Source organism: Manis pentadactyla, chromosome 11 (assembly GCF_030020395.1).
Source record: "Manis pentadactyla isolate mManPen7 chromosome 11, mManPen7.hap1, whole genome shotgun sequence".
NCBI classification, from domain to species: domain Eukaryota; kingdom Metazoa; phylum Chordata; class Mammalia; order Pholidota; family Manidae; genus Manis; species Manis pentadactyla.
Window position 1 is genome coordinate 72,982,624 of NC_080029.1, and position 144,179 is coordinate 73,126,802.

A 144,179-nucleotide genomic window follows, 5' to 3' on the forward strand; every position below is an offset into this window, starting at 1 on the left:
GTTTTATTTTATTTTTAATTGAAGTATAATTAACACACATTATATTAGTTTCTGGTGTACATTATGATGATTTGAAATTTGTATATATTGTGAAATGATCACCACTGTAAGTCTAGTTAGCATCCATCAGTACACAAAGTTACAGAATTTTCTTCTTGTGAAAAGAATTTTTAAGATTTGCTTTCAGCAACTTTAAAATATGCAATACAGTATTATTAACTATACTCACTATGCTGTATAGAAAAACGCCATGACTTCTTTATTTTATAATAGAGATTTGTACCTTTTGACTCTCTTCACCCTTTGCCTACCTGCACCCTACTTCAGGCAACCACCAATCTGTTGTCTGTATCTATGAGCCTATCTTTTCTTTTTGGTTCCACATTTAGGTGAGATCATTAATTTTGTCTTTCCTGGTCTGACTTATTTCACTTAGTATAATGCCCTCAAACTCCATCTATATTGTTCCAAATGGCAAGGCTCCACCCTTTTTTATGACTGAATAATATTCCACTTTATAATGCATTACATTTTATTTATCTATTTATCTGTTGATGGACACTTAGGCTGCTTCTGTATCTTGGCTCTTGTAAATAATGCTGCAACAAACATGGGGGTGCATATTTCTTTTTGACAGGTGTTTTCATTTTCTTCAGTTAAATATCCAAAATTGGAATTGCTAGATGATATGGTAGTTCTATTTTTAATTTTTTTGAGGACTCTTCATGCTATTTGCCATAGTGACAGTATCAATTCACATTCCCACCAACAGTGCACAAGGATTCCCTTTTCTCCATATCCTTGTCAACACTTGTTATTTCTTATCTTTTTGATAATAGCCATTCTAAGAGGTGTGGGGTCTTTGGAAAACTGTTCAGATTCTCTGCCCATTTTTTAATTGGGTTGTTTGTTTTATTGCTGTTGAGTTGTATGTGTTCTTTATATATTTTGGACATACCTCTTATCAGATATATGATTTGAAAATATTTTCTCCCATTCTGTAGGTTGTCTTTTCATCTTTTGTGCAGAAGCTTTTTAATTTGATGTAGTCCCACTTATTTATTTGTGGTTTCTTTTGCCTTTACTTTTGGTGTCTAATCCAAAAAAATCAAGATTGCCAAGATTGATGTCAAGGAGCTAACGACCTATATTTTCTTATATAATTTCTATGATTTCAAGTCTTAACTTTCAAGTCTTTAATCCATTTCAAGTTAATTTTTCTGTGCAGTGGTCGAGTTTCATTCTTTTACATACGGCTGTCCAGTTTTCTCAATACCACTTATTGAAGAGACAGTCTTTTCCCCATTGTATATTCTTGGCCCCCTTGTCATAAATTAATTGACAATATATGTGTAGGCTTATTTCTTGACTCTCTATTCTGCTCCATTGGTTTATGTATCTACCATACTGTTTTTAGTATTACACATTTGTAGTATAGCTTGAAATCAGAATGTGATGCTTCTAGCTTTGTTTTTTGTTTTTTTTTTCTCAAAATGGCTTGGGCTGTTTGGGGTGTTTTGTGGTTCCATACAAATTTTAGAATTGTTGGTTCTATTTCTGTAAAAAATGCTATTGGAATTTTGATAGGGATTGCGTTGAATCTATAAATTGCTTTGGGCAATATGGACATTTTAACAATATGAATTCTTCTGCTCTGTGAGCATGAGATATCTTTCCATTTATTTTTGTCTTCTTTAATTTCTTTCATCTATGTCTTGTAGTTTTCAATGCAGATATTTTAAATCCTTGGTAAAATTTGTTCCTAGATACTTTTTTTTTTTTTACAGGACATCTCTCATATTTATTGATCAGATGGTTGTTAATAAAATTCTGTATATGGGACTCAATGCACAATCATTAATCAAACCCAAGCCTAATTTGCAACAGTCTCCAATCTTCTAAAGCATAACAAACAAGTTCTTACATGGTGAACAAGTACTTACATGGTGACCAGTACAAGGGTAGTCATATCACAGAAAGTTTTGGTTTTGATCATGTATCATGAACTATAAACAATCAAGTCAGATATGATTATTCATTTGATTTTTATACTTGATTTATATGTGAATCCCACATTCCTCCCTTATTATTATTATTATTACTATTATTATTAATTTATTTTTTAAATAAAATGCTGAAGTGGTAGGTCGATGCAAGATAAAGGTAGAAAACATAGTTTAGTGATGTAAGAGGGCAAATGTAGATGATCAGGTGTGTGCCTATAGACTAAGTATTAAACCGAGCTACACAAAGGCAACAAAACATCCACGGATGCAGAAGATTTCTCTCAAAACAGGGGGGGTGAGGTTCTAAGCCTCCCCTCTGTTGATCCCCAGTTTCTCACCTCATGGCCCCCTGGACTGTGCCTGTCCTAGGTTGTTCCTCCCTTGAGGAATCTTACCCGTCTCTGGCTAACCAGTCATCTTCCAGGGCCATACAGGGAAAAGTAAAGTTGGTAATGAGAGAGAAGCAATATTGTTTGAAAAGGTTAGCTTTTTACTTCTTTGCAGATTTATGCCCTGTGGCTTCTATGCCCAGCATTTGTCTTCAAGTATCTTTGCCACTTGGAAGAATTATAATACTCGGTAATTTCTATATGAGGCACGAATTCTACTTAAGGGTTATAATTAGGAAGGAAGAAGAAAAGCTATAGAAGTAGCAGATGGAAGAAAACATGGGAAGATTGATTACTTATTTGACATATATTCTTGTAGTGTAACATAAGCATGTATAGGTTTTAAACTACTAATTAAATTGCGTGCACACATTAACATAATAGGAATATAACTACATAACCAAAGAAGACCTACAATTACCAGCCATCTCCAGTGAAACCAAGAAAACCAGTTAAGCACCCTAGGCATTTGTGAAAACTTATCAATGATATGATGGATATTGTCTAACTGAATTTGAATAGTTTGAGAAAAATCAGACAAATTAAAACAACACATTCCTGGGAACTGTTCACATCCCATATGTTCTTTTAACAGTAGATAGTCTGTAGTCACAAGATTTTGGAGCGCTGCAACTTGCACTTCTCTTAATTCTTGGTTGAGTTCTGAAAGTATAGATCCAGTCAAATTTGTTGTTTTACTGTATGCACAGGCCAGCTTAGATAATCTCCTTCTTCATTCCAGTGGCAAGTCCAGGAACCGGTGAGATGAATGTAGCTACAACTGCAACAGCGCCAGGATCTTTGTTGAAGTTTTTTGATGATCCTCTTCTGGAATGACTCTTCCAGAGAATGTTTATGTTGGAAGTTCTACTTCATATTGTATCTTAATTCATTTTCTGGGTAGCCAAATTAGGCTTTGATCCTCTGTATAAACAAACAAACCCTTTGCCCACACTTTGATATGCCCTTTACACCATTGTGAAGAACTTATTGGAGATCACCACACAGGAACTGCTTTTTTTTTTAAGAGAAAGGAATATTATCAGAAAAATGTACTTCCATGGCTGAATATCTGACACCCTTTAAATGATCAAAATTAAGGATATTTAAAGCATGCATTAATCGGTGATTTGGAGTTAGTTTTGTCCTAATCCCCCTTTTCTTATTTTTTTCATTATCATTAATCTACAATTACATGAAGAATATTATGTTTACTAGGCTCTCCCCTATACCAGGTCCCCCCCCCCCAAACCCCTTTACAGTCACTGTCCATCAGCATAGCAAAATGTTGTAGAGTCACTACTTGTCTTCTCTGTGTTGTACAGCCCTCCCCTTTCTCCCAACCCCCCCATTATGCATGCTAAATATAATACCCCCTTTCTTCTTTCCACCCTTACCCCTCTTTACCCATCCATCCTCCCCAGTCCCTTTCCTTTGGTACCTGTTAGTCCATTCTTGGGCTCTGTGATTCTGCTGCTGTTTTGTTCCTTCAGTTCTTCCTTTGTTCTTATACTCCACAGATGAGTGAAATCATTTGGTACTTGTCTTTCTCTGCCTGGCTTATTTTACTGAGCATAATACTCTCTAGCTCCATCCATGTTGTAGCAAATGGTAGGATTTGTTTTCTTCTTATGGCTGAATAATATTCCATTGTGTATATGTACCACATCTTCTTTATCCATTCATCTACTGATGGACACTTAGGTTGCTTCCAATTCTTGGCTATTGTAAATAGTGCTACGATAAACTCAGGGGTGCATCTGTCTTTTTCAAACTTGAGTGCTGCATTCTTAGGATAAATTCCTAGGAGTGGAATTCCTGGGTCAAATACTATTTCTATTTTGAGCATTTTGAGGAACCTCCATACTGCTTTCCACAATGATTGAACTAATTTACATTCCCACAAGCAGTGTAGGCAGGTTCCCCTTTCTCCACAACCTCGCCAACATTTGTTGTTGTTTGTCTTTTGGATGGTAGCCATCCTTACTGGTGTGAGGTGATACCTCATTGTGGTTTTAATTTGCATTTCTCTGATAATTAGCGATGTGGAGCATCTTTTCATGTGTCTGTTTGCCATCTGTATTTCCTTTTTGGAGAACTGTCTGTTCAGTTCCTCTGCCCATTTTTTAATTGGATTATTTGTTTTTTGTTTGTTGAGGCGTGTGAGCTCTTTATATATTTTGGACGTCAAGCCTTTATCACATCTGTCATTTACAAATATATTATCCCATACTGTAGGGTACCTTTTTCTAGTGATGGTGTCTTTTGCTGCACAGAAGCTTTTCAGCTTAATATAGTCCCACTTGTTCATTTTTGCTATTGTTTTCCTTGCCTGGTGAGATATGCTCAAGAAGAGGTCACTCATGTTTATGTCTAAGAGATTTTTGCCTCTGATTTTTTCTAAGAGTTTTATGATTTCATGACTTACATTCAGGTCTTTGATCCATTTCGAATTTACTTTTGTGTATGGGGTTAGACAATGTTCCAGTGGCATTCTCCTACATGTAGCTCTCCAGTTTTGCCAGCACCATCTGTTGAAGAGACTGTCATTTCCCCATTGTATGTCCATAGCTCCTTTATCAAATATTAATTTCACCATATATGTTTGGGTTAATGTCTGGAGTCTCTACTCTGTTCCACTGGTCTGTGGCTCTGTTCTTGTGCCAGTACCGAATTGTCTTGATTACTATGGCTTTGTAGTAGAGCTTGAAGTTGGGGAGTGATATCCCTCCTACTTCATTCTTCTTTCTCAGGATTGCTTTGGCTATTTGGGGTCTTTGGTGTTTCTATATGAATTTTTGAACTATTTGTTCCAGTTCGTTGAAGAATGTTGCTGGTAATTTGATAGGGATTGCATCAAATCTGTATATTGCTTTGGGATGGATGGCCATTTTGATGATATTAATTCTTCCTAGCCACGAGCATGGGATGAGTTTCCATTTGTTAGTGTCCCCTTTAATTTCTCTTAAGAGTGACTTGTAGTTTTCAGGGTATAGGTCTTTCACTTCCTTGGTTAGGTTTATTCCTAGGTATTTTATTCTTTCTGATGCAATTGTGAATGGAGTTGTTTTCCTGATTTCTCTTTCTATTGGTTCATTGTTAGTATATAGGAAAGCCACAGATTTCTGTGTGTTAATTTTGTATCCTGCAAAATTGCTGTATTCCGATATCAGTTCTAGTGGTTTTGGAGTGGAGTCTTTAGGGTTTTTTATGTACAACGTCATGTCATCTGCAAATAGTGACAGTTTAACTTCTTCTTTACCAATCTGGATTCCTTGTATTTCTTTGTTTTGTCTGATTGCCGTGGCTAGGACCTCCATTATTATGTTAAATAACAGTGGGGAGAGTGAGCATCCCTGTCTGGTTCCCGATCTCAGAGGAAGAGCTTTCAGCTTTTCGCTGTTCAGTATGATGTTGGCTGTGTGTTTATCATATATGGCCTTAATTATGTTGAGGTACTTGCCCTCTACACCCAGTTTGCTGAAAGTTTTTATCATGAATAGTTGTTGAATTTTGTCAAATGCTTTTTCAGCATCTATGGAGATGATCATGTGGTTTTTGTCTTTCTTTTTGTTGATGTGACGGGTGATGTTGATGGATTTTCGAATGTTGTACCATCCTTGCATCCCTGGGATGAATCCCACTTGGTCATGGTGTGTGATCGTTTTGATATATTTTTGAATTCGGTTTGTTAATATTTTATTGAGTATTTTTGCATCTACATTCATCAGGGATATTGGTCTGTAATTTTCTTTTTTTGTGGGGTCTTTGCCTGGTTTTGGTATTAGGGTGATGTTGGCTTCATAGAATGAGTTTGGGAGTATTCCCTCATCTACTATTTTTTGGAAAACTTTAAGGAGAATGGGTATTATGTCTTCTCTGTGTTTCTGATACAATTCCGAGGTAAATTCATCTGGCCTGGGGGTTTTGTTCTTGGGTACTTTTTTGATTACCGCTTCAATTTCTTTGCTCGTAATTGGTTTTACTTTTGTGTTCCTTCCATGGTCAGCCTTGGAAGGTTGTATTTTTCTAGGAAGTTGTCCATTTCTTCCAGGTTTTCCAGCTTGTTGTCATATAGGTTTTTATAGTAGTCTTTAATAATTCTTTGTATTTCTGTGGAGTCTGTCGTGGTTTTTCCATTCTCATTTCTGATTCTGTTGATTTGTGTTGATTCTCTTTTTCTCTTAATAAGTTTGGCTAGAGGCTTATCTATTTTGTTTATTTTCTCAAAGATCCAGCTTTTGGTTTCATAGATTTTTGCTATTGTTTTATTCTTCTCAATTTTGTTTATTTCTTCTCTGATCTTTATTATGTCCCTCCTTGTGCTGACATTAGGCCTCATTTGTTCTTCTTTTTCCCATTTCTATAATTGTGATGTTAGACTATTCATTTGGGATTGTTCTTCCGTCTTCAAGTGTGCCTGGATCGCTATATGCTTTCCTCTTAAGACTGCTTTCGCTGCATCCCACAGAAGTTGGGGCTTTGTGTTGTTGTTGTTGTCATTTGTTTCCATATATTCCTTGATCTCTATTTTAATTTGTTCGTTGATCCATTGATTATTTAGGATCATGTTATTAAGCATCCATGTGTTTGTGAGCCTTTTTGTTTTCTTTGTACAATTTATTTCTAGTTTTATACCTTTGTGGTCCTAATTGTTGGTTGGTAGAATTTCGGTATCTTGGAATTTACTGAGGCTCTTTTTGTGGCCTAGTATGTGGTCTATTTTGGAGAATGTTCCATGTGCACTTGAGAAGAATGTATATCCTGTTGCTTTTGGATGTAGAGTTCTATAGATGTCTATTAGGTCCATCTGTTCTAGTGTGTTGATCATTGCCTTCGTGTCCTTACTTATTTTCTGTCTGGTGGATCTGTCCTTTGGGGTGAGTGTTGTGTTGAAGTCTCCTAAAATGAATGCATTGCATTCCATTTCCCCCTTTTGTTCTGTTAGTATTTGTTTCACATATGCTTGTGCTTCTGTGTTGGGTGCATATATATTTAGAATGGTTATATCCACTTGTTGGACTGAGCCCTTTATCATTATGTAATGTCCTTCTTTATCTCTTGTTATTTTCTTTGTTTTGAAGTCTATTTTGTCTGATATTAGTACTGCAACCCCTGCTTTCTTCTCTCTGTTGATTGCCTGAATATGTTTTGCCATCCCTTGACTTTTTGTCTGTGCATGTCTTTGGGTTTGAGGTGAGTTTCTTGTAAGCAGCATATAGATGGGTCTTGCTTTTTTATCCATTCTATTACTCTGTGTCTTTTGATTGGTGCATTCAGTCCATTTACCTTTAAGGTGACTATTGAAAGATATGTACTTATTGCCATTGCAGGCTTTAGATTCATGGTTACCAAAGGTTCAAGGTTAGCTTCTTTAGTATCTTACTGCCTAACTTATCTTGCTTATTGAGCTGTTATATATACTGCCTGGAGATTCTTTTCTTCTCTCCCTTCTTATTCCTCCTCTTCCATTCTTTGTATGTTGGTTGTTTTATTCTGTGCTCTTTCGTGTTTCCATTAACTGCTGTTAGTGGTAGTTGATTTTATTTTTTTTGCCTTTAGTTAGTATTTGTTTGGTCTGCTTTCTTTGCTCTGATTTTATTTTCTCCTGTGACATCTGTTTAGTTTTAGGAATGCTCCCGCCTGAACAGTCCCTCTATAATACCCTGTAGAGGAGGTTTGTGGGAGGCAAATTCCCTCAACTTTTGCTTGTCTTAGAATTGTTTAATCCCTCCATCATATTTAGATGATAATCGTGCTAGATGCAGTATCCTTGGTTAAAGGCCCTTCTGTTTCATTGCATTAAATATATCATGCCATTCTCTTCTGGCCTGTAAGTTTTCTGTTGAGAAGTCTGATTATAGCCTAATGGGTTTTTCTTTATAGGTGACCTTTTTCTCTCTAGCTGCCTTTAAAACTCTTTCCTTGTCCTTGATCTTTGCCATTTTAATTATTATGTGTCTTGGCGTTGTCCTCCTTGGTTCCTTTCTGTTGGGAGTTCTGTGTATTTCCGTGGTCTGTTCGATTATTTTCTCCCCCAGTTTGGGGAAGTTTTCAGCAATTATTTCTTCAAAGACACTTTCTATCCCTTTCTCTCTCTTCTTCTTCTTATGGTACCCCTATAATATGGATATTGTTCCTTTTGGATTGGTCACACAGTTCTCTAAATATTGTTTCATTCCTGGAGATCCTTTTATCTCTCTCTATGTCAGCTTCTATGTGTTCCTTTTCTCTGGTTTCTATTCAGTCAATGGCCTCTTGCATCTTATCCATTCTGCTCATAAATCCTTCCAGAGATTGTTTCACTTCTGTAATCTCCTTCCGGGCATCTGTAATCTCCCTCCAGTCTTCATCTCTTAGCTCTTGTTTCTCTGCATCTCTCTCAGCATGTTTATGATTTTTATTTTGAATTCTTCTTCAGGAAGACTGGTTAGGTCTGTCACCTTCTCAGGTGTTGGTTCTGTGATCTTTGTCTGCCTGTAATTTTGCCTTTTCATGGTGATGGAGATAGTTTGCAGAGCTGGCACGAATGAAGGCTGGAAGAACTTTCCTTCTTGTTGGTTTGTGGCCTTCCTCTCCTGGGGGAAACAGCGACCTCTAGTGGCTTGTGCTGGGCAGCTGGGCCCAGACAGGGCTTCTGATTCCTGCCCAGCTACTATGGAGTTTATCTCAGCTGTTGCTGTGTGCATGGCTTGCCTTGGGCTCCTGCTCCAATATGGTGGAGTCCCGTTGGAGGGGAGCAGCCGGGAGGCTATTTATCTCCATGAGGGGCCTCTGTGCTCCCAGCTGCCCAGGGGGTTAGAGTGCCCAGAGTGTCCCAGGATGCTTCCATCTGGTTTTGGGGTCCCTGTCCCTTTAAGACGTCCAAAAAGCACTCACAAAAAAGAAAAGAAAAGAAAAGAAAAGCCACTCACTTTTCTTTGTCTCTGGGCGCTGGCCTCAGGGACCCGTTCACAGGTCTTGCTGTCCTGTTTCCCTAGTATCCAGGACCCCACGCATGCACTGTGTCTGCACTCTGGGCCGGATGGCTGGTGCTGGGTGACTAGTAGTCCTGGGCTCCCTCTCCCTCGCTGCACTGACTCCTCTCCTCCTGCGGGAAGCTGGGGTCAGGGGCGCTCGGTTCCCGCTGGCCCGGGGCTTGTATCTTACCCCCTTCATGAGGCGCTGGGTTCTCGCAGGTGTGGATGTGGTCTGGATGTTGTCCTGTGTCCTCTGGTCTCTATTCTAGGAAGGGTTGTCTTTGTTATATTTTCATAAATATATGTGGTTTTGGGAGGAGATTTCTGCTGCTCTACTCACGCTGCCATCTTGGCTCCACACCCCCTAGATATTCTTTTTGATGTAATGGTAAATGGAATTGTTTTCTTTATTTCTCTTTCTGATAGTTTGTTATTAGTACAAAGAAGCACAACTGACTTCTGTATGCTACTTTTGCATTCTATGAGTCTACTGAATTCATTTGTTAGTTATAATAGTTTTTTGGTAGAGTGTTTAAGGTTTTCTATATTTAATATCATAACATCTGCAAATAGGACAGTTTTACTTCTTCCTTTCCAATTTAGATGCCTTTTATTTCTTTTATTTCTTGCCTAACTGCTCTGGCTAGGACCTCCAATACTATATTGAAAACAAGTGGCAAGTGCGGGTATCATTTTCTTGTTCCTGATCTTAAAGGAACAATGGGTAACAGAGATAAAATGTGATGAATCTAGCTGCACACATTTTGTCTAAAGATTAGTCATGGAAAACATGTGGTGTGAGTGGTCCATAACCTTGGTCTGGACTAATCTGGATATGGTCCTTGTCTTGGACAGATTTGGAGATAATCTGACCTCATTGGATGAAATAAGCTTTGGTCCTTAATTGTTGAAGGTGGGGTGTGAGCAGTAATTGTAGTTGCAGAATATAACTGGAAATCATCTTGCTCTCAAATTTATCTTCTCTACCTCAGAAACAATAATATATTTATTTCCTACTTCTCTACCATTGTTTCCTTTTTACTTTAAAATTTCTTAAATGAATGGTTAATGCCTGTATTATGGCTTTACATAAAAATAGAACTAATAGGATATAGATATAGATTTTTATTTTATGGAATTAGCTCACATGATTGGGTGGGTAGGGGTGTGGGGCAGCTGACAAATACAAAATTTGTAGGGCAGACTGGCAGGCTGCAGTCCCAGGGAAGAATTAATGTTTTAGTCCTCAGTCTGAAGGCATACTGGAGACAGAATTCCTTCTTTCTTCTTTTTGTCTTCTTTATTTCTCCTTCCTTCCTTCCTTCCTTCCTTCCTTCCTTCCTTCCTTCCTTCCTTCCTTCCTTCCTTCCTTCTTCCTTCTTCCTTCTTCCTTCTTCCTTCTTCCTTCCTTCTTCCTTTCTTCTGTCTTTTTCTTTCTTTCTCTCTCTTTCTTCCTTCCTTCCTTCTTCCTTTCTTTCTTTCTTTCTTTCTCTTTCTTCCTTCCTTCCTTCCTTCCTTCTTCCTTCCTTCCTTCCTTTCTTTCTTTCTTTCTTTCTTTCTTTCTTTCTTTCTTTCTTTCTTTCTTTCTTTCTTTCTTTCTTTCTTTCTTTCTTTCTTTCTTTCTTTCTTTCTTTCTTTCTTTCTTTCTTTCTTTCTGTCTCTCTCTCTCTCTCTCTCTCTCTCTCTCTCTTTCTTTCTTTCTTTTCTTTCTTTCATAACTAATATACACTTACATGAACAACATTGTGATTACTAGATTCCCGCCATTATCAAGTCCCCATCACATACCCCATTACAGTCACTGTTCATCAGCGTAGTAAGATGCTGTAGAATCACTACTTGTCTTCTCTGTGCTATACTGCCTTCCCTGTGCCACCCCCCACATTAAGTGTGCTAATCATAATGCCCCCTTTTCCCCTTATGCCTCCCTTCCCACCCATCCTCCTCAGTCCCTTTCCCTTTGGTGACTGTTAGTTCATTCTTGGGTTCTGTGAGTCTGCTACTGTTCTGTTCCTTCAGTTTTTCCTTTGTTCTTATACTCCACAGATGAGTGAAATGATTTGATACTGGTCTTTCTCCACCTGGCTTATTTCACTGAGCATAATACCCTCTAGCTCCATCCATGTTATTGCAAATGGTAGGCATTGTTTTCTTCTTATGGCTGAATAATATTTCATTGTATATATGTACCACATCTTTATCCATTCATCTGCTGATGGACACTTAGGTTGCTTCCAATTATTGGCTATTGTAAATAGTGCTGTGATAAACATAGGAATGCATATATTTTTTTCAAACTGGGCTGCTGCATTCTTAGGATAAATTCCTAGGAGCAGAATTCCTGGGTCAAATGGTATTTGTATTTTTAGTTTTTTGAGGAACCTCCATACTGCTTTCCACAAATGTTAAACCAGCTTACATTCCCACCAGCAGTGTAGGAGGGTTCCCCTTTCACCACATCATTGCCAACATTTGTTGTTGTTTGTCTTTTGGGTGGTGGCCATCCTTACTGGTGTGAGGTGGTATCTCATTGTGGTTTTAATTTGCATTTCTCTGATGATTAGTAATGTGGAGCATCTTTTCATGTACCTGCTGCCCATCTGAATTTCTTCTTTGGAAAAATGTCTGTTCAGATGCTCTGCCCATTTTTTAATTGGTTTATTTGCTTTTTGTTTGTTGAGGTGCATGAGCTCCTTGTATATTTTGGATATCAACCCCTTATCAGTTATGTCATTTATGAATATATTCTCCCATAATGTAGGATGCCTTTTTGTTCTATTGATTGTGTCCTTTGCCGTACAGAAGCTTTTTAGTTTGATATAGTCCCACTTGTTTACTTTTTCTTTTGTTTCCCTTGCCCATGGAGATATGTTAATGAAGAAGTTGTGCATGTATATATTCAAGAGAGTTTTGCCTATATTTTCTTTTAAGAGTTTTATGGTTTCATGACTTACATTCAGGTCCTTGGTCCATTTGGAGTTTACTTTTGTGTATGGAGTTAGACAGTAATCCAGTTTCATTCTCTTACATGTAGCTGTCCAGTTCTGACAACACCAGCTGTTGAAGAGACTGTCATATACCCACTGTATATCCATGGCTCCCTTGTCATATATTAATTGACCATATATGCTTGGGTTAATATCTGGACTCTCTATCCTGTTCCACTAGTCTGTGGGTCTGTTCTTGTGCCAGTACCAAATTGTCTTGATTACTGTGGCTTTGTAGTAGAGTTTGAAGTTGGAAGTGAGACCCCCCCCTTCTTTACTCTTCCTTCTCAGGATTGCTTTGGCTATTCAGGGTCTTTTGTGGTTTTGTATGTATGAATTTTAAAACTATTTGTTCCAGTTTGTTGAAGAATGCTGTTGGTATTTTGATAGGGATTGCATCGAATCTGTAATTGCTTTAGGCAGGATGGCCATTTTGACAATATTAATTCTTCCAAGCCAAGAGCATGGGACAAGCTTCCATTTGTTAGTGTCTTCTTTAATTTCTCTTAAGAGTGTCTTGTAGTTTTCAGGTTATAGGTCTTTCACTTCCTTGGTTAGATTTATTCCTAGGTATTTTATTCTTTTTGATGCAATTGTGAATGAAATTTTTTTTCTGATTTCTCTTTCTGCTAGTTCATCATTAGTGTGTAGGAAAGCAACAGGTTTCTGTGTATTAATTTTGTATCCTGCAACTTTGCTGAATTCTGATATTTGTTCTAGTAGTTTTGGAGTGAAGTCTTAGGTTTTTTTATGTGCAATATCATGTCATCTGCAAATAGTGACAGTTTGACTTCCTCTTTACCAATCTGGATGCCTTGTATTTCTTTGTTTTGTCTGATTGCTGTATCTAGGACCTCCAATATTATGTTGAAGAACAGTGGGGAGAGTGGGCATCCCTGTCTTGTTCCCAATCTCAGAGGAAAAGCTTTCAGCTTCTCACTGTTAAATATGATGTTGGCTGTGAGTATGTCATATATGGCCTTTATTATGTTTAGGTACTTGCCCTCTATATCCATTTTGTTGAGGGTTTTTATAATGAATGCATGTTGAATTTTATCGAATGCTTTTTCAGCATCTATGGAGATGATCATGTGGTTTTTGTCCTTTTTGTTGATGTGGTGGATGATGTTAATAGATTTTCGAATGTTGTACCATCCTTGCATCCCTGAGATGAATCCCACTTGATCATGGTGTATGATCTTGATGTATTTTTGAATTCGCTTTGCTAATTTTTGTTGAGTATTTTCGCATCTATGTTCTTCAGGGATATTGGTCTTTAATTTTCCTTTTTTGTGTTGTCTTTGCCTGGTTTTGGTATTAGAGTGATGCTGGCTTCATAGAATGAGTTTGGAAGTATTCCCTCCTCTTCTATTTTTTGGAAAACTTTAAGGAAAATGGTTATTATGTCTTCTATATGTCATTTATATGTCTGATAAAATTCAGAGGTAATTCCATCTGGCCCAGGAATTTTGTTCTTGGGTAGTTTTTTGATTACTGATTCAATTTCGTTGCTGGTAATTGGTCTGTTAAGATTTTCTGTTTCTTCCTTGGTCAGTCTTGGAAGGTTGTATTTTTCTAGGAAGTTGTCCATTTCTTCTAGGTTATCCAGTTCATCAGCATATAGAGTCTCATAGTATTCTCTAATAATTCTTTGTATTTCTGTAGGGTCCTTCATGATGTTTCCTTTCTCATTTCTGATTCTGTTTATGTGTATAGATTCTCTTTTTCTCTTAATAAGTCTGGCTAGGGGCTTATCTATTTTGTTTATTTTCTCAGAGAAGCAGCTCTTGGTTTCATTGACTTTTCTATTTTATTTTTCTGAATTTTATTTAATTATTCTCTGATCTTTATTATGTCCCTCCTTCTACTGACTTTGGGCCTCATTTGTTCTTCTTCCAATCTCAATAATTGTGACTTTAGACTATTCATTGGGGATTGTTCTTCATTCTTTAAAGAGGCCTGGTTTGCTATATACTTTCCTCTTAGAACTGCCTTCTCTGCATCCCCCAGAAGTTGGAGCTTTGTCCTGTTCTTATCATTTGTCTCCATATTTTGCTTGATCTCTGTTTTAATTTGGTCATTGATCCACTGATTATTTAAAAGCATGTTGTTAAGCCTCCATGTGTTTGTGAGCCTTTTTGTTTTCTTTGTACAATTTATTTTTAGTTTTATACCTTTGTGGTCTGAGAAGTTGGTTGGTAGAATTTCAATCTTTTCGAATTTACTGAGGCTCTTTCTGTGGCATAGTATGTGGTTTATTCTGGAAAATGTTCCATGTGCACTTGAGAAGAATGTGTATCCTGTTGCTTTTGGGTGTAGAGCTCTGTAGATGTCTATTAGGTCCATCTGTTCTAGTTCTTCAGTGCCTCTGTGTCCTCACTTATTTTCTGTCTGGTGGATCTGTCCTTTGAAGTGAGTGGTGTGTTGAAGTCTCCTAGAATTAATGCATTGCATTCTATTTCCTCCTTTAATTCTGTTAGTATTTCTTTCACATATGTTGGTGCTCCTCTATTGGGTGCATATATATTTATAATGGTTATATCCTCTTGTTTGACTGACCCCTTTATCATTATTTAATGTCCTTCTTTATCTCTTGTTACTTTCTTTGTTTTGAAGTCTATTTTGTCTGATACTAATACTGCAACACCTGCTTTTTCTCCCTATTGTTTGCATGAAATATCGTTTTTCCATCCCTTGACTTTTAGTCTGTGCATGTCTTTGGGTTTGAGGTGAGTCTCTTGTAAGCAGCATATAGATGGTCTTGCTTTTTTATCCATTCTGTTACTCTTTGTGTTATGATTGGTGCATTGAGTCCATATACATTAAGGTGATTATTGAAAGGTATGTTCTTATTGCCATTTCAGGCTTTAGATTCATGATTACCAAAGGTTTAAGTGTAACTTCTTTATGATCTAATCATCTAACTTGACTCGCTTATTAAGCTATTATAAACACAGTCTGATGACTATTTCTCTCCCTTCTTATTCCTTCTCCTCCATTCTTTATATGTTAGGTGTTTTAATCTGTACTCTTTTGTGTTTTCTTTGACTGCTTTTGTGGATAGTTGATTTTATTTTTTGCCTTTAGTACTTGGTTGCTCTGCTTTCTTTGGTGTGATTTTATTTTCTCTGGTGCCATCTATTTAGCCTTAGGAGTGTTCCCATCTAGAGCAGTCCCTTTAAAATATTCTGTAGAGGTGGTTTGAGGGAGGCAAATTCCCTCAACCTTTGTTTGTCTGGAAATAGTTTAATCCCTCCTTCATATTTAAATGATAATCATGCTGGATACAGTATTCTTGTTTCAAGGCCCTTCTGTTTCATTACATTAAATATATCATGCCATTCTCTTCTGGCCAGTAAGGTTTCTTATGAGAAGTCTGATGATAGCTTGATGGACTTTCCTTTGTAGGTAACCTTTTCTCTCTCTCTGGTTGCCTTTAATACTCTGTCTTTGTCTTTGATCTTTGCCATTTTAATTATTATATGTCTTGGTGTTGTCCTCCTTGGGTCCCTTGTGTTGGGAGATCTGTGGGCTTCCATGGTCATTTCCTTCCCCAGTTTGGGGAAGTTTTCAGCAATTATTTCTTCAAAGACAGTTTCTATCCCTTTCTCTCTCTTCTTCTTCTTCTTCTGGTACCCCTATAATGCAAATATTGTTCTGCTTGGATTGGTCACAGAGTTCTCTTAATATTCTTTCATTCCTGGAGATCCTTTTATCTCTCTCTGCCTCAGCTTCTCTGTATTCCTGTTCTCTGATTTCTATTGCATTAATAGCCTCTTGCACCTCATCCAGTCTGCTCTTAAGTCCAGAGATTGTTTTATTTCTGTATTCTCTCTTCTAACTTGATCCTTTAGCTCTTGCATATTTCTCTGCAGGTCCATCAGCATGGTTATGACCTTTATTTTGAATTATTTTTCAGGAAGATTGGTTAAATATATCTCCCCAAGCCCCTCTCAGGGGTTGCCTGGGTGATTCTAGACTGGACCAAATTCTTCTGCCTTTTCATGGTGATAGAAGTAGTCATAGGCAGGTAGTGCATGTGTCAGCTGGGAGAACAAAGTCCCTTCCTGTTTGCTGCCCATCTCCGCTGCCTGTTCTCGTTACCCACACACTGGGAGCAGCCCTCGGGGCAGCCCAGAGCCCTGTTCAGGGAGTCAGGTGCACCTGATGTGCTCTCCTGCATGAATGACTCCCCTTCCCGCCCTGTCCCAGCTTCTTCTGCCTGAGCCAGCGGCCCGGGACTGGCCCGGGCAGCTGCACACTGGGAGGAGGCTCTGCGCAGCTGCTGTGGGGGCAGCCACTCCCAGGCTGCTCGGCCATGGCCACCTGGGAAGGGGAATGAACAGCAGGCTGTTTATTGCCATGAGGGGCTTCAGAGCTGCGTTGCCTCCCAGGGGGTTAGGGCACTTGGAGTTCCCCGGGATTCCCAGCTTCCGGGCTGAGTGTGCTCAGACGATTCTGTCCAGCTGTGAGGCCCCTGTCCCTTTAAGACTTTCAAAAAGCACTCACTTTCTTTTGTCCCAAGGGAGCCAGTTGCAGGGACCCGCTCACGGGTTTTAGTTTTCTGTTTCCCTGATTTCCAGCGCACCATGCAATGTGTGTCTGCACTCCTGGTGCAAATGACTAGGGATGGGTATTTAGTAGTCCTGGGCTCCCACTCCCTTCCCACTCTGACACCTCTCTTCCCTCTGGTGGGCTGGGCTGGGGGGAGCGCTCGGGTCCCTCTGGGCTGCGGCTTGTATCTTACCCCCTTCCTGAGGTGCTGAGTTCTCACAGATGTAGATGTAGCCTGGCTGTTGTAGTGTATCCACTGGTCTCTCTTTTAGGAATATTTGTATTTGTTGTATTTTCCAAAATACATTTGGTTTTGGGAGAAGATTTCCACTGCCCTACTCACGCTGCCATCTTCCCAGAATCTATACCCTCTATACCCATTTTATTGCAATTTTTTATCATGAATGTATGTTGAATTTTGTTGAATGCTTTTTCAGCATCTATTGTGATGATCATGTGATTTTTATGCTTCTTTTTGTTGATGTGTTGGATGATGTTGATGGTTTTCTGAATGCTGTATCATCCTTGCATCCCTGGGATGAATCCCACTTGATCATGGTGTATGATCATCTTCATGTATTTTTGAATTTGGTTTGCTAATATTTTGTAGAGTATTTTTGCATCTATGTTCACCAGGGATATTGGTTTGTAGTTATCTTTTCTTGTGTTGTCTTTGCCTGGTTTTGGTAGTAGAGTGATGTTGGCATCACAGAATGAGTTCGGAAGTATTTGCTACTCTTCTATTTTTTGGAAAACTTTTAGAAGAATGGGCATTATATCTTCTGTAAATGCCTGATAAAATTCAGTGGTGAATCCGTTTGCTACGGGGATTTTGTTCTTGTATAGTTTTTTGATTATCAATTCAATTTCATTGCTAGTAATTGGTCTGTTTATATTTCCTGTTTCTTCCTGGGTCAGTCTTGGAAGGCTGTATTTTTCTAGAAAGCTGTTTCTATTTCTTCTGGGTTATCCAGTTTGTTAGCATATAGATTTTCATAGTAATCTCTAATAATTCTTTGTATTTCTGTGGTGTCCCTGGTGATTTTGTCCTTTTTCATTTCTGATTCTGTTTATGTGTGTAGATTCTCTTTTTCTATTTATAAGTCTGGCTAGGGGTTTATCTATTTTGTTGATTTTCTCAAAGAACCAGCTCTTTATTTCATTGATTTTTTTCTATTGTTTTATTCTTCTCAATTTTATTTATTTCTTCTCTGATCTTTATTATATCCCTCCTTCTGACTTTTGGCCTCATTTGTTCTTGTTTTTCCAGTTTCAATAATTGTGAATTTAGACTATTCATTTGGGATTGTTCTTCCTTCTTTAAATAGGCCTAGATTGCTATATACGTTCCTCTTATATATACAGCCTTTGCTGTATCCCACTGAAGTTGGGGGTGTTGTGCTGTTTTTTCATTTGTCTCCATATATTGCTTGATCTCTATTTTAATTTGGTCATTGATCCACTGATTATTTAGGAGCATGTTGTTAAGCCTCCATGTGTTTGTGAGCCTTTTGTTCTCCTTGTACAATTTGCTTCTAGTTTTTTACCTTTGTAGTCTGAGAGGTTGGTTGGTAGAATTTCAATCTTTTTTAATTTACTGAGGCTCTTTTTGTGGCCTAGTATTTGGCTATTCTGGAAAATGTTCCATGTGCACTTGTAAAGATTGTGTATCCTGTTGCTTTTGGGTGTAGAGTTCTGTAGATGTCTGTTAGGTCCATCTGTTCCAATGTATTTTCAGTACCTCTGTCTCCTTACTTATTTTCTGTCTTGTTGATCTGTCCTTTGGAGTGGGTGGAGTGTTGAAGTCCCCTTGAATGAAAGCATTACATTCTATTTCCCCTTTTAATTTTGTTAGAATTTGTTTAACATATGTAGGTGATCCTTGTTGTGTGAATAGTTAATTATAATTGTTATATCCTCTTGTTGGTTTGACCCCTTAATCATAATGTAATGTCCTTCTTTGTCTCTTGTGGCTTTCTTTGTTTTGAAGTCTATTTTGTCTGATACAAGTACTGTAACACCTGCTTTTTTCTCCTTATTGTTGCAAGAATTATCTCTTTCCATCCCTTCACTTTTAGTCTGTGTATGTCTTTGAGTTTGAAGTGAGTCTCTTGTAGGCAGCATATAGGTGGGTCTTTTTTTTTATCCATTCAGTGAGTCTTTGTCTTTTGATTGGTGCATTCAGTCCATTTACATTTAGGGTGATAATCGATAGATATGTACTTATTGCCATTGCAGGTTTTAGATTCATGGTTACTAAAGGTTCAAGGGTAACTTTCTTACTATCTAAGAGTGTAACTTAACTCACTTCATATGCTATTACAAACACAATCTAAAGGTTCTTTTTTTTCTCCTCCTTTTTTCCCTCCTCCATTCTTTATATATTAGGTATCATATTCTGTATGTCTATCCCTTTTTATTACCTCTGGTGATGGCTATTTAACCTTAGGAACACTTCCATCTATAGCAGTCCCTCTAAAATACACTGTAGAGATGGTTTATGGGAGGTATATTCTCAGCTTTTGCTTATCTCGAAATTGTTTAATCCCTCTTTCAAATTTAAATTATAATCTTGCTGGATAAATTATATTTGGTTCAGGGCCCTTCTGCTTCATTGCATTAAATATATCATGCCTCTCCCTTCTGGCCTGTAAGGTTTCTGCTGAGAAGTCTGATGACAGCCTGATGGGTTTTCCTATGTATGTGATCTTATTTCTCTCTCTGGCTGCATTTAATAGTCTGTCCTTATCCTTGATCTTTGCCATTTTAATTATTATATGTCTTGGTATTGTCCTCCTTGGGTCCCTTGTGTTGGGAGATCTGTGCACCTATATGGCCTGAGAGACTATCTCCTTCACCAGATTGGGGAAATTTTCAGCAATTACTTCCTCAAATACACTTTCTATCTCTTTTTTTCTCTCTTCTTCTTCTGGTATCCCTATGGTACAAATATTGTTCTGTTTGGATTGGTCACACAGTTCTCTCCATATTCTTTTATTCTTAGAGATCCTTTTTTCTCTCTGTGCCTCACCTTCTTTGTATTCCACTTCCCTAAGTTCTATTTTATTTATCGTCTCCTCCACCATATCCAATCTGCTTTTAATACCCTACATTGTGTTCTTCAGTGATTGGATCTCCATCCTAAATTTGTTCCTGAGATGTTGAATATTTTTCTGTACCTCCATGAGCATGTTAATGATTTTTATTTTGAAATATCTTTCAGGAAGATTCATGAGGTCAATTTCATTTGAATCTTTCTCAGGTATATTCATAATTTTGCTTTGAACCAGGTTCCTTTGATGTTTCATAATATGTCTGTGTGCCCTCTAGTGCCCAGAAGCTCTACTCTCTGGAGCTGCTCAGCTCCTGGAGCAATGTCAGGGGTCACAGGGGAGCAGTGTTGGTACTTGGGGGGAGGAAAGAGCTGTTTCCTCTGCCTGTCTCCACTGCCAGAACCAGTGGACCGAACACATAGGTATAAGCCTCTATGCTTTGTGTTTGTAGCTGCTGTTGGCAGGACTTCCCTCTCACTGGCCTGATGCCAGGGCAGGGGCTACCGGTTTGTGAACCTGAGCCAGGTGGAGGCTATCCGGGAGGAAGACACAGCAGACTGCTTATCATGGTGGGGGTCCTTGGAGATGTGTAGCAAGCCAGGGGGATGGAGCAACTGAAGATCATTTAAGTTCCCAACATACTGAGCAGAGTGCAACTGGACAATTTTGTTTACCTGTCCTTTCTACTGAGCAGTAAGCTCTGGGCAATCTTTGCCCCTTTAGCAGCCCTCTTGCTTTTAGGAAATTTCTCAGACTTCCCACCCAGATCAGCCAGATATGAATCCCTGTTTTCCACAAGTAGCTGGAGTCTCCATCTCTCCAGGTATTCTGCCTGTCTTAGCTTTCCAACACCACTAAATCACTAGAGCACCATGCAATGTAGGTTCCTGCTCCCAGAGTAGATCTCCAGGGCTAAGTGTTCAGCAGTCCCAGGCCTCCACTTCCTCCCTGCTCTGTTTCTCTTCCTCCCTCTTGTGATCTGGGGTGGGGGAAGGGCTTGAGCCCCGTCAGGTCACAGCCTTGGTATGTACCCTGTTACATGAGGTGTGCTCTATTCTCCAGGTGTATGCAGTCTGGTGCAGCCTTCTTTTCTGATGCTCTTTCAGGATTAGTTATATTTATTATATTTTTGTATTATATGTGGTTTTAGGAGGAGGTCTCTGTCTCACCTCTCATGCTGCCATCTTTCAGAATTCCTTCTTTCTTAAGGGACCTTAGTATTTTCTCTTAAGGCCCTTGACTGATTAGATAAGACTTATGCACATTACAGAGGGTCACTGTTTTACTTACAGTCTACTGATATAAACATTAATTACATGTAAAAAACACCTTCACAGAAGCATCTAGACTAATGTTTGAGCAAACAGCTGGGTGCCATAGCCTAGCCAAATTTGTTTGGAAAGGTTTCAGTTCGGTGTAACTGGGAAGCCAGGCAGAGTGAAACCAAAGTTGAGGAAGCAAGCAAGTTTGTTATGCTCTGCAACAGAGTGGGGCTGACCTAATATCTGATAGGCCTTGAGTGCTCAGGGAGGGCTTCTTTTATGTGGTTTGCAAGGGGTTTTAGGTGGGGTGATCTGTGCTAACAAGCACTGATTGACAGTTCAGTAGTTTGGGGATAATCTGCTGACCTTATTGGATAAAATAATCTTTGGTCCTTAATTGTTGAAGGACCACAGTCTGCTCTGTACATGCTTGTTCCCAGAATTCTCTCTACCCACCAAGAAAGGCCAAACCACAATGCAGATTTATGCTAAGGATATTACAATGAAGCTAGTTACTTCAGATTAGCTTTTGCATATGCCCTCTTTGGCTCTGGATTGGGGACTGCCCTTGCATTTTATTTCCTTTGTCAGGTGGCTTTTTACTGGAAGAGACACCTATGGTCAGTCAACTTCTCCTCCTGCTAAGTGTAGCTTCCTTCCTAACAAGTTGACATATAAAAATATAAAATTAACCATCACAGTTAGTGTATGTTACTTCCATATCTTCTCCACCTGCTTCCTTGCTCAGCCTCTAGCAACCTACATCCCAATACCATCACTAGCCTGAAACACAGCTTTCTCAAAAGGCATGAAATACTTCCTTATTAATAAGTCCCCATGGCATTTAACATGTTGGACCTTTTGGTAACATTTGGTGTACTTGGCCACCTCCACCCTCATGGAACCACTCACTTCCTTTTGATTTCTACACAACATCAGGTCATCCTTCCTCCTGACTATTTAATGATCTGTGACCATTCTCCAACATTTAGTTCTCAGTTTTGGTTTCTCCTAATTCTCATTCTTAGAGAGTTAATTTACTCTGCTGGTTTCAACTGTCAGGTTCATATCTATGACTTCTGAGTTTTCTTATGCAGTGAATTCTCATGTATGAGATGTTTTTGCACTATTATACTTTTTATCCAGTTACTAATAAAATTATCTCACTTTTTCCTTTTGACTTCTGGCTATCTCCTCTATCTTGTAATCTGCTATCAGACTATTCCATATTTAAAAATTTTGATTATATAGATTTTCTGATCCAAAATCACAGTCACTATTACTTTAATTGTAAGCTACTCTCCCTACTTTCCAAGGCCTTTCATAATTTTGTCAACTGTGGTCTTTTACCTTTTATTTTATAACATGCACTGATTAGGCAAATCTATCTATTCACTGTCATCAAATTCATTTCATCCACTTCATTAGGTAATTGTTTTGTACTGGATGCTGGGAGTATGAAAATGAAAAATAAATGGTCCCTGCCTTTCAATACTCACGATAGCAGATCAGTATTACACATGCAGAACTAAGTGGATAACTTAACACAACTCATAATAGTACAGTTTAGCCTAGGACTATGTATTTTAATAGTTGTAAAGCCCAGTTTTAGAGAGCAAGTGACTTATTTGATGGGGGAGTAGGGTATAATATGAAGTTTACTAGAAGCAAGGAATCAATGTGTGAACATAGGAATAAACCTTGGGTTCCCTCTTTCTCACACAAAATCTCAGTTTTTACTAGCCCAATGTTACTTGAATAAGTTAAAAAGAGTCAGCTTTGCAAGAGCTCTAAAGGAATTAGGTTGAACTGCAGAGGTGACAGTTCATGAATTGTTATTCAAAATTGTGTAGCTTTACATATACAATGACCCACAAGTCAGAAAGAGCCCTGCTCTTTCTCATCTGTCTTCAGTAAGGATTTCCTCACTTAGAACCCTTTACTTCTGCCAAGTATTTAAATTTAACCTGATCTTTAAGGTCCAGCTCAAGAATTACTTCTACCATGTTTGGTGTTTATTTCCTGATTGGTCTGGTTGTCTTTGATCTTCTCCTATGACCTTATATTTAATATAATATTCAATGAATTTCTTATATTATCATTTGTAATTGTTTTCTGTGTGTTAGTCTTGTTCGTTCTTACTAGGTGGTAAGTACTCTTTAGGGCAATGACCATATCTTATATTTATTCTTATCCTCTGATATTACGAGTAGAATAAAGGGTAGTAGATGCTCAAAGAATACTTATTACTTCACTAATTTTTCTTTTGTTTGGAAGGAGTGTGGAGAAGCACAGAAAGAACTCTTATTGCACATTATGTTGTAAGCTAATGCATCATATATATTAAATACTTTAATCATAAAAGCAGAATGAAGGAGATATTTTTATTTCCCAGTTTTTGGATAAGGAAGAAAAATGACTAGAGGGTAAATAATTTGGAAAGGATTATCATAATTTGTCACTGTCTGATACAGTCTTGGAACCTGGATCTGTCTGAATTTAAAGCCCAGGTGTTTCCCAATCCACTACTCCACCTTCTCATTCTACACACATCCTGTAGTGGATACTATGGTACATCACCCAGGTTGCCCTCTGGACTGAGGTATTCAGTGTCCCAGAAGCCGGGAGTGTTTGTGGTTGAGAGCATTAGCTATGTCCCTCTGGGATGTGCCCTCAGGTGAAGAGAAGAGCCTCACTTACGATGATACCCCCTTCCAGGGGCCGTCCACATCCAGTGACCAGTCCAGGCTGGGACTACCCTGAGTGGCATTCCAACTGCAGAGCTGTCAGCAGGACCAGCTAGGGCTGGGACCACACCAAAGTTCAAACTTCTCCTCTACCCAACCCTGCTTTTTCACTATGTCATGCCCTATGTTAACCTTGGTAGCTCCTCTTGATAAACTTCACTCATGCAAATCTCTGCTTCCCAAATAACTGACTTGCACCCTGTATCACTTCTCAAGCTAGATGATTACTGGAAGAGTGTGAAGTATTCTCATCTGTTACTCATGAAGCAAACTAAAAATTCTTTCCAAAAGAGTTCTACTACATACCATGAGTGCTAAAGTATGCTGAAAGGTGTTACTATTACTGTAGTTTCCTCCCTCCTTGTTTCCAATTCCAAAAAAAACCATTCTTACTATAAACAGGGCAGCATTGACTATGTTGTCCTCCTTCCATAAAGTAACCCCCTTAAACTCATGTAAATTTGACAGTACTATGGCTGACAACATTTCTGAGCAATTTTTTTTTTCAGAAAGTGATTGTATGATTCTAGTCCTAATCATTTGAGACTATCCAGAAGACATGAGGGAAATTGTTTTGACTCACCACAGTTACAAGATACACTTACATTAGTCCTATTCCAATCCTGATGACATATGATTAAAACCAGATTCCACATTTTAATGTTTTTATTTGGGCACGTGACTAAATTTTAACTTTTGCCTTTCACATGCAAATTATAGAAACAATCTTTAAGTCATTGCATGTAAATCTAACTCCTTCATTTCAGCTCTTTCACGTTTTTATTCTATGAGAGTAGTAGTGCATTCTCAGCACACACAAATACTGCCCTGCATATGCAGCTACTCTTTGGATCGTGTTTGGAATATTACTAAAAGCGAAAGTTAGTTTTCGGTTTTCAGTCACTATGTAGAGCGCAGCCTACTGATGGAAATTAGCTGGTGACACTTAAAGCACCGGAAGTTAAACACAAGGGCAAAGCAGAAATGTGTACTGAGATATCACTTTCTGAATCCTTAGGGAGCAATGTACTCTGCCCAGACACAAGTTCTATCTTGGGAAAATGTGGGACAAGAAAAAAGACTGATGTAATTGAGAAGTCAAAAACAACCTTCCACCGGGAAGAACTCAACTCCTGGACAAATAACTAGAATAGAGTGAAGATGGATAGAGAAGTCAAAAGAGTCAATATAAGTGTATTTGTATAGTTACTGACCCTGTTTACTGTATTTTCCTTATTGTTAAATGGCACTGAGTAAATCAGTGAAAAATTTACCTCTAGCTGCCCGTCTCTACTTAACCTGGGAGTTTTTTATATTTCCTAGCTGGTAATTTGATGATCCCAGGTTTTCAAATTTCATTTTGCTGAGTCTTTGGGTTACCTATTCTGCATTTTCTTGACACTCTTTCCCCTCTTCCAGTCAACCTATAGTAAGAACTCACAGCTTGCTGCCATCACTTGAAACTGAATAATTAGCCCATCACAGCCAAACAGTAATACATAGCAGTCCCATCCCATGTAGCATAATTGGCATAATTGGTGGTCAGACTCAGTATCAGTGAGGGGAAAATAATAGATGAACTCATTGTACATGATTATATTCCAGAAAGCCTAGACCAAAGGGTTTCTATCTGGGCTGGTTATTGCTAGTAGAGTTCAAAGCTCTAAAACTTTCAGCACCTTGTTCAGAAATAAAAAAAGAGTCAACACAAGCCCTGGGAAGCAGACAAGGGTGACAAGCATTAATAGTGCCATTATCTCAAGATAATGCTAAACTGATAAAATATTTGGCCATGGCCTAGACTTTTATTTCCCATGAAAATATGGGTTTCAGATACCACAATCTATCACAGAATCTCAAGGGGACTGTACATTTTGTAATGTATTAAATTCATGTAAACTGCCACTGTGAAGACAGGAAATCTAATTTAGAGGAAAATATTCCAGCATAATAAGGAGGCTAAACTGAAGTGGCCACATTAGGGACACACTGGCTTTCTGGCTGACTATTTTCTTAATCAAAGAGCATGTCAGTGGGAAGGCCACCAAAAATGATATGGGATTCAGTGCTGTCATTTATTAGATGCACACAACAGGTAAATTAATATTTGGTGATAGGCTTCTGGTGCTTGGGGCTTGACAGCTTATGCAGTGCCACTTTGGCACTATGAATAAGGGGAGATCAGATTCTTTGACACAGTCAACCAAATATCACTATTCTCAGGCTGTCACAAGGCTGTTTAGGAAGCTACATTAATTCTTGCAAGCCAACAGCCAGCCTCTTTGGAAAATAATTTTTCCTCTAAATGTTCAAGTTATTGTAAGAATGAGTTGAAATAGCTACTGGCCCATAGTTCTGTATTATATAATCAGGGCTCTGAGCTGGAAGAAACCTCACAGCCCATCTTGTTCAACATTCCTACTCCTCCCTCCACTGCCTACAGAAGTAAGAAATTGCTTCAGCTCAAACTTCTTGCCAGTAGCAGAGTAGGAAGTAGAACTCATTTCTATTCCATCAAATGCAGTTTACTAAAAAAAAGGTAATTTGCAGAATACTATGACATACACACTTACTTTGTGCATAATCAAACTGAAAAAGAAGGTGGTACATTTTACAAGTGAGGAAACAAAGACTTAGCAACAAAGTGACTTGCCTATTGTCAGGCAAAGTTGGAATTGTTACTCAGTTTTACTGATTCAAGCCCTGCGTAATTCTTGCTACACTGTTTACTGCTTGTAGGAAAGCCAAGATTGCTTTCTGATAAAAGTTTCTCTTATTCATCTACTTTTTTCCAAATTTGAAAAGTATGATATTTCTAAATTCTTTTTCAAAAAAATCTCAATGCAGTTTAACTCAAGTTTAAACACAGCTTTAATCAAGTCCTTCTCTACCTCCTCTTCCTTCCAGCCTTCTTCCCTCCTCTCTCTACTCCTGCCCTATCCTCCTCCTCCTCCTCTACTTCTTCCTTCTTTTCATACATGGGGAATAACACTTCCTAAAAATTAACTTGTCAGTTGCATGCTTGCATCTTGCACCATTCTTTCTAGAATCTATATATAGTTGTTGTTCTGTTCTTTATTTGCACATCCTTTAATGTCTGTTAACTTACAAAGTTTATTGAATCTTACAGACTGTTCTTTATATAATCATTGCTTAGGTCAAATGCAAATGTGGTTGTTAGTTTTGCAACCACCCAGAAAAAGTAAAACTGAAAAATTACCATTTTTATTTTTTAATATAAATGAGTGGCATCTTGTACCATAACTGTAAGAAGCCCTGTAGTACACGCTATCAGATTACACCACAAAGAGGCCAGAATGCTCATATTAAGCTCTAGTTCACTGAATTCTATCAGTCATCAGTTATGAAGGGACAATTTCCCCACAAGAGCCTGTTTAGAGCTTCCTATTTAGGAGTGCTAACTTAGACTACATTATCATCAAGGCCACTAATGATAAGATTTAATGGACACTTTGAAAAAATTTGCTTAGATAAAAGCTCCTGTAATTGTTTTTAGACAATTCAAGTAGGTTCAAACCTGGCAGCATTTTTTAAGTGCAAACCTCTGAAACAGTGAGAAAGTATCCCATGCAGACAGCACTATGTCATGATCTTACTGTGAACAGGACTGGGGATGTCTGAAAGGGTGCAGCAAGCAGGGAGATTTACTGCTAAGACAGAGAAAGAATGTTCTGATCTCTTCTAAATTGAACTTTCAGGTGCGTTACCACCAGCTCCCTCTACCTCAACTCCAAGTTCTAGAAGATTAACCAAAGCTCAGACAGGTAGCTACAACGTTGATGGGTTTGCTAGGTTGTTGCTATTCTTAGGGTCCGTGAGGAAGCATCTAACTGCAGCAGCGACAAAAACATCCCTGAGACACACTGGCACTTGTTTGGGTCACAGCAGGTGGAACAGTGGGCACTGCCATGGGAAGAAACTTACAGAATATTCTTAGGCTTGATAAGTTTGAGTAAACATTATGCAATGTCTGTGTGGTTCAGAAACAAATATCAGATTGAAAAACAGTCTCTATCAGAGTCTGACCACTGACATGACCAAACCAAATCCATTATGGCAGTCGTGCGTTCACACAGTGGGCTTTCTCTGCATGCTCAGTTAAAGGCCCCCCCACCCACCCACAGATCAATTTTATCATTACCTATTCTTCACCTGGCATTCTACTTGATGTAGGAATGTCCCTATGTGGGTGTGCCAGGAGAACATAGATCCTGTAGCCTTCTCCCAATGCAAATATCTCACTGTATGAGTACGCTTCTTGTGATTAAAGATGCACAACCCTAGTCAACATGGCTCTTACAAATGCACGTAAATTATTTCATCTGCTGCCCAGACAAGGAAATAGCAATTCGTTTTTGTAGTGAAAGAAAAATTGGTTGTGTTGAACTTATTGACAGAGAGTACACTAACACTTTGTAGGTGATCTTTGAAAAAGAGATTTCAAAGGTAGTTTTCATTTTGGAACCCAGATTCCATCTAAGATAATACTCCACTCGGATGATGCTCCACTCTATATATGTAAGTATGATGCTCAAGAATTGGTTATAAAAACAGGCACAAGTAAATGCCATTAAAAATACTTGATCCATAGGTCACATTAGATACAGCCTCTTTCTATTACATACTGTGAAGGCAAAATAGTAAGAAAAAAAAAAAGTCCAAAATGCGGCTTCTATTTTCTTACTTCAACTTCTCTTGTACTGATAGCTACAGGGCTCATTTGCCTGATATTAATAGGGTATTCTGTCTTTCAAACACATACACACTGACACACATAGACACGCACACATCATACCTTAACTAAATAGTTCTGTCCCAAATAACTCAGAAAATATGTTAAAAAATAAATTCAAAAGGCAAGCATATATTCAAAAGAAGTACTGCTGGGAAAGTTGTGGCTCCTGTAAGGAGAGTTACAGTCAAAGAGTCAATATCATGGAGCTCCCATGAGTCTTTATGGCTGGTATTATAAAATCAGTAGAAGTATGCAATACAGGGCCCTCTGGAGGACAGCTGTTTCCTTGTTTGCATAACTGTAGCACCAGGACTTTCACTGCAACAATCGGGTCCCTGCCTGTTCTACAGGATTTCAGGCAAACCATGAGATGACTCAGTGGAATGGCTTACTCCATACTGTAGAATGAACACAATAAGGATTTCATTGTTAACTCAAGCATAGTATGCAGATTAGAAAAGAATTATTTTTGTATCATTTCTCATTAAAGAATTGGAGAAAACCATTAGGTAATTTTGTCCAAGTGAACGATCTCAATGTGAGTTCAGTCTGGATACCGCCTGTATTTGCAACATCTAATTTCTGCTCATCTTCTGTTGCCCATTTCCACACTGTTCCTTATACCACCCAAGTCTGTGCTTGGACATCGCTTTTATTTACTTGGACCATTATTACTATTTGCACATTTTAACATCCATTTGCAGTCACTGAAAGTTCACTATATGTCAAGAATTTATTGATTGTTTGCTAAAGAAAAGTTTTGTTTCTTCTAAATAAACTCTAAAATCTGGTCAATGCCTACTCTCCCAAGAATGGCATGCCTTCTTGCCTGGCTCTGGGCCTTACTCTTTCAATTTCTGTCACTATGTTCTTGGCCCCACTGCAGGATTGGGAAGAGATAATATTATATTCTACTGACCAGAAGAAGAGCTTCCTGATGGAATCTGAACTGTATCATTACAGAAGTATTCTCCTGTTTTCAGCAGTATGAGAGAGTACAGCTTATCTCATAGCTAGGGTTGTGTGAGCTATTGTTACATTCAAAACAGAGGAATGCATGAAAGAGAGCCAGAAAAAGGAAACCATTATGAAAGTCAAGAAGATTTGTGCTAAGTTGAATATATTCTTTACCCAAGTCAGATTCTCTTTGGCCTTTTTATTTCTAATATTAATGAGAAGGCTGAAATTTTGACCCCCAAATCACTATTATCTATAGTAAAGAAAATAATCACTAAGAAAAAGAACTCAGGAAATGGAAAAAAAAATTCCATTGTCATCTGCTACTACTAAAAAATCTTCCATTCTGGAATCTTTATTAAGAATCTGAAATCTCTAAGGAATAGATTTGTAATGTTAGAATTTTCTGTAGCATTTAGGTCTCAGGAATATTTCCCAGTGGGTTTGTTCTGCCTACCTAGTTTTAATCTTCTATTTCTAGGGTAAAGTGACATTAAAGATGTGCAAAAAGTCAAATTTCTAACTGGGCTTCCAGTTGCTTTTTGACACTGAGTGTGTAACAACACTTTGAAAATGAAACTCCTTTCCTACATCAGAATTTACATTAGCCCGAATGGTAGGGAGAGGACATAGAATTTTCCTATATTAAAGGGAAGGTATGCTTGGACACAGGATTGGGTGGGATACAGCCCAGATGTTGCATCTGGTTCAAGGTCATTCACAAATCCTTGAGACGAAAAGGTAGAAACTCCAAACCTAATACAAAAGCAACTATAATGACCCCACCTGGAATGTGCTCTGTGGTCTGTGACAACCTTAATTGTTCTCCACATTTTGAGTGAGATAGACTAGGAGGCAGGTTTCACTGCTACAAACTAGACATGATAGCAAAGTAAGCATTAGTTTGTGAAACTAGGCAATTTCTGGGATTGTATTGTTTGTATGTTACAGAACTCTTTTTCCAAGGACTAATGATTTCCAGGTACTCATTTTCTCTACATCTTTGAGTTAATCCTATAAGGAAAAATATGACATATGTAGTAATTGTTAAACAATAATTATTAAAAATTTTTCAAAAGCATGTGATGTTAAGCAAGGATATTCACCTTCAAAATCACTGAGGGGCAAAAATTTTTCCAAATATAAATTCTGCATATTTTTACCATATTGAGGACAATTTGCTTAGAAGACCATTCACCCTGACTTCAATATTACCCATTTTATTATTTTCATTTATTGTTTTACTTTGTATGAAGTAGGAAATAAATATTTTTAAAGAACTAGATACCTGTATTGAAGAGGCAAAAATACAAAAACCTGGAAGCAATAAGACTAACTTCAGGTGTGCTTGGACATAAGAATTTGCTAATCTATGGAGTAAAATCCAACTTCAATTAAGAAACCAGATCCTGTGGAGATGAGAGAGTTGGGTGATAAATGTTTCTTCATTTCTAGCAACTATTGAATTTTCTCTTTCACTAAGAATGAGGAATCAGGCAAATCTCCGAGGCTAAGCTTTTTGGGGTGAGATTTTTCTCACAACTCCCGACCTAATTATCTGTGTGTAGGATCAGCAAGGATTCTGAAGGTACTGATATTGAAACTGACCTGGTAGGCCTCCCAGGTCTTAAGGATGAATGAATAAATAACTTTGCTGAATGCTGCTGAATATGTGATCATGTAATTAGTATGCCTGCCAACAGAATTGAAAATAAGATGTTGCATCTCTAGGGACTTCTATACTTCTCTGTAAATAGTTTCTCTTAAAATGCGCACGATATATACGAGCTAAGCAAAAAGGTTCACTCTAAATTAAAATGCTATTACACTACAGATGATGTGAATGAAGGGCTTCCTGAATTGTCACTCCTAGATTAACAAGGGAAAACCATCGTTTACATGTTTTCCAAGCACATTGAGCCCCAAAGGCATTTAGTTTCTTCAAATGACAAAAACAGTCATTTGGGTCAGAAATAATCCACCAGAGGATCACAGTTGGTGACCCATTGCTAGTATCTTCACGACTATAAAAATAAATGTAAAAATTTATTTGATATGAAGGAGATATATAAAACAAACTTTATGATAGGGTACTTCTGGATTTCAAAATGAGGATTTAAAAAAAGTGATATTTCAAAATCATCACAGATTGCTGCCTTGATTTGTTTAAAACATTAAGACATTTACCATATTGGCACCAAATCAAGTCAATCTAATCAATTTCCCCTTGGATACTTCAGTAACTTAGAATTTAAATGTTAATCAGTTCCATTTGGATTATTTACATACAGGTGCATAGGAAATAATCCAATGGATTGTTGCCCAATATTTGCTAGCTAAAACTGCAGAGACAAGAATTATTTTTTTCTTCCTTCCAGAGCATTTGCAAAGGATGAGTGAACTTCCTTCAGACACAGCAGGACTTCCTTAGTCTGGCTGTGTTTCAACTCAGAATGATTTCCTCCTTAAAAACAAGCTCGCGGATGTCAGTTCCTCTCTCAGTAGAAACAGGAATAAAGGTGTATGTCTCATGGCTAAAGACTCAAATCAGGAAAATATCTAGAAAGCAGCTGCAGGTGGGCCCAGTCCCTTTAATGGAATAACTATAAATTGAAAGAAACAGAGGAAAGTAGGCCAAACACTGGACCAAGAATCGGAAGGGTTGGCCTAACATTGCCACCAACAAGCTCTATGACTCAGAGCAAGTCACATAAATTCCCTGGGCTTCGATTTCCTCTTGTGTAAAGGAAAGCAGTTTGAATTGGTTGATCCTTCATTTATTCAAATGTATTGAGTGCTTGCAGTTTTTCAGTTTCTATGGTAGCTTCTGGGACTACTATTGGTTAGCTGCCTCACCCTGGTGCACTGAAATAAGTTTTTCTGGGTCTTTTTTCTTTAAATGGACATCATCAGGGTTTATTACTCTCAAAACTGTGAAGAAAAAATTACCACAAGTCAGCATGAATGATCCCTTCTAATCTTACAAAGCTGAGGCCATCCTTACTTAAGTAGGATCCAAAGTTGCATGTGAATAATTAATGAATTTATAAGGATTGGCCTATTTTCAGTATCTGTGCCTTTTATTAGCTAAAGATTCTGTATCATCTTAAAAATGGCATTTTATAAAGACTTCCAATATTGGACATGGCTGATTAATGCTTGTTCTATAGATATTAGTAAAACTAACCTGCATGAGGTACTATAGATTTTTTATTTCTAATCTCATTCTCCAGATAATATGATTTTTTTCTCTACTTAGATTGCTTTCCCTTGCTAATCTTTATCCACCCTAAAGCAACCTTCTCTTGTTGAGCCAGGATGTTGCTACTTCCTACAGAAATACTTGTCCAATAATATTAGCTTCCATTTCAAAAAAAGTTAACAGCTACTATTTTTTTAGCAATTATATGTGACACTTAACTAGATTTTTTATATACATTCTCTTTATACTAGATTTCTATGCCCTAATGTCATTTCTCATCTCTGTTTTGTTCATTCACTTATTCATTTAACACATTTGATTATTTGCCATGTGCCTGGCATTATTCAAAGTGCTGGAGATACAGTAGTGAAAAAACAGTCTATGCCTTCATGGTATTTACTTTCTTAATAGATGACAAATTCCTAGAAGATAGGGCCTATTTTATTCTTTTCATTTATTGTTTTACTTTGTATGCAGTAGGAAATAAATATTTTTAAAGAACTAGATACCTGTATTGAAGAGGCAAAAATACAGAAACCTGGAAGCAATAAGACTAACTTCAGGTGTGCGTGGACATAATTAAGAATTGTCATGCAACAACTCTCTAGACAATTTGATTAAAATCAAGTGTTGTTTGCATCACTCCACTTGAAAGTATTTCTCTGCCTTTCAGGATATCCACATTGAAAGGGCTATGATTAAATTAGTCTTAGGAATGATTGAGGGGTAAAATGCATGTTTTTCAGAGTCCAACTCTCATGCCTTCCTTTCTTTCTGTCTCCCTCCTTCCCATTCTTCCTTTCTACCTTCCTTCATTTCCTTACACTTCTCCTTTTCTTCCAGAATCACCTGAATACTTATTGTAATAACGTTTGTTGTGAATTTTGCATTATTTGTCTTCAAAGTGTACACATTTAAGAAATGAGTAGTTAGAGGGATACAGCATTAAATGCAAATTATGAAATTTCAAATACTGTTATTCAGGAGTAGGGAAACTTTATCAAGGTGAATGGTCTCAAAAAACCTAAAATTATACTACCTACCAGTGATCAACAGCTTGTAAAGAAAGTCTCCACAGTTCTTAGCAATAAAGGTAGAAAAGTGGTATAAGAGTGATAGTGTCGTCAAAATTTTACTTTTTAGCATAAAAATCTCATAGCATCTTCTAGTGTCAACATACATTAACTTTTTGAAAGGTTAATTCCAGAACCCAATAACCAAGATATCTGAAGGCTTATTGGCTGGAAGGTTTGATAAGGATAACCAGAAGAAAGGGAAACAAATCTGTTTTCCTACGGGTATATCCAACTGATCAAGCCTTCACTCTCTACAGCACACAGATTTCCTGACTTCCAGTCTGACACCCATAAATATTCCAGCTCTGTGGGTCTTTGGGTTCCCTGGTCTCTATAAATATACCGTAGCTTTTGATTGTTTTATGATGGAAGTTTATTTTATTTTATTTTTGCCTGCACAGTTGGCTTTGTTTTTTTCTATGCTTTATAGACCCTTGTCTTTTTATTAGTTCAGTGTTCCCTGTTGATTTTGTGTTTTATATTCCTGCTGTCACCACCAGAACCTCACTGTAAACAAGAATGTTGTATCTCAGTGGGTTATTTTCTGTTAATGACCTGTGATACAGTATATAAATAAACCAGAGAGTCATCCACAGGTGCAGTTTATTAGAGTTATTGCACTGTGGCTCGGGTAATGTTCCTTGGTTCTTTAAAACTTTGCTGCTTTGAGAAGCAAAGGGGCCAGGTAGCTGGCAGTTTTAAAGAGAGAAAAATGAGCCCATCAGCTTGCAATGGATGGGAACCCAGCCTAATAATCATCATTTTAATTTCTCAGTGTCAACATCTAGGTTGCCTCATGACTTAAAAAATTCCACTAAGCTAAATTACCCAAATAACATAGTCTGGTCCTAATAGCTGTCTTGACCAGGAGTAGAGAGAACACACAATAGTCCCTCCCCACACATAAAAAATAAAACCACAGGAAAAAACACACACTGTACTGCTCAATTAGAACAAGAGGGATTGTTTTGGGTTGCACACAGGTGCATAATGAAGACTGATAATGATAGTTTATTAATGAATTCTCATAACCCCTGGTGAGGTGGGTATTATTAAGACTCAGGTTCATGTGGGGGCAATGGAGGCTAAGTAACTCACCCAGGGCCACGCGGGAAACAGAAGACGCCCAATGAGCTCCTGCCACACCTCATGCTCTAACCACTAGATCATGGTCTGTGCTTGTCTGGGGATGAAATTAGCAGAAGCAAAATTGGAGCTGAAGAGTCAAGAGGTAGAAGGAGTATTTGGTAATGGTTTCAAAAGGGAACTGAGAGGCAGTAAAGGTCTCTGAGGATATTGTAATGTGCTTCAGTGAACAGATATGTGCTTCTGGCTTTGAACAGATTCTGCCACACATCACAAGCATTCACGTCTTGGAGGAGACAAGAGAAGGAGCAGAGGTAAAGTGAAAAGTACATAGATGAGACTAATGTTCTGGATGTTCTATACTATTTTGCAGTGTGCTTAGAACATAATTTAGCTTCAGGATCTTACCTTGTTGATCATGCTATGTGGAAAATAAGGCTGCAGGCTTCTACCTTACTAATTTTGAATAGAATATTAGCAGATATTCCTTTATTTTTCCTGTTTTCTTTTTCATAAGAATATAAACAATGATGTCACGTATAAATAGTTACTGGTATTTTAAAAAATCTCAAGTTTTTGCCACAGGTATCCAGGATGATTCTATTCTGAGCTAACAAAAGCAGCCCGTGCTTAACAAATTCCAGTAATTTTAGATGTTAAGTGTGTGCACAGTCATTCCTGTCACTAAAGTGATGAGTTTCACTTTGATGCATCTCAGGTTCATTACAAGTCCCTTTTCAGATTTTCTTATTTCTCTTTGTTGTGTTTGTTCTGGAAAATGTTTCTGTTTAATGGAACCCAGATCACTTAGTGTCACTGTTTCATCAAATATATCAAAGGTGTGCAATCTATGCCATTGCACAAAATTATTTGGTGAGTTAACATTTCAGTAAAATTCATTTAAATTTACTAACTAAATTGAGAGTGCACTATTGACACACAGTCTTAGAAACAAAATATGAGCGCATAGATTTCACAACAGCCAACTTTTTCACTAACAGTTTCATGTTCTGTTGTCTTATTGACCATCCCAATAAGAATTGAATAATTGTTCATCCAGAGAACACCTGTTAGCTGAGATATTTGAGGAGAACAGTGGCATTTTCCTTTGTTGTTGGCTTAAATAAGCGAAGCAGAGCAGTCAGAATGTGAAAATCATTCCTCAGTTCTCTGCTTCCCTTTTATACCTCACATCTCCAGTATTTTTCACTAGTACACACTTTTGGAAGTTTGATGGTCAGGTAACCAAAGATCTGTCTCCATAAGTACTCCTCTTTATATGGATTGTGTCCTTATTAGTTATAATCTTTATTGTCTCCTTATTAATTATAGACCAAGACATGGGTAAGATGGTTATAATATATAATATATAAATCTCATTCAGAGACTTACTCAAATTTCCTGGTCTCTACCATGTAATAGAGTAGGTACACATTATTAAACATCTGTTTGCTTTTTGAAGCATGACACCTGGAAGAGAATCCTTTATTATGGTCATTCCATATAATAATGACTTCAGCTTTTCTCATCTTATGGAGACTCTTACATCATTAATGTTAAATCTAATAACTACTTAGTATTGCAGTTCTTTTTTTCTTTTCTCCTGGAAAGAAGAAAGAAGTACCTTCAATACTTGTTTAACACCAAACCATAATTTTAAAACAAAAAAACAGGTATATTAAGTACAAACTGTGATATTTCTTTAGCAAGTAATATTTAAAAATTAGTATATATAACAATGTCTGTTATACACACACACAGAAACACACACATACATATATATGTTAAAACACTGTCTTTTAGGTACATGAGTGTTTCTCAGAACTTTTATTCTTCACTGGCCTACCCAATTTATCATCTGCTTAGTTTCTTACATTTTTTTCACACTAAATTCCAATTTTGCTAATTTCTAATTCACAAATAAGAATAGAAAAATGAAAAATCTTGCTTTTTGCCTGCTTTGAGAAATGACTTCAGAGTGACATTTGAGACAAATGTTTGTATATGCCTGATTAAATATATGTATGGATGTATAGTAACACATAATTTTTCTTAGTGATTTAAATGACATATAATATTTTATCAAAAAATTAAAAGTCAATATAGAAAATCAGAAGGGCTTCCAGAGGTTAGAATAGTTAGATAATTACTTGAGGGAATTAAATGGTCCTCCCTGTTGCTTCCCTCAACTGAAGCTTCTGGGAGCATCAGATGCAAGGGCAGAGTGGTCAAAAGTCTTAGAAGAGGTTGGTAGGAAATTACCTGCCAGAGGGAATCATCAGAGCAGACCATGGGGAAGGACGGACTAATGGTGCGGACAAGCCCAGGACACTTTCTTCTGTGATTTACAGGAATGTTGCATGACAAATGTATAGCTTTCTTTTACTGCCTCTATGTTATCTAACTACCAAATACCTAGTTTTCTCTTGTACTGATGGAATTTGGGGATTTTGGTATTAGTAACCATAGCAGCTTAGCTTTTGAAGGGAAATTAGAGATTTACTCAAACTGGCACCTACTGCTTGAATGCATAACACATTATTCTTGCTAAGCAGAAATCCACCTCTACCTGAATACTTGCAGTGACTATGAATTTACCATGTCTCAAAGGAGCTATTTCAAATTCTGCGTCTCTGTAGCTTTCATCCATTCATCTAGTTCTGCCTTATGGAATGACCATAATAAAGGATTATCTTCCAGGTGTCATGCTTCAAAAAGCAAACAGATGTTTAATAATGTGTACCTACTCTATTACATGGTAGAGACGAGGAAAATTGAGTAAGTCTCTGAAATGGCCCAACCCATCATCTTAATTATGATCCCCAGCTAAATAAAAAGAAAGATATAGGGGATGGGGGAGCCAATTTGGAGAGATTTTCAGTCAAAGCACAGTAAACAAGGGTGTGATTGTTACGCAGCTCTAAGTCCTTGCCTTCTCCATTGATAAGTTTCTGGAGATTCAGTCTTCATCTTCCAAGTACAGAGAGGCAGATTTCCCTTATTAATGTAAATAAGTCCTCAAAAGGTAACTTGCACTTGATTTTCAGAGCTTTTCCTATGTCTGCGGTTACTAAAAAGAATCAGCTCAAGATAAACCCTATGCCAAAGAGATATGTTTTGCTCCCCTTCATAAGCTTTGTTAAAAAGAAAAACACTGGCCCAACATGCGGTCAATTCTCCTAGGCCCAGTCACCAGACTGGGGCTTATGCCCAGTCTAATTGCACTTTCAGCCTTTCCCAGGAGTGGGAATTTAAAATATCCAATTTGGAATTTCTTAGTGAGGTCATCTGCATGAGATCCCCAGCTCCTCCTAAGAGATGGTGACCTTACCTGAAACAATTCCTGATCTCCTAGCTAATAATGGTATGCCCCTTCCTCCTGTTTATAAAAACCTTCCACTTTGGAGCATTTCTCTACTTGCTAGATGGGATGCTGCCTGATTCATGAATTGCTTAATAAAACCAATTAGATCCTCAAATTTACTTGCTCAAATTTTGTTTTTTAGCAGCTTGAAATCAGTTAAAAACTTCAGACATTCTCACATACATATTCCCTTTTTCTTTCCTAACCTGCCTTTGTGTAGCAAAAGACTGTATTTATAGAGAAAGTGTTCAAAGAGGGGACATAAAATAAGCATTCTATTGTGTGCTTAGAAGCTCACACCAGGAGTATGTTAATGTCTGCATCCTACACTTTAAGACAAATTGATACACTATAGAATAGTTAGGGATTTAAGGTATTGTCCTATTGTTAGGGGTTCTCGGTCTTTGTGGAAGAAAGCAAGGATGAACACAAATTTGGTTGCGTTTTAGGAGTTGGGAAATACAAGTTGAAAAAATGAAAAAGTGCATGCACAAGAGTGAATCTGGGCAGAGCCCTGAGGGAGTCATACTGAGGAGACAGTAGGGAGCTTTTTTATGTAAAGAGAAATGGATATTTAAGTGGGAATAGGTTTTAAAGGGAGCAGGCAGAGTATTCTTGGAGTTAAGGCTTGCTTCACCCTCACCACAGGTGGGTGGGGGGCGGTTTGGGCTATATTTGGTTCTCACTGGAATTGTCATGGAAGTCTTCCCCCACAAGGGGTGTCAAAATCACCATGCTAATTAGTGTTGAGACGGACCATGGGCTTAGACAGAGTAGGGTGAGGGCCTCCGGAAAAAGCAAGATAAGATATTTACAGTCAAAGCAATGTAACAATGTAAAGTCCCTATGGAAACTGTGTGTTCAGCATTATGCAAAGTCAAGGTCACACTAATTCTCTAGGGTAAAGATACTGTACTAGAAATATAGACATCTTCAGTGAGATCAGTTAAATGTCAAAAGGCCAGGAATGTTTGAGTGTTCTGCATGGGTATCTCAGCATAACCTGTGAGTTCACTGTAAACAGCCCTAGCAAACAGACAACAACCCAGCCCACCTTAGGGGCAGGGAAGGCGGTACAAGTCCACACCCTAAGCCCTCAGTTCCCCCAAATCCTCAATTACCTATAAATCCCCTAGACAATGCACCACCCCAGACTCTCTTGTCCCCCCCTGGTGTGAGCCAGGAGCTCTATTCTCTCACTATATCTCTCAATAGAAGTCTCCCTGGCTATCCTACTTTGACTGTTTGCTAAGTTCATTCTTCGACTCAACAAACAAGAACTCTGGCATCAGTGTCACGGGGTAATGAGAGTATGCTGAGCTTTGGGGTGAAGTTTGGGTTAACTTTTTCTCCACATTGAACTAGCTGGTTTCGGCTGGTCTGTTACCTACATTCTCACTCCCCACACCCTGAGAGAACAGCTTACATGGAATGTATAGAACATAACCACCAACTACGTGTGTACAACGGCTGGCCAAGTCCCCACCCCCATTCCCTGCTCATGTCTGGCTATCTCCCTACACTAACTCTGTGAGGACTGTCAAAGGAAGGGGGAAGGCAGCATAAAGAAGAAATTACTTGATAGTTATTTCTTTTGAGAGCTCTCTTTAAATGTCTGAAAAGCTGCTACAAAGGCAGAAATAAAGCTAATTGATGTATTTTAAAATAAGGCAAAATTGAACCCCATATTAGGAAGAATTGTCTTCCAGATTTTTTTTCAAAAGTGGCATAGGCTGCTTTTGGCAATAATGAGCTGTCACCAATGGTTTAAAAGTGTAAAATTACTGACTGAAGATACTGTTAAGGGCATTAACTTGTCTGGAATAATCCTGGGCTAAATTATTTATTCACATTAATGAGTTTACCTACATTTTGGGGGACCAAATAACATTAACATTTATCCTCATTAAATGTTATTTTATTACTTTGGTCCCATTTTTATTTAGTCATGTCTTATAATTTGGTGTCATTTGCATACTTTATAAATGTCGTTTTATGTTTTTATTTAAGTTATTGATATAAAAAATAGGTAACAGCATGTTTAGGGCTGTCACTGTTATTCAACACTGGGTAGCATGCAAAAGCCCATAAAGGAAACAATTGTTTAGTACACGTTTAACTATTTTATTCTCCAAGATATGGAAGAATTTTCTCATTGCTTCCACATTATAATGGTATAACAATCCAAAGGAAAAAGCAAGGAGGATGAAGCAGGTAGTTTGGTATGACGATATGAGCGCCCCTGTGCCTACTGTCGTGTGTTTTCCCTCTGACCTAGGACCTGTTGGAAGCTGTGGCTCAGAGTGAGGGAGTAGAGTCAGAGCGCATGGATTTCAAGTCTTGGGTCTGCTAATGAAGGACAAATAATTTAAGAAGAGTCCTGGGGCTAAGCAGTGATCAGTAAGTCTCTGAAATGCAAAATTCATTTGTTCTATAGCTGTTTGTCTGCTATGTACTTTTCTTCCATTTGGAGATTGATATTTTCCTTAATTTCTGGTCTTAATCATCTTTAAATATCCTTAATTTTTAGATATACTAAAGAGTGACATAAGTGGCATCTGCAAATTATTTCAGCCCATGAAATATAACTCATTTGAACCTAGACATTTAAATAGTTTTGTTTAAACAGTATCCCAGAATCCTCAAAACCTAAAAGATAAAACTCTGAACCAGTAAAGTTTTTCTTAAAGTTGTTGCATTCCCTTTTATCCTGGACTAATGTAAGCCATTAGTTGTATTCAGTGCCACTACCATATTCCACATGGCTTTTCTGAGAATGGATGTGTTGTCACTTTTTTGTTGTCTTGTGTAATTGGATATAATTGCATTAAGAAATGACAGAGGGGTAAAATGCCACCTGTGGTGAACAGTGGGAAGAAGAAAGGGAAGCCTCTATCAATATCAATAGCATGAAGAGTGGACTTAACTCTAGATGCTTCAGTGTTATACATCTATGAAGCATGGTACCTAAAGGTAGGGTGTTGGAACCACCACAAGGTAAGACTTAAAAAAAGAGAAAGGTAAGTTGTTGATGGTTCAATGATAGTGATGAATTAAAAAAACAAAACAGAAAAAATTGCATAGAGCAAAACCTAAACATCTTAACCATTTATTTTGTTCAGATATTATCCTATCAAATCCATCAATATGATTTTCACCTGCATCATGATCTATATAAACCCCTTTCCAACAGATTTTCTGAAACTTAACACCGTGATACTCCTTAAATTTTGTGTAGACAACTTTCTATTCATCTTCAATTATCTGTTTTGCTTGTTGTATTCTAGCTTGTTCATGACCAACAAACTAGTCAGTACTTACATTCTCTTCCTAATATCAAACTCATTTGATCAGTAAGTGACATTTTTATTTCACTGAAAAGAAACTAAAACTCAAGAGATGAAATTGTCCAGGTCTTCCTAATTCTAAAGTCACATATTTTTACTCTATTATTTATAAGTCCAACCGTTAAGTGTTATCTTTGTTCATTATGAATTCCTAGTTAACCTTATCACAAGTACCCACCTCCTGTACTTTTAATCTGTTTTGTTTTGCTTGTTTACAAAATAATATCCCATATAGGACTTTTCTGTGGTATTACTTCTTTGGTCTTCTGTGATATTATAAATGTCAAAAAGTTAGGAATTTCACATTTGTTTTAATTTTTCAGTGTTGACACTTCTTGCCTCTGTTCGTTTTGGAGACTGTATCTGAAAAAGGGAAATGGGGGTAGGAAGCTCTCATTTGTTGTGTGTCTACTATGGCGCATGCTCTGCTAAGGACTTAATTTTTGTTAATTCCTTCATTTTTTAGAAAATGTAAGGTATTATATTTAACTGGCTATTCTTTTACTTTTTCTTCCCATTTAACTGGATTAGAATGCTTCTTACAAACAAACATGATCAGTCAAATCCTCTTCCCACTCTTGCCCTGACTCCTTTGCCCTCATACACTTCATAAACAAGGCTACAGGAGAGAAAGAAAGAGCTATCTTTTGCCCTGTTTTCTAAATATATTTTTAATTGCTGGGAGTAGGCATGGAGAATAAAGAACTCTTGCCATGGACTGTTTAGAATATGAAAGATGGTTTTTCAGTGAGGTTTTTCCCTTGACTCCTCATATCCATATATAGTGACAAGGTCGTATTGGTAGAAGGTTATGTTGAAAGGAGACTCAGGAATTATTGGCAGATAGTAATAAAATTTTTGTGAAACCATCTCTCTGTAAGCTTTGCTATGGGACATTACCTAATCCAGGGTCATGGAAATATCAGTAGGTCAAAAAAACCTTCTTAGGTCTGTTGGCCAAATGGCCCGTTTCTCTTGTGGCGGTGGCAGCAGAGAATCTTGCTATCCTTAATAATATCTCTCTACCAAAACTATATCTTTAGAAGAGATGATATATTCCATTGCCTCATGATAAACATGAATCTTGTCAACAAGTTTCAGAGGATATGAGATAAAATTTACTTCCTTGTTCAAAATATCAAGTTGACTTTACTGCCTTGTCTATGGATTGGCATATATTCAAAGATGATCAGAAATTTATTTTTTCCTCTTAGACTTCCTGATATTGTTATCTGACAATATATGGAAAAAACCTCTCTTCTGCTATTATAGTAGTCATATACTGTCCTACACTGTATCTAAGTTTTAGACTTTTTTATGGATGTAATGCATTTTTCCATACACCAATTAGCTCCATTTAAAGTCTTTGATCAATTGGGCAACTTACTTGCTGACCACATATTCCCCAGTGCTCCTTCTGTGCCTTCTCTTTCATACCTGGCAAACAATTTCACTTTTAGGAAGATAAAGCTCTAATGAGACCTTAGGAATCTTTGTTCAAAGATATCCAGTCCACCAGGGATCAGCTAAGGTGTCTGAAGTGTGAATTACTTACTGATTAGAAGCCGACACTAGATTTTTTCCCTTATTTCTTGAGGTCACAAATCAAATTCAACCATGTTTTAAATTCCACCCAACACCCAAGCTCTTCTTTTAAACAATGCCTTTTTTTCATTCTTTTTCTGCTGAGAAGAATATTTCAAATTCACAGCTTTCAAACTTTGTGGTGAATGAAAAACAATGCTTTAATAAACCTCAACCCTTCCCAAATAATATCTCTCTACAAAAATTATATCTTTAGATGGTTTAAATAATGCAGTTGCTGACTTTTCAGTTCTGAAATGCATTTCATAGACAATTTTATTGTTACTAAATGGTAGGTGAATTAGTAGAAATTTGGTTTTAAGCATTTTATGAATCTGGATACACAAAGCATTTAAAGCAGTTTTAAAACATTATAAAAATAAAAGAATACAAGAATGGTGAATTAACTTCTTTAGCTCTTCCCTTCATTGAATTGTAGAAAAATTTCAGTTTTTAATGAGCTGGCAAAAATATATGAAAATCCATAACCATATATACCTTGAGGTTCTTTCTCATTAGACAGAAAGCAACAGCAGCTGAGATGCTGTTTAGACCAGATGGAGGTTAGTCTGAATGAGAAGTGAATTTTCTTGGGTGGCATAATGAACAGAGCAATGAGTTTGTGTGGTGAGGATACATCTCGAAATCTATATGCTAACTTGTTTCTCCACTCCCTGGTGGAGAGTCCTTCTTAGGAAATCTTCAATGCTTAATGTTAAGGAAAGAAGGAAGGATTAAACTAATTAAACAAGGAGGCCATTAGCCTGATGTGGCTCTAATGCCCTGGAAGCCAGTATAAGAGAACCAAAATGTGAATCATAAATGCTTCAAGGTTACAAAATCGAAATGATTTGAACAACCAATCACAAATAGCCAACTAGACTTTAAGCCATAGCCAATCAAAAATTACTTTGCTTCCATCTTTTCTCTGTAATAAAGTCTCTGAGCTATTGTAGGTGAACTAACCACTTCTGGTTTGGTGCTGCCCAATTCAAATTGACTTTTGAAATAAATGCTGACCTCTGAAATAAACACTTGACCTTTTTAATATACGTCAGTTTATCTTTTAACAAAACAGAGGGAGGGAGGAGGAAAGGAAAGAGACACTAAAAATTAATAAAAACCCTAACAGTAGTTTGCTCCTCTGTATCTCCTAGGTAGAAAAGGACTGTTACCTCGTGTCCTTTTATAATAATAATAATACTCCATTATTATGGAGGTCTCCATTATTTAGTCTGTTTCATTTTCATGTTAACGGTTGTTATTTAAAAGTTACAGGGAACTCAGAGTTTGGTGTCATATGAGGTTAGGTTAAAAACTCATACATAGACTAGTTTGTAAAGATGTATAGTTTAAACTAATACTATTGGTTGGTTCATCTTATGCAAAAGAGATACAGGTCTCCCTGGAAGCTGCTGTCTTTCTCCACTCCCTACCTTCTGCTAAGGGAACTGAATAGAAACTTAAAAGCTTAAATTAAAAGAATCTTCTCACATTCAATCTGGAGGTGGGAAACTGGAGATTGCTTAGTCTAGAGAACTTTCAAAGGCTTGATGCCTTAAATGTATTCTTTGGATGGATTTTTCCCCGTGATGTAACATCATTTGAAAACACTAAAACTTCATCATTTACCAGGTTGGTAATAATTTTGATAAAAAAATAGTCCTCCGTAGGAATGCAGCTTGAACCAATAACAAGCAACAGTGCTTCCTTTATGATAAATTGACACTAAAGCTCAATCCTGAAAATCTCTTTTATTATTTAGAGGAGCAGTGATCAAAGACAGAAGAGAAGAAAGAGCTGGCAGCCTCGTATATTCTCCACTGATGCTAAAATAGTGTCAGTAATAGGGAATGCAGTTACTACCGCCGAGAGCTGGAGAGCAGCTTTAAACTTCACGTTCATATATCTTGTGGAAAAGTCAGGGGCAGGAGTGAAAAGAAATTCAGTCTGTAGTTCTTTAAAACTAGCTTATACAAATTGGTGCTCCCCAATAGGACTGAGGCAAATATGAATTTAGATAGAACAAAAGAGTTGGAGTGTCACTGGAATGCTGATGGGGATGATAGGAAAATGCTAAGGGTTGGCTAAGGGTTTCAGTCCAGGGAGAATCTAGTCATTTCTTTGCCAATTTATGCAACATTTTCTCAGGCTAATCTTCCTAAAGTCTGATTTTCTCCACGTCACTTTTGCTTAAAATTCCCTGTGTTTCTCCATTGCTTGGAGACTCCAGTGTTGCAAGAAAGCTCCACCAAATTATTGGATACATTAAAAATTGATAACCAAATTTAAATCCCATCGTATAAAACATTTATTGACAACAATCCATACTACAGCTTCCTAAAGATTTAAACAGTTAGAGCTAGTGTAACATATACCATTCTAGCAGATCTTAATCATTATCAATAAAATATTCATTTATGTATTTGCATCTGTCATTATTAAAAAAACTTTTCATATAAGACCAATAATTCAGTGATCCATTCCTCCATAGCATGTATATGGCAATGCCAACAACTAAATTACATATTTCTAGTTTATTCTCCAATATATATTGTAGTTTGGTGATTATTTGCATTGACTAGATCTGTTCAATTACTTTTACAGTGCTCTGTTTCACTTCTCATTTCTTTTCCTTTTTTTTCAATATTCTCCCTTGATTTTACAACAAAGTTTCCATTTGCTTTTATAATCTATGGGATCATATTTTGCTCTGTATGTGTCTTCAACAATCTTAAAAAGGTCCCATCCCTGTTTATGCTTCTTAAAACTTTTAAGCATCTAAGTAAATAAAAGTTCAGACATGTATACAATTTTGATAAATGGTATTTAGTTAAATTTAAGTAAACATATAAATAAGATCAGAAGAGTATTCTGTCATAAATTGGAGGATAATTTTTGTTTAGACTGTATTGTACCATTTTTATGCTTATATCACAACAATAAGTTTTTATTAAAACAAGGGGCAGAAGAGCACACATGTATATACACGTGTGTGTGTATATATATATATATATATGTATGTATTTATTTTTCTTCATTTCTTCTTTCCTCCTTATCAGTTGCACTGTAAGTGGAAATTTACTATAACTCATGACTTTAAGTCCTTAAATCATCTGGTCCAAATATATCTTTCCAACTTAATGCTAGCTACTTCTCTGTATAAACTTTCAATTAATTATTAAGTGCACGATCTAATCACAAGACAGTCTTCCTGTTTCTCATCTTGCCTATATTGTTTCTCCCAAAACAGTACTTACCCCTCTGTTCTCTCTCGCCAGAACTACCTACTCTACTTTGGTCTTGTCTGTTGTGCTTCAGACTTGTACTCCTGCTGAGCTCCTGAAACCATGTCACCCAACCCATTTTACACTTAATCAGAGCCATATGCATGTCTTTTGCTGGTGGCTTATCCATGACTTTAATCCTGCCTCCCCAAGAGGACAAAATCCCAAGAGGACAAAAATGTGAGCATTCCACTTTCTTAGCCCCTAGTGATAATTTGATAGCTTGTGGGGAGTAGCTGTTGTTGGAGTAAATGCCTGACAGAGTAGCAATACATTTGCCAGGTTGTCTGAGGGATAATCAGAGTTATAAAATTTATTTGTTTTTGATGTAGTGCTTTTAATGGAACAAATTAAAAGGAAGGAAAAGCAGAGGACTACTGCCTCTGACATCATGAGAATGTTCTAGGCCTTTCTTGGAGGTGTATCTAGCCTTGTAGCTTGACTCCTTGCCAACATGGTTATATTAATCATACCACTGTTCTGGATTTTATTATCTTATCCTGAAAGCTGAATGAGAGCATAGTCTTCCAAGAGCAGGTAGCGGTGTAGGCCAGGTGAAGAGTGTAACTTTCCAAAGAGGAAGGAGAAATGAGGGATGCTGGAAAGCCAAAAAAGAGTAACTTGATAATTTGTTTTGGGTTCTTTGTGTAAAACATGAAGTCACTTTTCTACCTAAGTCTCAGAATGTGCAAATGATTCCCTGTTTCCCTAGTCTGATGTCTGGTGTCAATGTGAGCTCCCTCACTGTGTTTGCATTCCTCTCATTACTTGCTGGGAATCTAGAACTGCCTTCTCAGTAATAAGGAGGCTCTTCAGATCTACAGCCCTAGGAATATAGGAGGGACTGTGACCCCCTTGGAAACCAGGCAAAGAACCTCCTGAGGTACTGCTCTCCTGACAGAGTGACTGAGAAGGTGACGTGAGAGCAGCCCTGATAATGAATTTTCTCTTCAGTCAAGATAGTATTAATAGGTGGCCTTTGCTTTGTTTTGCTTTGCTTTTGATAAAAATAAATATTTCGGGCACCATGGATATTGGTAGGTGTTGAGGAAGCTCAGTCAGAGTGGCTGGGTTGGCTGAAAAGGGCAGCGGGAAGTGCAACTCTTTGCAGACAGTTTCTATGCCCAACAGGCAACCTCGGTGTCCCTATTTTGTTGGCTTTGAATGAGGCAGAACATTGTTTTCCAAAAATACTCCCACTTTCATTATGATCATCATTGTCATTATCGTCATTATTGTTATTCTCTAAATCACCCATCAGAGCAAACTTTCACATATTGACAGTGCCTGAATGTGAGCACTTCAGTTACTTTCTCCAAACAGGAGTCTGCAGGGTCGCCCAGTCTTTGTAGCTTCATAGGCAGGGGCCCTCCAATTACAGATAAATGTTCTAAAATTACTTTTGTGTTCCATTCACAAGCCACACAGATGGATTTTTTCTCATTAAATGTGATTCTGTGATAAGCACAAGGCAACGTGGCACATGTATATTATCCCATAGAAGGTAAAACCATATTCAGAATGCTCTAATTCACTATGTAAGAAATAGGACAGGTGTCAAAAGCTGGGGTATTCTGAAAGCAGATATGTTCTACTGAAGGCCAAGGTGTTTCTGTATACAACAGAAGTTTCAAATTAGGTGCTTATTGCCTAAAACATGTTTGAAAAAACTAATGAGGTAAGTTATTACCTACCATGTCTGCAGTTTTTCCATTTCCAGCTATAAAAGCAGGTAGCAATCTCACTCTACCTGGAAGGCATCATTCATTATAAATTACTTGCTTTCAATCATGAGTGAAATACAATGAAAGGAAAAATACCAAAAAAGGTCTTCATTGTGCTTTGTTAGCAGACAAAAATAGGAGCGTTGAGCATCCATGTTATTGTAAAACTTCCCCAAATGAGATATTTTGAATTCAAATGATTAGCTGGTAACTGGATCATAGGTATTATCTGAAACCAAACTGGTTTCTTTTCTTTTCTTATGTTTTTTTGAAACTAATAAGAGCCAGAGGCATACTCTCCTATCTAGAGCAGTAACTCATGCTACTATATGACTGGAGAAATACCTCATTTTTTTCTCTTTGTTCAGCCCTACTTCTGTGTCAGCTAAGTATTGTTGAAAGATAGGGGTAGGGAGATGGTGTTCCTGACCTTTCAGAGAGAGCCAAAAAGATAGGTTTCTGCTCCATAGTACTCTGCTTGCTTATGGTTCCAGATTGCAATTGGAGGTGGGCAAGCCTGCTAACGGCTGGCTGGGATCATGCAGGAGTCTTCAAGATGGCAGGTCCTTAACCATGAGTGAGTATTGCAGTGACCGATCATGTAGACACCCTAACTTAGTTCCAAATATATTTGTACATACAGACAGACTTCAGTATATGATTACTGGATTTCTTCCTCATCCTGGGCTATTTAAATTCACAGTTAAACTTCTGCATCATATTTTATTGGAGTAGATGATTGCTCCACATAGGATTGCTAGGTGAAATAGGTAAAACTCTGATGCCAGTATTCAGTCCTAAGGAGGTAACAAAGGGGGTTGTAAAGATTGTGGAGCATAGAAGTTCCTCAAGATACTCCTTGTGTTGGATTGTGAAATACTAATATTTTTAACATATTTAAATTGGGATGAGAAATAAAAATACTCAAAGAGCTTTCCAAAATTCAATGCAGGGCTACTTAAGGTGAACTTGACTGCTATTATTTCCTCTTACACTGACGCCCATAGGCAGTAGTGGTGCCTGATGGATGTTCTGCTTAGAAAATGTGTGGTAATGTATGATAAGCACAGTCAGCAAACACCATTTATTTTTATCAAAGCTCCCAGGCAGGAAAAATTAAGAACTGGGATCTTTATTCAGCAGTAGTGATAATTTATGTATATGAATATTTTGCTATACTTAAAACCTTGAAATCTCCAAGTATAAAAATTGGCACTAGCTTTCTTAGAGGACCAGTGGTAGTAACAATTTACTCTTAAATAAATCTGCACCTTGGAGCTGAATTCTTTATCTTAATGACTAGAATATATTATCTCTGTACCAACAGTAGTTTATGAAGGAATAGAATATTGCAATGAATAATATCTCTTTTTCTGGTCCATTTGTTCATTTCAACGAAGTATCACCATATATTCTTTGCACCGTACATTCTACCAGGACTTGAGATTACATAGCTTGTGTTAGTCATCTTAAGGCAAGTTTCACTCCAGTAACAGAGTTACTAAAAAATTTAGATGCCTTTAATGACAAAGGCTTATTTGTTGCTTATATCTCCTTTTTTTTTTTTTTTTTTTGAGTGTTGGCTTTGCTCCATGTCAATCTTCATTTTATAATTTAGGTTGAAGGGACAGCCCCTATCTGCTCATGCTGGTCTCATAGTAATGGGAAAGTACTAGTGGCAGAATCATTGCTAGCTTTTAAAATTTCTGCTTGGAAGTCACATATGGTACATTAACTCCATTTCATTGGCCTAATTAAGTCACATCTACAAGCCAATTGTCAAAAAGGTGGAAAGAATAATCCTTGTATCAGCAGGTCCTGGAGGTGAGGGACAGTGAATATTTTTGACAATAATACAATTTACAATGCTGCCTTAGGGAACTTACAGTCTAGATGGAAAGCTGGAAGTTGTGACACAGAAGTTCAGGGCATGCAACAAGCAGAGTTCTATATTAGCATCTGTTAAGGTTGTTTGCTTGCCATTGAAAATTGCAAATCTGTGTTCTTTTGGTAAGTGTTCCTGTTTTCCTCATAGTGAGTTAAGGAAGGCATTTGCCAAAATAAAACCAACTTAAGCCAGGTATTATGATAAAAATAGAGCACTTAGAAATGTAGAACAGATGAATAGTGACTTCTTCACCGCCAGGACATATTGACTGTGTCCAATTCAAATGATTGTGTACATATTGACTATTAGGATCACAGAAGGAAAAAGCCCTGTTTAATGGAAAAATGATTCAATAGTCATCTATCAGTAAGGTTTCTTGGTCATTCAATAATTATGGATCTTCTTAAAAACCAAATGAAATGGGCAAAGAAGTAGAAGCATATTAAAATTCTCATGAGGTTACTCCCAGATTCTCATTAGGCCAGTGCCGGTTTACTTTTGGCTTAGGCCTTTGTACCAGTCTGTCCAGTCCAGGTGAATGCGAATCACATACTCAAGTTTAAACCTCAACTGAGATTTCTCAGGTAATTTCATTTAACATGAAATGCCTCTAACATCTAATAGTATTTGAAAATATTCAGTTGCTCAAAGGGGCTGATGATAAACTTGTGTGAAAACTTGTGAGTTTAGTCATCCTTAGAATTTATATTGTCAGTAAGTGCATTATATAAATAATTCAACTGCTTAGGAAGGATAGAATCTGAAAATGGTGGAATTTTCAGAAGTTTCATTATCATGTTTAACATTTGATGAGCTCTTAAAACTGAATACAAAGCACAAAGATTCATGCTTAAAGAAAGCTGTTTTTAAAAATAAGTATAATACAGTGTTTACACTCTGCTTGAAATAAAATTGCAAGTGAAATTCAGGCTTGTTCTGGGAAAGGAAATTTAATGGCCACTTTGATAAATTAAACAGATTTAAAAAGTAATAGTATATAGGGTGACCTTGTGTTATAAATGAAGGAATTGAGGACTGAAAGACAGGGGATGTGAACTGCACCCAGCTGTTCCTTCAGTGAATTGTGCTTTCAGAGCAAGTTACTTGCTGAGCCAAGGTATTCCAAATTTTGAAACAGAGTGATTTGAATCCAGTAAATTTTCTGGAAATCATATTCCTTTCTTTCTTCCTTCCTTCATTGATTAAAATACAATTATTATACTATTACATGTTTCAGAAACAAAAGAAGACACTGGATAATGTATAAATAAATAAAACAATCATGACCCCTGCTCTCAGGAGCTTAGCATCAAAGAACGGAGACACAATAAGTAATTGTTGCAGTGGGTACCATAAGAGAAATATAGCCCTGATACCTAGAAATCCATGTAGGTAAAAAGGGACATCTTCTTTGAGGAAGTGTCAATTGCCTGTGTCTAAAGAATGAAAATTGGGAAGAAAGAGTTTTGCAGGTAGAGGAAACAGCTCCAGCCATGTAAAAGCTGTGGATTTTATTCAAGTACAATGGAAGGTCGTTGGTACATTTATAGGTGAGGAAGTCAGAGAAGGTGATCTATGCTTAAACAATTGGTCTGGCTGTTGTGGGAAGAATGAATTATAGAAGGCTAAAAGTGGCAGGGAGATACAGTGCGGGAAATTGCACTGGTCTAGGCAAGACATGATGGGAAACTGGACTAGGGCTAGTAAGAGTAGAGATCAAGGAATGCACATGGATTTTAAGTGCATTTGGGAGGAAGAAGTGTCCGTATTTGCTGATAGCTGGATGTACAGCACAATGCAGAGGAAGGCTTCAGGAGTGATTCCTAGCCCTCTGGCTTGGACAGCTGGGTGGATGGTACCATTAGTGAGAAGACGAAGGGTGGGAAAGAAACCAGTGGGAGAGTAGGTAGTAATCAAAGAATCCATTTCCTCTTGTTCAGTGGAGATAATGGTGAGCCTTCCACCTAGAGATGTCAAGGTGTAGTTGGATATTTGACTTTAGAGCCCAGAAAAAAGTTTTGGGCTGGAGATTAAACATGATATGTAAAGCCATAGAATTAGATGAGGTCATTGATTAGAAAAAGGCTGTTGAGAGAAGTGTAGAGAGTCTGGGACCAAGCTCTGGGGTCATCCAAAAAGCAAATGAAAACCTGAGAAGGTGAAGTCAAAACAGTCAGAGATAAGGCAGCTGAGAGTAATGTCCTGGAAGCCAAGACAGTATAGTATTTCAAGAAGGGGTGGCCAACCTCACTTACTACTGATGAGAGGCAGATGAAATTAGATCAGAAAGGAAGCCTTCTTCTTAACAGCATAGGCATCATTGGTAACTTTGGAATAAAAAATGGCTTTTCAGTGGAGTGGGGAAAGGGAGATGTAGCCCAAACTGTAAGGAAATGAAAAGTAAATATGAGGTATGGAGGCAGCAGGCATAAACAGTTCTTGAAAAGCTGTTCTGAAAAGGGGAATAGAGAGAAAGAGATATATGAAAGGGATATCTTTCAGGAGGCAAGCACATTTGTTGCTAATGGGAAAGGTAAGGCAGAGGAGGAGTTTGATGTTTCAGTTAATAAGAAAAGGGATGCAAAGTCTGTGAGAAGGACAGAGCTGGTGGGAAGTTCGGTCTTCAGTAGATGGAGGACAATTCTTCAATAATTGGGAATGGGGCAAAAATGGATACTGATGCAGGGGACTGAAAATGAGAACATTTAGATTTTAATCACTTAAATATGTTGCAGAATCATGATCTGAGAGAATAGGGCAGGTATGGGGCAGGAATTTTGAGAGGAGATATGTCTAGCGAGCTGCAGGAAGCTTTAGGAAGCTTTTATACATATGGTGTTCCTAGCATTTGGTAGAGGCTTGATACACATTGTTGAACAAGTAGATTAAAGCATGACTTTAGTTATAAAAACAGATTCATAATTAATTTCCAGATGGAGAACAAGACGAAATTTTGTATATACCAAAACCACTTTTTGCAAAAGTCTTTTAAAGACTCAACTAGAAGAACCACACCTGCCATTTGCTCCAGCCGTAGCCTAGAGAATATACCGTTGAGGCCCTATTCTACAAGAAAACACCACTCTGTATCTTCTAATTGCCCAAATCTTCAAATTTGCGTGAAAAAAACTGGTGAAGTCAAAAGATTTGCTCAATAGAAGTTTTCAATATCCATGTTTTACATGGACAAACGAGATGTTTATAACACATTTTATACTTTGAAAATATATTTTTCTGTTGTCACCTTAAAAAAGCCCCCTTTACTGGTTCTACTTTCCTAAGGTAGGCAATCTGAGTAAAAATGCTCTAAACCTCCTAGTAAGCCTCAGAGTATTGATTATCTTCTAATCTAGTTTTGAGTTTGCCTTGAAACTTCAGCCATAAAGATTTAAAAGATTTTGCCCTTCACTAAAAGCTATCATCTGTAATCCTTGCACTTTCCCATTTCAGAATCCAGATGACTGAATGTCACATTCAGTTACCTTTATAAACCCCCAAATCAAAGTTTCTAATATCAACAGTTGCCTCACTCATCACTCTTGCTTCTCAACTCCCGATTTATTGGTAATTCTTTACCACCCCGTGCCACTTACTGTCTGCAGGGTTTGAGTGGTCAGAGCAGCTAAGCAGGCTTCTGGAGTCAAACAGCTTTCAAAGTTCCACAAATTTCATACAGAAAATGGGAAAACATAAAAATAGTGCATGTCAAAATGTCATCCCATGTTGACAGTAAATCACTTAGCTAACATTTAGTTTGTCTTCAGTGTACTATTAGGAACCCCTAGCAGCTGTTGTGTATGTGCCTGTGTGTATGTGTGCTTCATTTCTTAAGCCCTTAGAAAATGCCACAGTTTTAGTCTCCATTCTTCTTTTTTAACCTTTTACAAACAGCCAAAATAATGTATGGATGTACAATTTCACTGTCCTTTTCTCTCAAATGCAGGCAATAAAAGTTGATTTGCACTAACAAGCTAAAAGCTCTGAGTGCTTCCAGACTATGATGCATTCCAGGAGGGAAGGCAGCTATCACACCCTATGATGGTAGAAAACATTTTCACAATAGACACCAGAAAGATTTAGAATCCAAGGCTGGGATCCAATCTATTGTTCAGAAGTCAGCCAGTATAGAAGAAAATTTCAAATGAAAATTAGAATGGAGACTATCTTACTTTTCTATTGCTTTTAATTTCAGTATTATCCAGATGTACTATAGCTGCTGTTATTTAAGCCCTCCTTACTGTCTTCCATACTCTCTGCAAGGATTCTGGTTATGGTAGGCTCATAGCATCGGGAAGCATTAGGAATAAGGCATAAATTGTGAGAAAATACATGCCAGAAATATCCTATGTTTATTCCACTGGCCAGTACCTGAGATTTCTATTAGTTACGAAGAAGAGTAGACAACATAGTCAAGGAATATGTGGAAAGTAAAAATATTCCTCTGATAATATGCATCTACCTTTCCCATTTTACATTTCACTGCCAAATTTACAAAAATTGAAATGATGTATATTTGAAAAGACGCTGCTATGGTCCACAGAATTATGGGCTAGAAATGCAAAGCTCCCAATTTGCTAAAGTAGATTTAACCTCAATAAGTATATATAGTACTTCTTAAAAGGTGAAAGTATAACTGGATAGTTCCAAATATCAACCAGTATACAGAATAGACATATAACCACTAGGTAACCAGCAAGTTGCGGTGTTCAGGGAAGCAGAGGTGTCCCAAGACAGCATGGAGCTCCAGTGAAGAGAAGCATGTGTCTAGAAGGGGGAGCATAGTCCATATCGACGAGGAGGCTGCCCCAGTTTTGTGTCTTGGTCTTTTTTCCATAAAACAAAACCAGACACAAGTGGCATTTCACAATGAGTTTAGAAAAAAAAAAATGTCTGTCAAGCCATAAAGTTACTTCAGACAGCGTGAATAAGAAGTAGAATAGTAGTAGTCTAAGAGCTTAAGTTTTGGAGCCAAACAGTTCCTGTGTTTAAATCTCAGCTTCCATTTACATCTTGTGCAATTTGGGGTAATTTATTTAGTCTTGTGATGTCTCAGCCTCCTCTTCTGTGTAAAGCGACTATTAATAGAACCCCTTCATGGAGTTGTGAGGATTATATGATTTAATGTATGCAAAGTTCTGGCTGGCACATCTTTAGCACTCAATAAATGTTAGATGTTACTATTAAGTAATTGCAAACATATAATAAAGAACAGCACATGTGGCTTTGAGAATTTTTAACTTCACAAATACCTTATTTTTATACTTGGTAAGCATTCAGCAGCAGTAGCGGTAGCAGATGGGAGTGGAGTGGTAGGAGTACGGGGTAGTGGGATTAGCAATGTCTTAGTGTTGAGATTTTTTGTGTATGGATAATGATTGGGAAGTACTTCCTGAAACACCTGTAATGGAGGGAGGGAACCAGTATTGGGCAGAAGGAAATGTTGAGCTGTGATGTAGTTGCTACAGAGAATTCAGCCACCTCAGATTGTTCTCTGAAACTGCAAGGGCTCTTGAGGAATACTTCAGGTTGCCCTGTGTTGAAGTGAGGCGGTTGGGGACCTTTGAAGTGTCAGTCAGTGGATGTAGGCAGCTCCTGGGAAGGGGAACCATCCTGGGCAAGGCAGCTCTCTTCAGCTTTAGCAATTTTGGGGGTAGAAGTTCTGGGTGGCACACACCACAGCTTTGACTATAGTTCACTGCTTGTGTTGCTTAGATCCTTTCGCTTTATATAAATTCAACAAATCTAGGAATAGCTCTTCCAGGATTTGGGTTGGTTTCTTTCTCTGGGAAAAGTTAAAAAAAAAAATCAGTAAAGTCCCTGTCACAACAGTTGATCTTGGGGCTATGAGTGACATTCATCATGTCTCCCCACCCACCTGTTCTGGATCCCCTCGGCCACTGGCCAGCAACTCTCATGATCCAACTAGCCTTCCAGGTGATAAGGCCCTGGCCCTCAGCCCTCAGGTTTTGAGGACTAATCCTTATGCCCTTCTCTGGCTGTGGCTGCTGAACTTGTTTAAATTAAAATTGTGCAGAAGAGTATACCAATCAAATCGGTGTAAATATAATCTTCCCTTCTTTGCTAGGAGGGTGGTTCATTTCCTGCCTCTGGTTTCTTGGCAAAAGGAATCTAAAGGAATTGGTGGCTTAATGGGACTTTTGTATGTTCCCTGGTAAAAGTGCCCCCACTCTATAAACTAGGATCTCTGGTCCCTCTGAACATAGAATTATGGGGATGTGATAAATAAAAACTTTCAAGAAGGTTGCTGGGAGTGATGGGTAATGAAGTCTTTACTTCCTCATACCTAATATTCCAATCGTTCTCCTTTCAGGCCTATGAACAACCCACCAACCAATCTGTTACTACCCGGGGGTCCACATATATTCATACCTTGGGCTACTTAACCATTCCACAGAGTGGATAATCAAGAGAAGGTCCTCCTGTGCCACTGTCTCTCAGGGACATCTGAGTGAGTTTGATGGGCAGCAGTACTGGCAGCTCTATTTCACATTTCACATATTCTTGCTCATCATCTAGTTGTAAGGGCACCCTGTTGTATCCACAGGGGTGATCTGGGAAAGGGGCAATCAGGTGAAGGGAGTGGATACCATAGGGGGCTGGGCAAACTTGCTCTTGAATTCTGACTCTGCTCAAACTCACATGCAATACCACTGACATACTCTGTGATACAGGGGCCTTTCTCACCAGCTCATCCATTACCACTTTGGTGAAAGGAGATCCTCTGGACTCTTTTCTGGTATATAGTTGGCTGATGTGCTTTTCAGCTTTGCGTAAGGTAATGGGCTAACCTGTGTCCTCTCCTCTCCAAATTCAGATGTTGAAGCCCTAATACCAGCACCTCAGAATGTGACTGTATTTAGAATTAGGGCTTTAAAGAGGTGATCAAGTTAAAATGAGGCCATTTGGGAGGGCCCTAATCCATTCTGGCTGGTGTCCTTTTAAAAAGAGGAAATTCGAACACACAGAGATACCAGGGATTTGAGCACCCAGAGAAAAGATCATGTTAGGACACAGCAAGAGGGTAGCCCTCCGCAAGCTAAGGAGAGAGGCCTCAGAAGAAACCAAATCTGCCAAAACCTTGGTCTTGGACTTATAGCCTCTAGAACTATGAGAAAACAAATTCCTGTTGTTTGAGCCACCCAGCTGGTATTTCGTTATGGCGAGCTAATACAGTAGTATATCCATTCTACCATATCTACTCCCTTGAGCCTTTTCATCCCTAGTTCTACTGTCGGGCATCTCCAGGTCATTTAGTGTAGGACATTGCTTTCTTCAAGGTTTTAACAGCCCGTGCAGCAGTGCGCTGGCATTATCTTTCAGGGTTCTTGCCAGAGTGTTGATTTGTGTATTATAAGGAAGTGCTTCCATATCAGTGCTTCTTTATTTAACTTTGTTTTATCTTACACAGTTTCTAGGATTCTTCCAGGATGTGTTGGCTATGTCCTGAGGCCCCTTTGGGTTATATTCCCTTTCTTACAACACCTCTGATTGGGGTTTTGTTGTGACTTCATCTTAATTTTTGATCTGCTGTCTGGGAGGGAATGTGGGGTAGATCCTGGGGGTGGGTGTTTGGAGAGGAGGCAGAGGATTCTAGATATCGTTAAGCAGTGGAGGAGAACCTACTTTTAGTAAGGAGGAGTTAATCAGTTCTCAGGGTCAAAGGGTTCAGGGTAATTTCAAACTTAAAGGTTTTCAAGTTCATTGGTTAAGTGTCCCCATCCCAGTGTCAGTGTAATCCCATTTCAACTGTATGGTGGCCTGGTGTAGCCAACTTGTGAGTGTTGCAAATTCAATGTTCATTGGAGCTCTGTTATATTAATAGGTATTATAAATAAGTATTTATACATAAGTATTAATACCCCTGATTTTTAACTAAGAAGGCCCTCTGCTTTCACACTTCATTTTAAATTGGTTATTCATCTTCAGCCTTTCATGTCTTTCTCCAGTGCATCAGTAGTTCTCTTATTAAAAATTTTTATCATTGCTAGCTTTCTGATACCTATAAAATGACTGAGGTATTGCACCTGCCAGTTTATTCCATTCCTGTAAATCCCACACACCTGTCAATGTATTCCATTCCTGTAAATCCCATTCCAGTTTATCACCAATGACTCCTTTAACAATTATTCCCACTTCATGTGAATGGTTGTCACTTTACTTGAAAGTAGTGATTGTTCTTCACTCCCAGCCTACTGGTAGGTGATCTAACTCCAAACTCTTTAGATTTCCTTAATAGGATTGTTCAGGGAAATTTCAGGCTAGGTTCTCTGGAAACAGTCTCTGAGAAGGACATTTGCATTCAGCGATATATTAAGGGATGCTCTTTGGAACAACACCTGTAAAAGAGTGAGGGGAGTAAGACTGGGTAAAGGGAGAATTTGAATTTGGATCTCAGCCATTCCCATGGGGAGGTTTAAAATTGGAATTGGCTCTTTAGAATTGCTCCAAGTTGAAGTAAGTTTCTTGGGCTTTTTTCCTTCTAGTTGACTAGCCATTGAATGAGAACCAACCCCAGGAAGGGGCATCATGAGGCCTTCAGTAATGGGGCATTTCTGGGGAGGGGCTCTGCTGTTAGCTACCAGCAGGTAATACTTCCCACAAGCTAGGGGATTGAAAACCTCAGTGCCAAAGGGGGATCTTGGGGGTGTTCTCCAGCTCTACTGCAAGAGGTAATTACTAAGTCAATCTTGTCTGAATATTCATCACACCTCTTTCAGTTACAGAAGTTGCATAAAGAATTAAAACTTATTTTAAGAGAATTTTCTTCTACTAATAATGTAACTTACAAGTTTTCACTCAAACAACCATCCCTACACTTACATCTACCCTTTCTTACTAAGCCTTTGATTATCAACTTTTTGAGGAACATCAGAAAATTCAGTGCAAACCAATTTTACAAATGAGTTAAAAATAACTTGGTTATCAAAGGTTTCATAAAGATTTTGAGAAAACTGATGGTATCCCGAAATATTTCCTGAAAAATAATTTTTTTGTGATCATCTTGCAAGAGGATATATGAAGTGAAAACTGTGGAGTGATTTTGAATTTTGTGAAGAAATATAGCATTTCACTCATTCTTTGATTAAGACATTAGTGTATAACTGCAATGTAAACTTAAATGTTGTAAAAGCAAATAATTTTATTTAAAAATTTCTAGCTCAAATTAAACTGTCCAAGCCCTGTTTAAAGGCAATTTACTGGAATTTTTTCCTTTATAAATTTTGCTTGAATATCAGTGACTTCAAGTTATGATTCTATACATAGAAATGGAAACAGGTATCACATGCATGAAGTCTATTATAAAATTTTAGTAGCTCTTTAGTGTTCCTCTATAGGGAATACCATGAACTACAAGTCCATTAAAAGTAATCAGAGATACTTACATCAGCCCTAAGTAAATCCTGTGCAAAGGAACTTATTTTTCAACTACTCACCTCTTCTGGGAGATAAGAAAGGTTTTCTTAGACAAGTAATTGGACTGTTAACTAAATGTCAGGGCAAACATACAAATTTCACATCACATAGCCACTTTTTATTACAAACTTGGCAAGAACACTATAAACTGTATAAAGTGATGATGTAGCACTTCCAGGATTCCCTGCTATGCCTACGATTAATGGATTTAAATACATGGTGTATTGAAAAAATGGTCACTGGGAGTCAGTAGCAAAGTAGCTACTGATTTCAGATTCTAAAACAGCTATTCCTAGTCTTCTCATGAAAGATGAGACTGATATTTATCTATATGACACCATTACTACTCATTAGATTAACAGAGTTGATAATAGGGGTCCAAGAATTTGTCAATAAGTTTTCCTGGAAACTGTGAGGCCAATCTGAGATCAGGATAGCAATATCCTGGAAAGAATCCAGAATTTACCAAGTTTGTTACTCTAACTTTGCTCATTAATGACTTCATTTCACCTATCAGTATACATATCTGCTTAGACTTCTGAATGTTAACCTCTTAGCAGGAGTCATTTATTTATCTTTGTTTCCTCACAGGGACTAGTAAGATGCTTACAAATAGCCAGCATTTATTTATTTGTTAAAAATAACATTCTGATTTTATATGGTAAATTTTAGTCACAATATGTTTTATCCCACTAAAAAAATCTATATATGTCAATCAATCAGTCAAAAAAGTATTTATTGGACATTGCCCATGTCATTGTTTAAAATGTATGTAGTGTATGTGTGTGTGTGTTTAAATTCTTAATGCTTTTTGAATGAATAAATATGCAAAAAAATTTAAGGAGAGTTCATTATAGCTTGAACTTGTCAGTGGATGCTCAATGGAAAAGACAGAACTTATGTCTTCCTTTGGAAGGAAATGGGTAGAGAAACAAAAAGACATCAACATACTCAATATTTGGATAGAGACAGCACCTAGTGAAAGAACTTTGCCTTGACAAAGAGCTAATGTTCAAAGCATTCCTGTTGTCATCTTAGTAAACACTTGGGCCCCAAGACACTAAGAGTTTTAACCAATTGTGGCTCCCAGGAAAATTGTTAAATTGGGCTCAGACTGATGTTTCCTTATAGCTGGAATCACCCCTAGGATTTAACATCATAAGATATGAGAGAAACCAAGGGAATCTGGTAGGTGAATGGGAATCTCAGCTGCCCCTAAGAAGTTGTTGCCAATGTCAGAGTACAAAAACAGTGACCATATGGCTGCTATTACAACTACTACTAAGCCTGATGAGTTTATATTTAGTTTTAATAGAGATTTTTATTGCCTAGCATCTAACTCAATAAATGCATTTTTTTTTTGGTAGACAGTACTCTTGTTGCTGCTAGCTATTGTGGTCTGCATGAAAAATGAACATAGTTGAATCTCAACTCTAACAATTTGGACAAAAAGCTATTATGGAAGTTTTGTGACAAATTTTAGGTCCTGAAATATGACTAATCTTTACTTGGTTAAATCTGTCACTGTGTATAAAAGACAGGAGGGAATGTAGAAATGTGTTTGGAGGATAAATTTCATCTTATGTATTTCTGTCCTATTCACTGTAAGGGGCAATTTCTAAAAACTATTATGGGTATTTTCATATATATGTAAACCTAGATAGAATAGTAGAATGTATTCCCATGTATCCATCAAAAACTTTAATAATTATCAATACTTAGTAATTCCTATTTCATCTATGTGTCCACCACTCCTCCTCCATCTCTCAAGGATTATTTTAAAGCAGATCCCAGACATGTCATTTCATTTGTAAATAGTTCAGTATTTATCTCTAAACCATTAGGACTCTTGTTAACAAAACAATAATATCATGATGTGATTTTAAAGATCACAAGGAGACCTTCTTTGTCCTTAATCTGTTTATTTACCAATGTCTGAAATTCCACAGACTTAATGTTCTTTGTTGGAAGGTAAAATACACCACATTGGAATTGTCACAACTAAAACCTTTTAAGTTATGCTTTATTAAAGAAAAGGCACCTAAATTTGTGAAAGACAACAATTGACCATTTGTTTTTTCATTAAATCTAGAACAGGCAGAGCATCCAAGAAAGTTTAGAAACTGTGAAATGTTTCCTAAGATCCTAAGGTTATCTGTTCCCTCGGGCTATAGTAGTCACAAAACTGAGAGATACAGAATGATGGTTGGTAGAGGCAGGATTCCAAGTCAGGTCTCCATAGACTATCTTAACTTCTTCCTTCTTTCCACCCTCTATCCTTTCTTGGATAACTTGACTGGGACTAATATTTGTCTTCTGTTACCCTGTCTGGTAAGTGTGTCACCCAAACATGTTTCTCCTTTCTTATCATTCCAGCTCTAAACTCTCTATGTCAAATGTGTTGAATTTCTCTAATACAGCAAAGAAAACAAAGCAGATAGATATAGTAACATTGCATATTAAAACAATGAAGTTTCAATTCTTGCTTCAAATGCAGCATTATTATTACTGTAGGATATTGAGATTATGAAAATTCCTTCAAAACCTAATGACCTCCTCAGTATTCCCTGAGTTCATTTCCAGTGTGTACGGATGACTGAATGTGAAGGAAATAAACTAGAAGACATGTAATTTATTAAATACAGCTGCCTGAAGAGTACAGTGGAAGATGAAATTTGAAATTTCTAAGACAACCTGAGGAGCCTATCCATCCTGATACCTAAAGACAAAAGTTATGCTTAATTTTTATAGGAAGGAGTACTGCTCTTCATATTAAAATTTTTCATCTATCATAGGAGGAATTAGACTGTGCCAGTGAAGCCTATGAGCTGTTTGGATGTGGAGGTTAGAGGATTCTGACAAAAATGTTAGCCACTGCAGGTCACCCGCCCCTTCTTATTATAGTCAGGACTCAGCAAGGGACAAAGAAGAGCTGTAAATTCTGACCCATCAATGGTTGATGAAAGGAGAGTATGCGCTGAACTAGATAGTTCTAAAGAGAAGTTTTCCACTACCTCAGTACAAATAAGGAAATTGGATGAAAATAGTCAATGCCCTTCTGGAGGCTATAGTTCTAGTGCCTCATCAAACTTACAGCAGTGATTGCTCCCCAGTGTCCCCTTCTCCCTGCTTAACTAAATCCCTCCCTTTGTTCCAATCTAGCCCAAGTTCTCCTTCCCTCACAAGCTCTGCTCAACTGCCATGGTCCTCAGGGATTGTTCCCTTCTCTTCTTTCTTGTATAACTTGCTGTCTTTTTTCACTCTACTGGGAAATCAGGAGATGCCTTAAAATTAATTTCTAGAAAGACACCAAGTCAGTTGATTGCACATAAATCTCAAAATTATATTTTGTGTGTTTCAATTTACAGCTATTTCCTGTATATTATGGGATAAATGGAGGTTTGCACCCAGAATTTCCCACCCTTTTTGCGTACCAATAGACTACTGCAGCACTGCAGCTGGGGCAAGGGGTAGAGAGAGAACAGCCAATCTCTCCTCCCCTCCATACCTGTTAAGTAATTGGTCTGGTGCTTGCCAGTCACCAAGGACCTGCCCATGGAGTTCCTCCTGGAAGGGGCAGGTGAGGGAAAAGTGGGTGCCAGAGCAGTAGAGAACAGATGGAGAAGGGGCTGGTTAGTGAACCCGGGCAAGCTATGAGCAATAAACCCCTTTCTCCCAATATGCCCTTTCCCTTGTCTTCCTTTAGTTTCAGCAGATTTACAGGGAACTTGCCCTTGGTGGGGAACCCCCTTACTCCCAGAGCTACATATGTGATAAGAATTATTGATATTAAGTTATAAAGAGTTAGGTATAATATGAATTCCTAGAAGGAATATGTAAAAGTGGGCAGCATTTCAGAAGTATTTAGCTCTCAAACTAAGTGGGACAACTCTTCAGCAAGCTGTTTACTACCTGGTGCTCCATGAAAGGTGCCTGAGTAGAGCAGAGACCACAGGAGCTTCCCCAGGCCCTAAACACAACTCAGCTGTTTACTGCTGCACTTGTATTCTTATGCAATAATAAGGGCTATGTATTTTGTTGCATTGAAGACAAGTTTTAATCATAAATGAGTAGCATAATCATTCTTTTTAAGTAACATAAAATTGTGAGTAAATTATTCAACATTTATATCTTTCCATTGGCCTTTTATCTAATGGATGTATATGCTTTCTCCTTAACAAGGTTGTGAACTACACTGAAAAAACAGGCTCCCTATTTTTGCTGTTCTCAATGTACAATTCATTGTTCCAGGCAACATAAACAGTCATACAGTATTTAGTTGCCATTGCTGAAAAGAGTCTAAGCAAACACAGATTGGAGTGATAAAATATTTGAAAAGCCCCTTTTTTGAGGAAAAGTGGTTTTACCAACTCCCTTTTATCCCACAATTACATACAGAGGTAAAGTAGATTTCTAGATCAACAAGAATACTAACTTAAAATGTTTAATGCATATAGTAGAATAGTAAGTCTATCACTTATTCCACTGTGATTCAAAAGTATTTGCATCTATTCTAAGTTATCACAAGTTAGCGTAACCTCAGGCTTTTTCTGGAGGTAATAATCTTAAATTATCTCACAGCTATTTATATTCAATACCTCAAATGGCTGGAAGATAATTCGAGACTATGTCATCTTTTACTACTTCTAGGCTTTCTACAACTTATTATTGAGAAAATAAGAGTGCTAAATCACTGAGCCTTTTTTCCCCCAAAATAACATTTAATGAATTGTCATTAATATTTGGAAGGTGGATGTAGACTAAAGTTGCATAACTTTTGCATTTATTATGAAACTTTAATGGAAGGTGTTATATATCATAGCATTTGATTTAAGGAAAACAAAGGTTTTTCTAGTCCAAAACTTTGAAAGAAATGTTTTATATTACATTTCCTTAAGGAAACTATATGCTTTCTACTCTTATGCACAATTCTTTCCTTGACTTAAATTCCAGCAAGTGATTATTTATGCCCAATCCCAAAAACCATATTGAGCTTTCTTATTGGAGCATTTGTTTTTTCTTCTTAGCTTTATTTCTTTATTCTTTAATCTGTATTTTGTTACTTCTGTATTTGTCATTTTAGAAGCTTACTTAAAATCCTTTCTAAAACTATATGGTGTAAAATACATATTTAAACTGAAGTCACACTTATTAATTGGTCAGACCAGCTCTTTGTGAGGCTGCATTGATACCTATCTGAGCAATGGAGTGACACTTACCTTACCTGAACTCCACTGGCAGGCCAACGAAAAGAACCTATCAAAGTAAGCTAGAATAAGGGGTTGTATATGGGGTATGCATTTACTAAAGAGTAAATGCTTTAAGAAAATACTGAACTTATTTCTGTTAGCATAACACCCTTAAATTTCACTGATGTCACAAATGGCAAGATATTCTTTTTTTATGGCTCAATAATATCCCACTACCCCCTCCCCCCTGCACACACATTTTCATTGTTCTTTCATTCACTGATGGACCCTTAGGTTGTTTCCATATCTTGGTTATTGTGAATAATGCAGGTATCTCTTTGAGATAGTAATTTCATCTTCTTGGGTTATGTACATAAAAGTGGGATTGCTGGATCATTTGATAGCTCTATTTTTAAGTTTTTGAGGAACCTCCATACTGTTTTCATAATGCCTATACCAATTTACATTCCCACCAACAGTGTACAAGGGTTCCCTTTTTCCACATGCTCACCTACACTTATCTCTAAACTTTTTGATGATAGTCATTCTAACATGTGTGAAATGATCTCTCATTGTGGTTTTGATTTACATTTCCACAGTAAATAGTGATGTTGAGCACCTTTTCATGTACTTGTTGGATATTTGTACCAAATCATCACATTGTACACTTTAACTTACCCAATGTTTTATGTCAGTTATATCTCAATAAAGCTGGGAGGATGAAAGAAAATGCTGAATCTCTAAGTGCTGCTAGTTGAAGGAAAATAACACTGCAAGGAATCTTGCACCCTGAAACTTAAACAAGGAAATGTAGCTTGCTCAGGAAAGCCCAGGTAGGTAGTGCAGCACTGAGAGGGAAAGGGTCTCTTGAATACCAGCATGTTTTTTTTTTTTTTGCCTTACTCTTGACTGAATTTTAAATACCTTGTGACATCTTAGGCAATGCTGCTGAAAGGCTGGGCCAAGACAGGCAAGACACAAGTTGAAGACATGCAAGAGCCAAGGAGAATCTGTTTGTAGCCCCACATAGGGAGAAAGCACCAGGCCTCATTATTTTTGGAACAAGAATTTGGGTAATAATAATTCTTTCTACATGTTCATTGAGGTATCTGGTAATGTCTGTCAAATGGCGGAAGCACATATTATACTTGCCAACATTTTGAGACATAATAAGATGGTTATGACAATTCATCATCCAGAAAAATTTGGATAGGGAAGCCCAGGACCAAGACTGATGTTCGGCCAAGTGGAAGAGGTCTGGAAAGTCCCCCTGACTGTCAAGCAAAATATCAATTTCTAGAAGAGTTGGTACAGAAACAAAGGTCAAGGTTATCAAGGACAGAATCTGGAAAGTCAAAACTGAAGAATAATCTTTAGGGTAAATGGATATCTGATATTAGGGAAGAAACTATTTTTAAAGTAAATTACTGTTTTAGAGCAATTTTAGGTATTTCAGAGAAGTTGTGCAGAAAACACAGAGACCTCCATATACCTCTCATACCCATAGTTTCTATTATTAGCATCTTGCACTAATGTGTATATTTTTGTACAACTGGTAAACCAATATTTATATTAACTAATGACCATAGTTCATATTAGGGTTCACTTTTACAGTGAACAGTTCTTATATAGTTCTCTGGATTATGACAAATGCATAATGTTATGTATCCACCACTGCAGTATTGTATAAATAGTTTAACTGCACTAAAAATACCCTATGATTAGCCTATTCATCTTTGTTCCTCCCCCTTAACTCATTGGCAACCACTGATATTTTACTATTTCTATAGTTTTGCTTTTTGTACAATGTCATATATAGTTAGAATCATACCTTATGTGGCTTTTAAAGACTGGTTTCTTTTACTTAGCAATATGCATTTAAGTTTCCTCCATGTCTTCATAGCTTAATAGTTCACCTCTTTTTATTGCTTTTTATTGTGGCACATCCTTGTATGGATATGCCACAGTTTATCAACTTACCTGTTGAAGGCATTTTCATTGTTTCCAATTTTTGGTAATTATGAATAAGCTGCTTCAGACACTTGTATGCAAGTTTTTGTGTAGGCATAAGTTTTCAGTCATTTGAGTAAATACCAAGGAGTGTGAATGCTGGATTATATGGTAAACCTATGTTTGACTTTGTAAGAAACTCCCCGATTATGTTCCAAAGTGGCTGTACCATTTTGCCTTCCTACTAACAATGAATGAAAGTTCCTATTACATCCTCATCAGCATTTGGTGTTGTCAGAGCTTAGATTTTGGCCTTCCTAAGAGATGTTTAGTAGTATATTAATTTTCAATTTCCTAATGACATATGATGTCAAACATCTTTTCATACACTTATTTATCATTTGTGTATTTTCTTTGGTGAGATGACAGGTAAAAATTAATCACCAAACTCAAATCATCTAGATTTTCTCTATCTTCTATAAACTTTATACTTTTGCATTTTGCATTTAGGTTTTTGATCCATTGTGGGCTAATTTTTATGAAAGGCGTAAGATCTGTATGTAGATTCTTTTTTTTTTTCCATGTATGTTATTCCAGCATTATTTGTTGAAAAGGTTACCTTTTCTGTATTGAATTGTGTTTGCTCCTCTTCAAAGATCAGAGACTCTGTGAACCCATTTCTGGGTTTTCTATTCTGTTGCATTGATGTATTTGTCAGTTCTTTTGCTAAGACCACACTATCTTGATAATTTGATAATTATAGCTTTAGTGTAAATCTTAAAGTCAGGAAGTGTCAGTCTCTATTCTTCTTCAGTATTGTGTTGGCTATTCTGGGTTTTTGCCTTTCACATAAACATTTGAATCTTTGTGTTGCTATCCACAAAATAATATGCTGGGATTTTGGCTGGGATTGTATTGAATCTATAGATCAATTTAGAAAATCAGAAAACTGATAATGTCACCTTATTCATGAATATAGAATCTCTCTTAATTTACTCAAATCTTTGATTTCTTTAATTAAATTTTATAGTTTTTCTCATAAAGATCTTATACATATTTTGTTAGATTTATACCTAAGTGTTTCATTACATTTTTGGTCCTAATATAAATGGTATTTTGTTCTAAATTTCAAATTACAATTTTTTATTTCCAATATATAGGAAAGCAGTTGAGTTTTTTATATTGAGTTGTATGCTGTAACATTGCTGTAATTGCTTATTAGTTCCTGTTTTTCTCTTTTTGTCTGCTCAGATTTTCTACATAGGCAGTTTTATTTCTTCCTTCCTAATATATGTACCTTTTATTTAATTTTCTTGTCTTATTGAATTACCTAGCACTTCGGTATGATGATAAATAGCAGTGGTAAAAGGGGACATCTTTATCTTGATCGCCTTCTTAGGGGGAAAGTATCTATCTTCTCACCATTAAGTATGATGTTAGCTATAGGTTTTCTATAGATGTTTTTTATCAAGTTGAGAAAATTTCCCTTTATTCCAATTATCTGAGAATTTTTATCATGAATGGGTGCTGGATTTCATCAAATCCTTTTTCTGCAAGTATTGATATGATCATACAATTTGTCTTTTTTAACCTGTTGATTTGGTAGATTACATTAATAGATTTTCAAATGTTGAGCTAGCCTTGCATACCTCAAATAAATCCTAATTAGTATGTAATTCATTTTATATATTGTTGGATTTGACTTGTTAATATTTTGCTGAGGTTTTTTGCATCTATGGTCATGAGAGGTATTAATCTATAATTTTCCTTCTTGGTAGTATCATTTCTGATTTTTGTTATTAAAGTAATAAAGGCCTCATGGAATAAGTTAGTATTCCCTCTGCTTTCATTTTCTAGAAGAGATTTTTAGAGGATTGGCCTTGATCTTTTTTCATTTCCCTGCTGGGCAAGGTTTTCCCTGAGCTCAAAGGTGCTGATGAGGGATAGGGTGGGGAAGAAGATGAGACTTGGAATCACAGTTGGTCCTCAGAAGGAAGATTAGCTTTACTGATAATATATCATAGTTTCTATGTTAGTGCTGTTATAGCCTATAGTTAGCTAACCATTGCTAGTAATGGCTCAACATGTAACATGCTTGTTCTAAAGAATCTAGTATATGAATAGATAGAGACAAAGGCCTTGAAAACAATTATAGCAGCTATAAATCAAAGAAACCATGTCCATGTACATAGTGGGTAATGAAATACTGACTTCATATTGACTTGGTTAGCTCTGGTTGCAGATATAAAAAACACCACCAACAACAAATTGTCTTAAAACATAAAGAACTGTCGTGTTCAATTATGTTTGAAAACAAAGTAAAAATATATACTTTTCAATAGCATTTTAAAATCAGCTACATGTTAGGATAAGACAAACCATGGGTTTATTTTACTACATTTCCAGATATGAAATATGAAGACATAATCTTACAGGATTTTTAAGAGAATCAAGATAATCTATTAATATTTTTTTATCTACTGTTTTAAGTATTTCAGTGAATATAAAAATGAGTCAAATATAGCGTCTGCCTTAACTAGCTTATACTTTAGAAAGTGTTATTATAATTAAAAATATCATTATAAAACAAAGGTCAGTAAATGACTTGGGGTACCAACACAGAACTATAGGGCAAGGCTCAGCTAACTTTTGCTGAAAGGGCCAGATAGTAAATATTTTAGTCTTTGTAGTTATACAGTTTTTCACAAAAGCAGCTACAGACAATAGGTAAAAGAATGAGCATGGCTGTGTCCCAATAAGTATTTATAAAAACAGATGGCTGACTGGATTTGGTTGGTGGATTGTAATTTGCCAATCCCTGCTCTAGGGTCTCAAAGGAAAGAGACAGTATTGTGAAAAATAGTTTTCAAACTAAAAGTTCTATTCAAATGCAAAGTTATTATTCATTGAGTTTATTGAAGACTGATAACAGTGTCAAACTTGATGTTAATGCACAACTAATAGTCCCTGGCTGATAAGCCAATTTGTTACCAGGTGAATCAAGGGAGTCTGACTATAAAAATTAAGAGTATTAAACCACACTCATCCTTTTCTTAGAGGAAAGAGTAAAGGAAATACATCCTTCATATTTCTTTTATCTTTTCCAAAGGGCCTTATTGTTCCAAGAGTTTAGCAGATTTAAAATACATCTTTATCACTTCTCCCTGATGAACTTGGGGATTTAATCTAATTCCCAACTTAATATGAGAACCTGCTAACCCTTTCCTGCTCCTTGCCCTCCACCCCCACCCTCCCCACTCTATTAATTGCACTTGAATCCTAACCCTTCTGGTGCTAAATCAGGAGTCAGAAAAGCTCAGCCAAGGGCACCTCAGTTAGGCAAGTCTCCTCATGTTCTAAACTGCTTTGTTCCTCCTTCCCTTTTCCATTCAGTGATTTAAGCTCATTCAAGTTTGCCTCTCTTCAAAACTAAATTTCCATTTTTCAGAGTTCAGGAAGTCTTTTGTCTCTCACATCTGGAGCCAGTAGATGGCTTTTAGCTGCTCAGTGAAACATTGTATTTTATCGTCATGAGACTAAACAGCTGCAGGTTTTGAACTTCAGGGGTTTGCCTACCAGAGTGGTCTCTACAGCAATCCATGCTCTACCACTGTATTCTCAATGTTGGCTCCTTGAACCACAAATCTGTCTTAATAGCTTACACATCTTGACAACTATTTTCTGTAACATATGCAGAGTAGATGTGCAAAATGTTAACAACATACTTACCCCACAGTGGCAATCGTTAGCACATAAGTGGTTTCAACTGGAGTTAATGTGTGTTTTTTTACTCGTTATAATCACTTAACATTATTTGTTTCTGTCCCTTTAGATGAAGCTCATTTGAAAATATGATTACTACTGTTCCAAAACAACAAAAGCTTGGTAGGCAAATCATATGTGAACAGTAGCAGAAACTTTCATTGCTATATTAATTACCCTTATTCAGTATTTCAGGATTCAACAAATCTTCTTTTATTCTGTTCTTTAAGCACCCTATTACTATGAATATGTATGTTTTATCATTTTAAGGAAATCCACCTGCATGCATTTTACATTTAATCTTCTCATTTTACATCATCTTCCAAGTTTATTTTAAATATTATATTTCCTAACTGATATAGAATACAAATTTGTAATTCATTTTATAATTATTTACTTGGTGATTTTTCACCAATATTTTTCATTATTTTAAGAGCTTTATTTCTTCCAGGCAGGTAGGTGAAGTTCTGTAATCCATACCTCATATTTGACATTCCAATTCTGCAGATTAAATTTAATGCCTACACTCATATCCAGTAACTGATCTTTTAGTGGGTAGGAACCAGAGCTGTTTAATTTTCTATGTGCAGCTCTCAGATAGCAAAAAGTTCAGGGATTCACCAAACACACATATTTATTTGCAGAATGATAAATAGTTTTTCAGCAAAATACCCTGTAAAGTGAAAAATTATCAGTTTTATCCAATCTTATATTTAGAGCGAGAAAAAATAGATGTGTGTAGTTGTGTTGGTCCTGAGGCCAAGGGTGTCTCCTTGCCTGCACAGATTATAAAAAGTAATCAAGTGGGTATCACTCTGGTATAGGTACCATCCTGATAATAAAATTTGAAATCATGTTCCACAAGGAAAATTTACTGCGCTAGCATAGAAATATTAAGCTTCATTTTTGGAAAGTAGGCTCGAAAAAGCTGTTAAAAGTTTTTCAAGGCTTAACTAACGAGCCACAGTTAAGCAAAGGATACTCCTATCCTCACTATAACAACTAGAAGACGCTCTGAATTATTAAACTTGTGCTGTGGGTGTGTTCACCAGTTCTCTATAGCAGATTTCCAAATGCATATGTTGATAAACAACTGAAGTATCAGAACTGTCAAGAGGACCATGGGCTGGGAGGGGAGAAATGGCCAACAATTTTGCTTTATAATTTAAATGATAAAGGAAGATTTGTGCGGGGGGCTTGTTTCTCACACGTTTTTCTGTTGTCTCTGCTTGTCTTTTTCTTTATGTAAGAATTTGAACATTTTAATTGAAAATCTCCAAATAGGAAATGATGTAAGGAATAGAATTTCATCATCATAAAATTATAGAATTTGTGGGAAAATAGACTAGAGGAGCAGCTGTTAATAATTTCTTATTTTTGATAAAAAATTTGTGTATATTATGATTATAATAAATGGCAGAGTTATTTAGACATGTCATTTGCCTTTGAGTTTTATCTTAGTGCTATGATTAGAGATAAATTCATTCTACTTTGTCAGAATTGGTTATTAACAAATTACAAACATATTACTATTAAGTTTCACAAATATTTATTGGACTTGTTACTAATAGGGATACTGAGCTGACTTAGATAAACTGTCTACAGGGAGCTTTTAAGTATTATATGGAACCGTATCCTTGCCAACACTTGGTATGGTAAGTTTGTACATAGGTGTGTAGAATTATCTTATTATGGTTTTTAATTTGGATTTTCCTAATAAGTAATGATAAGCATTTTTCATGTGCTTATTTGCAATTTATTTACCTTCTTTGGTCTGTTCATATAACTTGCCTTTTTTCTTTGGGTTGTTTGTTTCTTGTTGTTGAGCTTTGGGAATGCTTTATAAATTACTTATATAAGTCCTTTATAAGATATGTAGTTTTCAAATATATTTCCCTAGTCTAAAACTTGTCTTTTCACTCTCCTAATTGTGTCTCTTTAAAGCAGAAGTCCTTAATTTTGATGAAGTCTGTTTTCGAATTTGTGTGTGTGTGTGTGTGGATTATGCTTTTGTGTTGTATGTAAGACATCATTTCCTAACCCCTGGTCGCAAAGACTTTCTCCTGTGTGTCATTCTACAAATTTTACAATTTTAGGTCTGTCATATATGTCTATGATCTGTTTGATATTAGTTTTTGTGTATGATGTGAAGTAGTAATCAAATTAAATTTTGTATATGGATACCAAATTATTCTAGCATCATTTGATGAAAGGACTATCTTTTTTCACTGAAATGCTTTGCAACATTTTCAAAAGTCATTTGACAATATGTGTCTACTTTTGAATTTTCTACTCAGTGCTCTTCATCTATTTATCTGTACTGATGTCAATACCATTCTGACTGACTTTATACTATAATTGTATAATCATTTATAGTCAGCTAGTATAACTTCTCCCACTTTATTTTTCTTTCTCAAAGTTGTTTTAGCTATTTTAGTTCCGTTGCCTTTCTATATAAATTTTAGAAATGTTTGTATCTAAGAAAAGGGCTGCAGCGATTTTATTGGAATACTGTTGAATTTACAGATCAAATAGGGGAGATTAACAATATTGAGCTTTATAATTAATGAACATGATATATTTGCCATTTATTTAGGTCTATCTTAATTTTTCCCAGATGTTTTTGGTTATTTTCAGTGCAGTCTTACACATCTTTTACTACATTTTTCCCTGAGTACTTAATGTTTTGAAACTATTATAAATGGTATTTTAAAAACATTATTTCCAATTTCTCATTGATTTGAGTACATAGTTCTTATATGGTACACTCTTGTTAAACTCTCTTATTAGTTCCAGTAGCTCTTTTTATAAAATCTTTTGTATTTCTTACATGAATGGTCATATCGTCTGAGAAAAAGAATAGTTTACTTCTTTCCAAATTTTGGTGGTTTCTTTTCATTTGGCTTGCCTTATTACAGTGACTAGAACATCTAGTACAATGTTTAATAAAAGTGATGTGAGCAGACATCCTTGCCTTATTCCTGATCTCAGGGTGAAAGCATTCAGTCTTTTACCTTAAGTATGATATTAGCTGTAGGTTTTTCATAGATACCCTTAATTAAGTTGAGCAAGTTCTCTTCTCTTAGTTATTTGCTGAGAATTTTTTATCAGAAATAGATTTAGAATGCTGTCAAGAGCTTATTTTGCATCTTTTGAGATGATTACATGGTTTTACTTTTGTAGTCTATTAATATGATGAATTATATTGATTGATTTTCTAACATAAAACCAAGCTTTCACTCCTGGGATAAATGACAATTGGCCATGACTTATATATTGTTTTATTGAGTAGCTAAAATTAAAAAAAAAAAATTTTGCATTTGTGTTTAGGAGGGAACTTTTTATTTTATTGAAATAATTTTATGTGTTTAATATTAGAAAAATGCTGGCTTCATAGAATAAGTTGAGAAGTATCATTCCTTCATTTTTCATTTTCTAGGAGAGTTTGTGTACAAGAGTGGAAAGCACATGTTGATTTTTGATATCAACAAAACTGAAAAAGCTGTAGCTGTGCTGACCAAGGAAATAAGGAGAGACTGAAATGACTAAAATCAGGGACAAAAGAGATGACTTCATGGCCAATTTTTCTGAAATAAAAAGAATTACAAGGGAATGCTACAAACAGTTATATACTAAGAAATGAGAAACTATAAACAGTTACACACTAAGAAATGAAAAAGACAACATCCTAGAAAGGCATAAATTATTGAAACTGACTCATAGAAAAATTTGAACAGAACTGTAACACAATTGAATTAGTAATTTTTTTTTTGAGAGGGCATCCCTCATATTTATTGATCAAATGGTTGTTAACAACAATAAAATTCTGTATAGGGGACTCAATGCACAATCATTAATCAACCCCAAGCCTAACTCTCAACAGTCTCCAATCTTCTGAAGCATAACGAACAAGTTCTTACATGTGAACAAGTTCTTACATAGTGAATAAGTTCTTACATGGTGAACAGTGCAAGAGCAGTCATCACAGAAACTTTCGGTTTTGAACATGCTTCATGAACTATAAACAATCAAGTCAGATATGATTATTCGTTTGATTTTTATACTTGATTTATATGTGAATCTCACATTTCTCCCTTAGTATTATTATTATTATTTTTTAAATAAAATGCTGAAGTGGTAGGTAGATGCAAGATAAAGATAGAAAGCATAACTCAGTGCTGTAAGAAGGCATGTGTAGATGATCAGGTGTGTGCCAATAGACTAAGTTAATCCAAGCTAGACAAGGGCAACAAAACATCCGCAGATGCAGTAGATTTCTCTCAAAACAGGGGAGGGGTGAGATTCTAAGCCTCACCTCTGTTGATCCCCAATTTCTCACCTGATGGCCCCCCAGCAACTGTGCCGGTCTTAGGTTGTTCCTCCCCTGAGGAATCTTACCAGTCTCTGGCTAACCAGCTGTCTTCCGGGGCCATACAGGGAAATGTAAAGTTGGTAAGTGAGAGAGAAGCAATATTGTTTGAAAAGGTTAGCTTTTTTACTTCTTTGCAGATTTATGCCCTGTGGCTTCTATGCCCAGCATTTGTCTTGAGGTATCTTTACCACTTGGAAGAATTATGATACTTGGTAATTTTCGATATGAGGCACGGATTATACTAAAGGGCTGTAATTAGGAAGGAAGAAGAAAAGCTATAGAAGTAGCAGACGGAAGAAAACATGGGAAAATTGATTATTTCTTTGACATAACTTCTTGTAGAGTAACATAAGCATGTATAGGTTTTAACAAACTACTAATTAAATTGCGTACACACATTAACAGGATAGGAATACAGATATATAACAAAAGCAGACCTACAATTACCGGCCATATCCAGTGAAACCAAGAAAACCAGTTAGGTACCCTAGGCATTTGTGAAAACTTATTAATAATATGATGGATATTGTCTAACTGAATTTGAATAGTTTGAGAAAAATCAGACAAATTAAAACAACACATTCCTGGGAACTGTTCACATCCCATATGTTCTTTTAACAATAGATAGTCTATAGTAGCACGATTTTGAAGCACTGCAATTCACATTTCTCCTAATTCTTGGTTGAATTCCGACAATATAGAACCAGTCAGATTTGCTGTTTTACTGTATGCACAGGCCAGCTTAGATATCTCTTTCTGCATTCCAGTGGCAAGTCCAGGAACCGGTGGGATGAATGCAGCTACAGCTGCAACAGCACAAGGATCTTTGTTGAAGTTTTTTGATGATCATCTTCTAGAATGACTCATACAGACGATGTTGATGTTGGAAGTTCTTCTTCATATCGTATCTTAATTTGTTTTCTGTGTAGCCAAATTAGACTTTGATCCTCTGTATAAACACAAACAAACCCTTTGCCCACACTTTGATATGACCTTTATACCATTGTGAAGAAACTATTGGAGACCACCACACAGGAACTGCTTTTATTTTTTAATAGAAAGAAATATTATCAGAAAAATGTACTTCCATAGCTGATCATCTGACACCCTTTAAAAGATCAAAATTAAGGATATGTAAAGCATGCATTAATCGTTGATTTGCAGTTAATTTTATCCTATCAGGGAGTAATCCCCCCCTTTTTTTTGTTATCATTAATCTACATTTACATGAAGAACATTATGTTTACTAGGCTCTCCCCTACACCAAGTCCCCCCGACAAACCCCATTACAGTCACTGTCCATCAGCGTAGTAAGATGTTGTAGAATCACTACTTGTCTTCTCTGTGTTGCAAAGCCCTCCCCTTTCCCCCACACCCCACATTATACATGCTAATTATAATACCCCCTTTTTCTTCCCTGCCCTTATCCCTCTCTACCCTCCCATTCTCCCCAGTCTCTTTCCCTTTGGTAACTGTTAGTCCATTCTTGGGTTCTGTGATTCTGCTGCTATTTTGTTCCTTCAGTTTTTCCTTTGTTCTTATAATCCAAAGATGAGTGAAATCATATGGTATTTGTCTTTCTCCACTTGGCATATTTCACTGAGCATAATACCCTCTAGCTCCATCCATGTTGCTGCAAATTGTACGATTTGTTTTCTTCTTATGGCTGAATAATATTCCACTGTGTATATGTACCACATCTTCTTTATCAATTCATCTACTGATGGACACATAGGTTGCTTCCATTTCTTGGCTATTGTAAATAGTGCTGCGATAAACATAGGGGTGGGGTGCATCTGTCTTTTTGAAACTGGAGTGCTGCATCCTTAGGGTAAATTCCTAGAAGTGGGAATTCCTGGGTCAAATGGTAAGTCTATTTTGAGCATTTTGAGGAACCTCCATACTGCTTTCCACAATGGTTGAACTAATTTACATTCCCACCAGCAGTGTAGTGGGATTGCCCTTTCTCCACAACCTCGCCAACATTTGTTGTTGTTTGTCTTTTGGATGGCAGCCATCCTTACTGGTGTGAGGTGATATCTCATTGTGGTTTTAATTTGTATTTCTTTGATAACTAGCGATACAGAGCATCTTTTCATGAGTCTGTTGGCCATCTGAATTTCTTTTTTGGAGAACTGTCTGTTCAGTTCCTCTGCCCATTTTTTAATTGGATTATTTGCTTTTTGTTTTTTGAGGCGTATGAGCTCTTTATATATTTGGATGTCAAGCCTCTATCGGATCTGTCATTTATGAATATAATTCTCCCATACTGTAGGGTACCTTTTTGTTCTATTGATGGTGTCCTTTGCTGTACAGAAGCTTTTCAGCTTGATATAGTCCCATTTGTTCATTTTTGCTTTTGTTTTCCTTGCCCAGGGAGATATGTTCATGAAGAAGTCACTTATGTTTATGTCCAAGAGATTTTTGCCTATGTTTTTTTCTAAGAGTTTTATGGTTTCATGACTTACATTCAGGTCTTTGATCCATTTTGAATTTACTTTTGTGTATGGGGTTAGACAGTGATCCAGTTTCATTCTCTTACATGTTGTTGTCCAGTTTTGCCAGCACCATCTGTTGAAGAGACTGTCATTTCCCCATTGTATGTCCATGGCTCCTTTATTGAATATTAATTGACCGTATATGTTTGGGTTAATGTCTGGAGTCTCTACTCTGTTCCACTGCTCTGTGGCTCTATTATTGTGCCAGTACCAAATTGTCTTGATTACTATGGCTTTGTAGTAGAGCTTGAAGTTGGGGAGTGAGATCCCCCCCCCACTTTATTCTTCTTTATCAGGATTGCTTTGGCTATTCGGGGTCTTTGGTGTTTCCATATGAATTTTTGAACTATTTGTTCCAGTTCATTGAAGAATGTTGCTGGTAATTTGATAGGGATTGCATCAAATCTGTATATTGCTTTGGGCAGGATGGCCATTTTGACTATATTAAGTCTTCCTATCCGTGAGCATGGGATGAGTTTCAATTTGTTAGTGTCCTCCTTAATTTCTCTTAAGAGTGTCTTATAGTTTTCAGGGTATTTGTCTTTCACTTCTTTAGTTAGGTTTATTCCTAGGTATTTTATTCTTTTTGATGCAATTGTGAATGGAATTGTTTTCCTTAAGTTCATTTTTATTGTATAGGAAAGCCACAGATTTCTGTGTGTTAATTTTGTATCCTGCAACTTTGCTGTATTCCGATATCAGTTCTAGTAGTTTTGGAGTGGAGTCTTTAGGGTTTTTTATGTACAATACCATGTAATCTGCAAATAGTGACAGTTTAACTTCTTATTTACCAATCTGGATTCCTTGTATTTCTTTGTTTTGTCTAATTGCCATGGCTAGGACCTCCAGAACCATGTTGAGTAACAGTGGGGAGAGTGGGCATCCCTGTCTTGTTCCCGATCTCAGAGGAAAAACTTTCAGCTTCTTGCTGTTCAGTATGATGTTGGCTGTGGGTTTATCATAGATGGCCTTTATTACATTGAGGTACTTGCCCTCTATACCCATTTTGCTGAGAGTTTTTATCATGAATGGATGTTGAATTTTGTCAAATGCTTTTTCTGCATCTGTGGAGATGACATATGGTTTTTGTCCTTCTTTTTCTTTATGTGGTGGACGATGTTGATGGATTTTCGAATGTTATATCATCCTTGCATCCCTGGGATGAATCCCACTTAGTCATGGTGTATGATCCTTTTGATATATTTTTGAATTCGGTTTGCTAATATTTTATTGAGTATTTTTGCATCTACATTCATCAGGGATATTGGTCTGTAATTTTCTTTTTTGGTGGGGTCTTTGCCTGGTTTTGGTATTAGGACGATGTTGGCTTCATAGAATGAGTTTGGGAGTGTTCCCTCCTCTTCTATTTTTTTGGAAAACCTTAAGGAGAATGGGTATTATGTCTTCTCTGTGTGTTTGTTAAAATTCCGAGGTAAATCCATCTGGCCTGGGGATTTTGTTCTTGGGTAGTTTTTGATTACCACTTCAATTTCTTTGCTCATAATTGGTTTGTTATCTTTTGTGTTTCTTCCTTGGTCTGTCTTGGAAGGTTGTATTTTTCTAGGAAGTTGTCCATTTCTTCTAGGTTTTCCAGCTTCTTAGCATATATGTTTTCATAGTAGTCTTTAATAATTCTTTGTATTTCTGTGGAGTCTGTTGTGACTTTTCCGTTCTCATTTCTGATTCTGTTGATTTGTGTTGATTCTCTTTTTCTCTTAATAAGTTTGGCTAGAGGCTTATCTATTTTGTTTATTTTCTCAAAGAACCAGCTCTTGGTTTCACTGATTTTTTTATTGTTTTATTCTATTCAATTTTGTTTATTTCTTCTCTGATCTTTATTATGTCCCTCCTTCTGCTGACTTTAGGCCTCATTAGTTCTTCTTTTTCCAGTTTTGATAATTGTGATTTTAGACTATTCATTTGGGATTGTTCTTCCTTCTTCAAGTGTGCCTGGATCGCTATATACTTTCCTCTTAAGACTGCTTTCACTGTGTCCCATAGAAGTTGGGGCTTTGTGTTGTTGTTGTCATTTGTTTCCATATATTCCTTGATCTCTATTTTAATTTGTTCATTGATCCCTTGATTATTTAGGAGCATGTTGTTAAGCCTCCATGTGTTTGTGAGCCTTTTTGTTTTCTTTGTACAATTTATTTCTAGTTTTATACCTTTGTGGTCTGAAAAGTTGGTTTGTAGAATTTCAAACTTTTGGAATTTACTGAGGCTCTTTTTGTGGCCTAGTATGTGGTCTATTCTGGAGAATGTTCCATGTGCACTTGAGAAGAATGTGTATCCTGTTGCTTTTGGATGTAGAGTTCTATGGATGTTTATTAGGTTCATCTGTTCTAGTGTGGTGTTCAGTGCCTCCATGTCCTTAATTATTTTCTGTCCAGTGGATCTATCCTTTGGGGTTAGTGGCATGTTGAAGTCTCCTAAAATGAATGCATTGCATTCTATTTCCTCCTTTAGTTCTGTTAGTGTCTATTTCACATATGCTGGTGCTCCTGTATTGGATGCATATATGTTTATAATGGTTATATCCTCTTGTTGGACTGAGCCCTTTATCATTATATAATGTCCTTCTTTATCTCTTGTTACTTTCTTTGTTTTGAAGTCTATTTTGTCTGATACTAGTACTGCAGCACCTGCTTTCTTCTCCCTGGTGTTTGCATGAAATATCTTTTACCATCCCTTGACTTTAAGTCTGTGCATGTCTTTGGGTTTGAGGTGAGTGTCTTGTAAGCAGCATATAGATGGGTCTTGCTTTTTTATCCATTCTATTCCTCTGTGTCATTTGGTGCATTCAGTCCATTTACCTTTAGGGTGACTATTGAAATATATGTACTTATTGCCATTGCAGGCTTTAGATTCATGGTTACCAAAGGTTCAAGGTTAGCTTCTTTAGTATCTTACTGCCTAACTTAGCTCACTTATTGAGCTGTTATATACACTGTCTGGAGATTCTTTTCTTCTCTCCCTGCTTATTCCTCCGCCTCCTTTGTTTATATGTTGGTTGTTTTATTCTGTGCTCTTTCATGTTTCCTTTAACTGCTTTTTGTGGGTAGTTGATTTTATTTTTTGTGTTTAGTTAGTATTTAGTTGGTCTGCGTTCTTTGTTGTGATTTTATTTTATCTGGTGACATCTGTTTAGTCTTAGGAGTGCTCCCATCTAGAACAGTCCCTCTAGAATACCCTGTAGAGGTGGTTTGTGGGAGGGAAATTCCCTCAGCTTTTGCTTGTCTGGGAATTGTTTAATCCCTCCTTCATATTTAAATGATAGTCGTGCTGGATACAGTATTCTTGGTTCGAGGCCCTTCTGTTTCATTGTATTAAATATATCATGCCATTCTCTTCTGGCCTGTGAGGTTTCTGTTGAGAAGTCTGATGATAGCCTGATGGGTTTTCCTTTGTAGGTGACCTTTTTCCTCTCTATCGCTGCCTTAAAACTCTGTCCATGTCCTTTATCTTTGCCATTTTAATTATTATGTGTCTTGGTGTTGTCCTCCTTGGGTCCTTTCTGTTGGGAGTTCTGTATACTTCCATGGTGTGACTGATTATTTCCTCCCCCAGTTTGGGGAAGTTTTCAGCAATTATTTCTTCAAAGACACTTTCTATCCCTTTTTCTCTCTTTTCTTCTTCTGGTACCCCTATTCTGCGGATATTGTTCCTTTTGGATTGGTCACACAGTTCTCTTAATATTGTTTCATTCCTGGAAATCCTTTTATCTCTCTCCGTGTCAGCTTCTATGCGTTCCTGTTCTCTGCTTTCTATTCCATCAGTGGTCTCTTGCATCTTAGCCACTCTGCTTATAAATTCTTCTGGAGATTGTTTCACTTCTGTAATCTTCCTCTGGACATCATCCCTTAGGTCTTGTATATTTCTCTGTAGCTCCGTCAGCATGTTTATGATTTTTATTTTGAATTCTCTTTCAGGAAGACTGGTTAGGTCTGTCTCCTTATCAGGGTTTGACTCTGTGATCTTGGTTGGCCTCAAATTCTGCCTTTTCATGGCAATAGAGATAGTTTGCGGAGCTGGCATGAGTGATGGCTGGGAGAACGTCCCTTCTTGCTGGTTTGTGGCCTTCCTCTCCTGGGAGAACAGCAACCTTTAGCAGCTTGTACTGGGCAGATGCGCACAGACGGAGCTTCTGATTCTTGCCCAGTCGCTGTGAAGTTTAACTCTGCGGTTGCTGTGGGCGTGGCCTGCCTCGGGCTGCTGCTCCAATATGGTGGACAGCCGGGAGGTTGTTATCTCTGTGAGGGGCCTCCGTGCTCCCTGCTGCCCAGGAGTTTATAGTGCCCAGAGTTCCCCGTGATTCCCTGCTGCTGGGCTAAATGACCCGGGACGCTTCTGTCCAGCTGTGGGGTCCCTGTCCCTTTAAGACTTCCAAAAAGCCCTCGCTTTTCTTTGTCCCAGGGGCACTGGCTGCGGGGACCTGCACACAGTTCTTACTGTCCTGTTTCCCTAGTTTCCAGCACCCCACGCACCCACTGTGTCTGCGCTCTGGTGCGGATGGCTAGGGCTGGCTATTTAGCAGTCCTGGGCTCCCTTTCCCTCCCCGCTCCATCTCCTCTCCTCCTACCTGGAGCTGGGGTGGGGGGCGCTCGGGTCCTGCCGGGCTTGGGCTTGTATCTTACCCACTTCATGAGGTGCTGGGTTCTCGCAAGTGTGGATATAGTCTGGTTGTTGTCCTGTGTCTTCTGGTCTCTCTTTTAGGAATAATTGTCTTTGTAGTATTTTCAAAAGTATATGTGGTTTTGGGAGGAGATTTCCACTGCTCTACTCATGCCGCCATCTTGGCTCTGCCCCTGAATTAGTAATTTTTTAGAAACTTCCCAGAAGAAAAACTCAGGCCCATGTGGCTTTTTAAATGAATTCTACCAAACATTTAAAGAATTAACACCAATCTTTCATAAACTGTTTCAAAATATGAAAGAAAAAGGATTATTTCCCAATTCATTCTGTTACTCCAGTATTTCCTTCATAAAAAACCAAATCACAGTATTACAGTGAAAGAAAGCTACAGATCCACATTTCTTATGAATATAGAAATAAAAATCTTCAAAAATTTAAAGGCAAATCAAGTTCAGCAATATATAAAAGATAAGCGTCATGAGCAAGTGGGATTTATTCAAAGAATACAAGATTGGATTAACATCTGACAATCCATCATTGTAATATAACATACTACTAGTAAAAGGACCCCAACCATGTGCTCATGTTAATAGATGCAGAAAAAATGATTTTAAAATACCCAATACTCATGCATTGATAAAAATTCTCAACAAACTCTGAACAGAGAGAACGTCAACCAATAAAAAACATGTATAAAAATCTCACAGCTAACAACATAGTGGTGGAAACATGAATTGTTTTCCCCAAGCATCAGTAAATGATGTGTATGTCTGCTCTTACCATTTCTATTCAACACTGAATGTCCATTGTGTAGATTATACTTCATTTTACTCATCAATTCATCAATTGATAGAAATTTGGATTGTTCCCACTTCTTGGCTATTCTGATTGTTTGTCCAAGGTTTTGGGTAAACCTGTTTTTATTTTTCCTATAGCTAGCAGTAGAATTGTTGGGTCACATGCTTAATCTATTTTTTAATTGAAATACTTATGTGCTTATTATTGAGTTGTAAGAGCTTTTTAAAAAATATATTGCTATGTTTTCTCATATACTAGATTCAAGTCCCTTATCAGATGTAATATTTCTTCCTAATCTGTGAGTTGTCTTTTCACTTTCTTAATGGTATCATTTATAGAATGAAAGATTTTAGCTTTATGAAGTCCAATATCTATTTTTTCTATTAGGCTTTTCACTCTCATATCTAAGAAATCATCTCCTAACTCAGGGTAATGAAGATTTATGCTTGTTTTCTTTTGAATGTTGATAAATGATTAAATAACAATTTGGGTCAAATTATTATTTGTTGAGGAGGAAAAGCATAAAATGTTTCTTTACAGTAACTAAGTAGAAACTAATTGTAAGACTCATAAGTAATATGACTAAGGAGAAAAAAGATGAGCTGAACAAAGGCCTAAAAGCCAAATAAAATTAAAACGTAAATATATATGGAAGATAATGATCTATAAGTTGAACCAACTTAAACATTTAAAATTCAAGATAACAATATTAAGCTATATCATGAAAGGGGGATAATGTCTTTAATAATTTATTTAAAAAAACAGTTTAATCTAATTTAGACAAAGAAACTGAGCAATAGCTGTTTTACTTGTCAGCTGGCCTTTTGATACATAAAGCTGAGTTACACTATACAAATTACTAAGGGGGAGCAGAATATAATATTTAATTCGTAGCTACCAACTAAAACTGACTTTGGACAGTTATTTTTCCCAAAAAATTATTTTATGTAACTAGTTGACCAAATTGACCAGTTGCTTTGCAATATGAACAACTAAAATAAAACCAATATGTTTCAGGAATATAGACATCTAATTAACTGATGTTATTTTTCCTGTTTTAGTTTTCTTATGTCTTGAGAGAATAAACAAAGAATTGATTTAGAAATGCAAAAATTCTAATGTGTTACTTCAGTTATTTTTTTCTGTAATATAAGAGGCATGTAGAAAATGTAATTTCTAATGCTGAAAAAGGAATGAGAATCAATTAGAGTTGTGAATATTTACAGTCATTCTATTTGGGCTTAGTGAAAATGCTCACATATACAAAATAATGGCACCGTCACATAATTAGGAAACCTCTGAAATGGAAATTTAAAAGTAGAGGGGGGAAAAATACAGAAAGCTATTTTGAATTCTACAATGAAATAAATTACCATGGTACATGCAAACTAATCAGAGCATATCCAATGCTGTAAGGTTACTACTATAAATAAACACACAGATCTACACATACTCAGATTTGATAGGCTTCCTTCAAAATGATGGAGAGTGCTGAACTTTATGCTCATGTGTCTCTTGAATGTCACTACCTTTTAGAGGTTCAGGCAATTTTCCTACTTCAGGATTTCAAAAAAAGTAAACACTCAGTTTCCTCTCTTCTCTGGCCCCCAACAATATATATTTATATATGCATATACAAATGTATTAATATGTAATATTATTAGTAATTATATAGATAGATAATCTCCTAATTTCCTGTTATCTTTAACTCTTTAAAGTGACACACCAGGGAACAGAATGGAAAAAAAGATGTGATAGAAAAGAATGAAGTCATAACAAAAAGATAAAGATCATTTCTACCTAGAGAAAAATTCATTTTTTCACCCAGAACAGATTGCAAAATGGTGTTGTCCAAGCCTGATCTATCCTCAAGTAGTTTCTTTTCCTTTTCTTTTGAAGGTAAGATATTCTTTTTAAGTTTTAAAATATTTGAGTTAGTTGCCAACATTTGAAAAGCAGAATGATTCACATAAAAATCCAGGTTCCTGGCATTGGAAGATCTGGAAACAGAAACCTAAATCCCTAAGTCACCAGTTGGCTAGCCAACTCTTGGCAGTAGGAGCATGCCCTTAGATAAGGTCTGAGCCTCTCCAGCTTACTGCCGAATTCATCTTGTCCACTACACTAATTTATATTCACTGCCTGACTCCTGCAAGCATTTGGGTTTTCATCCATGTTTAGACCCAAATGAACTGTTTTCCTCTGTTTTACAGCCAGCAATTCTCCCAGCATTCAATTAAAATAAATTACAAGCTTAGAAGCAGTCTGTTTTTCAGAAATGAAAAGAAATGTTTAATATTGCTTTCATAGTAATATGTAATCACTTTGTAAATTATTGCCATGCTTGTTGCTTTGTTAGGACCCTGTTCCGGAAGGAATGTAGAAAGTCATTCTTGCTCTCATATGAATTATTAAAACAGATTTAATGTATTGGACAAAATGAGAAAAGCTCTATGTATTTTCGTTCTTAACAGGATGAGAAAACAAGTGTAAACAGGTGTGCAAAAAAGCAGGAAGTAGTGAAAAACACAATTGCTAAGATTACAATAGCCAATTGTATTTTATGATGACCTGGAGCAACAGCTGAAAACCTTTTCTTTTGTCATTGTATCTACAGGCTTCAGTATTCATTTTTCTCTTATAAATTAAAATTTTAAAATAAGTATGCAAGGTTTTCTCCTTTCCCATGGACACTTTGAAATAGCTTGCACAGCATATGTGACCTAATAGCAGTGATCCTGGTTGAAATGTAAAACCAAAACTAAAATCAAAACCTGTTTATGAAGGTAGCATAGTTCTGAAGGAACTGTGAGCCATAAAGTTGAAAGCTCCTCTGTTTATGGAATGTATCTTTCCACTGAAAGGAAGTTCTAGATCGCAGGAAAATCTTTGAAACATCTCAAATTTAAAGACCCTGAGTTCATCCCAGAAGCTTTGCAACACCAGTCTTTTCTGAAATTTTGATCTGCAATCAGGTAAATCTCTTGAGGTAGAAATTTCATTGAAACCAAAAAAGGCAAGCAAAGTGAAATGCAGGTAGCTGCTAATCAAGCACACATGTAATTGAAGCTCACTGACTTCACTCCTGAAATTACAAGGGATGCACAGCTGTGGGCATAACCACATATAATGCTTTTGTCATGTGAACACATACCACGGGGTGCGATTGCCTTGGAAAATCATACAAGTAAAACTCAGGCAAGGGTCATATGAGAATTGGTGTTAAGCAGTTTCTCCCCATTGGCCTTACAAACATATATCTTTGCTGGTTTCATCCTTTTGTCATTTAACTTCCACGATTCCAAAATTCCTTCATTAGATCAATATAATGATAATAAAATGTATTCACATGAACTGAAACTTTGAAAGGACATGAACAGTTGATAGAAACCGGCACATAACCAAGGGCACAAACAAAAGAAGTAGACTCGAACTATCAGAATAACGTCCATTGCGCTAAATGCCCAAATGACCTGTTTAACATACCCACATCAACCAAAATAGTATTTTTAGTTTTCATCCAACCAAGGTCAGTTAGGAAAGAATAAGCTCATGTTAGGAAATATGATAAAAGATAATCCAGAGGAGGACAAACTACTAACTTAACCCCTTACTTTCATTTAGGAAAAACCCTTCAAATTTTTGATCAGATAATGTCAGGATATAGGAAGAAAGCCCAAAACTCAGATTACATTATGCCAGGAAGTTGAATATTATTCATAGCCACTAGAATTAATCGTGGAGAGAGAGAGGAAAAGTGGGATTAGTGTTAGAAGACTGGAAATGGACAAATATCCAAATCTTCTAAAAAGAAAAATGTGGGAACTTAAGTGCATTAATATCAATTGAGTATATTTCAGAAAAGTGTATGGTGATCATTAGTAATAAACATATATAATCTAAGTCTAAGATAGAATAGAAGAATCTCAAAGTTGGTAGTTTAAGTTAAAACAACTATAGTTACTCTTTAAGAAATCATTAGTAGGCTGATATTTCAGGAAAAAATGTAGAATAATTCTTCAAATATTTGACAAAGTCTTTCATAAACTCTCTGAAGAAACTGTAATTCAATACTATCATATGATATGGGCATAATAACAGGAAGTGATCATGAGAAAATAAGTGGCGCAAAGACTGAAAATGATATTTAGTGACTCTAATGTCTATAAACTATAGTACAAAGTACAGCCAATGAAGAAAGTGAATTTGAGATTGAAAATTAATAAAGCGAATATAACAGCATAGGTAAAATTGAGGCTGGGTACTGTAACAGAAATAATCCAAGCAGAAAAGGTACGAAACCCCAAAGATTCAGACATGTTAGAAAGACAGACAGAGAAGCAGTATGTGAAACTGAATTATGTCTGGGCAAATTCTGAGTGAGAAGAAGAGAACAGGGCAACAAAACCACTGCGACAGCCAAGGAAGTGTTCCAGGAGCTCCTTCATCAGAGAGGGAAAGGGTGGGGTGGGGATCACTGCTGCAGCCTCCCAGACTGCTATAGGGTTCAGGGGACCTCCTCTCTTGGGACAGGTGTGAACAGTTTTAATCAGAAATAGAGCATTCTAAAATTTATTTTTCACCTTTCAGAAGAATAGGAATGACAGAGGGAACTGTCACCCCAAATTCCATTTTTAATAACATGGAAAAATCAGCTTAATTCAAATGGCAGAATGATCTTGGGGAAAAATGTAGTTACTCCAAAGTTCAGAAGACCTATTCTGTGTCAAACCCTTCTGGGATTTTATTTTTTAATTATCATGAATGTAGTATAAATTTTATTTCTGCATGGCCTCATTCTCTGTCATATTAAATTATTTTTAGAATTTCATATTTAAGTATTCTAGTCATTTATAATAAATAGTTAAACATTTTAACCAAAACACATACTTCTGCTTTTTACAAATGTGTACATATGTCAACATTCATAAGAGGATAAAACATTCTTAAAAATTCTAAAGAAAATAGTATTTTTTGTTGTGGTTTGTTTTGGGAGAGATAGTATAAGCTCAGTTGTACTTGCTACGTAGTAGTAGCTGCTTTATAACCAATAAGCTCCACAATGTCAGCGCCTTACAAAACAGAAGCACATTTCTCAGTCATATAAATTTGCCGTTAGTAATTGGTGGTAGAGTAGGTTGTGGACTGGGAAAGAAGCTCCGCTCTATGCTGTCACTCAAAGCCCAAGCAAATGGAGGCTCTGTAATCTACATTTTTGTGGTTTCTGAGATTACTCTGAGTGTCAAAAAAGAAGGCATGAAGGGTTGTATGGAGTTTTATGTATACCAGTCCTGGAAGTGATATATATATTTGTGCCCAAATTCTATTGGCACAGTTGTATGACATATTCCAAAGGCCACATTGATACATGGGGAACTTGGATTGTAAACACTGAGCAATTAGTTCCTAGAAACAGCTCTAAAATCATAGAGGAGAACATAAATCTTTGATGGAAAACCGATTATCTGTGCAACACTTACAGGGAGTAATTTTGATATAGACCACTTCAAAATCTGTTAGTGTAAAGATAATGTTTTCCTTTGCTGACACATACCACAATTTATTCTCTGAACAGTGGAGATCTATGAGATACACTAAATGGTATTATTTTTGATATGGAAAATTATTTTTAATGCTCTCAGGGCTACTGTTATCAAACACTATCTCATTGAATTGTAGAATTTTAGAACTAGAAGAAATCTTGGAAAATGTCTAGTCCAACACCATTTTCTAACAGAATCACATGTTGTTTATAATGCAGTTAGGTTATAAATTTGTTGTTGAATGCAAAAATATATGAAACTGGTCTTTTTCTTGTGCCTAAATGAAACGCACATAAAAATATAGGCACTTAATGAGTCATGTTAACTGTTTCAAGCTTCTAAACTGTTAGACATATCCTCACTCTGACATTGTGAAGTGTGCAAAGGGACAATGATAATTTTGCAGCTTGTCCCATGTGCCTGTGTTATTTGATTTATGTGCCATGCCTGCCTTCTATGATGCTGTCTGAATCCATAAATCTGAGTAAAAGAACAGGGACCCATAACTCAAAGAGGATGAGATGGACTAACCCCTGAGGCTGAGAATGTACTGAGGAGTTGGAGCTCTGTTCCCTCATGAATACCCATGGGTCTCAAAGTTGCTAAAGGTTAGGCATTCATCACAAAGGGTCCCAGTCAGGATACATGGCAAGGTTCCAAAAATGGAATTTTTTTGTCTTCAAACTTTTGCATAGTACATGTAACAATTGTTGGTTGTTCTTGCTTTTTTTATAATAAAGTAAAATTGATGCAGTCTAGTGTCCTACTGATACATACCTCCATATCATGAATACCTATTTATCAGTGCCTACTTTGTGTAGCATCTCATCCTATATAGGGATTACCGAGAGAGAAAAATTTCTAAGGCACAGAGTATAATTGCTCAAATTTATCACCTAGGAAGGGATATGACAGAGCCCATGAAAAATCATGATGGTATATGGGCAATATACAAAAGGGATGTTAGGGATATAAAACAGTAGTATGGAAATTCAGAAGAGGGCGAGTTCACTGAGGATGAGATACTGAAGGACCCTGCAATAAGTGAGACAAGGAGTATGTCAATGCTGCTGCTAAGCTGTTTTATATTCATAAAAAGCTTTTGGAGTCATCTAAATCTTACTGCTTTTCCAGTCTTTGGTTTGCCGCTACTTTGTCCTTACTATATTTAGGTCTGTATCCCAGTGTTTAGTGCAACTTACACTAAAATTGTGAGATTTATGCCAGACATTTACTTTTATTTGGTCTCAGATGGTAGTCCTCTGTCCAGGCTCAAACAGGTGCCCTGGCTTTCAGGATCTGAAGGTTAAGCTTATCCTTAGTCCAGGCTCAAACAGGTGCCCTGGCTTTCAGGATCTGAAGGTTAAGCTTATCCTTAGTTGGTTTATTCAATAAGTAATTTAAACATGAAGTACTTATTAAGCCTTTATTCTGTGTCAGGCACAATTTTGATGATAGAAACACAATATTAAGGAGGACAGATAGCAAAAGCAGGATGGTGGGGTGGTCTAAGGTGCTGCGTTCAGAAGGACGGAGCCTGGTCCTGACCACTTTGAGGCTTACAAGGTAGACAGATATTTCCATCAGCGATGGCATGAAGTTACAGTGAGCACAGTGACGAAGAGAGCACAGTTCTTCTTCAAACAAGTAGTAAAAGACTCTGTCTGGCCCAGTCTCCTAGGAAACTACATTAAAGTTAATGCATGGATGATATAAAGGAAGTGGCAAACTGAAGATGAAGGGGAAGTGTGTTACAGGCAGAGAAAACAAGAGAAGCTCATGTGTTTTTGCCAGTTCTGTGAAGCTCCATGAAGAAGCTACCTCCTGCCTGTGAATGAGGAGACCATGCAGTCCAGCAGTTCTCAAAGTGCAGTCAAGGAGTCTGCAAGGTGAAAATGTTTTTCATAATAATAATAATATCTTATTTGCATTTTTCATTCTCATTTTTTCAGAGTTTTCCAGAAGCTACATAATATGTGCTATCACAACAGATTGAATCTTGAAGCAAACACAAGAATCCAGCTGTCTTCTATTAGGCCAGACATTAAAGAGACTTCCAAAAACGTGAAACGATATCACCTTCTCACTGATTGGTTTTGGGAAATGGAATTTGTATAGAAGTGTGTTATTTATATAAACATGTAATGCATTTATTTTTATTTCTAAATGAATTAATACATATTTTTTAAATGTCTCAGTTTTAATTTGTATAATCCACATAAACAGAAGCTATTTCAGGTTCTAATGAATTTTTAACAGAGTAAAGCAGTCTTGAAAACAAAAAGCTTGAGGAGTGCTAATGGATTTTGTTATTGTCCAAAATGGGGACACTTTGAAAAGGAAAGTGAATACTATTAATAATTACCTCAGACAACAAAGTGACAATACCTCCCAGCTTGCCGAGTACGATCCCACTTTATGTTTTCCTAGCATATATTATTAATAGCTTTCAGTGTCATGGTCAAAATGCCCTGCTTTGGAGGTTCAGCTGTATGGTCACCCTACTTATAGGACTAGTTAATGGGGAGCTTGTCCCATACCCTTCTAGGTTTGCTATCAGAACTCCAGAATATGAACTTCTGGGGAAAAATGGATATGAGGGGTCTCAGGCCAACACATATGCCTGACCATCAAAAATAGACTGGTTGAAAGAAAGAAGGGAAAAACTTAACTTTTATTTTGTTTTCTTGTTTTGTTTTTGTCTCAGAGTATGGCATTAGGTGTTTGTACACCTCGAGTAATAGAAGAGCACTGTTAATCTGTGTTTTACAAGAACAAATTTTTAGAGTACCATGTATCAACTCAAGTAGTTACTAGGATATCTGAAGACAAAGTCTTTCCTTTTAATTAATTTCAGGCTTTGAGAGAATGTGGTGAGGAATGAATAATTCCTGTGCTGCATTTTATAGAAGGTCACTCTAAAGTGCAGATGCTTCTTATGAAAACTGGAGGCATTTGTATACTCAAATTGAAATAAAGTTATTGTCTAAATAGAATACTTCATGTATTAAAAAACAAGTAAATAAATACTTCCTACAGCACCAGAAGGAAAAGGTATTGTGTTGAATGTTTTCTCCCTTTCCCAAAGGTTGAGATAGCTAACATTTTCAGAACAGTGATGCCCAAATCTGTAATGAAAGACATCATTCAATCGCAGCTGAAGATTTTGAGATCAGCTATATCCTTTTGGAATATCTGCCAACAATAATGTGAATATGTTATGGATTCACTTGCAGTATGTTTTAAGAAACAATAGAAACATTACAAACAGAATGGAGAAAAAATAAAACAACCAGGTAAAGGGAGAAAAAGAATGAAAGAGCAAGAGAGAAAGCAGTGACCTTCTGTGAACAAACACCTTTGTTCTTGGGCACCTCAAGGGCTTCTAGCCAAGGGCCGGAGTGTTATTCTAGACAATTTTATTGACATAAAATGAGGAGTCTAAATTATGATGAAATCAGAACCAGAAGCCAACCCCAAGGGAAGCCATTAACAATTTAACATGAGAGACTGTGGATTCTGCTTGTCAAAGAGATTATTAGAGGACTATTTGATATAAAATGCAACTATCACAGCACTGAGGGTTGGGCACCTCAGCTGGGTTTTCCTTGAACTCATTGCCTTACTAAGTTAAACATAGACCTTGGTGTTTCACAAGGACAGTGTATTTTATGCCAAAGCAAGAAATCACATCAACTGAATAGGAGGAAGTTTAGATTGGATACCTGTCTTATCAAATAGTTGTGTTGCAAAAGAGAAGACCATGGGAAGCAGCAAGAAATGAAATTGGACTTGAGTAAACACACAGAGAATTCTTAAAAAAAGAAATTATTGAGATATAATTGACATTCAGCATTCTATTAGAAGAGAATTCTAAATCTGGGACACATTGAGTCACATTCTAGCTGGACTGCTTCCTGTCTATTTGAACTTGGTGCATTTTTATCCTCTAGAATACTAAAATGCTTCATCTTAAAAATGAGAAATTCGAAAAATAATAACATCTACCTCATAAGAATGGTTTCCATTAGTGAACAAGAAAATGTAAGGCGCCTAGCTCAGCCCCTGGCAGGGACTCATCTTTCCTTCCTTTTCACCCAGTATTAATATTGTGGTCTTTCCCTCATTTTCTGTTACTCCTCTGTCTTCCTTTTTTTTATTTTTTGTTATTTTAAGGTAATTTTTATTGATATAAAGTTTTAGATATACAGAAAGTTGCAGATGATACAGAAAGTTCCTGTGTAGCCTCCACCCTGTTTCTCATCTTTTCTTTTTCAAATGAGCTTTTCTCCAGTTGCTTAAATAGAATGCGTGTTCCTAGATCTCTTGGGAAGGAATAAATTACATTCTAGTATAATACCGAATCACTCACTTCAATCGTACCTTCTTCATTCCTTTAATATACAATTGATGAAAGTTAAATGATTACCCTAGAGCAGAATATCATTAAATTATCTAGGGATGGTTATGATTGTTGACTTTCTTTATGGCTGCAGAACACTTTGGAATAATCTGGTCTCTAACTGGGGGAAGTGAGTTAGGTGGAGGCAAAAAGTTGATGAAACCCCCATGCCAATCTAGTGGCACAGTTATTGTATGTATATTTGTATATGTACATTGTATGTATATAGTTACCTAAGCACCCTAACTCCTAACACTAAATTTGGTGATTCCAGTGATTTGGAAATCTTTTCAAAGATGTGATGACTAGGTTATAGTGATTAAAAGGCACAAGATAGAAATTTTAGTTAAAATTTATATCCCTGGGGGATTATGTAGTGTCCTGATGTTTCCCATGGCCCTGGGTAATAGAATGAGGAAGTGAACTGCTTTAGTTCATCGCCCATCTCATCTCCTCTCTGGGCCTCTTTTTCTCTGCTTGCAAACATTAGCTCTATAATCCCTCTGTGGTTCTCATGGAGGTTTCTTGCCTAAGTGTACCTTCCCCTGAGAGTGTCCAGTGTTCTAAAATAGCCACACTAGCCTTCCTAATGTTTTCCAATAACAAACACTATTCCTTTGATAGTCTGTTTAAACTTTATGTCAGGAAGACAAAGAGCTCAGATGCAAGAATTCACATGGACCCTTAAAGATAAGCAACCTAATGTCTTTTTCCTCCCGGAGGCAGTTACATTTTGAGAGAAGAAGTCTTGCAGTAGAAAATACTGCCATTCCCAAGCCTGAGCCTCTGATGTTGGGAGTTTAGGCACTATGGCCGGGAGAAGGGGAAGACGTCTGAAAGAACAACCTCTCTTGGTATTCACCAGTTCAGTGCTGCTGAAGGATCCATTTTCTCCTCATACTTTGAAATCTCTTCAACTCACTACATTCAAGATAGCTTAGATCTTAATACTTATTAACAAAGAAAGCATGCTGTGAGGGGATGCAGGAGAGTTAGGAGGTGTCTAGAAGGAGGATTGAGTACCAGTCAGACTTTTGGGTCATTTGGGGAAGGTGCTATTATCAGACCATCTTTATCCCAACATGAAGATTAAAACTGTGGATTGATGTCATGAATTTAGTGCCTTTTAAACTTCCTAGATCAAAACCAATGGAATGCAAAAAGCTCACCTTAACAGGGTTTTGGAGAAGAATCTTGTTTAGTCCATTGCAAGATTTTCCTCTGGCTGTAGACCTACTTGCAACAGTTTTGGAAAAAAATAATGAAGTGCAGTGCTATAGGCTGGAAAATGAAGAATGATTTTAAAGTTCAAAAGGATTGGGAAAAAAAGATAAAAAGTAGTGACACAAGTTTATTTCATTCCTATCATGAGATCCAGCAATGGTTATATTGCTTCTTGCCTTCAGTTACCAAGGCCGCAAAGCATTATTTTCAGAGGCTCGTTGCCCTGCCTGTGTGTCAAGATTTGATGGGAAGAGAAAGGGGTTGTGAGGGAAAGATTGCCTGGCTGTTCCTCCTAATAGGTTTTCTTTCTCTTTTTCTTCTGGAGAAGACGCCTAGAAAAAGGAAAAGCTCATAAAATAATAACAAAAACAGCAAACACTAATCATCATCCAATCTGAGTTATAATGCTGTGCTCAGATCAGATCCTCCATCCTTTACCTTCCCCTTCTCCATCTTCATCGACATGAAGAACATGTACTAAATAATTCTCTGAAAGTACTGCTGGCTTGCCCACTAGTGAAACTTTTATTAAAATTTTAATAGACACGCAAAAATAAGTAATCTTACTGACAGAACAAATTCACCCGATGAGCTCTACAGTTCAGAGACAATACAATTTGAATTATATAACGAAATTGCAAACAATAGAGTAAAATAAATGAGAAAAAATATATTCTGAGATATTAACCAAGGAAGCTCATGAATCAAGCTTAGGTTTACTTGGAGGCAAGATGAATGCACTTGCACTTGGACAGTACAATTTTCCATTTCTTCCTCTGATATCACTCTAACTGGGTTTTCAAATGCACTGACAGAAGGCAGTTTTTACTGGAGAGGAATTTAGAATGAAAGTTCCTTCTTCTAACTACTCTGCTAGCAAGGATATCCAATATTTTTAAAGATTTTGTGCACACTCTATTACATTAGCTTAGAGTTCATTATTCTAATATTGGTTCATTATTCTAACCAAGTCAGTGTTCGTTCAGTAGGAATTGTGCTTTTCTATAAGCTATGCATTTGCACCTATTAAACTGCACATGCAGCAGATGTTTCAGGCTTTTATTTGACTCTCACATTTGGTACTGCAGACAAAATGCCATTAGGCAGGGTGAGGTAAGAGGAGAGGCAGACAGAGAAACCATGAAACCTAGTGCAGCCTCCAGCTTCCACTCTGAGGGACAGTGTTACAGCCAAATAATAATATCAAGACTGTTAACTTCCTACATGACCTGAGTTTTATGCTATACAAGGCAAAGGAGTGGAAACTCCGCATGGCTGAAGGTAGAAATTCCTCATTGACTGCATACTGACTCCATCATTCATTTCTCACACCCTCATCTCTAGAGCTGAGATGTGCAAGAGTGCTGTGTCTGAGCCGAATACTATTTCAAAGGCCCTTTTGGCTTTACTTCTTTAAGTGAGATTAGATTACTCTTAAATACATCATTTCTCATTCAGATTGTTTCCATCTCTTTTCAATGCCTCCAGTGAAAAGGTTTCTTATCTATTTTGACAGAAAGGTTAAACCAAATTGACTCTGCCAGAGAAAAACGGGCACAGAAGCTTGAAGGGTTAAACAAGCTTCAGAAATTCTGAGGTTTTTTTTCTCCCTAGAAACTGCATGCTTGAATGATTCGTAAGCTGTTAGGGTTACCATGGTAATTATTATTCTTAAATGGAAAGGTTTATTTGTGAAGCAAAAAGACCAACAAACTTGTTGCCCAAATCAGACTTGTATCTCTTAATCAGAACTACCCGTCGCTATCTTTAAGGAGCAGTGAACTTCAGGAAGAATGGAATAATGCAGAATAATCTTTATCAGGGTATGTAATGGGCTTGCAGAAGACAAAGATTGAATGTGACTATATTAGATATGTTTACTGGAAGCCACATTTATTGGATGGGCTTTACAGTTTTGTGTTTTGAAGTTAGGTTGAGGTTATAAACAATCCCAGAATCAATTGTATTTTAGGGGCATCAGTTTGTTAGAGCAGCTGACAGGTCATTTTATGTATGGCTGCTCATAATGATCTTGAGGTCCATTCATTTTAATGTGAAAGTGACTCCTAGAACTTGAATTAACTATTTTTTAATTTTTTTTTAAATTCTAAGTCATGACCTAATAAGCCTGTTTCTCCCCATGCTGGGAGAAGGAGACCTGGCTTGACATAGCAGCAGTGTTCATAGCAGATGTTTGCGCCACAGAGTGCTTTTGCAAAGTATGGGAGTATGAGCGGCAAGGCTAGATACCCTTCTTCACATGCGTGATGGCCTAGCTTTATTTAAGATCAGTGGTATCTGGGACAAATTTGGGACAAATTCTCTACATCAAGAATCAACTCTGTGCTCTCCAATACTTTAAAATCAGACATAAAGATTTAAAAGCAACCTGGGAATTCCTGCTAGACGCATATCACTTCCTTTGTACATACCTTTACTCTTATCCTTATCAAAGTGTAATTTTTGCCTTATCAGTCGGTCAGCCCTGGTAGACTGCTGGGCCTCAGAGCCTAAGGAAGAGGAGGCCAGGAGTGGAGTGTGAGCTCTGGGGTCAGGGTGCCTGTGTTCAAGCCCTTCCTTGTTTACTGTTTATGGAACCTGAGAAAATTTCTTAATCTTTCTGGGTATCAGTTTATCATCCAAAAAATAAGTATGTTATGAAGACCAACTTCATAGGGTGTTGTGAGAATTAGATGAGTTAATATCTGTGAAGTAAAGACATGCTCAGGACAGCTCCCGGCACAGAGAAAATGTTAATGGGAGCAGTAGAAGCTTCTCAAGGGCTATTGTCTTTTTGTAGTTGTATTCTCAGTGCCTATTGCCAGGTTAGTTGTTTAATAGAGATTTTTTGAAATAAGAAATAAATGAGTTTTCAGTTCAATTAAGGAACCCTTTTGTATCTTCTTCCATGATTGGCCATCTAGCTTCTAGGTGCAAACTTCAAGGGGCCAGGACTCCTGGCACAGCAGCCCATCCTCTTGTTGGAAATGCCTCGTCAGAACAGAGCTCTGTTGTCTTCTTGGTAGCTCTTCAATGGGCAAAGGAATCTTGGGCAGGCTGCCTTCTGGGGAAAATGTGTTTTCTTTAAGCCTGAGTATCCCGACTATAAAAAGCCTGTGGTATTGGGCAGGAGAAAGGTGGTTGCTTTCTCTCCTCCACATATTAATGGACAACTTGCAGTGCCTGCCTGAATTCAACTTTGAGAAGTGAGTTATAAGATTTTCTTTTAAAGAGATGCTGATTTCACTTGGCAATTTGATCTCTAAACAAATTGTTTGCCAATTTTGTGGGGTTATTTTTCACTATCCCATTTTACAAGAGGTATTCAGAGAAAAAGACTTACTTGACATTTCTAAGCCACTGGGATGCTTTTTAATTTGTTTCTGGAGTATTTAATCTGTAAGACATACCAGGGTGAATAAATTATGTAACAAAACAATGACAACAAGGTCAAAACAGAAGTATGACTTTACAGTGGGGAATATTCATGACATGATGCTATTTGAGATATACTTCTTGAATATTAAAGAGCTTTTCCTAATGTTATGTTCCAATTAAACAAACAGAAAGGTATAAGAAAGAAAATTGGATTCTTTTTGAATTGGAGAAATTAAGCAAATTCTAGAATAGCAATTATACTGCTAATTGAAAAATGTCAACTGCTGTCTGTCCACGTAAAGTTTAGAGATGGTAGCTGGAAATGTTTTCTCTTGTGACCTAGTTGTCATATAAACCTTACAGTATCAAATATTCTGCATCAATAGATCAGATGCTCATAATCTGATTTATTCAGTGATACGTAACCTCAACTATTTATTTTTGGTTGCATTTCAACTTAAAAGGAGAAAGCCAAAGCAACAGAGATTGCTGTTTAAGGTAATTATAAGATGGCTTATAGATCGAGTTTCTGCCAAGAATTAACACTGCTCTGATTTTTCTAGCATAGTAGTGTTTATGCCTTGAAAGGGGTAATGGCTTCTTACACACAGTGGACAAAAAGTAGGTCATCTAGAGTATAGTGTAGAAGAGTACTAGGAAAGGAATGAAGAAACCTGATTGTCTGCTGAGCTTCATCGTCAATTAATGTTGTGGTGTGGGGCTAACCACATTAATATTGATATTTAACATTTACTAAGTACTCGCTATATTTAATTAATTAACTCTTGCACCTTTAATAAACAAGCCAAGAATCTTAGTGGTTTAATATAATAAAGGTTTATTTTTTTACTCACCAATTCAGATTCCATTTAGTATCTCTTCCATCTTCTAGGACCTCAAAATCCTCCATGCACCTTTTACAGGCAGAATGATGAGGGAAGCTGAAAAGAGGAAGAATGTGATAGAAGTTAGAGCAGGATAGGCCTGGAACTGATGTTTATTGATCTGACCATATTCAAATGTACAGAACTCAGTCACATAGCCCTACCTTCTACAACCACGTTTGGGAAATATGGTAAAGCACTGTGCCAGACAAGAGAGGACCCAATAGTGTTGAGCACTGCAGCTAGGCTCTGCCTCACTATGATTAGTTCTCTTAATATCTCTCTTAATTCTCAGAGTAAGTTTTTGAAGATTAAAAAAACTTGAACTTAGAATGGCAGAGCCGACTCATCCCTCTTAGTCTATGCTCTAAGCCCCTGTGCTACATTTCTCGTTGGCCTTTGAAAGTCACTTATATTAGTTTCTTCACCTTTATAACCAAAATGACAGATTTTTTCAATCCCTGTTATTCGACATGAGATATTGGAAAGTTGTGAGCATGTCAAGACTTGCCTTCTCTCTATTATATAGATAAACTGTGTATCTTTTTATGGTTAACTCATCTGCTTGTACCATATATGTCATCTCCTCTTACCCTGTCCAGCAAGTCTCCCTTCTGTTTTCTGTGACATAAATTTCCCTCTCTCCTGGATCTTTCTCAGAAATATATAATATGCTATAATTTCTCTGATCTTGAAGATAAAAACACTTCTTGACTCCATATATCTAACTAGCTATTGCCTCATTTCTCTACTATTTACACCATAATGTTTTAGTGGTATATACTTGCCATTTCAGATGCTTACCCTCCATTTCCTCTTGAGTTCCCCCCACTCAGGATCCCCTGAATCGAAGCTGAAATTGGTGAATTCAATTGCTTCTGTGTAGCCAAATCCAACCAATTCTTAGTCTTCATTTTATTAGACCTATCACTATTTGACATCTTACTATCTTTCTCCTCCTTGAGAATCTTTCTTGTTTTCCAAGATACTAACACTTACCTGGCTTTCTTTTCACTTTTCTGGACCTCATTTACATGTCTATTTACTCTTTTCTCCCCAGCCTCTAAATAGGGAATTGTTTCAGGGCTTACTTCTTAGATTAATCTTACTTTCTCTTTTTATATGCATTCCCTTGCTAATCTCGTCCAACTATATGGCTTCAAATGCCATCTCCTCTAGTATCTGAAAGTTTCTAGTTCTGGTTCTGATACAGAATTCCTCAGATTTGTATCACTACCTGAATGCATGAGCAGTACCTCAAGCTTAAAATTCTCCAAATTAAAGTTTTCACTGATCTATCATACCTATCCTCATTCAAGCGAGCACCATCTCTCATTTGGATTATCACAGTATTTTTTTAAACAATCTCTTTGTATCTTCCCTTACTTAACTCCTACAGTCTAAAGTAACCCTGCAAAAACAGAAGTCAGATCATGCAACTTCAGTGGGCCAACCACCTTTTGTCCTTCCTACTCAGAATAAAAGCCAATACCATTATAATGGCCCCAAAGGCTTTTCAAGATCTGATTCCCCTACTGTTTCTCTTACCTTATTTCTTATTATTTACTTCCTCCCTTCAGCTTACTCTAGCCACACTGACCTCCTTGCTATTTTTTGACCATTTCAGTTATTTTCCCATACCTTGGGGCCTTTGAACTTGCTCTTTTCTTTCCTTGGAATACTTCTCCCATAGGTATTCTCATGTCTCAGACCCTCAATGTGTTCTTTGCTAATATGCTACTTGTCACTAAGGCTAATTAGCAACATCTCCAATGCTAATTTAAACAAGATTCTGTTCATTTCAACATTTGCCCTACTTAAAGTTAAACTACCAGGGCTACTTCAATGTATCTTTTTTGGATAGCTCAGTTTCTTTAAGCAAAATGCAAGGTGAATGTCTTAGATATTGAGCTCCCTTCTTTTTGCAAAAACAGCATCTTATTCATGTGATAGAGGACTATATGACCTTGTAGAAGTAGCAGAAGTTAACCCCCTGACTTGGTGCTGGTCCTGGTATGTGGTATTGGCTGTTCCCACTGAGAGCTAGTAACCTTATCCAGTAAGTGGGACACTTTAGTGAAGGGTAGCAAAATATGCCACCTCTTTGGCATGAGAATTATTTTGAGAAAGAAGACACTGGAGAAGTTCTGAGAAGAGTAGAAGTTACCCTTTTGTAAGGTATATTTACATTTATTTGAAAAAATCCATTTGTAAGGGTGCCCCCCTTCTGTTCCAGGAAGAGAGATGACTCAAAATCCCAAGAGAATCTTATCAACAAAGGTTTTGAGTTAAATCTGTATAACAGACCTTACTCTTGTCTATCATACTTTTCTTGGTCACTTCCCTATAACTGACCTTCCAATATCTTTCTTTCTTTGCTATCTTTAGCTGAAGGCAGTAAACTGGTGGCTTAAGCCACCTCAAGGAGCTATTCATTTTTCCCTGGGTTTCTTCCATGTATGGTCATGAAGTATACATGTTGTTAAAAAAAATTTCAAATGAATATATTAGAAGATCTATTTGGCTTTATTCAATAGTACATGAATCAGGCGGCATCCCTTGCAGCAAATAGAAAGGACCTCCAAGGAACTATACAAAACGGAAGACTTTTATAGGCAGAAATGGGCTGGAATAAGGAAGTTAGTAGCAAAAGAAAAGAAAGAGTTGTTTCAGGCAAATCACTTTCCTTTGGGGAAAGGGCAGGGGTCTGTCATACAGATTACCTCACTGGTACTGATCAAGAAATTCCAGACTGATGGGTTTGAAGTTCTGTTCCTGGGAGAGGCAGAAACTGCACTTAGGTTAGGTATTAAGTCCTAGGTTCGCTGAGGTGAGGTTTAACACAAGTGACTCCATTTGGGCCTGTTTTCTTTCTTTCACTTTCTTTTTTCTTTTTGAAAGGTCAGTAATTTCTATAATCCAGTTTAGTTCCAAGCATGTGGGTTTTTCTGAGTAAATATTCAAATTGATTTATAATCATTTATCAGTGATAACAACCCATATCCCTATCCTTTTCTGAATTTCCCATCCTGTCTCAATCTGACTCTAAACAGCTTTACTTGCTCCCATCCCCCCAGAAGCAAGGGCAGCAGGGCAGAGAGATTCTACTTGCATGACTAACAGCTCCTTGGTGGTGAGGAGCTTCTCAGTCCTGGTCTGGTTCCATTTCATAACTACCAACTCTCAAAGGTGAGCCATACCCCATCCCTCATTGTGTATACATCTTATCACAAGACAAAACTCCAGTAAGTCAGACATGTGACTTCTTCCTCTTTATTTACTTCCTCTTTTATAAACTTTGAGAGCCAAGAGGCAACTAGAGCAGGCATCTCCCTCCATTTGTTTTTGAGCTATGGAATCTCAGGGCTTCCTTATGTCCTGCTCTTTAGAGTACACTGGAAGTCTCCAGTTTCAGACAAGAAGATACTACTTTCTATGTTCAAGTACTCCAAACTTCAAAAACACATGCCCAGTGTCCAGAAGGTCAGTATTAAATGAAAATGCAGGACATATTGTTAAAAAATTGTCAAAGAAGATCAGGACAGCTACCAGAGAGTATTAAACCAAAGCTGCTTCTGAGTGCTGGGCTCTGTATAAATGCAGGTAGCACACCAATTTTTCCAGCTCTGCCAGGGAGCCACTTTCTGTACTGAGAGTTCCTCCAATGACTTGCTCTAAGATACTTTCTTAGTATCAGAAAAAGCCCCTCACATACTTTCTTCCAACCCTTTTGTTATATCTTCTCAGCTAAAAACTGGCTCATCCTCTCCTAAACTTGTAGTTCAATTGAGAATCTCAAATTATGAACTAAGTTCTTTGAACTTGGATGGTGGGAATTAATGAAAATTGCTTTAAAAGATGTACAGTCTTTATCTTGGGTATATTTGAAATGCCTGATAATTTGTTGTTGTTATTTGCTAAGCCAGATTCTTTCCATGCTCCCTGGCTGCCTTTACAGTCTCAGGAACATGAGAGAAGCAGATGCCATCTTAATGAGCATCAAGATATCAGGGAAATATCCCTGCCATACAGCAGAAGAAAAAAAGAAGGGGGCAGACTACCTTTTCTAGTTCAGTGGTTAAGAGACAAAAACCAATGAAGAAGAAAGAAAAGCCATAGTCATACATATGTCCTGATTTTTCCCTTTCCAGATGTTTTTTTTTTTTTTTTTGGAAAAAAGGAAAGCAAGCTTCTTGCACTCTTCCCTGTTTGGGACTTGGGAACCTGACTGCTGTGTATGGCAACCCCACACATCCCAGTAGGAGAAAGAGAAGAGCATAGAGATAAGATGGAGAGATAGTTCAGTCTACATAATAACTCTGTCAAACATGGCTTCTAGATCCTCTCTCAAGAGCCAGGGATCTGTTTTCGGCCAAACATGATGAATATATGTGAGAAAAGTGGTAAGGTGATCCTGTGGCAGAGTGTGAGGTGGACAGGCTAGGTGTTGTGCCCGACAGATGACATGGAAAGACTCAGAGGGACTTGTAGAGGACATAGGAGATAATGTAAGGCTAAATCAGCACAGGGGAGTCATCAGGCCCTGACCAAGCCAAAGACGAGAGTTCATTATCTTCAGATGTTAATAGTGGATGGCAACACCGAGGGAGGAAAACTAATTTGCCTGCTACCCTTCTGAGTTCTTGGCTGAAACCCTTTAACAAATGACAGATTAACAAGAGAAATACTAACAGAAGTTTATTAACATTGTTAAAAAGAGAAACAATAGGCCCAAATGCAGTCACTTGCACACATACCCTCATCAGCAAATCTAGGACTTAATACTGAACCTGACTGGAGTTTCAGCCTTTTCCAGGAGTGGTATTTTAAACCAATAAGTCTGGAGTTTCTTGATCAATATCAGTGAGGTAATCTGCATGATAGAACCCTACCTTTGCCAAAAGGAAGGTCATCTTGTCTGAAACAGTCCTTTCTTTTATTTTGCTAATAACTTCTTTGTCCTGACCTGTTTCTACCCATAAGAGTCTTCCATTTTGTACAGTTCCTTAGAGATTACTACTTACTAGAAGGATGCTGCCTGATTCATGAATCATTGAATATAGCCAATTAGACCTTCAAATTTACTCTTTTTAATTTTATTTTTTAACAACCTAGATGAGTATTTACTTGGGAATACACCAAATAAATAAAATATTGTTCCTGTTCCTCTTTGATCCCTCGGATTGTGTCTTGAAGGTGATGATGAATGAGGCCAACAGCCCAGAACATGGAGTGACCAACAGAGTTTTATTAATGTAAAGGAAGGAAGATAAGCTTAAAGGAAAACAGGCTCCTGCTAATCAGTAGGGGCTTCAAGGGAGGATGCTGTTGGGGCTGCAGTGTCTAGTGGTTTATAAACATTTAGAAAGGAAGAAGTCTACCTGATTGACTAGGCCTTGCTGCTAGGGCTGGGGAAAGACTTAAGGTTTTCTTGGCACTCTCTCACTGTTTTTTCCAAGATGTGGTTTCTATATTGGCTGTGTGCTTTTGTTCCCCTTTTGTTGACTGTTACCAGGGTTCTTGTTGATTGTTACTGGGGCCGCCCTGTCCTACCTCCCTATTCCACTACCTCATGTCTCAATATCTCATCTTAGCAATTTGGGTGTTGAGAAGTCATAACAGTATTGGATAATTTTGAGAATAAAGTCCATTCATGTTGCATGTGCCTGTATAGAGAATTCTTAGTTCTACCAATTACAAACATAATAGTAATTCAACTAGTTTACATAAAAGGAAATACTGTGTGTGTGTGTGTGTGTGTGTGTGTTATTTATTTTACTTTGAAACATGCTGGCAGATCTACATTCTCCATGAATACTTGAGAGTCTAAGTAAATTATTATAAAGTTGATCAACATCTGATTTCTCTGTTAGCAGATACTGCTAGCTTGGGATAGAGGCTCCACAGGGAATAAGAATAATCTCATTGGGACTTTTCAGTCAAGTACTGTTTATTTAGTATCATTCTGGCCCCTGACATCTTAAATATATGAAATCATCTCCAGGTTGATGAATGATAGCACTTTTGGGTTGCTAGAAAAGCAGAAGACAATTTATCCTTTTTGTCATAATAAAGCAAATAGCCCACAGGACAAATTGAAGACCGTGGTAGCTTTAAACAGGAAAGGCATTCATTAGAGGGAGAGAAAATGCTGAAACAGAATCCTAGAGATACTGAGATGGAGTCAAAGAAGCTACCAGTCAAACAGAAAACAAAGAAAACTACAGCTGAGAACCTGTGGAACTAGAGATAATAGAAACAGTGGGAGGAGATAGAGGGAAAACATACAGAGAAGAAGGAAAACAATAATAAAAAGAAGACACATAAAAGGGAATAAAAGCTGATAGAAGATGCCAGAATTTTTGACAGTGAGGGGTAGGATCTGAAAGAACTTCTGAAGGAACCGACTGAACTTCCCTACAGGGCACCATCCTTGACAGTGAGATATTAAGCTAGAGGAATATCTGTACAGCCCCAAGTCTAACAGAAATAAAAGACACAGAATACTAAAATGCCTGCACTGGATGGCATGTATTGCTTACTCTACTACAACTATTTCAAAGAGAAGGTAGTTGAAAAAGCTATGTGTTTTAGAAAATGCAATCAAGAGAAATTTTTTGTATGGTTTTATTATCATCATTTTTCTTTCTTTTTCTTCTGGCATGGCAGTTAGGCCCCATTAGGTAAGGCTACATTTAAAAACCATTTTAAAATGGAATTGGCCCCTCTATTTCTCCATTCATTTTCTTCTATCCATCTTCTTTTCTCCTGTTATTTCCAAAGCTTTCAGCATTGAAAGCATTTCTGCTTTTGATTGTTGATTACTCTATAGCACTTGTAGACCAAGCTGCATGTCTTGGTTTGGGGGAAATGTAGTAACATCTTTCAGAGAACAGATGCTCAGTTTAATTCAGCTTCATGTTTTTCCCTGTATTTTGATTTCACATATCCATTCCTGTTCATTAAAAATCACCATGTCCATGATAAAACCTTGCTCTGTTGCCTCGCTAAGAACAAGAACTTCACCTTTCACCAATTACTTCATATTGTGCAAATTCCACAGATACCGCTGGTCTTGGGTTTGCACTGCATTGTCAGGCATAGTGCCCTACAATTTTTAATACTACAGACCAGCTTCACAACAGAGCTGATTTCCTTGTTTTTTTTCTCAGTAGATGCAGATAACATTTGGAATAAGATATGGCTCCATTTATTTTTAGCAGTGTACTTAATTTATTTATTTTAGTGATGGAGGCAGATAAGAGACTGATTGAGTTCACACCTCAGTGATGAGCATATTGGGTGACCTCTTAATGCTGGTGACTAAGCTGTAGCTCAAGCCCATGGCAGTTCTGTTCAGATTTATGGCAAGACATGGTGATGGATAACTATAAACTCTTATTTATAAGAAAGCAAATGACTGCTTCCTATGTAAAAAAAAAAATTCAGATAAGCTAATTTAAGACTAATCAGAAATAGTCATTCACTCTGGGTAGGAATAATGCACAAGAAGGGCGCTATAAGTCTTTGATCCTTTGTCACATAGATAGCACAATAGAGGTGGAGATAAGCATGCTCCTCATCCATAAATAACCCTCCAATGTGATCCCTAATGCATTGTGAATTCATTGTGAGTTTATAGGCAGCTGGAAGATGCTAATCAATGCAAAAGAAACTTTTCAGTGGTTTCCACTTGGAAGTAGATATCAATCAAGTCACAATTGTGCTTTATCTTATATGGTCTGAGTAAAACTTGCTAAGACAAAGTTTTCCAGAGTGAGGAGGAAGGGGATTTGTACTTGTGAAGGACAGCTTTTCTTATGGGACTTCAAAGCATACTGAATCAGATCATCTTCTGATATGATATTTTTCTTAATTTCACAGTAGCTTATAAAGTTACCAGTTCTTACATCTAGGAGAATTCACACATTTGAGAGAAGTCTATGGGGGCCTACTATTCAGGTTATTTTGATCCCCAAAAAGGTGATTGTTATAAATCATGATGTGGTATCTGTCTGTGTAAAGGCACGAAAATAATTTGAAATACAAGTGGTAGGTGGGTAGACCATTCTATATTCTGAAATCATTTATTTGGGGATTCTACATCCTGGGCTTCTTGGTAATTTGTGAAATTTGTAGATACACAGAATCATGCTGTTTAAAGAATCTGTGATTCAGAAGATACTCATTTTTATTTTTTGAGTGCTTACTATCCTAATTTGCTAAGGCTGCCATACAAAACTAGAGTCTGGGTGGCTTTAACAGCAAAAAATAACTTTCTTACAGTTTTGGAGTCTAGAGTTCCAAGAGCAAGGTATTGGCAGGTTTGGTTTCTCCTGAGGCCTCTCTCTTTGGTTTGCAGATGGCCACCTTCTTGCTATGTCCCCACATAGCCTTTTCTCTGTGCTTGTGGATTTCATGGTGTTGCTCCCTCTCAACAGCAACACCAGTCACATTGGATTAGTGACCCACACCAACAGCCTCATTTTAACTTGATTACCATTTTAAAGACCTTATCTCCAAGTAGTTACACTCTGAAGTACGGGGTCTAAAACTCAACGTATGAATTTGGGAGGAATGTCATTCAGCCCATAGCATTCTGCTCTCTGGATCGCCCAAATTTATCTTTTTCACAGGCAAAATATATTTTAGGATAAATGCATGAAGAGATTTTGGTTTGCCAACATTTAGAAGTCCAAGGTGACTGTACTCCCAAGAGGAAGTGTAGTTTGAATTCTTTGGCTATGCCACAGAATGAGACTACTTTGGCTGGGGAAAAAGAGGAACACAGAAGCAAAGTAGGTGCAATTAGGGTTCCATTCCCAAGTGTAGTTGGTTGTCTCTGTCTTCAGGACAATATCAGAACTGGAAATCATTTTGCTGATCATGTAGGCCAATATCTTGCTTTTAATATGGGAAAATAAAAAGGTATTAAATGGCCAAAGCCACTCAGAACATTCTAGTTTTGTAGATGGTATTTAATTTCAATTTGTTTTTAGATTGTGGGTTTCCTGATTTGCGAACTAGTCCCTTTCAATACTCATGGACCCTAAAAGGAAAATGATTCTCTCTTAGAATGGGGCATGTGGCTGGGGAGGCAGCATAGATTTTCAGTGAGACATTACTGAGAGATTGTGGCTTCCTGATGGTCACAGGATGTACATAGTGAATACATAATATATAGTAGTTGTTCCTTTTACTGTTTACCTTTTTTATTTTATACTTGGTGGTAAAAGTGCTACCAAGTGGAGAATACTAAGGTATCTCATAATGTATTTTTCAACTTTCTCAGTAGTGGCTTGAGCTAAAGACAGTACTACTGTGCACACCCCCTTCCGCCCCTTTGTGCTAGCAGTGCCTGTGCTGCGGCATGCCATATTTTCACTACACTGCAAACTTGTTATGGGCAAGTTATCTTATTTTTATCCTTCAAGCCTGAAAAAGAGCTACTGACTCAGGTGCTGAGTATATGCATATGTATATTTACTTAATGTATATATACATATGAATACATGCATGCATGTATATACACATTTATGAATATGAGTGTGTGTATACCTGAATGGTTGGCTCCTTGTGGCTCACTGCTCAAATAAGTAATGAAGACTGCTAATCAGGAATCCTGGAGAGAGCTTTAATTCTAAGTACTGACGGCAAAAGCAAAGCAAAAGGTTGGCTCAGTTGAGGAGGATAGATATGCCCAGGCCATCTTGTGTGTGGGGGTGCTGTTCTCCGAGAGAGGTTTTCCACAGGAACGTCACATCTTGTCCTTGCTCACCTTGCCCTTGGTCTCTTTCCCAGTGGTTTCTGGGAACGTACTGAAATTGCAGAGCAGCACAGGTTTGTCCATGAATCTTTCCCTAAACCCTCTGGGAGAATTAATTACTTCTTCCTCTGTATTCCTAAAGCAATTAGTATCTGATTCTACCACAGCCACTATAATGTATTATAAGTGTCTATCCTCCATTAAACATTGAATTGCCTAAGTGCATAGATTATGTTTTAGCTGTCTTTATATCCATAGTGCCCTTCATATAGGAGATGACTAAATGAAGGATAAATGCCACACTGACTAAACTTCCCAACTATTTGTCTGCTTGTCTATCACCTTTCTGTCTGTCTATCCATCCATCCATGTCTGTGTACCAGCATTGTCCCAAGTGCCTTAGATATATTAACTCATTTGATTCTCCTAACAGTGTTATTTTACAGAGAAGGAATCTGAAATTCAAAGAGATTAAATAACTTCTCAAAGTCACACACATGGAAAGGCACACCCAGAGAGCACGGCTGCAGAGTCTCTGACTGATCTCACTATCCTGGCCTGTATGTTCAGCACTGGGGCAGCTTTCCTTTAATATGTTAAGAGTAGGATCCAAAAACAGTGGAGAACAGGACTAATCATTTTGACTAGGAATAATAGGAATGTCTATAGCAATAGGTTTCTGTGGGCAATTGGGGATCATGGGGTTCCTCCTGAGAAAGCCACAGGGAAGGGGTAGATTGATAAAACAGTGTTTTAGAAGTGGAGGTACAGAGAAGAAAGGTGGAAAAGCTTCAGGCTAGTTCTTACAGCAGTGTCTGGGGAGAATAGGAGTGGTTTCCTATGTCTTCATGAAGTGTACTTTGACCTATTCTCCCCTTAGCAAGTGGCTATGATGCAGGCTCATTAATTCTGAGGAATTCGAAATGAAAATTTTATCTGTATTATTGTTGTTTACTCATAAGGTAAGCCTATGTTCTACAGATGTCTTCTGCAATATTTTCAGAGGCTGCCAGTGCATTGCTCTAAGTTGGTACTGTGGTTCATGGTATAAAGTAGAGGGTTAAAAATGTGGAAACCTCTGGCATTCACCAATATAATTTTTACAAACCTCTCATTGAATTACAAGCAGATATCCCAGTCAGGCCACTGAGCAACCCCAATATTGTCTGCCTCTCATTGTAATTTTAGAAAGGCAGAGAACAAATTTACAGCTCCTATCTGGAATCCATTGTTAAATCTGCAGGAATGTGCCCCTTAAAAGCCTATCCGGTGCCTTGGAAAAGCATAGTGAACAGTTACATTTGACATTACTCATGTCCTTGAGGGAAATGCTCTTGTTCTTGTTGAAGTAAAGTTCCTGGAGGGAACACTTTGCATTGTGTAGCCTTTTCTACTCACTCTGATTACTTTTCTTGAAGTTCCCTTGGGTTTTTCCAAACTAGACACAGTCTCTAAACTCTCAGTGATGCTCTTCACTTCTAATACTTGTGCTGTTCCAGCCTCTTTGCCATAGTCATTCCCACATTTAAAGGAAGGAGCAAGGGGCAGAGTGATACAGGATGCTCAATGGTAGGCTGCAAAAAAAGAAAAAAAATCTAAATGAATATTGGTAAATTCAGGTCAAAGCAATTAATTGGCTACAAGAACTCTAGCCTCCCCTATAGGGAAGTCTCCATACTCATTTTTCTTAGACCCAAGACAGTCTCTTAAAATCAAGTGCTTAGGAGTGTGCACTCCTCTTGACATATCATTCACATAATTCTCAGTACCTAGAGCTTGGAGGAAAACATCTCAGTCTCAGACCTACAGTTGTACTCTCTTTTCAATGATTGTTTTTGCTTTCTTCATCTCCTTGTTTCTTTTCTCTGTCTGTGTCTGTCTCAGCATCTTGACGCCTTCCCAGTGCCACCCAATAGAACTTACTGTCATGCTGGAAATGTGCTATATTAGCACCGTCCAGTGCAGTAGCCACCAGTTGCATGTAGCTACCAAGAACTTAAATGTATCTATTGTGACTGAGGAATAAAACTTTAATTAAACTGAAGTTAATTAAAGTTTGAATAGCCACATGTGACCAATGCGCATCAAATTGGCCAGTGTTGCTTTAGACCAATTATTATTTCTGACATTATCTGTATTATTCATGTGTTGGTGACTGAGAGTTAATATCCTCCTTAGCTGCTCATTCTTTTTTCTCTTTTAATTACTTATCACCAGAGAAAGTTGCCCCAGCTTATACAGTTTGGTTCAAATCTCTTCCAAACCCTGCCCCTCAACTTTAGAGAGCTTTTCAGGGCAAGAGAGCACTGAGTATCTTCCCTGAAGACAGAATGTTCTCTCTGGTTGCTTGGAGACCAGATATTCCTCCAGCTAGGGATGCAGAGCACCCTGGTGTGATTGGAGGCTCACACAGGGCTCAGTTGCAAGGAGTGGGAGCAAGTGTGTTTTTGAAAATTTCATGAGCAAAGGCAGAAGTCAGCAACCTCTCTGGCTATCTGCAACAATAAACAATGTTGGTACAGGGTCTTGAGCCAGGGAGGCATGAGGAGAAGGAAAAGAAGGAGACAAAAAAGAGGGAGTGTGGAAGGAGAAGGAAGCAAAAACAGAAAAGGGCAGTAGGAATACACACATCAGGAATGAGAATGTCACTCCCACTGTGTGTCATAGTTGGAGCTCTGCCTCTAGTTATCTACTCCCAGGGAACCAGGTCCTCTTACCAGCAGACTTGTACTTGAACCAGCTACAAATGCCGGGCCTCAGGATTCAGCCCTGCGGGCACCTGAGAAGAGGAGCGGGGCTGTTAATTCTATGAATACTTGCAGAGTATGTCTTAATTCAACTCCAGGTGGATTTAATGACACCCCATGTACACTGTCTACTATGTTTTGTTCTTGTTCCCTTTGCTTCCTGTTACCGTTTTTTTCAGCTTGACAAATATGACCTCAGTGCTTAGTGACCCTTTGTTTTTGGTCAGCATCTGCCCTGATTAGCAGAAGCGAGATATGAAATGACATTTCCAGATCAAGACACTCATACAAGCAAAGACAGTTCTTGTAAGTCTAGAAGTCTGCTACATCACAGATATTTTTCCTGAGCAGTTTGCTTACAATCCTGGAACCAGGTTTCTCATATCTGGGAAATCTATTTTACATTGACTTCTTGTATTTGCTACATTTTATATTGACTGGCTTTGCTTATTTTAAATGTATTTGTGTCTAGACTTGTGGGACTTTAGCTATAGCCAATTTCTACATTATTAAGAGGGTTATTTTGAGTGGCCCCTGTGAATAAACCTAATTTTCCCCTCTGATTAGTGCTTAATTTAAAATTGTTTGTGCAATGATGAAATCTTTCTTGAGTTTCACTTCCAGATTCCAGTTCCCATTCCCAGAGGTTGCTTTTGATTACATAAATGCTTTCAGGGTGATTATGTGGGCAAAATTGTATATTAGGTAGTTTTGGTGCTTTCTGTAAGAAATTGTGCTCTTTAGAAAGAAGAACTGAAGTGAGGTTTTGAGGTTTTACATACTTTACAATTACATTCCTTCTATTCAATGCAAAAGTACTTTGCATCTACAACTGTTCATAATTTAGTCATCCAGACTTCAGAGAGTCACTTCTCTTTGAGACTACATTCCATAGCAGGAAGATTTTTCTAGATATATACACCAGGCATTTCAGTATATAGTTTCAGATATACATAGTTAAATATAACCTAGAATCTAACCTAGAAATCAGACCACATGACTTTAAGGGCCAATGCTTATGCCTATTAATCTCCATACATATGGTCTCAGACCCCTAGCCATATAACTTGGTGTATGCCTTATGGGTTCACAGCTAGGGAGAAATTTTGCCTCAGGATGAATCATACCTCAAGTCTCACACTTACGTGACTTAAATATTAAGTAAGTGTGGATGCTACAATGGTTTAAGATTTTGAGGGATGTCGGGGTGGGGTGACTATATTTTTCATGTGACAAGGACATGGAGAGCCAAGGGCCAAGAGTTGAATTGTATCCACCTCAAATTAATGTGTTGAAGTCTTAAAACCTTCAGTACTTCACAGTATGTCCTTATTCAGAGATTGTCTTTACAGAGATAATCAAGTTTTAAAAAAAAGGTCATTAGAATTAGCCATCATCCAATATGACAGTGTCCTTATAAAAAGAGGAAATTTGACAGAGAGACATGCATAAGGAGAGGACAGTGTGAAGGTAAAGAGACATCAACATGTGAACAGGAAGATGACCATCTGCATGCCCAGGAGAGAAGCCTGGAATGAACCCTTTCCTCACAGCCCTCAGAAGAAACTCACCTTGCCAATACCTTGATTTTGTACTTCTAGCCTCCAGAACTGTGAGGTGATAAATTTCTGTGGTTTAAGCCACACAGTTTGTGGTACTTTGTTATAGTAGCCTGTAACTAACTAATACAGGAGACCAGATCCCAGTTTAGGCAGACTGGAACATGGAACAGACAAATGGCATATAAGGCCCAGTCATTGCTACAGACATTTTCTAGATATACATATCCAGCTTGCTAGAATATAGTTATTTGTGTCCCTCTTTTTCATATGTTCAGTATTTGTAATTTCTCTCATTCTCTGTAAATCTCAAAGAATTACCAACAGCCAGTCTAAGGATTATATCCACAAATGTTCAGTAATGTCAGATGTTATCATCATATCCAAGGGACAGTGAAAGTTATTTTTACCACTACTACTAATACCAGCTAATATTTGCTGACCACCTGTCCTATTGCAGGTAACATATTAAGATATTAATTTCTTTAATCATTACAACATTATGTGAGATAGTAGGTTTTATCTCCTACTTCATTTTAGAAAGGAGGAGACTGAGACGAGGGTTTGACAGCTTGGCTAAGTCCACGCAGCCAGTAGTGGCAGAGCTGAGAATTGCGAGCATAGGAATGGTCTTAATCAAGTCCCAGAGAATCACATTCCAAGATGCAGAAAAAAGAATCAAGGTAAGATTTAAACAGGGAGGCTACAGACATCATTTTTACATATTTAGAAGGCATCCTTTAAGAAACAATTCGCATTACTTTAACATTTCCAATTTTTCCCACTGAAGAGTTTTCCAATAGCGAAACCTAACATAGTAGTCACTGCATCAATTCACATTTCAGGCCACAAGCTGGCCAAACACAGTTGCTGCATCAGCTTAAAGAAACATTCTTCTGTAATCAATTAAATTCATTGCACTTGATTATTCAATTCCTGCCAAGAAACAATTTAAAAAGCCTGTTCACAACAATTTGTTTTACAATTTCCAGGACCACTAAAATGACCTCCTGAGGACCTGGAATTTTAAAAGATTTTTCCAGTGTTGCCTGAGGACAATATGGCAGTAAAACAAATAAACAAAGCCCACTTAGATCTTAATGATATCCATGTGAAATATACACTCCTCATTCATCAAGCTTTAGTCTACACATTATAGTGGTTACCATGGGGCATGGTATTTTCTGTAAATAAAGGATTCAGGAGACCACACCACTGGACTACACTGTGGCTCCTCCATGCTGTGTGCACCTTATCAAGTTACCTACTCTCTCTGAATGTCAGTGTCCTAACCTTTAAATGGAGAAGACAATGCTTATCTCACAGGTGGGTGTGAGAATTCAATAGAATAGTGAGCATAGAGCATCTGGCACATTATTGAGATTGTTAATTTTTACTTCCATTCCACCTTTTCTTTGCTCTTATTCTCTCAGGTGCCCAGCATGGTTCTTAGCCCTTTATCAACTTGCCAAGGGCTGATGTGCAGAAACGTAACAGCCAAACAAGTGACTAAAGCTTGGCTCAACAATTTTAAAGTCATTTTCTAATTGGTGTTTTATTGGATGGGAAGAGGTGAAGAATATATAGGTACTGTGACTTCTGGCCTCCACCTGTACATGGGTATTTAGGAAATCTTAGGGGAGACAGATTTTCCCCCCATTTTGCCTAGAGCCAAAGACATGTAATTATCCCCATGGTCTCCATTTGTGCGTGTGTGTGTGTGTTTTAAGTTTGGCCTCTATAGCTACTTCCTTTGTAGGGTCTTGGATTTATTTTTGAGTCTCTGATCTGACCTTACTTCTTGGATGGTCCCGGGTCTACCATTCAACTTTTCAGTCAGTTAAAATTCTTCTCTAGGCCATTAAGAATGGCTGACACACCTGAGGGCAAAAACTTACTTCCTTGCTTTCACACATCTCTGTATTCTGCCTTTCAGATTTCTGCTATCTAAAGATTCTTAATTTCCTGGCATCAAATCAATAAATTAAAAAAATTTATATAAAAAATTTTCATCCACATTTTTTAGCTACTTTCTACCATCTTCCATATTTTGGGGAATAGAATTCATGTTTTACAGATTATTTCTAACTCATTCTCAGTATAACACCAAGGAAATCCCCTGTCTTTGTCAGCTCAGTTTGCCATAACAAAGCATCATAGGCTGGGTGGCTTAAGTGATAAGAAATGAATTGTCTCACAGTTCTGGAGGCTGGAAGTCTGAGATCAGGATACCAGCAATGTGGCTGGTTTTTGGTGAACCCTCTCCCCTTGAGTTGCATATGGTGCCAACTCACTGTGTGCTCGCATGATCTCTTCTTTGGGAGCACAGGAGAGGGGAGGAGAGAGAGAAAGTTTTTGGTATCTCTTCTTTTTAGAGTACTAATCGCTTCATGAGAGCACCAGCCTCATGACGTCATCTAACCCTAATTGCTTCCCAAAGGCCGCCTCTCCAAATACTCTCACACTGGGTGTGACAGGGGTGGTTAGGGCTTCAACATAGAATTTGGGAACACAGGCCTTCAGTCCACAGCATTCCTTTTCTGAGCCTGAAATAATGGCTTCCTGCTACAGGCTTTGGGAATCATACTGACCTGTCTAATCATGAATTTTATCACCTATAATGTGAGGATAATCTGACTTAAAACCTTGCTGTAAGAAGATGAAATACAATAATACAATACAAGGTATAAAATGGGATCACAGTGATTAGCACAGTAGGAACTTAACAGTCCATCCTTTCTCCCTCTCTCCCTTGCTTCCCCTCGTGGTGTCCCCAGAGTGGCTGTATGTCGCTGACTGGTGCATGATGACCAGCTCTGATGTCAGTCCAGAGATGCAGGAGGTGGTGCAGTCTGATCCTGATTACATCATGCTTTGAAGACTTTTCATCATTTGTGTCACTAGAAAGGAATAGGGTGTGGGGCAGTAGCGTGAAATAAAGGCAATTTTAAATTTCTATTAGGGAAACAAGCAAAAACAAAACAAAAGAAAAACAAAAATGACACCTGGGCACTTTGTTTTTAAACTCACACTGGAGCCAAATGTTGTAAGCCATCCAGATGGTGAGCTTGAGAAAACAGAATTAATCACCTATTTGTACTATAGTTTGAAGATTTAAGGATCTTGGAGAAGATGATCAAAAGCTTTACTCCAATTAACCTTCCCTCTCTTATTAAGTGTGCCTATCTACAGATCAGAAGCCAAAGAATGGATTTCAAGGGTGAGAGAGAAAGCTCAGGGAAGACACCTAACCTCTGCAAGTCAGGACTCTGGCACAGAGGACCCTCTAGAGAGAAAAATGAAGCAGCTTTAACAGACTGGATGTATCAACATGTATATGGGATACAATGAAATTATTCTCAGATGGTGTTGAAATGGGACAACCTTCTAATTTAATTTTAAGGGCTATTTTGAACCCTGTGACCTCTTTCTGAATTTGATCTGATAAGTGAAACAGATTATCATGTGTCAGTGTTTGTAGTCTCAGCAAAATCCTAACCTAGGCCGTTTAAACCCATTTTTCCTCTGGACACTTTTTCCCCTTGCATAGAAAGATAGGGGCAGGGGAGAAAATGGTATTTGGTATTTTTTTATTATGGATAATCATCAAATAAAAAATGTGGTGATTCTAATGGAACCTCTGAGAATTATGAGATTTTAACAGCCCTAAAATATTCCAAGAAGTACTATTTTAAAATGTCTTTGTGACCTTTCTGCTAAATTGGAAATGAAAAATAAGAGACAAGCACATTCTTTCTTATTCAAGAGGAGTGGAAAACTCTCATTAACAGACCAAGAAAATGAGGAAGAAGAAAAGAACAGAGGCAAGAGAAAATGGGAACATAAAATACAGAGACCACGTCTATACTCACATTCTTTTCATGCATTCTTTGTGAAACACCCCTGGAGATTGCACTGCTTTTTCTGTGTGTATATGCTGATCCTCTTTTTTATTCTTTAAATTTGAACTAAGCAGTAAATGTTGCCAAAATTAATAATTATTGGGAAAGAAAATTAAAGGGTTTGGCGCATCTCAATCTTCTGTTTTAATAGTAGCCTCCCAACTGAGATTGTGAGTAATAAAATCCACAGAATTTGTAACTAGTCACAGACAGAATACCTTTGGGTAGGTAGTATATGCCTCCTTCCAAGTTTCTGGCTTCTAAGAAGGATGTCATCACTTCTGTTGTCTTTGAAATTTCCAGTGGGTTTGACCAGATAGTTATATATACAGAAACACACACACACACACACCTACTCACAAATGTGTGTTGGGAGTAGAATTAAGCGTGCAATCATCTTGAGTTATTTAGCTCTTCCAGTAATGATTTTGGGTGTTTATTGGGTGCAGATCAGCTATTTTATCTACATTTACTGCAAATAAATATTTAAAAAGTCAATAGTGTTATCATGGAACTAGGTAGATTTAACAATTATGACAGAAAAGAATAGCAATATGACAGATCTTATGAAAGAGAAGTAAATTCCAAGGTGCCAGTAAGGTAATATTGGAATGCTAAGGAAAGGAACAGCCCAGTATGGCAGTGAGGAATATGGATACGTACCTCATTCAAACTGCAACTGATTTTTCCATATAAGCATATACTTTAGCTTATTTGGTGTGTGAATGGAAGTGCTGATCATGCTGAATTACCTCCAAGTCCCATGAAAATTTTATAGAAAAACCAATAATAAAATTCAGATTTCTGAAAATAGAGAAACTTGTTTATGTGCAAGTTGATCACACAAAGAGGTAGGTGTAAAGCATGTCTCTTCTTCTGAAATTATTTTAAAAAGTGTTCCTCCTTATCATAATCTGGTGGAGTTGACTGGAAGAGAGAGAACGGAAAGAGAACAACACCATTGAAAGGGAAACCAGTAATAATCTCCCATAAACCATACAGAATTATTTTTGTAGCCACAATTTCTTTCATAACAATATGTTATGCCCTCCAGTTTGTTTTTCATTTGTAAATGCCTCTGACAAGAGTCATTTCAGTCCACATTTGTGAAATTTTTCTGTCCTGCGTTAGCAGAAGGGTACAAGAAGTGGCCCATGTACTTGAAATGGTGCTTAAAAGTATTCTAAGAGAAGGTAATCTTATAATTGGTTTATATGCTGTATGATCAAGTACACGACACCGTTGTTTAAAAAATCAAGAACATTTATAACTATGCATCAGAGTGTTCTCTTAAAAGTTGAAGTATCAAACCATCGAACATTGATGGGAATAGCGAGGAGGAACACAAATATAACCACATATTGAGTCAGAAACAAAATGTTTTTCTTTCTGGTTTTTAAATCTGTGTTGCTTTAAGGAGTATCTCACACATGGAAATACTTTGCTTTACTTTCAGAAGTTATTCATCATGAAAGGTCGCTTCAAGGTTTGGGTATTGATAGGAAAAGGGATACAACTGTAAGCCCCGTCAGCAATTTCAGATACTTCTTTTACTTGAACTTAAGGTTTTTTGTAGAAAGTGAGACCTTGAAGCCATTTGGGAAGATATTCCTTAAATTGCAGGAAAGGAAGATACACAGCTTAGATTTTTCTCCTCAGCCCTAAACAAAGAACTCCAGCCAATTCTCCTTTCATTTCTACCTTGAAGACAAAATTATGGTCTTACGGCCAGTACATATGCCTCTGGGTATCTTATTATATAGCACAAAATGTAAAACCTCTGGAATACTGGAAGACATACTAGATTGGGAGGTAAAAGGTGGGCATCCTACTATTGATTCTTCTAATAGTAGCTATCCTATTTAGGGGAAATCACTTTATTGTCTTTGTCTCATTTTATCTTGAAAATGGAGGAGTCACTGCAGATCTTCAGAATCAATTTCCAGCTCTACCACAGTGGATTCTATTTTTCAAAAGAAAAACAAAACAAAAACAAAACACTCAAGTGCATTTACATTTGTCTCTCAATCCATCATGTTATATATAAACCTAAATAAAGAATAAGAAATTCAACAATTTTTTCCCTCTAATTTTGTTCCCCAGATATTTTTCATATTTGCCTTAGAATCAATTTTTAAAAGCCTTATTTAAAAGTTTAATCATATTTATATAGTACATAATAAAAGTAAAATAATAACAAAAATAACAATATATAATAAAACAATTTAAATTATCATATAGAAGTCAGGCCAAATAAATTAGTGCTATCTATCACACAGCTCAGCTTCCCTCATGGAAAATAACAACTGTATAATTTTTCGAGTTTTTCATTCATGCATTTACTCTCTGAAAGAAGTGAGTTAATAATCCTTGCAGATATCTGAGGGAGAACATTTCAAGCAGAGAGAACTTCAAGTACAAAGACAAGAGGTGGGAGCTTGCTTGGCATATTCAAGGAAAAGAAAGGAGGTGAGTCTGAGAAAGCCTGTTTGTAGAGACAAGGTTGGGGGAGGGCCGGGGCTACGTCATATATGTATTTTAGACCCTCTACCAAAACATAGGTAGATGTTTTTGCTAATTCTGTTTAAACTCTAAGTCACTTGATCTGACTTATATTTTAAAGGAATAACTCTGGTTTTGGTGTCAAGAACAGATGTTATGGAGCAATGATGGAGTCAGGAAACCTATAAAGAGACGACTGTTGTATTAGAGAAGGACTTAGATGTACAATGATGGCAGCTTGGCCACGAACTGTACTGACGCAGGTAGCAAGAAATTATCAGATTCAGAAAATATTCTGAATCCTTCAAAAAGAGAAGGGAAAAACAAATCTTAAGCAGCTCTAAACCGCAAAATGTCCAGACTACTCCTGGGAAGACACCTGTTGAAGCTCCTATGGCAACACAACCATTTTTGTACATTCTTGACCAAAAGCTCTTTCCTGAAACAAAACTGGACTATTCCTTTTTATTGTTTCTCAGTCCATTTCTCTCTCCTGCAACTAGAAATATTCTTACCAAGTTGGTTGGGACCTCTAAAATCAAGCAGAAAACTGGAAAATGGAAATGTTGTTTGAAATAGTGAAGACATACTTAGACCAGTGTATTGCAGAATAAATGGTCCTGTGATACAAGGAGAGAGTTCTCTGGCAAATGGCTAGAGAAGAGGAAGTATTACATCCTTTTTGAGATTCAGGGTGACTCTTATTTTCTTTTTCTTATTCTATTATTCCTTTAGTTGGTCCAAGTACTTTCAGTAAAGAAACATGAAATTTGTTAAGCCTAGTTTTATCCTAATTTATATAGTCAAAACTCCCTATTTCACATAATTCCTTTTATCCTTCTAAAGAAGTAGACTTACATAGAACAGATATTGAGAAGCATGGGTGTAGACAATGTAATTGTGTATATAATCTGTATTAAAAATAATTTTGGTATTGATTGGGACATCAACAAATAACTCTTAGAAAATTTGCATATTGGTGACAGAATAGAGTGAATAAAGCTTACAATATTGAAGTTGACTGAAGTTTTGTAACAACCATGAAATGCAAAGTATACTGTAATAGAGTAACAAAACTAAATGTGGTTTAGTATCTTTTGCAAAAAAATACTTCATTAATTTTGAAGCAATGCACATTTTAAAGTACATTAAAATCAAATTTTTATTACACAAATATAGATGCTTCGTAAAATTAGTGTAGCTCAATTACATCATTAGATGTCAGAAAGGCATTTAAAAGGGTAGGTTGGAAATAATTCTTTTGAATGTCACATAAATTTTCTTTACAGCTAATGTCTGAAAAGAAGGGAAAAAAATTCTCTCTACTCAGGCATAGAATGGAAGCATTAACAATGGAAAGGTCAGTGCATAATGATGCAAGAGAGAAAAGGCCTAAAGTACCATATTGATTAAATGAAATGGGGGAAAGTTATATAGAAATATTAATCAATCAGTCCTTAATTTAAGACCTTTAAATAACTTGCTAAAGTCTTCTTCCCTATTTAATATCAAAGAAATGCTAACCAATAAATTTCTTCCATAGGGAGGAAAAAACTCAACAACCATCTATTTAGATTGCACATTTCTCTTTCCCTTTAACTTCACTTTGTTGCAAATAATAGTTGACAAACTCTAATTATCATAGTAGGTACTAGATAGCCATCTCATTCTCAATATAATATGCCTCCATTAGCTTAGAAAATCCGAGTTGATTATACAAATTCCACAAAGGAAAGTGATGTATTTTTTAAAATTCATGCTTGGAAAGATATGAGGAAATGGGCACAATAAAATGGTAAGTGAAATTGCAGGATATAGAACCTCATGCATAGTTTGATTCACATTTTGTAAAAATAAATATATGTGTGTATATGTTAAGACAACAAGAAACTATATTAAGGGAAAAATTGTGGTTACCCTTAGATGATGAAATGCATTTGGAAAATGCGTTTTTTTCTGCTTTGCTGATTTTATAAGTGTGGTGGTATTTAAGATTGCTGTGATATAGCTGGCATTAGCAATAAGAGCTTTTCTCTTCTTGACCTCATTCTTACTAATTCACCTGTTAACTATTTCACTTGGTCTATTAACTTATATGTATATTGTAAAGGCCAGTAGGAGCTGGAAGGAAAAGAAAAATGAAGCAACAGAAAAGGTTATCTGGTATAGCATTAAACCTTTAGAAAGATATTTGGAAGGACAATGTATTTGACTGTCTATTAAACTTAATCTATTTACATAAAGATGTCATGGGATCCACAGAGTACATTTAGATAAAGGGAAGAGGAAGCAAGTCACACTGATTCACTGGTTCACTCACTAATTCATTCATTCACTTAATAAACATTCATGAGCACCAACTCCCTGCTGAGCACTGGGGAGCCACTAATGAGTAAGATATGGTACCTGCTGTCAAGGAACTCATGGCTGGGCACTGGAAATAGCAAGTGAATATGAAGAATGTAAGTCATTAATAAATATATACCAGATAAATTAGTAACACGATGCATAGTCACCTAAGCTGCTTCGGGGTGTCTTCCATTGAAGCTGACTTCTTGAGAATCATTCAGAGTTTACAGGACTGATGACTGGACAGGACTTCTCTGGTAAAGGGTTCAGGATATGAAAAATCTCAAGAATTGTGAAAGAACAGGGAACTGTTAAGTCATTTAAAACATGACTGAAATCCAGAGGCAGCTAGTTGGGGATACTGTAAAAGGTGATAGAAACCAAATAATGGTTTCCATGTCTTGCTGAATAATTGGAGTTTTCCTCATAGGCAATGTAGTATTGTTGAACAAATGTCAGAGGCAGACACAGGATTTGCACTTAGAAGGATCACCGTGGTGGCAATGTGAGGGACAGATTGAAGAGGGTAGAGATGAGTCAGGAAGAGCAGAATACCACCATATTTCAGTAAAAGATAAGGAAAGTCAATCTATGGCAGTTAGGGTGGAGAAGAAGGGAGAAGATGCATCAGAGATGTAGGAGGCAGTGATGAAGGACATAAAATGGGATTGTTGAAAACCAGTATCTGCCACCTACCAGATATGGGACAGTACATCCTATGGTGTACCATACAGATATCATCTGCAGGACCCTATTTCCTCAACTAACAAATGTTACCTGTTGACAGTTCCTAAATAATTTCCTGGGGATAAACCTCAGCAAAAGAGTTGCCAGACCCAAGGTTCTGCTCCTCCTGCCCAAAGACAGCCCACATCCAGTGACTATGCTGTATGGGCTACAAAGGCCCATCCTCTTTGGCTCAATTCAGGAAAATTATAAAGGGCAATCCCATCTCCAGACCACTATTGTGAAGAGTTTAGATCTTAAGTTGTGAATGGATCTCAGTTCAGTATCTCCCTCTGCCCAGGCATGTTTCTCTCACTCCCTTATAGCTATTGTTTCAAAGATCATCCCCCAGTGAACTTCTCACATATGCATCTCTATCTCAGAATCTGTTTCCCAGGGAACCTGACACAAGATAATTCATGATAAGAGTGGTTCTAGGAATGGATTGAAAAAATAGGACTTTGCAGATGGGTCAGCCACCATCTGGTTGGCAGTGAGCTGTCCATTACTAATGACAGGTGGGGCTTACTCACTAGTACGTGCCTTACTCAGCTTGGGCTGCTGTAATAAAGAACCACAGACTAGTTGGCTTAAGACAACAGAAATTTATTTTTTACAGTTCTGGAGGCTGGAAAGCTAAGGTCAGGTTGTCAGCATGTTCAAATTCTGGCCGGGGCCCTTTTCCAGGTTGCAGACTGTTGACTTCTCATTGTGTCCTCAGATGACAGAGAGCAGAGAGAGGAAGCAAGCTTTCTTATTATACAACTCTTATGATGGCACTAATACCATGTATAAGGCCCCCACCCTTATAACCTCCAGAGGCCCACCTCCTAATGCTATCACACTGGGGGATAGTGTTTCAAAAATATAAGTTTTGGGGGTATACAAGCATTCAGTCCCTAACTCTGTGCTATAGTAGTGGAATTGTTAACACCAACACCAGTGGTGAAATGGAATGGGATGCTGGTGGAGGGAATCCATTGACAGGAAGTATCTCAAGTGTTTGAGAGGTTCTAAGGTAGGATAAATTATAAGGCATGGGACACTGATGAATGTTGCTTAATACAACCAAAGCATGAGAGAAGACAAAGGGTAAGGATGCTTGATCACCAACTCAAAGCAAAATGTGAAAGTCAAAGGCCCTCTTTGGCAGCATGTAAATTCTTATCTCCTATAGCTTCAGGGGAGAAAAACTGAGAATTTAAAGGTTTTAAGGCTAGAACTCCAGACAATTTTGATTTGTAATCTTGACAGATCTACCTAGGGCCTGGTTAGGAGTGGGATTCTAAAATATGAAACAAGATGTCAGGATTGATGTACTGAAAAATCTTAAAGCTCCAGATCTCCTGAACCTCTGGACTTGCTTGGAGATGATGGAGAAATGTGTGTTGCGATGTAGCGTGCACTAACTCAGGACATATTCCACCTCTTTTCCTGGCTTCAAACAAGTGACTAAGATAATGTCACAGCATAACCTGGCCAACAAAGTGCTGGGCCTGCTAGAGGAGGAAGAAATTATGGAACCTAGACACCATATACCAGCACAAGCTAGAAGAGTATATGTGGTAGTAATACCAACAAATTGGATACCACCTAAATATCTATCAACAGGTGAATGGATGAACAGTGGTATATCCAGTCAATGGACTATTGCGCAGCATTAAAAAGGAATAACAATGCATTCTACAAAATGGATTAACTCAAAATAATTATGCTTAATGAAGGAAGTCAGACCAAAAAGAGTACATACTTTATGATTCCACTTATATACATTTATAGAATGTAAATTAGTCTACAGTGACAGAAAGCTGATTGGTGACTGATTGGAGACAGGGTCTGAGAGGATAGAAAGGGTGAGAGAAAGGGATTCCCAAGGGGTATGTGAGATTGTTGTGAGTAATAAATATCTGATATTTTGAATGTGGTGTGATTTTATGGTCTGCACATGTCAAAGTTGTTGAATTGCACACTTTAACATGTCCAGTTTATCATATGTTAATTATACTTCAATAGAGCGATTGAAATGAACAATCAAAACAAATGCAATCCTTTTAAATTTACAGTTTTCAGGTCCAGACCATTCCTGTGTGCACCATTCACCATGACCTGGTCATAGCAGATGCTACACAGATTAAAAAGTAAAAATAAAAAAATATATGCAACTCAAATAGTACCTTTCAGAAAGACTTGTCCTCACCCAGGGTAGGCTCTCTGACTCACTCGTCTGATCCCTCTCTGTCATCCCTCTCTTCCCTGAGAATTGGGACTCTGGGGCCCTGCCAGTCTCTTCCATCTACGAACTCCTGGAAAACAAGAACCACCTTAGACTCAACCTGGTATCTCCTGGATTGCTCATGGTATAAGACCTTCAGGACTCCTTTTTAACTGTTGTTTCTGATAGCACAGGTGAAAGCAACCTAGTGTTCTTTCTCTATGTTCTCTTGATTGGAAAGCCATGAGAAAATCCATTAATAAGAATAGCACTCTTTATAGAACTCATAGGACATGGTGGGGCCTGGATATCTGGGACTCCTCTTCATTGAAAAGGAGCATTGAGCTGTCCTGCTTTCTCAGAACGGTAGAAAAGTCACCTTAGTCTCCACAAGCCAAGCAGTGCTGGCATATCTTTGGAGCATTCTTATTTAGATGTACTGAAAAATCTTACGCTCCAGATCTCCTGATCCAATCTCATCATCCATGTTCTCCTATTTGCTTGTCCTACTCCAGTTATAAAACCTATTTTTCAAACTAGCCAAATATTCCCACTTCTCAGATCCTTAAAAATTTTGTCTCTTCTGTCTGAGGGAGCTGCATGCTGGAATGTTACATAAAGGTCTAGAATTACTGATAAGTCTGGGGAATAGTGAGGGGGGCGCAGAGCAGACACAATGCTGTATGTCCCAGCAAAGCTTCTTTTGCCTTCCAGAGTTCGTACTGCAGACACCCAGATGCTAGTGAAACTGTGAAGTGTATGCTCTATGAGGCCTAATACAGGAAGTGCAGTTATTTCTAACCACTACCCTTTATTCACGGTGTTATAACATCATTCTGGAAGAACTTGAACAACTCCAAGGTTGGTATTTAACAGAGTGTTTATAAACATTGGGCTTTCCTTGTTATTGAACCAAATTCAACATCAGCAAAGCCTTGGGGCTCCTGAGTGACATCCGGCTGTATTGTATGGCATTCTGGAGCCCCTTTTTGCATACCATCAAGGACTCCTTCTTTAATCAAGACTCTACTTTTGAAAAAAGAGAAGAGGCATGGTAGGCCAACAGGCCTCATTAGCCAAGGTGACACACATCGTTCCTTTCCAAAGCCTCTCCCCTCCTGTTGCTGTTGGGGCTTAACTACGGTAAGTCTCTGGGATTCATTTCACTCATTCCGTGTGTGTGCGTGTATGTGTAGTGCTGTGACTACGTATACAGAGATGATTGCAGACTGTTGTGAGATGGAGAGGGTGAAGGAATCTGAAACTAGACCCCAAGTCTATAATATCCTGGCCAAAATATGTCCCAAGTGTAAGCATTTGATTCCTATGTCTAATGAATTGGTCTTAGATTTTAAGTATTTGTTATATGACCAAACTCTGTTACACAGCCACATTTCTAATAAGTGTGGCTTTGGAATCAGCCTGCGTTTAATTTTTGATAATCAGCCTGTGTTTACTAGAAAAGGTTGTGGGGGTATATCATACAAACTGGAGGTATTAAGATTTCCAGCAGTTCCAGTGGTTGGAACACAGAGGTAGTTATTGCTGTATAATTGCTCATACATTGCTATAAAATAAAATTTCCAAGAAAATCAGCTATTGTTTAAACTTAACAGTGCTATCTACTTTAAAATACACACATTATATATTCATATACACATACGTATATGTACAACACCTATTTGTATGTAGCTAAAATGTATTTATCCTAGTGTTGGAGACAGACTGTTTAGATTGAACCCTGGTTCTGTTGCTTTTAAGTGCTTAATCCCTCTGTCCCTCAGTTTTTTTTTAATCTGTAAAATAAAGTCAATTATAGTGCCTCCAATAAAGCTTACATGAGGATTAAACAATGTCTGGCACTTGGTAAAATTATATAACTGTTGGTTGTCATTGTAATTACTTTATCTAGTGGTGATGCAGTGAATAAAGTAAATCAAATGAAAGTCAAATTAAAATAATAGTAAAGATTAAAGACATCAGCAAATACATGTACCTCTTTTACTTTAACCTAATTTCTACAACAGACGTTCCTCTCTTCATCTCAACAGGGAACAGATTTCACAGCCCAGGAGTATAATTACAGAAAACACTGGCTCCTGTGGTCACAAAGTTATACTCAGGCACACTGAGTAACTGCCAATTCAGACCTCAATGGGTGACTGGGGCACATGGTGATAAAGAATCAGTCAAGAGTACATCATAAGGCTCAATGAATGCCAACAGCTTTATGAAATTAAAAATAGAGGTCACCACACTGATCCATCAATAAGAAGCAACAAAATCTAATGTATAAACATGTCTCATTTCTTTTTCCTTCCTTCTCTTCCTTCCTTCTGTAAAACTATATTGAGTGTATATTGAATAACCTATCATGTGTCTGGCAATGTGCTAGGTAGTGCGAGTAAAGTAAAACACAGACACATCCCTGCCCTCTGGAGTCCACAGTCCTGTGGGATTTTCCCTGTGGAACTTTCTGCCAAGTGTGCTCTCTTATAGACTGACTGATCCCAGGACTTTGGACTTCACAACATGCAGAGTTCAGTCTACTCTTATGACATGGTTGGCATTTGTTCTCTCAGCACTTTCAGATCCCTTATTCTTGGGCTGCCTACCTCTGGGAAGTTCTACTCCCTCAAAATCTTCTGCCATACAGTAGGACAGGAGAGGAAATTACATTCCATCAGTCACCTTGGCTTTCTCTGTTAAAGTCTTTGGTAGGAATTATTGACTAAAGTCAGATTTAGGAATCTCATATGCCAATGTCCATTTTATTCTTGTTTCCAGGTATGTAGAATAGATTGTCTGTAAAAATAAAGCCATAAAGGTAAATGGTTGATTTTTAGGTTAAAGGAACCAATATTCTTTGTTAATTTTAGCCAGGACATTTCTATTTGAAAATGGTGCACTGATTAAAGTTTCTCTTGCTTCTCTATCTCTTTTTTGAGAAGAATGGTCAGTTATAGATCATCAGTGGTGAGGAAACAGTAAGAAAAAAGAGCTATAGTGCTGTCCAGAGAAAGTACCTGGATAAGCATTATAACACATTCCTTGAGTAGAATCCTTACGTGCATTCTGCAGCATGAAACATGGTCCAGGATAGCTCAGAGTAGTTCTGTGGTGAGTGAAATCCTCTGAAACTGCTTCTCTGGGAATAAAGACCTATACGGATATGCTGGCCTATTCTTCTTGCGGTTTCTGTAGGATATCATCAAAACTAGATATGGACTAGAAAAGCACAGTATGGGGAAACACTGCATGTAAAGCATGCAGTTTAGAGTACTCTTCTGGATGGCTGAAATCCAACTATGGCCCACTGAGAATCTGAGAACCCAGTTCCGGCTTTTCTGACACCTGCTTACTCATTAGTTATAGTCCACCCCAGGTTCTTTCTGTAGCATGTGGCACTAAATTGTGTGGGCTCTTCTAGGGAGTTTTGTCTTTGTGTGTATGTGTATGTTTGTGAGATCTAAGATACCTTCTCATAAGTACAGATTGGCCAGAATTAAAATGAATGAGACAAAGGAATGAGGGTCAAATATTTCAATCTTTTTAATGTTCCTCTCCCTCCCATTTGTATATATATGTACGTGTGTTTCTATAGATATGAAGATTATACACATGTACACATGCTTTTAAAACATTTCATCACTATAAATCAAGCTCAGTGATGAAGTGGTGAAAGGGTAAAAGAGCATTCAAACACCACTTTGGGGATGAATACCAGCATGTTTCCTAGGTGACCACAATCCACTGTGTATATCAAATCTATTTCTTCCTTTTTATATTCTTGTAGAGACCATCAGTAGTGTACATTAGGGCATATAAAAGGACAAAGAGAGTTCCACTAAAATCCGCTTTGAGGTCTTTTTCCCCACCAGGTTAGAGAGTAATGAGGCCAGTAAACTCAGAAACTGTGTCCTTAGACAACATCACAGCTGGGGAAACAACTTACCATGCTCCCCTCTAGGCAATGAAGTTCACCTTGAGGAGTTTCAGACAAACAGTCCTTGAGGCGAGCAGACTCACTCCCCAGTCTCTCCTCTCCAGACTGTGCCTCATTTTTAAATTGTCCAGCATGGGTAATGGACAGGCTACAGTCTTCTGGTAGTAAGCACTTCTTTTTTCATAAACCTGTAGAACGAACTCAAGGATAGTGAGCCCATCTCTGGTAATGTACATTATCTCACTTTTGGTAATTGACAAGCATGTACTGAGAGTCTTCTGTGGGGTCCTCTCTATGTAGGGAACTGGGGATGCAGGAATTTAGATATTACCTGAAAAATTAAAGAATTTTCTTAGCTCCCCAAATTTTGGGAAACCAAGGTACATAGCCGACAAGTGAAATAGTCAGTCAATGTTGCTAAGTTAGAAAAGTGAGACTTTTAAGATATAAAAATCACAAGAAAACAACATCAAACCTGAGGAATCAAACTGTGTTATTAAAGAAACAATGTTTTTGGTGGCCTGATCATATCATCAATGTTGAACATACCTACAAATATTTTACTCTTAATAGCAACTTGGAATAGGCCAGTTGTGTGGGGAGACACTTTATTAGAGAGTGCATATCAGAACCTCCTTGGGCCTTGCTCCTCAAAGGGGAGCCTCCAGCATCCCTGGCATAACATGATTCACCTATTAAGTCAGAGTTTGCATTTTAATGGGATTCCCCAGATTATTTTTAGCCAATTTAAAATTGGAAGGTCCTGTCCTAGCAGTCTTTGCAAATATATCTTCCTTACAGGAACTCAGTTCAGTGCATAGCCAGTAACTCTTATGAATAGGAGTATGTTAGCCCTCATGAATGTTGGAGAAGAGAAAAGGTACAAAGAACATTTAGGATTCTAATAAGATGGCAAACCCAAATAATCTGGCAACTAGAATTGTTGGATAAAATGTAAAAACAACATTTCTTTAGTTGAGTCCTTTCAAGCCAGAGATTTGATAGTGAGATCCCTTCATAAATTTGGGGCCTAAGAATGACTTCATCCTCAAACTAGATGAAATCTAGCCAGGGAAACAGAGAAGACAGAGGCTTTCCTCTAAACAGGTCAGGCAGTAATTTGCAAATCCCAATGAGAGGTCAAAAACCACATATGGGTTAAAGGTCTGAATTTATTTTACCCACATAGACCATGGATAAGAAACCAAAATATTAATATGAAAATTGGTCCCTGGCTGGTTACACTACTGAAGTATGTGGTAGAGGCAGACATAAATACTCTTTCCTTAATGTGTTTTTTATTAAACTATAGTTGATATGCAATATTATATTGGTTTAAAGTGTACAACATAGTGATACAAGTTATCTACATCATTAAATGTGCACCCCAACTAGTGTAAAATAATAGTGTAACTATTCTTTATGGATACTCTTACCACCAGGCTGCATGGATTTCCAATAAAATTTGAACCTATGTAATGTCACAATAGAAACTACAAAACTTTAAAAAAATTATCAGTGTTATGTTAGTGAATAGATAATAATAGAATGACTGTAGCTGAAAGAACTTGAAATAACAAATGATAGTTTTAAACAGTAAAAAGTTATATAAAAAATGATTAAGACATTAAATTAAGAATTAATATTCAATGAAATAAACTAGGAATGATGAAGCAAAGGACAGAAAGATTAGAAAATAAAAAATTTAATAATTGAGATCAAAACCAAATTAATATATTAAACAAATAATTAGTTACAACTAAATAATGAATATGTGAACTGCATAACTGATTAAATTATGCAGAATGAAGCAGCAAGAGAATAAGAGAATAGAAATTGGGTTATGTGAACATAAAGAATAAAATGAGGCTCAACATGTATTTGGAGGAGTTTCACCACAAGAACAATAAGGAAGCATTGCAAGGTAATATTCCAAGAGAAAATGGAAATAAATGGGGAGCATATTCCTAGGAGCGTAATTGCTGAACATAGGGTCTACAAATGTCCAGCCATAGCCAATATTGCTAAACAGATTCCCAAGGTGGTTGTATCAATTTATACTGCCACTAGTCATGTATGAGGCTTACATGATTTATTTTTAAAAATCTTGTCTAAGTGTTTTGTGCAAGCATACATATATGTATATATATGTATGAATATGTATGTATTTCCCAAGCTTAATATTCACACGTTGAGCATCCAGCTAGTTAGGAAGAAGAGCACAGAGTAGTTTCACACATCCCAGTCATTAGGTGACCAAAATATGTCCTAATGTGTAATTGTGCTGAGCTTATGGATCCCAGGGAAGCAGCGTCAGGTGTGGGAAATGTGTGTGTCAATAAACCATTTGGAAGAAGTGGTTCTTCAGAACTGTTGGTTTGTTCCTCCTGCCTTCTTGCAGCCAATTTAGGCAAGCACAACCAAGCACTGTGATCCTGTTGTGACAAAAATAACTGTAAGGTTTTGATATGCTGGCTTTTGGTAAATGTCACCCAAATGTCTTGCCTCTAAAGCTGATGCTCTTCTCACTACCCTGGGCTATTTCCCTGTACACAGCACTTTCTCCTGCACAACTCTATTACCTGATATTACAGCCTCTCAGACTGTAATGCACTTGAACATAAAAAAGCCTTTGGAATTCTTTAGACAAGAAAACCTAGAGAAAATAAAGGTATGTAAATATAATAGCTGTATTGATATTATTTTGACTCCTTCAACTATTTTTGATAGCATGCTTCCTTTGTTAAATTTTTAACACTGGAAATTTTCCAGTTTCATGTAAATTAGCATCATAATCTTATAAACATGTTTCTATTTATTGAATCCCAGGTCAAAGTAATTATACAACAAAGAACAACAGTTTTCATACCAGACTGCCTGCATGCATGTAAATTGGGGCTTGCGCCAAGAAGGTAATGAATACAATCTCAGGTTTCATGAGATAAATCAAAAATGAAAAAAACTAATACAGAGTTCTCATACCTCAGATAACCTAAGTCGAAGTATCTTTCCTCTTCTCTATAAAGCTAGTTTCTTAATTTTAAACATGTTATATTAAATAGTATACAAATAAATCACAAGGGGAAAATATGGGTCCATCTCTCATTCATGAGAGAAAGTGAATTTTCATTTTAATAAAATAATTTGAGTGGCCTCACACACCATGATGATTCACTTCCAATTCCATCTTCCTGGAATAAAAGTTCTACCCAAAACGTAGTATAACATACTGGTCAAAAGCATTGTCTCTGGGATCTAACTACCTAGTTCAAATTTTGGTTCCCCAAATCAATAGCCATGTGATACTCAGCAACTTACTTAACCTCTCAGAGCCTCAGTTTCCTATTCTGTAAAATGAAGAACAATAGTAGTACCTGTTCCATGGACTTGTGAGTAACTGAATGATGCTGTTCATCATCTGACATGAGTACATTAGCTCAGTGTGCAGCACACAGTAGGAGCTGCACAAATGGTAGTTGCTATGCAGACAACTGGAAATGCCAACAGGAAGCAGGCAGTGTTCATGCTCCTCCCACAGTAGTGTGCTGCAGACTTATGTTACAGTGACTCTGAAGGTATATGTAGAAAACAAATAAAGTGGAATAGTGGCCAAAATACTCCAAGTTAATTTGGCCACTTTTTAAATTGGACACTTAAGAAAAGTAGTACGATATCCAGTCTCCTGAGGCAGTGGAGTGGAATGGTTAAGAAGTTGAATCTGGAGCAAAATTGTCATTTCTGCCACTTTTTACTGTCTGTACGATCTGGGTAGGTCATTTACTCTCTCTGGCCTGTAAAATGTGCAGAGTTGGGGTATATGTGTATGCATATAATACATATGCAATAGAATTGTTTTGAAGACTAAGTCTCAGTCTGTGTGGGACACTTGAAACAGTGAATGGTACCTAGTAACTATTAGGTATTTGCTATTATTGCTATTCAACTGACATAAGATTGGGTACTTTCTAGAAAGGTCACTTGCTGACTGTATACGGAAAGGGAAGCAATTCCTGAAAAAAGATGGGCAGGTGTTCCACAGCCATCTCCTGAAGGCTGAGTTTCCTTTCCTGTGCTAGATTCTTGCACAAGGGAATCTAAGTCTGTGGTTCTTTGAGTTTGACCTAGGTGGACACTTGGTCCCAAGCTATGGTGGAAGTGACAGAACCTGGGGAAAAGGTCATTTCAAAATTGCAAGCAGTTTTTCTATTTTGCTAAAAGTTGGGACTTGAATACAATGTTGATGCAGACTATTTCTATATCTTCAGGAAAATCACTGCATGGGCCCTTCAGTTATGCAAATCTAAATCACAGGTTGCAATTAGAAAAGGAAGTGTTTGAGAAACTGTAGTTATAAAAAGCTAAACTGATCTGGGTGATCATGGAAAAGGTCATCTATATGGCAAGTAGAATAACATTTTTGTAAGCTATTCTGAAAAAAAAAAGGTTGATTTTCTAAGCATGTACTTAGATAGTTACAAACTATCTCTTGTGCTCAGGGAAATGGATCTTGAGTCTTGTATCGAGTAACTTCTTGGAGATGATCAGGCTCTGAGACCCAGAGACTAGAAATATATGCAGGAATCACTCACTTCACCCAGAAGAAAGTATCATATAACATTCCTGCATGTCTTAAGTTCAAGACTGAAAGCCCAGAATCTGTGGAACTTTAAAAAGTAAAGGAAATATCCATTCTTAGTAATTTGGAAGCGAGGGATAGAAAGAAGCAGCTTCTTCCACCTGGGCAAAAGAAGGCACTTTCCCCAGTCTACAACCCTCCTCGTCCTATGCGTGCATCACTTAGGAAGTAGGATAGCTGTGTTCTCATGACATTGTTCCACTGAGGCTGTCAAATTAGGCCCAGCTTTTATGGGACTGGGGTTTTCCAGTGTTGGTCATCCTGGGATGAAGTAGATTTTGAGACAAGAAATGAATACTTAGTCTGGAGAAGAGGAGAGAAATCATTATTGCCTTAGGATTTATTTGCTTGGGGATTGTCTCTGAGGAGTCTGAACAAGTTCGAAGACACTTGGGGAGAAAATTTACCTCCCTTAGAAGAGCAACGAGGAGGAACATCACAATCAAGAGCCTATGTCCTCTTAGAACAACTTTCTCTAGCAGTGGCTATGAATTAACCTCTGAATGTACTTCTGTTCCCCTATATCAGGCCTTCAGTCGTGTCTTGTGAAAAAGTAGAGTGGTCTCTTATGTATATGAAAGGAAGAAAGAGAAGGCTTAGCCAGGAACATCAAAGTGTCATAATAAAGAACAGTGTGGGCCTGAGGGAGCCCTTATGGCTCAGATCCACAGAACACTGTTGCTGAGGTGGGAGGACAGAGCCAGGGTTGGAGGTAAGGAGCTGACTAACACCCTCGGCCAGAGAAGAGAGGCCCGATCTGGGAGACACGGAGACTTACCAGCTTCAGGGAGATGTGAAATAGGACCAGAGCTCTGGCTTTCCCATCGGTGGTAGGTATAAAGAGAACATAATTTTTTCCAGTAATATAATTTCATTTATACCCACAAACAGTTGGAGCCTAGTAGACATTAGGATTTTTATTTTCATATTGCATGCCAAGGGGTGAAGGAAGCCTAACCCAAAACCCCTCCCAACCAGCCCAATAACCAAAGGGACTGATGGTGTGGGATCTGAAGAGGACTGTTGGGTCATGCCCCTATCTCTCAGATTGTCACTACTGTAGCAACAGGGCTTGTCATTTCTAGCAGTTACTCTAGGTATAACGTGTGCAGTGAGTGAGTTTTAAGACTTGGAGTTGACTGACTGAAAAATGGCCCCTTTGTTTATTTATTTATTTATTAAGGTATCATTAATAGGCAATCTTATGCTAAGGTTTCACATGAGCAACATTGTGGTTACTACATTCCCCCCATAATCAAGTCCCCACCACATACCCTATTACAGTCACTGTCCATCAGCATAGCAACATGCTATAAAGCCACTACTTGTATTCTATGTGTTATACTGCTTTCCACGTGTACATCCCCCATGTTATGTGTGCTAATTGTAATGCCCCTTGATCCCCTTATCCCTCTGTTCCCACCTACCCTGCCCAGTCCCTTTCCCTTTGGTAACTGTTGGTCCATTCTTGGCTTCTGTGAGTCTGCTACTGTTTTGTTCCTTCAGTTTTTGCTATCTTCTTACACTCCATTGATGAGTGAAATCATTTGATACTTGTCTTTCTCCACCTGGCTTATTTCACTGAGCATAATACCCTCTAGCTCCATCCATTTTGTTGCAAATGGTAAGATTTGTTTTCTTCTTATGGCTGAATAATATTGCATTGTGTATATGTACCACCTCTTCTTTATCCATTCATCTACTGACGGACACTCAGGTTGCTTCCATATCTTTGCTATTGTAAAGAGTGCTGCAATAAACACAGGGGTGCATATGTCTTTTTGAATCTGTGATCCTGCAGTCTTAGGGTAAATTCTTAGGAGTGGAATTCCTGGGTCAAATGGTATTTCTATTTTTAGTTTTTTGAGGAACCTCCATACTGCTTTCCACAAATGTTAAACCAGTTTACATTCCCACCAGCAGTGTAGGAGGGTTCCCCTTTCTCCACATTGTTGCCAACATTTGTTGTTGTTTGACTTTTGGATGGTGGCCATCCTAACTGGTGTGAGATGATATCTCATTGTGGTTTTAATTTGCATTTCTCTGATGATTAGCGATGTGGAGCATCTTTTCATGTGCCTGTCAGCCATCTGAATTTCTTCTTTGGAGAAGTGTCTGTTCAGATCCTCTGCCCATTTTTTAATCAAGTTATTTGTTTTTTGGTTTTTGAAGTGCATAAGCTTTTTATATATTTTGGATATCAACGCCTTATCAGATATGTCATATATGAATATATTCTCCCATACTGTAGGATGCCTTTTTGTTCTGCTGATGGTGTCCTTTGCTTTACAGAAGGCTTTTAGTTTGATATAGTCCCACTTGTTCATTTTTGCTTTTGTTTCCCTTGCCCGAGGAGATATCTTCATAAAGATGTTGCTTATGTTTATGTTTAACAGAGTTTTGCCTACGTTTTCTTCTAAGAGTTTTATGGTTTCATGACTTACATTCAAGTCTTTGATCCACTTCGTTTACTTTTGTATATGGAGTTAGACAATGATCCAGTTTCATTCTCTTACATGTAGCTGTCCAGTTTTCCCAACACCAGTTGTTGAAGAGGCTGTCATTTCCCCATTGTATGTCCCTGGTTCCTTTATCATATATTAATTGGCCATATATCCTTGGGTTTATATCTGAACTCTGTATTCTGTTCCGTTGATCTATGGGTCTGTTCCTGTGCCAGTACTAAATTGTCTTCATTACTGTGGCTTTGTAGTAGAGCTTGAACTTGGGGGTCATAATATCCCTAGCTTTATTCTTCCTTCTCAGGATTGCTTTGGCTATTCAGGGTCTTTTGTGGTTCTATATGAATTTTAGAACTATTTGTTCCAGTTCTTTGAACAATTCTGTAGATATTTTGATAGAGACTACAGTGAATCTGTAGATTGCTTTAGGCAGGATGGCCATTTTGGCAATATTAATTCTTCCTACAAGAGCATGGGATGAATTTCCATTTATTAGTGTCCTCTTTAATTTCTCTCAGGACTGTCTTGTAGTTTTCAAAGTATAGGTCTTTTCCTTCCTTGGTAAGGTTTATTCCTAGTTATTTTATTCTTTTTGATGAAATTGTGAATGGAATTGTTTTCCTGATTTCTCTTTCTGCTAGTTCATCATTAGTGTATAAGAATGCAACAGATTTCTGTGTATTAATTTTGTATCCTGCAACTTTGCTGAATTCAGTTATTAGTTCTAGTGGTTTCACAATGTATTCTTTAGGGATTTTAATATACATTGTCATGTCATCTGCAAACAGGGACAGTTTAATTTCTTCCTTACCAATCTGGATGCCTTTAATTTCTTTGTGTTTTTCTGATTGCTGTGGCTAGGACCTCCAGAACTATGTTGAATAAAAGTGGGGAGAGTGGGCATCCTTGTCTTGCTCCTGATATTAGAGGAAAAGCTTTCAGCTTCTCGCTGTTAAGTATGATGTTGACTGTGGGTTTGTCATATATGGCCTTTATTATGTTGAGGTACTTGCCCTCTATACCCATTTTGTTGAGAGTTTTTATCATGAATGGATGTTGAATTTTGTTGAATGCTTTTTCAGCGACTATGGAGATGATCATGTGATTTTTGTCCTTTTTACTGAAATGGTGGGGGATGTTGATGGATTTTCTAATGTTGTACCATCCTTGCATCCCTGGGATTAAATTTCATTTGATTATGATGTATGATCCTCTTGATGTGTTTTTGAATTCAATTTACTAATATTTTGTTGAGTATTTTTGTGTCTATGTTCTTCAGGGATATTGGTCTGTAGTTTTCTTTTTTTGTGTTGTCTTTGCCTGGTTTTGGTATTAGAGTGATGCTGGCTTCATACAGTGAGTTTGGAAGGATTCCCTCCTCTTCTATTTTTGGAAAACTTTAAGGATAATGGGTATTATGTCTACCCTAAGTGTCTGATAAAACTCAGCAGTGAATCCATCTGGTATGGGACTTTTGTTCTTGGGTAGTTTTTTGATTACCAATTCAATTTCATTGCTGGCAATTGTTCTGTCCAGAGTTTCTGTTTCTTCCTGGTTCAGTCTTGGAACGTTGTATTTTTCTAGAAAGTTGTCCATTTCTTCTAGGTTATCCAATTGTTAGCATATAATTTTTTACAGTACTCTCTAATAATTCTTTGTATTTCAGTGGTGTTCATCATGATTTTTCCTTTCTCATTTCTGATTCTGTTTATGTGTGTAGACTATCTTTCTTGACAAGTCTGGCTAGGGGTTTATTTATTTTGTTATTTTCTCAAAGATCCAGCTCTTGGTTTCATTGATTTTTTTCTATTGTTTTCTTCTACTCAATATTAATTTATTTCTTCTCTGATCTTTATTATGTCTCTCCTTCTACTGACTTTGGGCCTCATTTATTCTTCTTTTTCCAGTTTCAGTAATGTGAATTTAGACTATTCATTTGGGATTGTTCTTCCTTCTTTAAAAACGCCTGAATTGCTATATACTTTCCTCTTAGAACTGCCTTCACTGTGTCCCACAGAAGTTGGGGTGTTGTGCTCTTGTTTTCATTTGTCTCCATACATTGCTTGATCTCTGTTTTAATTTGGTCATTGATCCATTGATTATGTAGGAGCATGTTGTTAAGCCTCCATGTTTTTGTGAGACTTTTTGTTTTTTTTGTATAATTTTTTTCTAGTTTCGTAACTTTGTGATCTGAGAAGTTGATCAGTACAATTTCAATCTTTTGAATTTGCTGAGACTCTGTGACCTAGTAGTATGTGATCTATTCTGGAAGATATCCCATATGCAGTTGAGAAGAATGTGTATCCTGCTGCTTTTGGGTGAAGTGTTCTGTATATGTCCATTATGTCCATCTGTTCTAATACGTTGTTCAGTTCCTCTGTGTCCTTACTTATTTTCTGTCTGGTTGATCTGTCCTTCGGAAGTGAGTGGTGTGTTGAAGTCTCCTAAAATGGTTGCATTGCATTCTATTTCCCCCTTTAATTCTGTTGGTATTTATTTCAGATATGTCACTGCTCCTGTGTGTTGGGTGCATAGATATTTATAATGGTTATATTCTCTTGTTGGACTGACCCCTTTATCATTATGTAATTTCCTTCTTTATCTTTTGCTACTTTCTTTGTTTTGAAGTCTATTTTGTCTGATCAAAGTAGTGCAACTCCTCCTTTTTTCTCCCTATTGTTTCCATGAAATATCTTTTTCCATCCCTTTACTTTTACTCTGTGTATGTCTTTGGGTTTGAAGTGAGTCTCTTGTAGGCAGCATAAAGATGTGTCTTGCTTTTCTATCCATTCTGTAACTCTGTCTTTTGATTCATACATTCTTTCTATATACACTTAGGGTGATTATTGATAGATATGTACTTACTGCCATTGCAGGCTTTGGAAATTTGGTTACCAAATTTCAAGGAAAGCTTCTTCACTGTTTAGCAGTCTACCTTAACTCACTTATTATGCTCTTATAAACATTATCTGAAGATTCTTTTTTCTCTCCCTTCTTTTTCTTCCTACTCTACTCTTTATATATTAGGTGTCATATTCTGTACTCTTTGGGTATCCTTTGACTGACTTTGTGGCAGCTGATTTAATTTTGTATTTGGTTAGTATTTATTTGGTCTACTTCCTTTGCTGTAGTTTTATTTTCTCTGGTGACAACTATTTAACCTTAGGCATACCTCCATCTAGAAAATTCCATTTAAAATATACTGGAGAGGTGGTTTGTGGGAGGTAAATTCCCTCAGTTTTGCTCATCTGGGAATTGTTTAATCCCTCCTTCAAATTTAAATGATAATCTTGCTGGGTAGATTATTCTTGGTTCGAGGCCCTTCTGTTTCATTGCATTGAATATATCATGCCATTCTCTTCTGGCCTGTAGGGTTTCTGCTGAGAAATCTGATGATAACCTGACAGGTTTTCCTTTGTAGATGATCTTTTTTCTCTCTCTGGCTGCTTTTAATACTTTGTCCTTGTGCTTTATCTTTGCTATTTTAATTATTATGTGTCTTGGTGTTGTCTCCTTAAGTCCCTTATGTTGGGAGATCTGTGGACTTCTATGGCCTGAGAGACTATTTTTTCTCCTGACTGGGGAAGTTATCAGCAATTATTTTTTCAAGGTACTTTCTATCCTTTTTTCTCTCTCTTCTTCTTCTAATACCCCTATAATATGAATATTGTTCCATTTGGATTGGTCACACAGTTCTCTTAATAGTCCTTCTTTCCTAGAGATCCTTTTTTGTCTCTCTGCCTCAGATTCTCTGTATTCCTGTTCTTTGATTTCTATTCCATTTATTATCTCCTCTACCTCATCTAATCTTCTTGGAAATCCCTCTATTGATGTTTCATTTCAGTTTCTATATTTTTTAATGTGTCTATCTCCATTCTGAATTTATCCCTTAGCTCTTGAATATTTTTCTGTAGCTCCATTAGCATGCTTATTCCTTTTATTTTGAATTCTTTTTCAGGAAGATTGGTGATTTCAGTCTCACCAAGCCCTCTTTCTGGTGTTTGAGGAATTTTGGATTGAGCTATGTTCTTCTGCCTTTCCACAGTCCTGGAGCGATGGGGGTCATTGAAGGCAAGTGGCACTGGTGTCAGCTGGGAGGACAAAGTCCCTTCCTGCTTCCCCGTCACAGTGTCTGTCTCCACTGTCTTTGCCAGTTAACCACACACAGGGAATGGCCTCTGGATTAATCCCTTAAACTGCTGTGAGTGGCGTGGCCCTCGGGATGGCCTAGGTTGATGGTGGGGGTCATAGGTGAATGGCGCTGGTTCTGCCATGAGGACAAAGCCCTTTTGTTCTTCCCAGTCGCAGTCCCTGTCTGCACTGTGTGGGCCAGTTAGCTGCGTGCAGTGAGTGGCTTCTGGGTTACTCCCCTAAACTTCCGTGGTTGGGGTGGCCCTCAGGATGGCCTAGGGCTATGGTGAGGGTCGCTGATAAGTGGCATAGGTGTCTGCAGGGAGGGCAGAGCTCTTTCATGCTTTTCAGTCACTGTGCCTATCTCCACTGTTTGTGCCAGTTAGCCTCACAGAGGGATAAGCCTCTGCATTAAGCTGTGTATTTGCTGTAGGTGGGCTTGTTCTTGGCTGGTCTGTAGCAATAGCAGGGACAGTGGGTTTGCATGCAGGTGCTGGTGTGGAGGAAAAAGTGGCAGGCTGCTTATTGCAGTGAGGGACCTCGGGGCTGTGTTGCCAAACAGGACTAGGGTGCCTGAAGCTCCTGAAAGTTCCCAACTTGCTGGGCTGAGTGTGCTGGGATGATTTTATCCACTTGTTCCTTCTCCTAAACCCTTGCCACTTTAGCAGCCTTCTGACTGTTGAGAAGTCTTTTAAGATGCCTGCTTGTCTTTTGCCCCGGGGCAGTGGGTTTTGGAAACCTGTTTGCAGTTTTAGTCTCTGACTTTGATTTTCAGCCCTTCTAATCTCCAGAGCACCATGCAATGTGGGTCTGTGCTCCTGTGGTAGATTTCTAGGGCTAGGTATTTAGCAGTTCTCTGCTTCCACTCCCTCCGTGCTCTGATTTTCTTCCTCCTGCTGGTGAGCTGGGGTGTGGGGAGTGCTTGGGTCCCGCTGGGTCATGGCTTTTTACTTTACCATTTTCCATGAGATGTTCACTTCTCCCAGATGTAGACTGGCTGCTGTACTCTTACTTATGTTCACTCTTTTAGGAATAGTTGTATTTGCTGTATTTTCAAAATATGTGTGGTTTTGGGAGGAGATTTCTGCCATACTTCTCACTCTACCATCTTTTCTCCTTCTCCTGAAAAATGGTTCCTTTATAATGCAGCACATAATAGCCAGAGAGATCAAGATTTCTGAGTTCTCAGGTACGTCTTACTGAACACTTGATTCTGAAAGGTTCTTCAAGTAAAGGTTTCAGCTATTTCTCTGGAATTCCAAAAGGGCTGACACATAAATTAGAATTTTTTTATAGCTTTAATTTACATTTTTCCTGTTTTTCACCCTGCTCTCACTTTACAATTGGGCTGTCTCTTTTATAATACTCTTATCTTCTCTAATTTAAGAATGTTCCATTGTGGAGACAAATGCTCTTAAGAGGAAAATCTTGTTAGTGAAATCCCTTTGTAAGTATTTTTATGCTGACAGTTACTCCAAGGTAGTATTACTGGGTGATGTATTTCCCAATACACTTCTTTCTCTCTCCAGCCAATATCCCCCCTTTCCATTGCCTCTTCTATACTCTCTGAATCCTCACCAGCAATACACACATGCAAACATCATGATTTTTGCTCTTTTCCTTTTGATCTTTTGGGCTTTTGTAATTAAGCTACAGTCACAGGAAGGATCTTTCTTTTTATTAGTGAGCTGAGATTAAGGCTTTTGTTGGGAGGTGAAGTATCAAAATTACTGGCTAAAATGAAATTTGATACCTCCAGAAAATTTCATGATATGGGTGCCCTTGTGTCTCCTATTTCCTAGTTATAACTAGAACATTCCTAAATATTTTTAAGTTGATGACTATAGTGGCATGAAGAATGTGTTGGAAAAATATTACTACAATGCATATTACATACATTAATGTAAAATATTACATACATTAATGAGAAATTTTTTTACCTTGTAGCTCTGTGATGATGGAGAAACAGAAACCTAACAGCTGATAGAATTAGAATGTAAAGCATTAGGTTTTCTAGTGTGAGCTCTATTTGCAGCTAATTAACATTAAATCTTCAGTGGGCATGAATCTTTTTTTATATACAGCTAGTTTTATAATTTAATATTCATAATAAATATGCTACAGTATAGAAGCAGACTCTCTAGAGAGCATCAGGGAAATTAAACCACCAATCTAAGTGAGCCAGGTTTGCTGTATAGCCTGTACCCTTCAGCTTCCAGGGTCCAGTAAGCATGGAGGCTGACACACTAAACCACAAGTAATAACACGGTCACTCCCGGGGAGCAAATAGGTTAGCACTGCTGGCTGGATCTTCCAAGAGGCGCATAGTCCTCATTCCAGCCACATAACCTCCCGCAGTCTCAAATCTTGCCTCGGGTCCTAACACCTGTCCTCAGTCCCTAGGTTTTTTCAATAACATTAACCTTTCTTTCTGTTTATTTTTTCACATATGAAGAGCTGCAGAGCTCCAAGTTTCCTTCTGTTTCTCAGCCCCTTTCTGAGGCACCTCTGAGTCTTTTTAGGGCATTGAATGGCCACTCTGGCAGTAAAGCAGATAGTTTTAATTAGGTTTAATTATCTTTTAAATAAATTCTGGAGGACTGGGGAAAGCAATAGCTAAAGAAACACAAGCTTTCTTTAGAACAGATTCTATTGGGTTGAGTGTGACTTCTCACATAAAAAAGGGGGCTTTTTGCCTCCCTCCCTCCCTCCTTCATGCAGTGTAGAAGACTGTCTTCTTTGGGAAAGGACTCCACCACTACCTACCCTCCACCCCCAATACATGCACAGTGACGCTTGTTTTCTCTTTTAGGTTAAACTAGAATAAGGCTAGCTTGAGGGAAACTGTATTTGAAACAGACAGGCTCTGGATTTTGCAATCAGTTAGAATTTAAATATCTGATTTATTTATGCTTACTTGGTTTGGTTTCAGCACAACCTGAAATCTCTCAGACTGTGCCATTTTTTTCTGCTTATGAAGAGGAGTGGGAGAGACATTTACAGCTAAATGAAGAGAAGCAAAGCAAGGATATAAAAGGAGTATTCAGTTGATGGAAATGCTAGTTTACACAATAGGTATGGGAAAAATTTTCTTTTCCTCCACAGATTACTTGTAAGGATGGTCATATAACCCTCCTATCGTAAACTTGGATCTATATTTACCAAATATGAAAAAGATTGAATAAGTAGAATTATTCTGAGCAATAAGATTCTCCATCTAAGTAGTGTTATCAATGAAATTACAATTTGTCTTTAGTCATAAAACAAATTGGATTATTTGGAGCAGACATCTCATCCTTATGGTCTTACTACTATTTCTTGCATTCTAGCTGTGATAGTGGCCCTGATCAAGTAGGCCAAAGGGTCAAGTTGCATTCTAGGGACTAAAAATGTAAGTTGCAAATATATACTTTATCAAAGTACTTTTTATTTGGTATGCAGAAGGAGATAGAAGGTGAATTGCCCAGGAATGTTCACTGAATAGACCATGACTTTCTGAACTTGAATATATCTCCTGTCACCTCAACTCTGCTAGTACCAATATTCTGTGTTTGAAAGAAATTAGGTCTACAGGGAAATCAAGCTTCTAGACCTCACAGAAATGAAATATTCAATACTTGGCTTTTCCCCATATTCCCTATACATTTCTCTGGGAACATGTGCGATGAGTTTTAAAATTGCTGAAGACGTTTGGATTATTATTATTGCTATTGGAGTTATTGCTATTGTTAGTATTGCTATTGTTATTGCTAAATTATTATTTGGAGCCATGAAAGCACTAGGATAAGCTAGAAATAATTTGGAGAAGAAATAGCAATATTAGTAATTGTTGGGTTTGGCAGCCAATAAACAGTACCCTCTTCCTGTGTGTTTAAGACTTATTTGAGGAAAATATGTAAGAGTCCAAGACAAATAAATACCAAAATGTGAGCTTTCTTGATGGTATAATTGAATTAGAAAAGATGGATTGGAGATATGACCATAATAGTTCTTCTTTATACAGTTCTCTCAGAATTACATAACTCACCACATCACAGTCAAAACCACAGGCCTTCCTATCCTTACCCAATCTTATTCCCCAAGGTTGGGATTCTAAGAAAAGATAACCCTAAACAAGATGCTGAAACCAGAGCCATGGGTTTGCAGATACTTTTCCTATTTTATCAATTAGACAAGCAGTGTTTTTACCTTTGGGAGGAGTAAGTGAACTGGTTGGACAGTGCATGAGAACTACTTCCCTAGTATTTCCAAGAATAGAAAATATCTTTTCCATTGGCCAGGTTCAGCATGCCAGAAAAAAATGATGAAAATGGTCCTTTTAACAATAACCCTCTATGAAGTTATATGAATTTTATGGAGGAACTAGAAGTATTTGAGTAAGTGATGTTTTAAGACTGTGAGGCTGATTTATGAGCCCTCAGCCAAAGTAAAGAATCTTTTGTACTGACCAACACAATAAAGGTACTTAAAAGAAACAAACAAAAAAGGGAGCTCTAGATCAGTACACAATCTTATTCTTTTTATTTTTCATTGAGCTTCATAACCTAGAAGGCAACCTGAACTTTCTACTTTCTTGTATCTCTTGGGCCTGAAGCCAGTCCTAAGAAGTATTTTTTATTTCTTTGCTGCTTATGTTAGGGGGGTTGAGTTTGCTCTCCTTGGTTCTTGTCCCTGCCACAACAAGGAATTGAAGGACAAAGACACAGTGGTGAAGCAGAATGAAAGTTTTTTGAATACACTCCACAAGAGGAGTGGGCCAGAGTCAACGTAGATAAAGGCAGGTTTACTTGAATTAAGCAGAGGAAGGAAAAATAGAGAGAGGGAAGGGAAACTGTTTGAACTGTCCCTCAGCATTGGACAATTCCCTTGCCAACTCCTAAAGCCAGTGTCACCTAGCATCCAGTGTCTGCTTGAATCTGCATGGCATGGGAACTAAGTCCCTACCA

The 144,179-nt window shown here is 37.4% G+C and overlaps 1 long non-coding RNA gene across 1 annotated transcript; it reads left to right on the forward strand.

The window, feature by feature from the left end:
• Nucleotides 1-35,173: 35,173 nt before the first annotated feature.
• On the forward strand, nt 35,174-90,611 carry LOC118911932 (uncharacterized). Its single transcript, XR_005024656.2, has 3 exons — nt 35,174-35,348; nt 40,677-40,798; nt 90,360-90,611. It is a non-coding gene; the product is annotated as an uncharacterized LOC118911932 (long non-coding RNA).
• The last annotated feature ends 53,568 nt before the right edge of the window (nt 90,612-144,179 follow it).